We start from the raw sequence: 144,179 nt of genomic DNA, 5'->3' as shown, positions 1-144,179 counted from the left end.
TGTCAGCAGACGCGAATGCAGCGAAACACGCTGTGCCGTTGCCGTCGCTCACCCTCCTCCTCACCTTTCCTTCCCTCCGTCGAATTATTCGCCATCGAAATCTCCCGCCGAATCAAACCAAAAGTCCAATTTATTTCGAATGGAGAAAAGGGACGCGCGTCGAGCGACCCTTTAGCGCGACGGCATAAAATTGAAAACCGGGGCGCGGGGTTGTTGCGGTGACAAAAATCGATGGACGTCGGGGGGGCGTTATTGTCGGAAGGCTATGTCGACTATTTCTGCATCTTAACATAAAGCGATATAATATAATTTAATATAAAATAATATAGGATATACAATAATAGAATATAATAGGATATAGAATAATATAGTATAGTATAGTATATTATAGTATAGTATAGTATAATATAATATAATAAAATATAATATACAATAATATATTTTAATAGAGTAGAATATCCTATAATATAGTATAATAGTAATAATGTAAAAGTGCCTAATTCGATCGGAGCGACGGCAGCGCGACGGATTTATCGAGCGGCTCCGTAGCCTCTCCGTAGCGCGCGAACGGTGGCCATGGTGGTCCATAAAGAAGTTGTTCCTTTACGAGGCTCGTTGCTCAACGGCGAAGGTATCTCTCGCTCGCGATGTCCGGCAAGTTATTAAGGAGGAAGGTAGCGAAACTATATGGTCACGGTGGCGCTCAACCAGCGAAAGTTTCTCGAAACTTTCGGATTCTCATGGCGAAAGAAACGTCGCGATGCAAATTGCTACCGACTCGCGTGGCCATGAATCTTCCACGGCCTCGGTAAAAATTCGTCGGACCGTGGCGCGTCTCTCCGGAAAATTACATCACGCGTGGGGACTCGCGTTTTCCTATAAACACACGTTGAATCGTTCCTCGGCTCTTCGACTAGTTCTAAGTAATTAAATCAAGTGCTTTTTAACGCTGGAAATAAATAAAATAAAGTCTGATAAAATTGTCGAGAATTGCGAAACGTTATCGCAATTTCAGATCGTCAGACTATGAATCGCCGATCGATGGATTTCAGTGATCGATCGGCTGATTCTGCGACGCTTTTCTAAAGTCGACGCATCCAAGCCGAGAGTCACGTGTGCACACGTGCCCCCCCTCCGTTGAAGCGTTCGTCCCGATAACGCGTCCCGCATTTCTTCGTTATCGTCCCGTTGGTGGTGGGCGTTACTCCGAGGGTGAGCTCTAGCCGGCAACGAAATAATGAACAGCGTTCGCGTGAACGTGGCTGCCGGCTGACCTTGTTTCAGCCGGGTTCCACCGCGTATCCGCAATTTTCGGCGTGTCGATCGAACCGATTTCGCAGTTCTCCTCATTCCGCAGAAAACAATATATATTTCTTTTATTAATTATAACATATACGATATACGTAACTATAATTACTAAGTATAAATATTATACAACTATGCATATCCGTATAATAAAATTCTGTATACTCGCATAACCACGTGACCTGAACATAACCTGACATAACCTGAAAGCGATGGCCGATCACAATGCAGGAACGATTCGAAAATCACCGCGGGTGTGCAACTCGGCGCGAGTTAAATCGCGAGTCGAACCTGCAGGAGAGCAACGTATAATGCAGCGCGGGTTATACAATCTGTTCCGTCGTTTTCCCGCGACTGTGGCGGCAGCTGCGGGTGTGTCAGGTGTTTCGTTATTAATTCACAGCGTGTCCGTAATTCGTTCGTGGGAACGGCGCCGCGGCAGACAGAAAGTAATGATCGGCGGATCGAGCGAATTCATTTTCGCGGAGAGGAGCGCGCGCTCGCGGCGGATAGAGCGATCGCCGGGTAGGAAGCCCCCCCTCCCTCCACCCGGGGAGACGCGGCCCATTATTCGTCATTGTATTCTGATGACTTTCACGGCGGCCCGTTACGGCCCAGGAAATTAGACGCCCGTCGCCTTTATGAAACCGGCATAATACGGCGATCGCGTCTTTTACTCCCGGCGGCTTCGAAACGGTTCTTCTCGCGATGCGATCCACGCGTTAGGATCCGATAAATTATCGGAGCGAACGAATTCGTCGGCCGGTTGTCGTTCATATTAAACGATATTTATTAAACGATAACCGAACCGGCGATCGCACGACGAACGAACGTTCCCGCGATAGGTGTCCAATTAAGACGGCCGTCGTTGTGCAACTCGCACCTTGTTACCGAAATAGCGATTCCATCGAATATCGGCCGCTTGTTCGCCGCCGTGCTTAATTGGTTATTGTCAGACGGGAACACGTAGGAAAATATCGAAACTCTCCGTCGTGAAAGTTAATTTTATTCCGCGGTGTCGAAAATGCTCGAATCGGGAATCGAGAAAAGTCTCTGGCATTTTTTAATTTTTATTTTATAAACCGTGGCACTGTGATAAATGACGTTTATTCTCCGAATGATTTACTATATTTCAGAGCATATCTTGCGATTTTGTATATTCAAAGGATATTTATGTATATAATAAAATTCTGTAAAATTCTGCAAAAAAAGGTCTGTAAAAGATAGATATTCCTCGATAAAATAATTGCGAGTTAGAACAAACTTTTTCGAATCTAGAAATACTATTTCAAAGAAGAATCTACGATTTGAAAGAAAAATGATTTTTCAGAAAATCAGTCGTCCGTCGACCGAGCACGATACATTATACTTTCGGGAATAAATATCGCTTCGAAAACTAATTGCGCGTATCCGAGGCCAGAGTGCGGCAGCGCGGGAAATTTCCGCGCTTTCCCATTATATTCATTTGGTGTTATGGTTTCGTGTCCGAACTTTAATGAACGCTCAATTTCCACGTGGGAGAGAGGAGCGAGAGAGAGAGAGAGAGAGAGAGAGAATTGAGTTTCCACTGTGCCGACCGATGTTTCTATCTTGTTTTTCTCATTGCCCGCGCCCACTCCCCGTCGAGATTGAACTTCCACGCATCGGGTGGGCTAAAAATAATGGCGAATACCTTTTTCATGCGGCCGTGGTAGCATATTGATTAAACTCCGTTATGAATGACGAAAAGTTCGCCTCTCAATCATCGGCCGCTCGCGATCGAATTAATGCACCGGCCGCGCGATGATCACGGCGGTTCTTGCCGGCGCATCGAAAATTTCAACTTTTCGTACGGCTGTGCAACGTAATTTGTATTAGCCCGGTCAATAAGGGCCCGCCGGGGTATCCATTAACCTTTTATCAAACATTCGTTAAATCTGATTCGATTACTTTTATACGCTGCTACGTTCGCGGAACGGTTTTTAGCCGACCATGCCTGCGGCTTCTTCGTTCGGTATTTTTTCATTAGAATTATACTAATAATTTAATGTTATCCATTATGTAATGTATTATATTTATATATATTATTATATTCAATATTTATATTAATTAATTGTTCAAGGAAAATCCTTGCATCGTTTGTAGAACATTTTCTGAGAAATTGTTCTTGCAGTTTGCGTTTCCAAATAAAATTAATGGATCGACATCGTCTCTTTCAATATTTCTACTATTTTATATTTCGCTTATCCATTGTTGCTATAACTAACTAAAATCCTCAGTGTAGTTACTAATGCCTACAGTATAAATTTTATTTAAGGTATATGCACTGCTCGTTCAAATTTAAGAATTTAATCACACTATAATTTTTCCCTTCTATTTTTCTCTCGTAGTTTTACAACTAATTTTTCTTCTAATTTTACGAGTGCGTAATAAATGGTAAAATCATCGCGGTATTAGAATGACGAAAACGCGTCTCTTATATTGACACGTTCGATTTACAACCGCGTTAAAAGCGATCCTCGAACCGGCTGCAAATTCCGCGAAAAACTGTCGAAACCCGAAGTTTCGCGACAGGAGATTCGGCCCGTAGCTTTTTCGGAAAACATTCGGTTTGAACGTCGGCCAGGTGCGCGTGCTATTGAATGAAACTTGGCTGGCACGTCTGTTCATTACTTACCGTTTCTACTTATTCCGGGCACGGGTGCATGTGCACCGAATAAAGCGTTCAATGCCGATTTTCCCCGAATGCGCGGCGAAACTACCCGGGCCACGTTTTCGAGCGACGTTACGTACACACATGTATTAGTAATGGTAGTAGTATTAGTATTAGTGTTAGTGGTATTAGTAACAAAATTGTAGTATAGACGGATTTTTAATCGGAATTGACCAACTTTGGTTGACGATAACTCTGTAAAAAATAATCGCAGGACAACGACTTTATTTTTAAATTGAAGCTTGAGATTTCTAGTTTAAGATAACGTTTCGTCGATTTTTAGTTTGATTTCTTACGAAGGCGGTACATGCTTGAATTACACAATATTGCCGCATTGCCATATTAAAAATTGCCAAGTTTGACAAACTGCACAGACTTTGAAAAATTTTTCTCGAAAACGCGGTTTACGGAGAAATAAAGTTCAGTCCTTCCCCTTTAATTTAAAAAAAAGTAAACCCTGCTGCGATTTTTTTTCGCCGAGTTACAGAACTTTGAAGTAACCCTTGCATCGTAAACCCTCCACGACTTTGGCTGAATTATCGACAATGCAAGGGTCGCTTTGAAGCGCTGTAACTGCGCGAAGAAAAATCGCAGACGAGTTTCATTTTTTTTAAATTGAAGGGGAAGGTTCCAGCTTTATTTTGTGGTAAATGGCAGAGCGGAAAAAAATTTTTTGAAGATCGTGGCGTTTCGTCAAAGTTGGCAATTTTCGATGCGATAATCGCGGTGACGCGTTTAGGGGGTTGAAACGGCGTGAAGATTAAAATCGAGATATTTGCAATTTAGAAACACTGTTTTAAAGACGAAGTATCGAGCTTTAATTTAATAATATAGTCAATATCCTGCGACGATTTCTCGCGATGTTATCGTCCTGCAAAGTTCGTCGATTCTTACTCCAAATTCTTCTTTGCTATAATTTCTTTCAGCACTCTACATTAGCGACTAAGTCAAAATCATGCATTATTTATCGCAAAACGACCGACAAATATTGGCACGGGATCGTTGACAAATGAATCAGGGTACCATCGACAACATAGAAGTTCTATTTTTCATATCGTGACTCACCCCTTCTGTGTTCCTATCCAGCGCGGTTTAACACCTCGACGCGCGTGTCCTTTCTCGCGGTGTGTCTGTGTCCTTTCGCGAAGGACACCGGGGGCCGCCTACACGCGCGCGCTCGCGCGTCGAGGATAATCCGTCGTCCCTTGGTGGGAAAAAGCGATCCGGCCCAAGACACACACCGCATGTGTGTGTGTGTCCCGGGCTTAGGAAAGAATTTCAAGGGCTCCGGCTCTTTTATGGTGTCGCGAGCGTGTGCCGGACGCGGATCCGAGCGGCGCCGTTGCCGAGAAACGTGGAACTTTTCCTTTCACAATGCGTCCGTTACATATTTCCCCCGCGGCGATACACCGATTTCTAACGTTGGGAATTAATGAAATTAAACGTGTAACCGCGAGAGAGAGAGAGAGAGAGAGAGAGAGAGAGAGAGAGAGAGAGACGCGGTGAATCGGCGGCCAGGCCTCCGATCGGCAATTTGTTCTCCCTCGTTTTCACCGACAACAATGCGACGCCGATGCCAATGTTTTCTGCTTAATAATTCAGCCGGCCAATGTTCAGCCCGCGAGCATGGCATATTGATTAAAAGCGGCGGTCGCATAAGCAGCAGATTGTCAAGGGCGTGTTAACTTCGTCGTAAGACGTAATGGCGCATCTGCTCCGTCTTTGCCGTTTCCACCCTTGAGAATATTGTCAACCGGCAATTTTAAACAATCGAGATATTTAAAGGATTTTAGAAGGAGGAATACATTAAATGTATTGGGTTCCTGGGAATTTATTAAAATTATTTGTACGTGCAATAGAATTTTTAATGCAGCGAGACAGATTTTTTACTTTTATTATAGATATGGTATAATATATGTATCTTTTAATATTGTATAGAGTATATTTTACATATTCTTACTATAATATATAATACAATATAGTATATAGATCTAATATAGTATATAAAATATATTTTATATTTATTTTATATTTTTTGGTATAATATACTGTATAATATATTTATAATACAGCATAATATAGAATATATTTTATATTAGACATATTATAATCCTCAGTACAATACACGCCTACTTATTTAAATATACAGCGTAGCAGTCAAAGTTATATTAATATAGTCCAAACACTATTAAAAATCATCCCTCGACCCCAAAGGGTGGAACTGTACTTAAAAAAGCGACTCGAATCGATCGAGATACAAAGTCGCGATAAAACCGCCGAATATTATTCGAGCGCGACTTAACGATCGCGGCAGGTGTATTTATTAACTTTTCATAATTATCGGTTACGCGAGAATTTCTTTTCCACAGGATAGAAGGTGATCGCGCAATTATCCGATTCACGCGAGCATCATTGCGTAAACCTGGCCACGATAAATCGTAACGAGCTACTTTCACGACGGGCAACGGGGAAAGAAACATAACGATTTCATTGTCACGCTTAACCGCGACCATCGTAATCTTCGCTCTTTCACTAGCCGTCGGTTGTTATACGCGAATCATCCCGTTTGAGATGCACGGGAAATCTTAGTCGCTCGATCATGGACCTTAATGCAGATTCGCGGATGAATCCGCATAAATTGGCGATGATAAATGTATGCTCGACGATGGACACTCAGTTTACCGGCAAATGTTAAGAAATGTGTTACACAGATGTATAGTTGCGACTGTAGTAAATCTTCTTGATATAGATCAGGATTCAAGTGTGTACTGTATCGAGGAAAATATTAATTGTATTTTGCTTTTTGTAATTTCTTAATAATGGTAATATAATGGTAAATAATTTATGATAATGGTCCTCCCTCGAGCTTAAACAACACAATTCAGTTCCCATTTTCAATATCATTGAAAAATAATATAATATACAAGAACTATTATTGCGGTTGCCAAAATCCATTTGAAATATTTCCATAAATGCATCGAAGCAGCCTCGTGCAATCTCTGATCATTACTCACATAGGACAACCAATAGCGTCAGATTGCCGAGTCCCCCCAAATCCTTGAATTATCTAAGCAAACATTCCGCGAGGTAGGACCTCGATAAATTTCCGCTTTGAGGATTAAACGGAGGAAAAAGGCCACGGTGATTCATTAACGTCCGTCACGAAGGCTCGCGGCTACGAACGGCAAGGTTTCCAGAGTCGCAGAAATGTGTCCGGCGCGCCATTAAACCTGTAGCATTTTATTCCACGCGCGGAGTAAACGCGCCCGTTACGTCCTCCCTGTCCCGTTCCAGGCGGCGCGCGGATCCGCTTCAACACGCTCGGACATGCTACACACGCCTACGGTGCTCTATGACACTCTATACTTCCGTCTTACCGATCCTTTGTGGTCCTGTGTTACCTTCGAGTCCTTTTAAAACGCTTTGTTCCTCTTCCCGGCCTTCTCGATACACTGTGCCGGCTCTTTTCTCCTCGCATCCTTCTTCTTTGTGCCCTTCTTCCGGCATGTCCACTCTTCTCCCGCCTTACACGCCGTTTATTCAAACTAGATTCACTGCAACAGTACTTGGTAGTCTATGACCAAAAAGCTAGTCGGCGGTTTTCTAAAATTAGTTTCAAGGATTATTTCTGAGAAGTCGTTTTAATAATTATTTTTAAGGAATATTTTTGAATAGTCGTTTTAATAGTTATTTTTAAGGATTATTTTTGAAAAGTCGTTTTAATCATTATTTTTAAGAATTATCTCTGAAAAGACGCTTCAATAATTATCTTTACAAATTATTTTCAAAGATTATTCTTTCGAATTATTTTTATTCTTTTTTTTTATTCTCTAAAATTATTTTTAAATATTCCAAAATATCTCTAAAAAAATTATTCTTCAAAATTACTTATAACAATTATTCTCTAAACCTACTTTCAAAAATTATTCTTCACAATTATTATCGAAGAATCGCGTCGACTTGCGGCATCCAATAGTCTCTAAATAAAAAAGCCGTTTAATAAAAATAAAATAGCCGATAAAAATTCGTAGAGTTGGCAAAAAAATGTTCGCCGTAAGCAAACCGTTTCCCCAGATTCGCGTCCGTAAGTCCGGTCAGACATAAAAGCCCGGCGCAGTCCGGGATTAAAGCGGCCGGGGTAAAAATGAGCATGATTCATTAGCGAGACCGGTACACGGGGGGGGCACGGAACGGTAAACCGCGCGCCGCCGGAGTCTTTGAAAGCTCCCGAGGAATATTTGACGAGCATTAAACTCCGTGTAATTTGCTTTTTCCGCGCGCGCGCGCGCGCTGTCGAAAACGCCGCTCGTGTGTACTACGGCCGCGCGTTTAACACTCGATCGCGCCCGCGCGCCGGCTCTATTCACGTTCCGCTGTCATTCACGGTGACCGAGCCGGCCAAAGAAATCGTCTATTCATAAAAAGGATATTTATTGCGGGACGATAACCCGAGGATAACTCGCGGCTAGGCGCCGGCCGACGGCGCGCCGATTCGAAGCGTATCGCTGGCCATTGTTTTCCCGGTTTTTTTTTCGGCGACGTCCTATCTTTTTCACACGACCGTACATAGTTTAAATTGTCACAATTCACTCCCTGAAGTAAAAAAATATTTTTACATTGTATTCAAAAATAATAAAAGTCGCTTCTGGGTCTCGAAAAATATTAAAAATATAAAAAATTCAGGTATCAATTTTATTAGAATATCGTATAATAATTTCGAGCGATGCCCCAGAGGCACCATGAAAGGGGTTGGAAATATTAAAAATTTCACACTATTGAGACCGCAATCTTCGAGCGCCGTTAGCGCATAATTCGGCGAGGCCGTAAAATGTATCACATTCGACGCCGCGGGCGAAGATAATAATTATTATGCGCCCGGGCGTCGGGCCCGGTCGATATCCCGCCGTATTATCGAACTTTGTTGGGAAGTCGTTCTTTCTCTGACCCAGTATGTAAAACGATAATGATACACACTAAAATTTCTTCGTGCACTTAGCGGCCGCGGTCAAGCCTTTCAAAGCATCCGAGATGCACGTAATCGATTCTACGCGGGGCTCTTTACCCGCCATTAAGAACCGAGGAGCTGCACCCGGATTCACCCGCTCGCAAAGAAGTGTAATTAACGGCCATTGAAAAACGTTCTTACCGACGGCGGAACCTCGCCGCTTCGCGGGATACAATTTACTCGGCGTCTTTGTGACGGACAACCCTGCGAAGGACGTTCGCCGAGATGATACTCGTTCCTTTAACAAAAAAGAAATCCATAACTCTCGCCTAAGTGTGCACTCTCGTATTTCTAGGCGGGTTTTGTAACTGCTTTAGAAACCGTCCTGCAATTTATCTAAAATAATTCTAGGGATAATATTTTTCTAAATTTCCAAATAAGGAGTCTAACATTTTGGATCTAAAATATTTGAATAAAATAGTCTTACAATAATTAATATTCCACTCTGAAATTATGTTTGATTCTTTTCAATTTGGGCTAAAGAATTAATTCTAGGAAATATATTATCGTTATATATTAGTTATTACAAATCATCCAAAAAGCGTAGCGCAATAGTATGTTTTAATTTTATATAAAAATGAAAAAGATAAAATAAATAAATACTATATAATATAATAGATACTGTATCATACAGTAAATACTATATAATACAATAAATACTGTACAATACAATAAATGCTATAAATTACTATACACAACCGAACGTGCACCATGAAACACCCAGCCTGTAAAGATCGTAAGATTTCCATAGGCTCATACTGTACGAGATCATACACAGCGTGGCGTGGAAGAAACTTACGGAACAGCCTAATATAAAAATCATGGCATTCGCCGTTGGTTCCTGACGTCCATTAATAAGTCTGCCTCCCGAATTCCGTTCGATCTTCCATCCGTCTTTGCGCCCAGGCCGAGAGTTGAATCGGTCGGATCGAGCGGTGTGTCCGGCCACCCGGTAGAAATTCCATGATAAATCGTCGACGGACGTGCTCGAAAACATCGCTGGTGCGCCGGGATGCGCGCGCGTAGGCCCGCCGCTGAAAGTCTTTTGCCGTTGCATCACCCCGGGGCGGGGAACCCCCTCCTCCCAGCGGTTTAATACCCTAACCTCGTTTCGGTTAATTACTCGCGATTAGCCCGAAGACAATCTCTGAAGAGCCCGGCAGGCGGCTCTCTCCCGCGGCACGCATCTGCCCGAGTTTACAGCGTGTTATCGTTACGGGGCTGATAACGCGAGAAAGCAAATGTTTCATTGAAGCTCGGCAGCCTCTTGTTTTCTTGTCGCGCGTATGCGCTGTCTTTAATGAAGTCCATTTTGTCTCGATGAAGAAGACGGCTGGCAAACGTCGAGCATGAATGAACGAAAGGTGCGATCAATTCCACGAGCTCGTGGAGACGGCTCGTTATGCGGCGATTACTGTGCACGATATTTACACACAATGTCCGCTTTTCCTCTGCTCGATCGAACTTATTGTTGGCACGAGGATTCGACCAGGAACGTTGCGCGACGGCTTATGTAAAAATTTACGTAATTCGTCGCTCGAAAGAATGTCCGATACATTCGAGAACGATTTAGAGTTTTACGCTATTTTAACCATACGTCGATGTTTCATTCTACAGAGCTAAGCCGAAATCCCGCGGCGACGTGGGACAGTCTCGCGCGATCGATTCGAGCAACCGATCGACCTTAGCCTCCTTTCACGATGGAATGGGGAAATCGACAATTATGGCAAACTTGTGTACACACCGCCACACGTACTTTCTCCGGTATTACGTGTGGCTGGCCGCGCGTCGCGTCGCGATCGTAACACGTAAACAAACGGGGCCGAAGAGAGAGAGAGAGAGAGAGAGAGAGAGAGCGTGACACGGGGATCCGGCTGATCCCAGAATTCGTTCGAGAGCAGGAGGCCACGGGGATCTTCTCATGAATATTCCCGGCGGACCCCGGCGAACCTTGTTTCGCTTTTGGGGACACGGTGGAATTCTTTTTCGTGACCAACGCTCGAAATATCCATGCCCTACGAAAGAGAAAACGAGGGACGCAGGCGACCGATCCCCCAACTTCTCTCTGTCTTCTTTTCTCTTTTTTTTTTTTTTTTTTTTTTCATCGCGGAGAAACCGACCGTAGAGGTTTAGAGAGAGAGTCCGAATGTCTATATGCAAATGCGGCCCGAGGATGGCCCGTGCGGCACAACGTGGAAATTTTGTTCTTGTCGCCGGTGTCGTTGTTTATTTAGATGGTAAGTGGGGAGGGGAGGCGGTTTGTTCCGTGACGGAGACATTGTTTATTCAGAGGCTCCGAGCTGACGTACGGTAGAAGTTTGCTCTACTGATTCTACAATTGTCTCTCGATCCTGGGGAGATTAGTTTAGAGCCGTGTTTCGTCGGGGATTACGTTTTTGCTGATGAGGTGTGTTTATTCGGGACTCGAAAGTAGGCGATTATGGTGAATTTATTTGATCGGCGTGCGAGTCGCTTCGTTGGGGACAAAATTGGGAGTTTAATTATTATGCAGTCGGTAATTATGGAGTCAATAATTATGGAGTCAGTAATTGTGGAGTCAATGATTATGAAGTCAATAATTATGGAGTCAATAATTTTGAAATCATTAATTACGAAGTCAATAATTAAATACTGATTAATAATAAAATAATCCTAAAGTAAACAATAATAAAATCGATAATAAAACGACAATAACAGCAATAAAATCAATGATACGTCGGTCATTTGAAGGACTGTCGTTTGTTTATCTTCAACATAATTTACTTTCCATTTCTATTCTTTTCTACGTTCGATTAAACAATATAGCATGCCCTATTCGATAAATGCAAAGTTTAACCACGCCAAAGAAAACAAACGAAGGGCAGAGGAATTGATCGCTGCACAGTAATCGGGCTGGCTATCTCATAAATTTTTTATCCGGTCATTTGCATCGATTACAAAGTTGTGGCTGATTATCTGGAGGTCCTCCCGGAAAAAGGGGTTCTCCGTTGACCGTCGCTGTTAGACGTCAGTTCATCTGAAATTTAAAACGGGACGCTGAATTATTCCGGCGACGAAATATGCGGCAACGTTTTAGTAAAGTTGGCGAAACGTCGGGAAACTATGCTAGGATTACTATACCGAGAAATATAGTATAGTATGTATTATAATATACACGGTGTACGTTACACAGTATAATATATTATACTAAGGAATATGAGATAAATATATGTGATATAAAATATCAAATAAAATATAAAATAAAATATCAAATAAGATATCAAATAAAATATCAAATAAAATAGCTTTGTTGATCGAAAGTTGACCTACGACCACAAAGGATTAATTAATTAATTTTTTCCTAAGTTATATCACTGTCCGATTATTTTTCGGAGTCACTGTATTCCTCCCTCACAGTCTCTCATCGACATCTCTCCCTTCCTGTCTATCTCCAATCTCGGAAAACCCGATCGTCGACCACGTTGCCTCGACGTCCGCGAAAATCATAAATTTCCTTTCCAGGATTTGGCCTCGCCACGATCCTTTTTCTCGATCTGTTCCCTTTCCCGACGGATGAAAAGACGACCGCCGGCCACGTTGATTCACACCGTCAACACTCGCGATTCGCAGTCGGCCGCGCGTAATTTGCAATCTGGGGGGGGGGGGGGGGGGGGGGGGGATCCTCCGGGGACAGATTTACAAATAAATCGAAGAACGGTGCGCGCGTCACCTCCACCGTAGAATTTCCCGGAGAAATTCCGGAGACGCGGCGATTCTCCGTCTTCCGTTTTATGGCGCCGCCACGGTCCTCGTTCTGATGATTATTTAAGCAGCCGTGTTTAAATCATTTTTGGTGGGCTAGCGAGGCTGCGGCGCGAATGTGCGGTCCATCGACCGCATGAATGAGTGATGAAGTCTCTCACCCTGTTCTGGCCCGCGGAAGTTTGGAAATAATTCCGACTGAAATATTGACCGAATGGAAATAACCGGATCTTGGGTAGTTTTCGGTAAAGGAATTCTACGGGCTAATGTTAACCCTTTGTAGTAGCTATTTTAGCTCGAATACCGAGACGTGTCTCCTGAATTACGGCTCCGCCATTTTGTACGATTTATTGGAAATTGGTATCGAATTAAATTTACTGTTTATTAAGTTAAACTTAGTGTATCGCATACGATACTTGCACTCTTATGTCTAATAAATATAAATAAATTTAACACTATAAATATTAATTTTTAATGGCGATATAGTAATTTTTAGTGGCGATTTAGGTGCCATTCGAATACGATGGGTTAATGAGTAATACTGTAACACTAGTTACAAAGCGTTTTTTCGTTTATTAATAAAATCAAGTTTCACTAAGTTTTTAAAACACTTTTTAACAGAACCAAGCCATGGTTCACAGCAAAAGAAAATCGATACTTTTTTGTAAAGAAAAAAGGAAATAGGACAGGAATTGCGCCCTTGAATGCAGCGTTGTATCGACGGCGATTGAACCGACACCGTGTACACGGCTTTTCCACCGAAATTAATTAATCGTTGGAAAGGGGATTTTCGAGAGGTCGATACCGGACACCGATAGGTCAATCGGTCGCACTCTCGATGTCGAGGATTTTGCGATGGAATTGAAATGCGATGTAGCGCGAGCGCGCGCGAAATTGGGCCGCGATACGATAACTGTTTTCCCCCGAAGCGAGATTGTTTTAACAATAACCCGCGCTTCGATCTTCTTGCGTCTTTTTAGCTCGCGAACCCTTCCTTATCGTCCACATTTTTCGCTGTTTTTATTATTTATTTTTCGTAGAATCAATTATTGCTCAGAGATTTTAAATAGAACGTTTAAATCATTGTTAGCGCTTACAAGGTGTTCGAATATTCAACTAAACAGTTCCACGTATTTGTTCATTCTGAAAAGTAGCGACGCGATCGATTCGTTAGGATGGGGTCAGACTCGTTCGAACGCCCCGTTGTCGACCTTTGAGGAACAGAAGAATGTCGTTAGCGGCTTTTAAAAATAATCTGCGGGACGGGGAGGGGGGCTCCGTGGCGACGGCGAAGGGCCTCCCACGTGATTCATCCAGCAAGGTGCCCACAATCAGCCCCAGTCCTCCCTTGTTCCACACGAACATGTGCAGAGAGAACCCACGCGTCGTTACGACCCCTCTTCGTTCGGTCCATCGCATACGCGCACGCCTGTGCACGAGTCTTCGACGAGCCGCGCGCCACTTCGAGCGAGAAAAAATGAGACAAGCGTAAGAACTAATTCCCCGATCTTGAACCAACCCTTTCGCACTCGGAGCGGAGACACATTTTAACTCTGTGAATTTGAAATAAAATTTCTGGCTCATGGTATTTCTATTCTATGTAACTAAGAGTACTTTTATTGGCGTCAGTATGCAAGCAATAATTATTTAAAATTGATTCTTGTGACTTTAATAGTATCTATTTAATTATTTAATAATTATTTTAAATTTGAACTTTGTTAATATAAAGATTGTTTTGGGGGGTGATAGAATAATTTTAGGGGTGCCTCAGAGTCACTATTAAAGTCATCGAGTACGCCTAGGGGTTAATTAGCCCCCGCCGAGGCGCGATCCTCCGTCGGCAGCCGGCGTCCGCGCAACAAAGACGTTACATTAACTATATCAAGGTTCCATCGTCGAAGAAACTGTGCCGAAACCCCCGGGTTCGTTCGAGCTCGTCCAATTATCCCGATCCCCGCGCGCGGATCGCGGTAAACATGAACGGCCGTCGATAATACCGTTGTTTCACCCCGCCAACGGCGTGCACGCGCGCGCGCGCGCCCCCGTAAACACAGCCGTATATCCGTTTTGTATCGACGTCCGTGGGATACGATAAGGCGGCGGAGGCGGTGCCGCGCGCTGCTTCGAACCGCCAATAAAGCGTTATAAGGTTGGCAGCGCAGCGGCCGCGCATAATTTCGCCTGGCACCGCGAGACATCGCCGATCACGAATTAGCATTGTAACAACGTTCTACCGGGCCGGTCTGGCGCCGGTCCAAACCCCGAAACCTTTGATCGGCGGGGCGGGGAGGGGAGGGGAGAGGGGAGCTGCGACGACGACGACGACGATCGCAAGCGACGCTCCAAACAAATCGAATCGGATCGATCACTCTTCCAACTTTCCGTCAAACATTCCCGCGCTTCTCCCGTTGCCAGATTCGAGGTGAATCCATTACACGGTGACTGACAAGCGTCGGGTGCGCTACCATTCGAGGTTACGGGTCCCGGAACGACTTTGGCGGCACGGTCGCGGCAATTACCGAAACTTAACCCTTTGAGTTGCATGAAATTTATAAAGAGTCGTGCCAAGCGGAATTAATTTTTGTGGGACGGACGGTAATATATGATATTTGATATTAAGGAGGGAGGATAAAATTTATTAATTCTTTTTTTAAGTTTGGGTATATGTAATAATATGTTTTAATTTTATATAGAAAGGAAAAAGATAAAATTAATAAATACTATATAATACAATAAATACTATAAATTGCTATACAATAAATACTATAAATTGTTATACAATAAATACTATAAATTGCTATACAATAAATACTATAACTTGCTATACAATAAATACTATAAATTGCTATATAATAAATACTATAAATTGCTATACAATAAATACTATAAATTGTTATACACAACGACCGTGCACCAACTATGAAACACCCAGTACATCGTACCGAGAAAATGCTTGAAATTGTCCCGAATATTTGAACGAGGTTGCTAAGATCCTTGTATCGTCGAGACACGACCGGAAGTGCGGCGTTCGAGCAAAGTAGGTAAAATTCGACTCTCGAGCATTGCTCGACCGGTTGCACCGGTGCAACTCGCCAAGGACCGAACCCGTCGGCCATGCTCTGGCAATGAACGAAATTTTTCTGCCTGCCGGTTCAACAGCTGTTGCATCTTGCTTTTCCCTTCTCTCCTCTTTCTTTCTTTCTTTCTCTCTCTCTCTCTCTCTTGGGTTCTCTTGCCGACCCGGCGTTCCCTTTTCTCCGCCCGTGAATCATCGACCTCGACAATGATGTCACACGGAAGCGATTGGCCAATAGCTTTACAGTTATATCCTTCGTTTATTTCGGTGGTCTCCTCGGTTGAACCTTGGTCAAGTGGCCCGCGATGGACCCGACACACCCGGTCCTCCTCGTTTCGCGCTTATGGTTGCGCTCGAGATATTCCAAATTTAACCGTTTGTACGAAGCCGGGTCGATTGAAAATCTGAAGTCATTTTTATGGCTTTTAGGATGTATATATTATGTTACTAAATTTATTCTGTGGATATCGTAAAATTTTTTTTATATTGCAAGATTTATTTTATATTTATTCTAAAATTTATTCTAAAACTTATTCTATGGATATTCCAAAATTTATTCTATGGATATTCCAAAATTTATTCTACATTTATCCTAAAATTTATTCTATAAATATTCTAAAATTCATTCTCATATGTTGATTCGACTATTAATTTCTCCAACTACTTTCAATGAATTCTAAAATCATCGGTCGCTTGTCTTATAATTGTCGTTTCTTTATTTTTCCAGCGAAAAGTCGACCGCCGCGATAGTTTTTAATTAAGAGTCACGGTAGCGTGATCTTGCTCTCCCCGGTATTATTTTTACAGGCCTCTTGGGGTGTCGCGCAACCCCGGTCGACCTTTATGTAATTAACGCGTCCGATCCAGGGTTGAAGCAATGTAAATGCTACAAGAATTTAGGAACTAAATAATTGCTAAAAATTATTATTTCTAGATTTGTTCAACAATATATTCGAAGAAGTTTTAAAAATCATTATTTAATCACGATCTCTGTCATTTTATATCTCTACTTTACACAGGTTTTATGCGCTATTTATAGTATATTATTTGTTGCAACTTTTACTACCAACTTTATTTTATAAAGATGAATCCAGTGATGATCCAGTTATCTATAAAACACTTGTACATTTCTAATTTTAACTTCTTAATATATTTAAAGACATTTTATGTACATCTAAAATTTTATACTTTCAATGCTTAATCCTACAATTATTAAATCATAATTTAATTAATTATATATGCTACCCCGATTCTTAATACTACAATTACTAAATCGTAATTCAATTAATTATATACGCTAGCTCAATAGCCAAATTTTACATAATTTCAACTCTGCTCTCTACACCATACTATACACAATCCTTCCGCATAATCCAATAAAAAAGTACAAGATATTAGCAACGAGGACGTCAAACACCGAGTGGCCGAACCAAGATTGAAATACGCGGTGATAAAGCTCGTAACTATAGGTGATACTCGTGTCCGGCTAAAATCGGACATCGCACCCGGCATACCGGTCGCATTTAGCGCTCCGCTGCGAAGTTAGATAAACGTCACTCACCGATACAAATAGTATATAGCGCGTGTTCCGAGAGCTCTCGGTTTCTGGAAAGCGTGTACACATCGTGTACAGCGGTGTATCATATCCCGTTCCTCTCTCTCTCTCTCGCTCTCATTCGAGGCATGCTACAAGTGTCGTTCGGCACTGTCAGCCCGCTAATTACTCTTCATTAGCACGCGAAGCGGTCCGGTAATCGGCCGGCGCGTTGCGGCAACACGCGGAATCCTTCCGCGGGGCCCGGCCCCCGGACAACCAGAAACAAAGAAACGAGCGAACAATAAAGCACGGCCGTGTGTCGTAAAGCGGGCGAACGAGACGCGCACGCTCGTTTCTTTCGCGGTTTCTTTTTCGCGAGGGGGGGAGGAGGGGAGACCCCGTCGACGTTAAAGGAGCGTGTCGGCGTCGTTAACGCTAACAGAACGAGCTCCTAACGAGACACCGAGTCCCTTAGGTTTTCCTACCTTGTAAAAAAAACGGAAACGCGTTTTGTGGATTTTCAGGCGATTCGAAGCAAGTTTTATCGTCGACCGTCGCGCCCCGCCCACCGATTCATTCGTATTGCCGTTTGTAAAAATTAATGATATTTAATTTTCGAAATATCATGTTATTTTTAAGTTGACAGGAATTCAGATCGAAATGTAATATATTTAAGAAAATATATGGGTTGCTTAAAGTTTGAAAGCGACGCGGGGCGGCTCTCCGCGCAAATCAGGATTATCGGATTACCGGGATACCTTGTGTACAAATAAAAGTCTCGTTAGCCTAATTCCGTTGTGGCGGGCGTCGCGAACGGACCTTGGTCGAATTGAACGGTCGTTTAAAGCGTTCGCTTAATTACTTAATTGTTGGCGGTAGAGTGAAATATATTATTGTCGCGTTAAGGATGATAGGAGGGGTTTGTTACACGGAAATATGTTTTGAGCTGTTGAATGGAGCTTTTGGAATTTTTATGGGCGTCCTTAAATGGTATAATTGAGACGCGAGGGTTGAGATAAGTTGGAGTTGAAGGGGATATGAAGAGGAAAATATGGCTCGAAGAGGAGGAGTAGAAAAGAATAGACAGGGATATTGATGGTGTTAGAGTTGTCTGAAGCGAATTAGAACAGTATGAAGAAGTGATTGAAGGGTACTTGAAAAATACAGATGAGAAGATAAGTGATTGAGGAGGGTTAGAAAAATATAGACGAGAAGATAAGTGACTGAAGAGTGGTAGAAAAATATAGACGAGAATATAAGTGACTGAACAGTGTTACAAAAATATCAACAAAAATATAAATAGAAATATAGGTGTCTAAGGATCATTAGAAAAAACATAAACAGATACATCACTGCCTGTAGATTCTTAGAAAAAATATAGACAAAAATACAGACACCTCAAACGCATTAAAAAATGTAAACAGAAATGGCTAAAGGGCATTAAAGAAACGTCAACAGAAAGTACAAGTGCCTGCATCGAAAAAACGTAAGCAAAACCTTGCACAAAATGAGAAGCAATTTGAAGGAAGAAAATTCAAAGCGCTATAACATCTGTATAAAAATTACTAAATAAATAAATAAAGTAGTGGAAGCAGCAGTGAAGATTCAAGCTTGTCGACAAGATCCTCCGAAATCATCGGACAGACTTCTGACTCAGGCTAACGGTATAGTCGTTGGATCGGATTCGCTTTGTCTTCTCGGCCGCGAGACAAAGATTTCCACGTTGGAGATCGAGGTCGGAATCTGTGGGAAATTCCAGGGCCACGGGAGCACACACGCGCGCGCGCGCGCGGACCGTGGGCAGGAGGAGGACGACGAGAGGGCGCAGGTAGAGAGCTCTGGCCGCGCGCTCCGCGACAAAGGAACACACCGTTCGACTTCGCGTCAGGCGTTTTAGCCCCGGACTGCGCGCGCTGCGGGGCCCCGCGAACCGGAGGCCGGGCATTCTCCTGGCCGGGGAGAGCCAAGTTAAGCGGATTAGAACGGCGAACAGGTATAATTCTGTTGGTCTATTGAAATCAGATAAGGGACGCGATTAATGACGCCGCGGCCGCTCGCCTCTATGTTTCCTTTCTACGGGCGAAGGATCCGATATACGTTCTTCGGCAGATTTTGTTGCAGCCGATGTTTATTTGTGCCGGAAATTCCGCGAACGGTTTATTAACGGCTTCGACGATCTATTCGCGGATAGGCGAACGCGTTATTGTTCTATCAACCGCGATTTCTAAATCTCTCTACCGCGTTTCAGAGACTCGATTTCGTTGAAATTGCCACTGGGCGCAGAGTTATTATTTTATGAACATTTCGGAGACTGTTTCAGTAGCAAGGTTTATAGTTTAATTGTTTTATTTATATTCTGGCGGCGCTGTGTATAATCGAATGATATCCATTTATTGCAAGCGTCGTATATAATAAAGCGATTGAGTTAAAAGGTCAGTCGAAAGTCGAATGAAAATATCCTATTTTATTTTATAATGTACTTAAATGTCTGCAGAGTTTTAATGCTACGTTTCTGGTATTACTTAACTAACATTAGACTCGATAAATATTTAGAGACAATATAGCTTCAAGACAGTCTTCTATACAGGGAAATTTTATTCTCTCAACACGCGTTTAAGTAAAAGCAGTTAACTTGGTAAAAAGTAGAAGGTCCAAGCTTGAAGATCGTCCATTCTTCATCAAATTTGCATAAATATTGGCAAAGTTACAGCAGTTTGAATATTAAGAGAGACATCGGAACAGCGTCGTCCGGCTTTTTGGGTCAAACACTGCGCGCCGTAAGTAGTCGCTACAATGTACAGGTAATCCCATTAAAAAAAGACAGTAACGATCTTAAAATCTCGAAAAATATAACCTTTTAGATAAAGACTATTTTCAGTGTAATAAACGTCTCTTCGAACCGTGCTATCTATTGCTCTATTATTTTTTAATATCGTTAATGATGACGAAGATATTTCTTCGCCATGCTTCGACGAATTACAGTAATAAATTTCACATAATTTTAATCACATAATTGGAATGACATTATTAAATGACAGATTCTCGTCATTTCATATAAGAATTCTCGTACCGAAAGGATTAACAAAAGCCTCAACCCTTCCGAGACCTGTCTCGGTGACATCTTCGCGGCTTTCTAAATACAGGTGAATTTAATCAGCCCTTTTCGTCGGTCGTCCCGTCAGTTTGTTCGAGGATCGATAGCCGGCCGCGCGTTCCATTGTCCGGCGTGTCGACGCAGCGCGGCCGTCACTAAAGACTTATTGTTATTATTGTTGAGGGCCGGACCCGCCGCGGCCTATAGATCGGGTCTCGTAGCGGGCGGCATTGTGGACGGCCGATAGAGATCGCAGGCACCGCGGCTTCGCGCCGGGGGCCTCTTACAAAATTAACAATTGAGGTCTCCTCGTGTACGGTTCTTGCAACCTGGAAGAGAGCGAGGTCAGTCCTCGGCTTCGCGCGAGATCGAGACCGTAATCTCCGGGTATTCGTTCTGCAAGGAAACCCGAGACCCGCCTGCCGCGGAATCGTGTGGGCAGGATAATGAGGCCACGCGCGCGGAATTACGGAACGCTTCTCGATCTATCGCGGAAATTTTAAATGCGGCCCGGACGGATCCATTTTTAATGACCCCGATGCCTTTTAATGACCTACGATCGTCAGCCATCTTCGAGATCTTCCGACGATCCTTCTCGCTTTCAAGAGACCGTCGAGCTCTTCATTCAAAGATCGCTTGGCAAATTGTTTGGTGCATTAGGTGCTTTCTCTAATTTTATCCTTCTATTATAAAAATATATTTTTTAAAACTTTTCATACGAACTCTTTCACTGAAGCATATATTGTAATAAAAATCGTAGAAAATTTCAATTACTCAACTAACATATATAATAATAATATAATATAATCTATATTAATAATAAAATATTATATATACAATATAATCACGTCTAAAGGAAGAACGCGATCTTTTTATTATAATATAAAAAAATATCTATACATGTGTGTTATATTCGAATAAAATTCACTACAAATACACGGACAGTTTGCTATCGGTCTCTGAATTTTATTTAATTTTCCGGGCGCGCCCCGATGCTCTTGAAGAGAGGGGAGCGTATGGCGGCGCAATTACGCGGATTACTGAAATCTCTTCATTAACCAAGGAGAACGGGGGCCATTCTCGCGGTTAATGCGAGCCAGAGAGACGGCTTCGAGTTCCTCCGGCTCCGTGGATTTTTTCAGACTCGAATCCTCCGTTACGCAACGTCTGCCTACGGTCGGCTCCGTTGATAGAAATCCGTTTGAGAAATAAAAAAAGGGATACACTTTGAATATTAATGGCGACACCGAAGCTGACTTTAATCGGCTTCGCCGGAGAATTGGCGGTAATTCGCCGCGATTCATTGCGCTGCGATAATGTAGGCTTTCCTTAATCTCGACGCTGGAATTATTTTATACCTGTAATAGTCTGTTGAATGGAAACGATGCGCGCGACGGAATGCTCGAGTTTTATAAAGACGGATTCAGGGAGCCATCTTTAATAGCGATATGATATTGTTTCGTGCGATCTATGGTCTCGTATATTTTTTTAATGAATTGAGGTTATGTTTATATGATATAATATAGTACAATACAATATATGTAATATGAGATAATAATATATTATAATAGAATAGAGTAGTATAGGATATAGAATAATATACATATAACAGAATATACTAACAATAATAGAATATAATAATAAAATAAAATAGGATATAAAATAGCATAGTATAACATAATATAATATAATTTAATATAGTATAACATAATATAATACAATGTAATATACTATAACATAATACAATAAAATTCACTATAAAATAAACAATAAGCTGCAATAAAACCGACCACCAAACGAAAAGCAACCCAAATGAAAAATGACAGTGCATACTAAATCAGCAGGTGTCCGAATACTTTTGGAGCTCGGTGTACACGGCGAGCTCTAAGTGGATCTCTATCTCCGCGTCCCCTCCGCTCTTCGACTTCTCTCTCCGTCCGTCTCGTGTTCAAGGAACGATTTATATTTAGAAGTAGCGAAACGTTCGCTTTGCAAAGTCCAGCCTTTGGTGTCCCGGATAGCGGGCGCAAGGCTCGCGATCGAGCCACGCGGCCGGCATTCCAATTAATGCGCGCGTCCGCACACGGATGCTCTCCTTAAAAGTGGGATTTCAATGTCCCCCCCCCCCTCCTCTACTCGAGTGCGGCGATCCGAGAAAAACCGCGATCGGTATCCACGACGGCGTATACCGTCGAGATTTCCTTACCAAATTATGGTCCTCCCGCCGTGGTTTTATAGAAGCACCGTGGGGACTAGCATGAAATATGCGAACGCATGTTTGGGAAGCAGATGTCGCGCATACCGTACGCGATTACGCGGAGTCGCGTCGTAATAAATTTCCGTAGATGGTTACATGGAAAATAACAAGTAAATAGCTAGTGAAAGAGTTGAAAATATGTTAGGAGTATATGGTTTTTGGATTGTAAATTGATTGACTTTTTTTTTTTAAATTGTTTCATAATTTTAATTCTTTGTTGCAGCTGCTTCTACCTCCGAAACAGAGACCGCCAAGATTTTGTCGACGCAGCTAGAGAAAGTAAAAAAGGTACAATCTCTTCTCTGATTTTACTAGCCTAAATCGTCGAATCGTCTGTCTTGCGACTGATGCAGATGTATTTTATTTTGCTTAACGATCCGCGGTATAAGAATTCTAAAATTAATAAATAAAATTCGCCGAATACGACGATTTTCATCGCGACAAAGTGACAGCGGACAGAGAACGTCTCGCTCGCGTCAGCAGATTTCCGCGTAAACGAGGCGGGTTCTAAGACGCCTAACGCGATATAATAATTGAATTTGATGATGTAATGAACGTCGAATACCGCGAACAGAGGAGAGATCTTGTAAAAAGTTACTTACGATCCCACCGACGCAGGCTGGGCTCGTATGACGGCCGTCGCCGCGCGTCGAACGACAATCTCTGCTCAGTTACGTAAACGCGCGTTCGCCGAAAGGAAAACTAATTACCGGCGAACTTCCATCGAATTTTCCTCGTGGCGCGAGCGCGCGTACAGGTACGTACTCCCGTTCGCTTGTAATCTCGTTAAGGCACTTTTGATGCATCATTTCCCCCCCCCCCCCCCACCCGATACGCGCGTAATCCGGCGAACATTTAATTATGCAAACGCCCGCCGATCCCGGGCTGAACGATAATTCCTTCATTATAGTGCCCTCCGATCGGGAGATAGACAAATTCGCCCATTGTTCTGCCGATCTCCCCCCCTCCCGCCCCTTTTTCGTCACTTAAGCGAGACTCGAATGATTTTCCCTTGTCTAAGTGGATCGCTTTCGAGTAATTGTTTCCGCTTTTGCGCAAGATCTCGCTCTAAAAAAATTACCGTTTCGAAATATTCAGACAAACGTTGTAAATATTCGTGGAAAAGCTTCTTTCCATCCAGGATTATTTTGTCAAATTATTTATCATTTTTAGTCCTTCCAGAAATTGCGATTTTACTATGCAAAGTCAGATGCTAAATAAAAATAACGCTGTGACAATTTATAGAAATTGCTAAATGGAAAAGTTTGTATTTTTATTTCCTTATTTATTCGACAAATAAATAATTAAGCAGTTCCGTCAGCGTTTCGCCGGCGCCATTTTAGGGTGGCGGGCTCGTGCACCGTAATGGCGACACAGGAAACAACAGAGTGCGCCCATTGTAGTTCCACGGGTCGGCGGGATGGTTGGTCGAAGGATCGATTCATCGATTAAGTGATTAAATTCGTATCTTCAATCTCGGTTTATTACCGATGCCGTGACGGGACAGATTCGATAAAGGACACCATGAGAGACCGTGCTTCGTCCGTTCACGCGAGCGCAATTAACGTTGCCGGCTTCTCTGAACTTGACGGTCTCTGATCCGTCGATAAAAATTCAAAGCCGCCGCCGTCGTTTTTCTCAGACAGACTTTGTAGATCATCGACGAGAACATGTTGAAAAAGACAACTCGTTTCTCTTAGATAACATTTTTATTTTTGAATATTTCCTTTAAGAGGAGTCCTTTGATGAGAAATTAGAGGATCGACGATCATAGCTAGTTCCATTACTGTTGTCATCACTATTGTAATTATTAATATTTATTATTATTAATATTAATATTTAGTATCATTATTAATATTATAATTACCATTATTATTATTACTATTTACTATTCCCCATCATCTCGCTCCTAACAGACACTATACATAATTATTAGCTTTTCTTACCGCGCTGAATTTTCGCATTAAAATGGAAAGGGTTCAAGCTAAACAAGCGAATTCGAATTAAAATCGCATCAGCGTTTGCGCAAGAAAACGGCCTTCGCCTTCGCCGAGGCGAACAAATTGAAAGGAAATTGGCTCGGACTCTGTACAACAGCAAAAGCGGAATTGTCCAGAGTAGCAGCCCGATCGATCGATCGAATCCTCGGCGACTCGCGATCGCAATCGCCTTCTATCGGCGATTGAGCAACAATTTGAAAATAAGGGGACGAGCCAATCGGGTGGTTGAGATTTATTCTTAGCGCGGATGAATGCAAGCGAGCGCGCCAGTCGGTTGCCACTCATTTGAGCAAAAATTACGGCGGGACGACGGGAACGAGGCGGCGCGCGCGTCACAGCCGATACTCCGTATAGTAATGCGACGCCGATATAATTAGTATGAACGTCACTTTCATTCTACGAGGCGACCTCCCGTCGCGTCGACACGCGTCCCCAAGTCCGTTCCCCCCTTTTCGTTGGGCGTCCTGCGTCGCGACCAGAATAATATTCTCTCTCTAGGCGGCCCGACGGATCTCCAGATTTTCGTCGCGGCACGAACGATCCTCGAAAAATTTTCGTCCGCCAACCGGCACGCCGGAAATAATTCGTTGCGGCGTTAGCCGCGGCCGGATGCGCGCGAGGATTTCCAATTTTGCTGCTGCGATTCACGGAAACGCCTGTTTCGTCCTCTATATTGTCGAACCAGATTTTACGTAAAACATGGATTATGGTATGTAATAGGATAGAATGTAGAATTTAAGATAGAATATTAGGTGAACATAGTCAAGCCTAAATCGCCATTATAGTATATAGTATATATTATAATAACGATTATGTTACTACAACCGACGAAACTATTTCAATAATCCGTTCAACGATCACCAAATTAAAATCGTCGATCGTTCACTTTGACATCGTAACCAATTCGATATAAAATCAATTCTAATTTCTCAATCAATCGAATCACCTTTTGCCCACCTCTGATTTATAGAAAAAGAGGAAGGGGCGAAAGAGATGGAGGAAATATAGGTACATTCCCGTCGTGCCCGAGAAAAACGATGCCGAAAGTTTACTCGAGGCACTCGTCGTTTGGCCCGGCCGTTGTTGTCGTTGGCAGACTGCGGATGTTTATGCAGATTCACTTTTTTGTTTTTTTTTTTTTTTGGATTCACTGAAGCGTCGTCGTCCGCTAAAGTCGAGATTTATGCAGCAGGAGTAACGTCCCGCGGCCCCCCCCCCCCCCCCCCCCCCCACCGTGTACAGTAGCCATAGAAAGCTCGCTCGCCGCGGCGTGCGTTAATTATTCAGGCGATTTTTATAAACTGCCGAGACGTGTCTGTTCGCCGCAGTAGAAACGGCCGGAGATGGTCAGACGCGCGCCGATGCATGTTTATGCACCGGCCGGTTCGCCGGCGAACGCCGGACACGTTCCCCACGTCTTCGTGGAACCCCGTGGAAGACGGCTTCTTTTACTTCGACTGAAATAATCCCGAGCAAATTTCTGGTCGAAAATAATCTCGAGCAAATTTTTGGTCGAAAATATAGTGAGCAAATTTTGGTCGAAAATATAGTGAGCAAATTTTGGTCGAAAATATAGTGAACGAAGTTTGGTAGGAAATATAGTGAACAAAGTTAACAAAAATCACTGAGCGAAGGTGACTTGGAAATTGTTTTTAATGATATCCTAAAAATGAAATCATGTTCCCCTGGGTTTGTATTAATTATAATTGTAATAAAATGATGCAATGTTATATACGTAATAATAGTAGGAATTTATAATATAATATATTATAATAAAACAATAATGTAATATAATATATAAATTAATATGTATATAACATACAATACGCAATATAGCAGTAATATCCAAAAAATGAATACTATAACAGTAATAACAATAATAATTACAACGTACTATTATTATCTAATAAAATGAGGAAAAAGGAACAACCACTTCTCCAAAATAATTACTTACATCCCCCCATTAATTTCACCTAATTTCGCCTCATTATAAAAAACGATTTCCGACCACATTTTACTCTCAATAAAAATAGCAATCGAAACAAATCGCAGCCGCTTCGCACGCACGTCGAGTCCATTGCAGAAAATATTGCAGTTTCTCTCCGACCGCAGTAACCGGTCGGAAACAGCTGATTGAAAAGGAATGAATTCGCGAGACCTTCGCGGCTCGGGAAGAAGCTCGTTGATCGAACGATTTTCAAAAGTTCGTGCAGCATTTTCTAATTTATACGGTTTGCCGAATCGCATTGGAAGAGAGAGAGAGTATAGGAGAGAGAGAGAGAGAGAGAGAGAGAGAGAGACTGTATTGGTTCGGCACGCGACAGGACGGCAGTCCTTGCGAGTCGGGCCACGTAGCCCGGGCCCTGTATATCGCAGCGGTCGCGTTACATTTTTCCGCAGAGCAGCATAGAGGCGGCACGTTATTGCAGTGCCAAAAGTTTCCGGATGGTACGCGGTTCTATATACCGGGTGTCCCGGTCTATCCGGCTTCGACGACATTACCGTCGCGCCGAAATACCCCGGGCATCGTTCAGCCCGTCGAAAGTTTCGCCGAAAGTTGCCCTCCTCTCCCTCTCTCTCTCTCTATCTATCTATATAACTATCTGTCCTTCTCTCTCGTTCTCTCTCTCCCTGGAATCCGTGCTACCGTAGTAATTAGAGAAGTTTTCTTTCACGATGAAGCAATTATAATCGGTCACGAAGCGGCGACGACCCGATGAAAGTCGAGGCTGATCGAACGTTTCCTTGGCTCCGATCACCCCCGTCGGGGAAACATCGATGTGCCGACGGGTCCTTGAATTTTTCACCTGCCCCGCGGCATTCTTCGATTTTTTTTTCCGGACATTGTTGTCGATTGATCTTCGATTTTACGCTTGTCTCGTATCGGATCTGGAAAGAAAGATTTAAGGAGCGAGAAATATTTAAATTTTTGTTGGATGTTAGAGAGGTTAGTTCACTAGGTAATGGTTAAATAATTGTTTGGAAAAAGATGATGTTTCCTCAATTTTTGTATTTTAGTTGTTAATAAAGTTATTTCGTTTTGAAAAGTATAGGATAGTGCGTAGAGTCGGTGGCCTATATACAGTGATTAATAATTTTTTGAAATGAATAGTAAATGTAAAATAATGCCCTTTTTACTTATATATATTTTACTTATATTTAAGTATTATATTTTACTTAATATGGTAATATAATATACTTAATATTCTAATATACTTATAATATTAAATTCTCAAATTTATGGTAATCGTAATAGCATTAGCAACAGCAACAATTATAGCGAAGTTCAGGAAGAGGCAGCAGGAAAGTTCATCCGTCAATTTGTTGATTCGGCGGCCGTTCAATTAAGAGGATTATTTCGGAGCACATAAATTACCGGTTCGAGGCCGATAGGATTTAATCAGCTTCCGAAAAGTGGTCGACGAGGAGATGCCAATTAAATGAATCAAGAGACGAATATTTCGGAGCCGGTTTATAAGTCCGACGCGGACCATTACGCCCGCATCGAATTTCCAACGAAGAGATGGTTTATTGACCCGCTAACAGGCTTCGCCGTTCGTTTATTTCGGTTCCACGGAACGGTTTCGGACGCGTAGTTCCTACATGTTTCAGCGGCATCGATCAAATCATTGTCGTAATTAAGCTCTTTACCGTCTGTTCCGCGACACCGGTCTCGCGAGAGTTGCCATTAATTATATCGTTGCGTGAAACGACGCCGCGCTCTCGTCGCGTTTGTTGGTCGGATTGTTGTAAAAATAATCGCCGAATTAACACTTCGCACTTGAACAGAGAATCTGAGATATCGCTTGAATTATTCTATCGCGTTAGGAGGTAATTTTTATATTGTAAAAGTTGTTAAAAGTGTAACTATTGTTCTACGAGTCGCGAGACTCAGTTTATATAATTAATATAAATACAAATAAATTATAGTATGAGATATAATACTCAAATCTCAAATTTCGATTCCATTAAACAAATTACTTAAATTTTACGAAATCTCTTAGTTTCTTTATTTTCAACAGATTAAAAAAAATATTCAATGTTCAATTATAATCAGAAAAATCGTAAAAATCGAAATGGAAGAAATTCGGCGACCAATCGCGCTCCAGAGAATTTCTTCTCTCCAGATTTATAGGGTTTCCTTTTTTTTAACGGGGGCGTTCGTCGATCGCGGAATTGAAAGAGCAATTTTTTCGCCGGGCTTTTTCATGGTTTGTATTATCTAATCGGCGTCCTTTGGAGGGAGAGAGGCAGCAGCGCGCGCACGTCGGTGCTGGCACGGCAACGGAAGTGCGCGGGCGGTTGAAACTTTTATTTCCGTTTTTTTGATTGGCCGCGCGCGAGCCGTCGCGACAGGTATATTTCTGCCGGCCTGGTCCGCAAGAGATGCGGTAAATAACGATATGTGGGTCGCCGGCGAATATATAGAGCTTTCCGATCGTTTTTCTCTCCTTTTTTTCCCCGAACGGCAGCTCCACGTGAAAGGAGGATACTTTGAAATCATCGACAATCGCTTCGCCGACCATCTTTTCGTCGGCGTCGAGTTCCGTCGGCAATTATCGGCGCTGATCGCCGAAGAATTGTTTCGACATTTTTAGAGAATTTCAAATTTATGTGAAATGTAACCCAATGTAACGTAATTTTGATATAGGAAGAGATAACGTAATATAGCATAATAAATCTCAATGATGAAATTAACGTAACTTAATATAATCTAATGTAGCCTAACATGACCTAACATAACGTGATATAACTCAGCATTGCCCTAAAATAAAATTATATAACTTAACATTGACCTAACACACCGTAATACAACATAATAACTCCGTACGATAATCAGTTATTTCGTCGGTAATTATATAAAAAAAAGAAGAGCTAGAAACGGAATGGCCCTTATGGAAGAATAAAAGAGTAAAAATCGTGGAGAGGTTGCCAAACGGGGAATAATCTGCGAGGAAGTATTTAGGTAATTAAGCTCTTGCGTTTCAGTAATTTGGAGCACGAGCCAGCAGCAGCCAGCCTTTTAAGATTGCAGGCGACCTCGTAGTGCCAGTCTGGAGTCTCGTATATGAGATTGTTGCATACGTTGCGCGTCAGATTTTCCACAGATTGGAACGTCTGATTCTGCATTCGCGTACGGGATCGTTCGACGGTACCACGGTCGAATTAAAATCGTTCAATCTGCTAAGGAGTGTCGGAGAAACCTAATTCGGTTGAAAGACATATGGCAAATTCGACATTGATATTAATCTCTTAGTGGAATTACTGGAGAGATTATTTCTCTGTAGATTTACATGTGTATTCTATATTATTCTTTAATAATGTTAATATTCTGTATTATTCTTTAATAATATTAATATTCTGTATTATTCTTTAATAATATTAATATTCTATGTTATTCTATACAATATTAATATTCTATATTATTCTGTACAATATTTTATAATAGCAATAGTGATGATAATGATAATAATTTAATTATGTATATGGGTAGAACAGTAACGATTTCTTTTTATCTGCTATTTTGTTATACTTTAACTCGTATTAAATTGTTTTATAAATCTCTGCATTTTTATCTCCGCCTTTGTAATTTTTGTAACCAAAGGATAACTTCTTGTATCGACTAAATAAATAGATAGAGAGACTTTTTAATCGACGTAAGCACAAACAGAGAGGAAGGAAAAATAAACAGAAAACAGGGAGAAATATCGCAGTAAATTGAAATGTTGGTCTACGTATATCCATGTACACTCCTGTACATACATAAAAAATATAATATAATAAAGTATAATATAGTCATATAATGTAAATTAGAAAGTAAGAATACAATGGATGTAAAAAGCGAGAATTTTTATCAGATGCATAAATAGTTTCGAAAAAGCAAAAAAAGGAGAAACAATAGAAGAAAGGTTGGGATCTAAAAGGGTGAACCGTGACCGTAATAATTACGTAACCATTTTTATAATAACGGTGGTCTCGCATGTGTCCGCGGTATCAATTTCGTGTCCCATTGCAGCAGATCGATACGCGGGGGTTCCCATTGTTCGTGATGAATCTGCGTCAAACCTCACAAAAATGCCAGGCCGCATTCCTATCGGCACGATTCATCTGCTCTCTTAACGCAACACTATGTCCGCGAACTGTATATCTTTCCAATTAGCGCGCGTTGAATGTCGGCGACTATTTACAGCGCTCGAAAATAGTCAGGATAAATAGGGTTCTTACCAGCCCCGAGGAGAAATCTCTCTCTCCGGCAAAGTAGAAACGGTACGCCATGCACAGACAGGACGCGTTTTCCGCTTATTTCGTCGTGCAAATTATCATCTGCTTCAACCAGATACCGATCGCGAAGCGGAACTAATTCGCTTCCGTATCTCGGACTTTTCACTGAAATAATAATAAATTGTCTACGTAGAAAGGATGAATTTGTATTGAATATTCTGCTGGACAATTTTGTCACGCGTCTCGTATTATTTGTTCGAAAATGTTTTCAAAGCGCGGCGAAATCAATTTCATCTCCGTGCAGCGCGCCGTTTCCATTCACTTTTAATCGAATGAATATTTGAAATCAATTTCCTTGGAAAATATAGTTCTCTCCGTGAAAAACTCTCCCGCGTTCTACGCTTTTCAATTTACTTTTCCATCTACGGCGCTTCATTCCGGTTTGCATTATGCCGTTCTCCTCGCCACGGGGTGTGTGGGCGTCTCTGTATTGGTTTTTCCCCGAAGAAACAAGTTCTGCCGGATCGATTTGTGATGCGTCGATTTTCTGGAGAATCGATTTTTATCGGATCGATTTTCTGAAGAATCGATTTTTTAAGAATGGATTTCTGAAGAATTGATTTTTTAATCGATTATCAAGTCAATTATTGAATTGATTTCTTTGAACTGATTTTGGAAGAACCGATTTCTATAAATCAATTTTAAAATCAATTTTGGAGGAATCGACGTCTATAAATCAATTTTAAAATCAAATAACTAAATATAATTATAATTAATATAATTAATATTACGTCGAATCAAGCGTACTAGAAATAGGTTATTGCTGGATCGACAGCAATCATGATCGAATCAGCGAGCGGGGTTTTCTACCGCGCACCGTCTACCTGCGATTCCCGATCGCGTGTGCTGGTTCGGCCGAAACGTCGATCGCAGGTAAACAACTCGTTACCTGCGCCAGCCGATCTCCCCCGTTATTACCTTGCCAATTTCTCAAGCAGCGGCCTCATCATCCGCGGGAGCAAAATTGGACGTTACTTCCGCCGTTTCCCGCGGCGCAATTTTCCTTGCCGATAGAATTTCCCAGCCCCCGAGCCCCCCCTCCCCCCAATTAATGCGTCGGAACAGGGATTTATAGGCCGGAAACCGTGCCGCGAAAACTACGCGCGGATAAACCAATTTATTAGGCGACCGGTTATCGGCGAACTGTTCGGTGATTAACCGGCTGCGACCGTGTTCAACGATCCTAATCACGGTGCCGCGGATTTTCCGTATTTACGACGCGCCGTGGGCTACGGTTAGGGCCACAGTTGCCATCATTTTTCGTTATTTTTTTTTCTACTTTAAAACACTGTACCCGATTTTAAATTTCATTTTTTCCTCGCTGCTATAATTATTTAAATTCGGAGCCATGTTTGTCACACTGAAAATTCCCGAATCCGACAAAACTCGAGGGTTTTCCTCTTAAATTAATTGATATAATATTTATATAACATACTACAAAATATTGTATTAACATATTTTTTATTTAGAATTTTTCATTAGATTATCCTAATTATCGTTAAAATCGATTAAAGTGAAGATAATCGCTGATAATCGAGAACCTTGCCTCTGCGAAACGCAAAACCGCGCGAAAAGGATTATCGTTTCGCTAATCGAGAAGAAGATACGTTTCGCAGAATGATCCGCAAGTTTTGTGAACGGCGTTCGAATTTTACACCGGATGAAAATATTTGCACGCCGCTGACGTTTGCAATTAGTCAGGCTATTTTTAGTGTTCCGCTAACAAGGGAGCACAACGAGGCCTTCTCTGACGGACATCTTGAAGGATAATCGCGATCTGATCGAACCAAAAACAAAACCCAATTTATTATACTCCATACAGATCCATCACATTAATTTATTCAATTATGATTACCTTATTTCACTTTTGTCTTATTTTAACTCTGTATCAGGTCGTTCCAAACCTTTACATTTTATATTTATCTTCTTCTACAATTTTATAAGTAATTTTATAAGTAAAAATTTTTTAACTACAAAATTCACTTGCAGTCGTTTAATAAAAGATTCCTCAGATGATTTGGAGCAACTTTTTCCTTTACAACAATTTTCTCCGAGCTGAGGTTGACGAGATATTAATGAAAAATGCTGGCCAATGAGAGACGAGGCCAAGAGGCGCGTGACAGCCGAGCCAATTAACGCAACACGGCTCCGCCCACTGGTAGACTCCGTCACCTAACGCCATTTAATCTCGTCTCTCGTTGGCCAGCGTTTTTCATCAATATCTCGTAAACAACGCCTCGGGTTGCAATTTCGCAAAGGAGAAAGTTGCTTCAAATCACCTCAGGAACCCTTCCTTCTCGCGAGTGACTTTTGCAACACGCTGTATATATTAAATAAATAAATAACCATCTCGACACCAGATACAACCTTGACACAATCTCGCCAGCGAATTGCAACAGCCGCGAGATGCCGAAATCGGCGATCGACCGCAGCGTTTCCCAGAAACCAGAGTACCCGGAACCGCGCGGCCTGTTGTAAGGAACAATAAAGTTGGTAAAGTAACCAGGTGTCGGATGACGCATCGCCGAGAGGAACTAATCGAACGGGGCCACAGGCCGAAGAAAAGCGGCGGCGGCGGCGGTGTCTTCTGCGATCCGCGGCACACACAATCGTGCATTGTGGGCGGGCTGGTAGAGCATAACCTTAGCTGGTGTGCACGGCCTGGTATGGCGCGGTTCGGGCTCCGCGCTGCCACGCTCGGCGTGTCGCCGGCCGATTCACCGGCGCGCACAATGGCCGTACACGCCAGGAAAAGCAGCTCGCCGCCCGCCCGCCTACCTTCGTGACGCCGGATTGTTTGTCGAGCGAAACAGCAAAAACCGGGAAGCCGCTCTCTCTGCGGCCGCGGTAACAGTATTAGGACGAACGATTCCTCACGCCACACGGTTACACTCCGCTTCGAAAATCTAACCATCTTCCGCGTAATTTTAGACGGCCGAGTGTCGCTTTTCACGGACCGACGGGTCTCAAATACGACTTGACGGATCTTATTTGGAATCCGGCGATTTTGTTGCGCGGACGGTGAAACGCTGAAAAATTGTTTTTAAAGAGGATGTCATTGTTTGTAAAGAATGCCAATTTTAATTAAAGATGTCAATGTTTATAAAAGACGTTATAGTTTGTAAAGGATGCCAGTATTCATAAAAGACATCATTACAAAGGTTTAAATTTGGATTTGAATTTCGCTATACCAATAAAACAATTTCTTATAAAATAGTATTCGTCGACCATGGTAATCGACAGAATAAGGAAGAAGTTTTAAGAGAATGGTTCGTTGGTAAAGTTAGTCAACAGTGTTGCCACGGTGTTTTCCATGGAACGAATTCTCATCGTTAAAAAAAAATGTCTTCGCTGCTGGCTGTCATTGCGAAGGCACAGAAGTAAACAGTGGCCGCGGCACGTGCGTGCGTAGAGCCCGAGCGGGTCGGGTTACGCTAGCGGAGACATTTTTTTCGTGAACGTGTGAGGTCACGCGTTATTTACCCAACGTTACTTGCTAATATTGCCAATATTACTTACTGATGTCACTTCGGTATTATTCGATTAAATATTTATCCAAGATAATCATCCGCGGGAATACATATTTCAGGCGAATGTTTTATTCGATTAACGCGTTCCACGTCGTAAACTATTTTATTAATTTGTTCGTGTAAGTCGAGGAAATGATGTGGAATTTTATTTGGAGAAAATTCTATTGCTAGATATTTTCAATTATTACTGTTATTACTTTTAATATTGTTATTATCGTCATCTTCTGTTATTTCGTCTTCCTATTATTCCCAAAGCAACAGTCACCATACTGTACATTCACTAAAAATTTACAAAAACATTTGTAACGACTTAAAAAGAACCAGCATCCCTTAATCCCGTTTCAAAGTAATCACTTCAGAGCCTAGCAAAATAAGAGGATGGCCAGTAGATCGACGGTCACCCTGTTCAGAGGACCACACTGTAGATCTTGCGTCGAAAGTAGCAGCAGCAACTCGAGCAGGTTAAATCGTGGCTGGTCGTTAACGTCGCCGCGAGGTTCGCCGTTTCCGCGGCGCGGAACGCGACGTTCCCGGCGATCGATCTTGTATCGAGGTGCAGCAGCCGGCGATCGCGCGCGTGCCGCATCGATCCGCTCCGGGCTCGTCGCGATATCGCGGTACCAAAGCGAAGCCAGCCTAACCCAGAGCCCGGAGCAGCCCGGCGCTGCACAGTGCTCTAGCGATGCGGCGATCCGAGGCAAAAATTATTTTACCGTTGCTCCAAGCTTTTAAGTTTCGATACGGTAGGTCCTCGAATTCGTCTTGAAGGCAGCTAGAGCACCAGGTGTTAATTTCTAAGTATTATTTTTGAATTTCGTGGCGTTACAATTTTTTTGTGATATATTATTTGATATTTGATCAGGCATTTCGAGAGGAAAAATTAGAATAGAATTTCAGTAGATATTTTATCGGGATTTGAATTCATATTGAAATCTGTTCAATACTCCAATTGAACATTGAACATTATGAAAAATTAAGTTAGCATTTCAATACATTTTACTCTTCTAATTAAAATTTCCAAAAATTTTAAACAAAATTTGTCTTTTATGTTGCAACGGCGCCAGTTCATTGTTAAAAAATACTGAAAATTATTGCAAAGCTCCTAGGGGTAGTAAAGTCATTAGAAAAGACATATAGAGGGTATATAAGGAAGGCATAGACTAGTCGAAGACACAGAAGGTTCAAGATCGTCTTTTGTCCATGAATCGCCGTTCCCCGTTCGCTCGCATCGGTACACCGAAACCCCCGTCGCCTCCTATCACGGTGGTACGGTCTAAGCCAGCGGGCATCCATCCATCCTCACGTGTAGATTGAATGGTCCCTCGCGTGCTGGGAGGTCTTCAAGTTTCCCGGGGGTGGGTGAGATGGGTTGGGCACTAGGTCAGCCTTTCGGCCGATGCCGATGCCGGATCGCACACGATATCCTACCGCAACGCCGTATTTCAACTTCTCGCCGAATCCGCGGAGCGCCCCTTTCGGCCTCCTCCACCACCTCCACCACCACCACGTGCAACACACAATTTTGCAACGCCGCGGCGGCGGCGGTCTCTCTGCCTCGCCCCGCCTCGCCACGCGGCACGGCCAGACCGCACGATATCATTCGCTCAACGATGGGAATGATGGATCGCCGGCAACTGGGTCACCGCCGGATAATACAGGCCGTTAAAAAAACACCGGCTCCGGTGGTGGATAGGACGTGTCGCAAGGGAGGTACTCAGGTTATGTTAGGTTATGTCAGGTTTCTGTCTGGACGCTCGCTTCTCCATGAGATCTTGCAGTGTTCCTAAATCTGGATCCAATGATACTCGCTTTTGGATAAAGATAGGTTAGATTAGGGTGTCCCAGGACAACGGTACATAATCATTTAATCTCTTCCGCTATTACTCATTCTATGCTGCGTTGACTAGTACTTACTTGTCCTTAATACTGTCTTTAATAGGTTCAGATAATTTTTGTTTCTTCTATTGTCTAATGTTTCTTCTACGGTCTATGTGCAGGCAATGAAGTTCGCAACAATATCATCGAAAAATCAGGTTATGTATATCGATTGATCACGCCTCGGAAACTCTTCTCGTTTTTCAAAGTCGAAGGCCCACTTCTTGTCAAAGATTTACAAAGTAGATTATACACCTCTTTTATTCCCCTCGCGATGACTAAGTCTCCTCGTGCCGCCAGATTACGATCGAACGTTTGCGAAACGCGCGTGCGGGACTCGTGACATTGGGTCCGGCTCGCAAACTCTAAACACCAACGCGTGCGGTCGCGCGCGCGTGTCATGCTCGACTTTTGCACGCCGTTTGATCTCTGCAGTCGCGAGCCGGGGCTTTGCTGCATAGCCGTGGAAAAGTGCATCGAAGCGCGCGGGGGCCTACCGTCGCTGCGGATCGTTTCTTGATTCTCTTTGCGCCGGTTTTTCGAGGTAGCACACTTCCCGGCTTCTTTGAACATTGGGCGAGAGGAGTCGACCCTTTTCGAGTCGATGCTGCATGAACATTAATAGCTCGAGAGTTTAATCGCGTTTCTTGCGTAATTCGGTTAACTGGATGCACGGTTTTAATTTGATTTAATTGGCGGACGGCCATTTTTGGAAGGAACGATTTTCAGACGGTGCTAGAAGGATGACTTTTTTAATATAGATGGAAGGGTGTCTCTTTTTAGTATAGATAGAGCTTTTGAACTGTTCGAAGCATAGTTTAGAATTATTAGATTATTAGAGATTATTATGTAATATTAAATTATTAGAGATTATTATATAATATTAAATTATTAGAGATTCCTTAGAAAATAGCTTCATTGAGTTTAAACATTTTTTACATGTAATAAGGTGACATTTTTCGATATTTATACCAAAGTTATTAATTCAATATCATTAGATCTAACTCACTTTAAAAATCAATAAAAAAATGTCTATCATAAATTCTGCAAGAAAGTTTCCTTTCTCATAAAATTAATATCAAAACGTCCTCCATTCTGAATTCATGAAGAAATATCCTTACCTTGTACCTTATGTCCTTGCTTTAAAAAATGAAGAGTCCAGCACCTGGTTTAAAATCGATACGAAAACGCGTCCTCGAAGTCAACGATCTGGTCAAACTGGAACACAACTTAATTTATTATAGACCGTTCAGCTGTATCACAATAATTTATTTAATTATGGTTACCTATTTTATAGTTCCAAAATTCGAATCGTTTAAAGGAATATTTCTCAGCTGATTTGACGCAACTCCTTCAAATCGTCGACAGAATATCTCCCCTTAAAATTGCCAACAAAATAAATCGTCAACTAACGACCCTCGCGAGCATGTCGCAACCTTAAAAATTAACCAAAAAAAAGGGAACCTAAAAATTCCAACAGCAGTTTTAAGATCGATACGAAAACGCGTCCTCGAATTCACCGGCAAATCGTCTTCTCGCGTGCGCGGCCGAAGGACCTCAGCTCGCTGTCGCCGGTTTCCACGGGAAAGTTCATTTTCCTCGACGCGCGGCGGCTGTGTCATCTTTCCGACGGGAATCGCAGCCGTGCGCGCGGCATAAAAATTGATTTCGAAAGGACTCCCGGCCGAATGAGTAAGATTCGCCCGCGGATCGGTGGGGCGGGACTCTCTTCTTTTCTTTCGAGGACGTTCGCGCGCGACCGTACACGCCATCGAACGGTACCGTCGGGCTCCGTATCATCGACAGGAGGCTTAACGGTGCTTCGGCGATTTCGCCGAAAGTGTTTCCACACGGCGGGCCCCGCCGCGACGGTTGTTCCCGCTAACAGCTTATTCGCTGACGACACTCTCTGCCCGTCGCCGCAAACACGCCGGCAGACGGTGACGTGTTTGCGCTCTTTGTTTGCTCGATGCTTCGATTCGACGAATGTTGGGGGTGGGGGGAGGCCGTACGGTGCAACGAGACACCTAATTTCGAAGTCGTTATGGGCGAAATTTTCTACCTTGAAATTTGTAACCAGCGACGGTATTGAAAAGTGCACACTGCGAATATTCGAATTGCGTCACGTTGAAAGCAGAAGCGGTAATGTTAACTTTCGTAAAGCGAAAAGTTCAAGGTTCAAAATTAATAAAGACGTTGAGTAAATATTATAATTAATGTTCTTGAAATTATTCCTCTGCCGCTGAGCGCGTAAATAGAAAGCAATTTCACCCCCCTGTGCTAAATGAAATTATGATATGGAATTCTATGGAATGGAACAACGTGCGAAATTATTACAACTCTCTTATGCCAGTTTCAATATTTAACTGAAATTAATAAAGACGTTGAGTAAATATTATAATTAATGTTCTTGGAATTATTCCTCCACGAACGCGCAAATGGAAAACAATTCCACCACCGTGCTAAATGAAAGGAGTCTACCCTCCGTTCAGTTCATTTTGCAAATTCTATAGTTATATAATTACAACCCTCTTGTGCCGGTTACAAAATTTAATAGAAAATACTAAAGACCTTAAATAACTACTAAAATTATAAGATTCAATTAAAAATACTGAAGACGTTAAATAATTCTTAAAATAAAATTAGATCCAATTAAAAATAACAAAGACGTCAAACAACTATTAAAATTAAAGTACTTCAAACTATTTCTCTACCACGACCGTGCAAATGGGAAACAATTTCACGAGCCCGCCCTCCTTTCGGTCCATTTTGCAGCAGCAGCTCAAACATTTATATTATACCGGTAGCCTTAGCCAAATGTTTGACGAAGCCTTCCATCTACTTCGGAATATTATAGAACCGCCGGTATACAAATTAAAAAGCTGCACGTTTGCATAAAGATCCGCGCGGGCGATCGAAAGAATATCGTAAAACTTTTCTGGTCGGTCGTTCGGTTTTTCAGCGAAATACGTCATGGAAAGAAAAATAGAGAAAAAATGGCGGCCGGAAGGGATTCGCGCGTACGTAACCCCATGACCCGGTAATGCTATTTGAGGGTAAGCGGGAGAACGGGGTACACAACCTCAGACATAATGCGATCAGCGGTGCGTAATTGGGTTTGCGACAAACCGCCGTTCCGCTAACGACGATTTGATCATCGCGCCGATGGGGTGAACGCGGCCGTTTATCGGGGCCCCCCCGCGACACGGTGGCCATTTTGATCGGAGGACGGGGCCATTTCTATAAATGGACCGCCGAATTGCTAATCGCGGCCGGATTTTCGATGGCCGGGGTCGATTATGCTACCGGCCGAAAGCTAATCGAGCTAAAAGCCGCGCGGCGCATTGAATATTTCGAGCGCCGTTTTAACTAATCACACCCCCGCTTTCGATACGTTTACACGCTCTCGAGAAATCGAATTTCGACGGAATTAACGCCCCGCCGGAATTCGATTCCGTTCACCGTTCCCGAAACTGGCGTTATTTCGTTGATTTAGTAATTCGCGTTTATATTGACATAGAATTTTTGTAATAATTAATACGGATGGGTTTTTTTAATTTTTTGACCGATTTTAAGAAGCGGTGGAATTTGATCGTTGGCGAAAGTGGCATCATATTGGTGAGTCAAGTATTAATTATTACACTATAGTTATCAATAACCCCATCATAAATTTACCCCCACAAAACAAACATCTAATTTTCTAATAAAATATTCACTCCACATTTTTCTTATTCCACACACCAGCTAAAAATAAATAAAAATTAGATTGCCCCATATTTTCGCACCTTTTATTTCAGTTCCCAGAGCGCCAACTATTTTTACGAGAAAATACATCGAAGGAGGCGAAACGTGCGCGCACCCACACACAGAGAGCCGTCGGTTATGCAATGATAAAGCTGGTAATCTGTTCACGTGAGCGTTCCTTCTGAAAAATGATTCTGTTCGAAATTAACGACGGTTTTGATCGCGGGCCACTGTGACTGGCTCGTAATCGGGCTCGTTACTCATTCTCGATTGCTAATTCGATCCAGATTAACTGCCGGCCGAGTTTGATCGCCGATGACCGTGGAGAAACCTCTGTTCTTGAGAATTCCTGAGAAAATAGAAAAGGCGAGATAGATAGAAGATAAGAGGAGAAGAAGGTATAGTTTAGTTGAGCGCCGTTCGACGCTTCCGATCGACCGAGTTACTCCCGCCTTTGAGGAGCTAGCCGAAAGATCTCGAGCAGCTCACTTCCGGCGCAGTCGATGAAGCATCAACAGCTGATACATCTGCTCGGCTTAGGTTTAATGTCGAGTCACACTATGCCGATTGAACGTTCCCCGATGTATACGGATCCATCTCTTTGATAGATATCTCGGCCGGGCCAAAACGGATCATGTGCCCTCGTAACGTACAGCAGCCCGCAAAAGTGTTCTTACATCATTGAAAACGAGGTTCAAATTCCAAGTCATTCCAAGTGGTAGCAAAATTGAAAATAAAGAATTGTAGTCATTGTCTAGTAGACTACCAATTATTAATTTAATTTAATTTAGTAGACTACTAGTATTGACAACCAATAGCAAAATTCTAACGTACGAACATTTCTATAACCCAGTATACTGAATTAACAAAGTCATAAGAAAACTATAAATAACAATTTTTGCAGCACAGCCTTGTTTTCGAGACAGTTTCATTTCTCGTTCAGTGATTCCAGAAATCCGACGCGTAAAAAATTGAAGACTGCAGTCTCAATGACGACAATGTTTGCACTTGATAATATTTCTGGCACAGTGTCTGCAATTCCTGGGTCTCCAGAAATCTGCATACTCGCATATTTGCTCAACTGTGCACAGCATATGCGCGTGCATGTGTGTGCGCGTTAAACAGACGGTTAGAATTCATAGCAGAGTTTTTCGCAAACTTCTTTTGCCTTTAAAAATTAATAATTAATGGAACGATGTGACACGGTTTTATAACGGTACAGCGAGCACAACGTGTAGCGCGTTACTGTATGCCGGTTTCATTAATCCTTCCGGAATAATAGATTCACCTTTCGTTGATGAAGCGGCTTGACGCGCGTAGCACGACGGCATACAAATCCGCTGATATATTGGGTTCGCAAACAAATGATCGCGGTTTTTGTTAATAGACGGTTTTAGCACATCCTTTGGTTTTATGAACGTGTTTAAAGTAATTAAGTTACATTGTTTTCTTACTCTCTGGACTTTCATCTTCAATTTAGTGCAAAAATTGTATCGATTAGTTATTTAGTTCCGTTTTGTATTATTTTATATTATTTATTTATTTTTATCCGTTATTGTATTATTTCCAAAAAGCCAAGAAGCCTTCCTTTCGAGGCTTTTTCAATTAATTATTCCCATTGAATAAACTTTTATATAACAATCCGCAATAACTTAGTTGCTAACCCAATATTAATAAATCACAACGTGGTTGTAACAAACATGAGGCCACGGTGGGACATAATACAACGTGTTGATAAATCATGAACGCGCCGAGTGTAAAATCGTGATGCAAAATGAATTCGTGGACGCAATTGTCTCGGCGACGGAGTAATTTGCTTTTCATGAGACCGAGATTTCCTGGTTTCACAATTTTGACGAGCGATCAACGTGCTATCTATGAATCATGCCAATTATCTGTGAACGCGGACGGGAACAAGTCCTCTCGATTAAATCGAACGAAATAGCGGCGGAAAAAACTGAATGGGTGAGCAAAGATGTCGTTAATGTTTATTTCGAAATACAATGATAATACCAAATAAAAATATAATAGAATAGAATAGAATTGGATTTGCAATAATGTAGTGTAATAGAGTAAGATATGATTTAATATAGTATAATATAATAGAATATACTATGACACAGCGTAATGTAATAAAAAACTTGCAAAAACTTGTTACTAGTATAATAACAGCATAAAAATAAATCCCAGATTAAAAGAAATAAATAAAGAAGCGAATAATAATAATAGTAATAAAGACTATAATAATACAATAAAACGAAAGACATAAAACAAGATAAAACAAGTAAACAAATAGTAAAGATCGAATTGCCCTAATGGCAAAGATATTAAAATAATTGTACCATTGATAAAAAATCCTACTATATCGCTACAATGCAGTCAGAATCGTCGACTTCCTGTGTCGCGATCGAGAATACACGCTGTCCAAGTCCGTGGAAGGCTATCCACAGCCTAGCCGCAAATAACGATCGTATTGCGAACAGAGCATCGTTCTTGCACGAATGATCTCGTCTAATTCACGGCAAGCAGGCCGCGCGCAGCGGGTAAACCGGGTATGTAGGTAGGTAGGCAGGCAGGTAGGTAAGGTTCCCCGACGACGTACTATAACCATAGACGATCATTACGACGTATCCCTGACTTTGAATTCGTTAGCCGGCTATACTGCGCACAACACATTGCCTCCTTCAATTTTTCATCGAGTAACGAAATCAAGGTCTCGCCACGGTCGATAATCTAAAAAAACCAAGCGAAAAAACAGTTGCCCACACGTGTAACCGAGCACGTTCCTCCTCCTCTGTGTGCCATCCGCTCTCTCTTTCTCTTTCTCTCGGACGGCGGACTTCTTTCATTGCTACCGTGTATGTACACGCCGCGAGCGGGGGGTTACCATTTTTTGTTCATCTGTTGCCCGCCGTACGAAAACAGCTTGCGCCGAGGAACCGCATTCTTTCGACGCGCGCGCTCGTTGCCCGATAATTATTCGTTTTATTAACCTCTCTGCCGCGCTTCCGTTCGTTGGCCGCGAATCCCCGGCGTCACGGAACTGTAAATACAATACAATAGAATAGAATAGCGTAGAATATACAGTGAATGCGGTATAGTAGAGTAGGATATGCTATAATATAGTATGATATATTCTCGCAACATTTCTTTATTTCTCATTGCAATAATCCGCGTTTATCGCGAACGCATAAAAATGATAGACCATTGGTCGGCGAAAACATCGATTTTTATTATTGCAACGCGCGCATAATAACGTGCGTCATGCTTTGTAAATACGCAGCGTGGTTACGTAGTATTTTTCATCATCGACTTAGATTCGGAGAATTGACGAACAGTGCTTGCAGTACTTGCGACACAAAGTTGCAGTACAAAACTGCAGCAATTGCAGCTCATAATTGCTTACAGAATTAACGATAAATAATCAACCAATGGATATATATATTTACCAGCGCAAAAAGTAGAGTAAAGTATTGACCAATTGTCGTTTCTAAATTTCTTTATAACGAAGAAGCAACATTTTTCTTAGGACGAGGTATTCGCGCGAGGAAAATCATGGGAACGTCAGGTCATTTCCAACACGGTAAAATAATCATGCACTTACGGTGCTCATACCGAGCACCACTGATTAAAGTCAACAGGATGTCGGCAATTAGCGTGGACAGAAGAATTGTAGCTTCTGTTTCCTCGTTTCGCGTGCGGGGACAAATCATAGCACGCAAATTCTGCAAGTCGCGGCTGCGGATACACGGATGGACGAGGTTGGAGCTGGCTAAATTATTATCTCAAATTTGAAAATGGAAAATCGATATTTTATTCTAGATTTTAGATCATGCATTTTTCAGGGTAAAATGTTTTATTTGTCCGAAGGTATGGGTCTTTAGAGATACAATATTTTATTTGCTTGGAAATGTGTACCTTTAACAATTAAATATTTTATTTGTTTGAAAGGATGTACCCTTAAACAATTAAATATTTTTTTTGTTCGATACACTGTACTTTCAACAATTAAATACTTTATTTGTTTGGGAGGATGTACCTTTAACAATCAAATATTTTATTTGCTCGGAATAACGCACCTTTAAAAAACAAAATATTTTATTCACACAAAAGAAAAGTACTTCCATACATCATAAACAATTTTAAAGACAATATATTCAATAATATCTAATATAAAAAGCGCAGATAATATTTTCCGCCAGAATTCGAAATATTCAATTTATTCAATTTGTCGTCATGAACTAAAATATTTGTTTTTTACTATTCAAAATACTACTTTATTTGTAATTTCTTCCTGTGAAATCCTATTACCGTGAAATAGCTTCCAACGCGATTCGTTCGGTTGACGATGTCTTTTCCTATCATTACCTCCGCCTTTCGCGAGAGAATTAGAAAGAGAGAGTGAGAGCGCGAGAGAGTTGGGAATGAAAGAGGGGGAGAGAGTAGGGAGAGAGTTAGGTTTGGGGCCCGAGCATCGCACGAAATCTCGAGCCTTTGTCGCAAGACGCTTTGCGGACCACCGCGACGAAAGTTTCGAATCAAGTTGCGCAATTAACGCGTTACATAAACGTGTGGTCCTCGTCGTTCGCCGTCGCGTTAGCCGGGGTTCGGCGACAGTGCATCAATTAATCCGACGCCAATTAAAGTTCCGGGCGGCGGCCAACTTCCGCGAGACGGGGACGAGATCATTTCGGACGGCCGGGGTCTCTTTACTTGCTGCTGATTCAGTTTTTCTTATCGGAACCTTAGAGAAACCCTCGCCGTCGATGACACGCTGCTGTTTGGATAGGGACACCTGTGGCTCCGGGACAGTTCTGTGACTCAGGGCCACTTATGTGGCCATAAAGAGAAACGCCGCTAGTCAGAATCCGAGAATCTCGTACATTATCTCGTCAAATGAGTCATTATCTCGTCATTAATTTCACTTAATAGAATAACTTTATTAGCCTTTATTATGCTAGAAGAATTTATTACTAAATGAACTGTTCTAGTTGTAAAATTATCTATTGTATTTTATTACCAGCTAGCATACGAAATTAAGAAAATATAGAAAATGAAATTATTACCTTAAATAAATAATCTATTGTATTTTATTACCAGCTAGCATACGAAATTAAGAAAATATAGAAAATTCAAGAAAATACAGAAAATGAAATTATTATCTTAAACAGACAATTAAAGAGTAAAAGTAATATCCAAGTGTCTCTCGCAATCGGGACAGAAAATTTTTATTTTGACTAATTAAAAAAGCGGCTCTCAGCGACCGGTGCTATATGGGCAAAGTAAACGCATTAAAGAAATTGCCGCCTAAAATAAGAAGGTAAGACCAAAGTAAACGAGCTGGAAACGGAAACATTCTCCGGCGTCAAAGATACCGTTTTTCACCGTGGAAATTGATACGGCCGTAATTTCCGTCGAAACGAGCACCGAATCATCATCTTGAATTTCCCACGATCCTGGGCAGATTTCCGGTTACACGCTAAGTTTTATCGCCACGTTTCTGGCCTGCACCGTTCCGGTTTATATTGTGTACTATAATAAAATCTCGCAACGCGGTGATTTTAGTATGCGAGACGCGTCGCCGCCGAGATTAGCCATCGTTTCTTAGTATTTCCAGCGTTTCCAAAATGTTGCCCGATAAAGAAACCAGCGTTGTACAATACTATTTTTTATAAGAATTTTCGAACTCCTTTTTTAATGTAGTTTCTTATTTTGTATTTGTTTAGTTTCGAAATTTTGCGTTGAGAAATTCCAAAAAACTATATTATCGGTAAAAAAGACCGAATAATCTCATCGAACTTTAAAATTCCACTGGGTCCAGATGGAAACAGTCCTCTCCATTGCAGAACGTTGCAGATGATCCGCGTTGTTTCCGCGCTCAAGGACGAGGGCGGCTTGAGCGAAAGAAAATGGCGATGGAAAAAGGTGGAAAACGACGTCGGTTTCTCCTTGCGCGTAAACCGGACCGTCGACCGGCCGCGGAACGCGATACGGAGTTTCGAGTGAACTCGAGCACTCGATAAGCGAACGTGTCACGAGAAGAGTCGCGAGCGAGAGCGCGCGCGAGGAGGAGCAGCACTCGAATAACTCTCTCGCGCACCGTTGAAAAAGCAAATCCGCGTGACGACAGCGTGTTTGATGCAATCGTGCGTCCAATTGACAACTCTCCTGCGGCGTTGAACAGTTCAACGAACCGGCTTCCGTAAGGTCAGGGCCGTTCAGGCGGCGGCGTCGCCGGGTTCGAGCGCTCCGGAGCGGAATCTCCGCTGTCGTCTTCGTTAGGGAACAGTAGGGGGATAACTGTATCTTCTGCCGCTCTCTCCCGTCACGCCGTTTCGTTTTGTCCGTTCCGTGGAAAATTATCGTCGCCGGATAATTGCCGACCGGGGGAACACAATCGGTACCGTTCCGAGCAACAGTTTCATTTTTTAAATTGCTGATCCCGCCGCGCGTCAAACTGCAGCGCCCGCGTTAATTAGAGGCGAGCGTGCTCGTCGGAAACAACTGACTGGTTGTTGTATTGTTTAGATTAATATATATGTATATTGTTGAGTTATTATATCATTTTATCACTATATTAATCTATAACTATATCGTTACGTTACTATATTATTATAGCATTATAGCACTTTATTATTCTCCAATTATATCGTTGCATTATTATATTAATATATTATTCTCTAATTTTATCATTACATCATTATATTATTATAGCATTATATCACTATATTATTCTCCAATCATATCATTACGTCATCACACTATTATATCATAATATCATCATATTATTATAATATCCATTACTAAAATTATTCATCAAATTACACATTTTACAAAAGCGCCACATTTAATTAAACCACGAAAAAAGCATATACAATAAAATTACAGTAATTTTCACCCTTTTCAAAGAGATATATTTTTATTTCATCAGCAGACTGGTTAAGAAAATGAATAGTATTTTTATATAATTAATAGCATTTAATAATAATAATAATATATATTTAATAGCAGTATTTTTTCTGATGTTACAATGATTGAAATCATCGAAGTACATTCAGTTCATTGATTCGTCAACGTACGCGTTACAATAAAGGGCAACGTGGAACTGGGTAAATACATTTTTGTAACGTAGATGTGCATGTGTACATATATGTATGTGTATATAATAATATCGAGTCACTCTGTTCGCGCTCCGGCAATCCTGGCATCAATGTTTCATGCGATTCAACAGATACTGGATGAAGGATGGCGGCAGAGCGTCGCTGCAAAATGTGCAATAATGATAGGTGGACGTTAAACATTTGCCGGTGGATTATCGATGGAATTTTCAGCACGCACACAGTTTTGCACCGAGACCTACAGAATGCAGTTCCTTTTCTTTTTTATTTTCCTCGTTGACTCGGACAAAAAGGGTTTAAAAATGAGATTTTGTTAAAATCTCATAAAAAATTCTTTATTTACTTTAATTACTCGAAGTAATTAACGAAATACGACGCTGTCGAATAAAAATTTGTCCGCGATGATAATTTTGTTCACATAAGAATTTATTTTGCAGGGATTTAATCGATTTGAACAAAAATAATAGAATGTATAGAATATTATAGAATGATTATATGGTATAATCAAATAGAATAATTTATGACGAATAGAATTAATTCGAATAAATGAAATAAATAAAGGAATTATTAATAAATAAAATAAATAAAAATAGACAAAATAACTTACGACAACTGAAACAAATTACTCGAATAAATAGAGCAATTGATGAGAAATACTAAATTAATAAAGACACTCATCTTAAATAACTATTTCTCCAAAACAATCTGAATAATTTCGAACTTTGACTCCAAGTCGTTATGGCGGCTAACGAAACGGCGGTTTAAGGGTCGAATCGAATCTCCTACATCTTCCAGAAGTGAAAACGACTAAGACATGGTTTCTCGTTTCTGTTCGCAGGGAACCGGAAGCACGGAGGCAAAAATGTCGCCGGTAAAGCCGTAATTCAGCGAGCTTTGTAAGAGGGTGGTGTAGCAGCAGCCGGAAGACGCGCGCGCGCCAAACCGAGTCGGACCAGGCCAGAAGCGAAGAAAATGGCGTCCACCAGCGGGCACAAGAGGAACGGCTCGAGTTCGAGCATGTTCGCCCACAAACGGACCGAGTCCGGCGGCGGTTTCATCGGCCACAAACGCTCGGAGAGCGGTCACAAACGGGCCGAGAGCATATCCAGTGCCTTTGGCCACAAACGATCCGAAAGTGGCCACAAGAGGAACGAGAGCGGCGGCGGTTTCGGGCACAAAAGGTGATTTTCTCTTCGTCGTCGGCCTCTGCTCTCTTTCGGCGGCCTCTGCCTCTCCTTCTGCCGCCCCCGCGGACGGAATTTCTTACGCGGGCCAACCCCTTACTTTTCCCTCCACTTAGGCCCGCGGCCGTCTTTGTTCGAGAAGAACGCCTCGAAACAGCTTCCCCACAGGATGTCTCCGCTTAACCCTCCTCCTTTTCCTCCTCTTAACCCTTCTCCTCCTTCTCTCCTCGTAATTCTTCCTTTTGCTTTTCCTGCGTCCGCGTGGCACGCGAAACTACAGGGTGTTTGAAAAAGCGCTCGCAATTGGAGCTATGACGTTCCTGAGATCATTTCAAGAAACTTTTTCCTTTGCGAAAATTCAATCCGCGGCGTTGTTAATGAGTTATCAAGGAAAAACAGCGGCCAATGGGAGGCGAGATCTGCTGGCGCGAGGCGGTCGAGCCACGGGTAAGGCGACGCCCAGTTCTACTCAATGGCTCGGTCGCCTCGCGCCTGATGGATCTTAGCTCTCATTGGTCATCATTTTTCGTTAATAACTCGTTAACAACGCCTCGGAAAAAATTCTTGTAAAGAGAAAAGTTACTTCAAATGTCCCAAGGAATCATTTTCCTAATGCGAATAATTTTTAGAACATTTTGAATATTAGCAATGTTTAGGAATCTCCGATATTATCAAAATGCCTTAAATACGAATTCTATTCACAAATAAAATCTTTTAGATCTGCTAAGATTTTTCTTAAATATGGGACAACCTAATATTACCGGAGATGTTCGTACACGTGTGAAAAATCGGTGCAAATTTCTGGGCGCGACCTTACGGGGGTGGTTCCGCGAACCCGCCGGTTCCACGGGGAAGGGGAGTGGCAGAAAAATTCAAATAACACGGGAAGGAAGGCTCTTGTTACCTCCCGAAGTAATATGATCCTTCGGGAGAGGGGTGAGGGGGGGGTTCTCTACGTGTAATGTTTTTGTAAGTACAGGTCCCCCCCCCCCCCCCCCCCCCTCCCGGTGCGTTTCAGGGGCTTCCAGGATTCTGTTTGTCTTCTCCCTTCTTCGTTAACGAGACGGCCGGCGAAGAAATTGCGTTTCGCAAGCGACGCTAACAAACTTCCTGTCCCATGGCATTCGTATTTTATTACCGCTCCCTATGCCTCGGCCACCGGCGAACGGAGTGCTGATTCCACGAATGAAATTAGAGTCATCGTTTTCTCGGCACCGTTCCTCTTGCGAACGAGGCGACCGGCAAAACGCTCTCCCTCTCTCTCTCTCTCTCTATCTCTGTCTCTGTCGTCCTCCCTTCTCTATTCATACCTAATTGAATGCCATTATTTTTTCTTACTTTGATCTCTGCTCGACGTAATAGGATGCAGAAGAAGTCATCTGCGATGTGCTGCCAAGTTCTTTGGCCCCAATTATGGATGCATTGCTGAGAGAGAGAGACAGAGACAGAGAGATGAGACGTGTGCTCGAGTAATAGTGAAATAAAAATACTTCGATACTAGGATTTCATTCATTTTAGTGGTTGTTTTTTTAGCAAAGAGGTCAAAGAACAGTTTTTATAATGGTTATTTTAATTATTCTTTAGGTTTTATCGCTTTTCCTTCACTCAGTTATTCAGTGCTCAGTTTAAATTATTTTACATCACTTTTCATTATTTTAGATTATTCTACATTCTTTTAAATTATTTTACGTAATTTTAAATTATTTTACATTACAATTTTAAATTCTTTTAAATCATTCTACATTACATTACACAGTTTTAAATTAAATTTAAATCATTCTACATTACATTGCATAATTTCGAATTAAATTTAAATCGTTTTACATCACATTATATAATTTTAAATTGAATTCAAATCACTTTACATTATTTTACATAATTTTAAATCGTTTTGAATTATTCTCTAAGCTACATCACTCTTCTATTATCATATTCTTATTTAATTCTTCCCGTCTGTCATGATTGCCATATTAATTTGAAAAAATAATAGGTGCACATAAAAAGGTATACTAGAAAAATTATATCAAATAGGACATCAGATTCTCCCATCGCCGATCTTACTATTTATCCTCTTCCCAGAAACCACCCCTTTTCCTTCGCCCCTCTCCAAACTTAATTTTTCTAGAATTAAGCCACGAGCAATATCTCTACAATAAATAATTATTTCGAAACCTGTTAAAATAACGAATCGCTCAGAATCAGCTCACGAGACAATATTTTCTCTAAAACACGCGTTCAGCTGATCGCATAAATCCCCAGAACGGTCTAAAGCTTGCAAGTCGGGGTCTCGTAGCCAAGTTGCCGGTCCATCCAAACGCGATTATCCGGCTGTTAATCGGAGCTTAGTCGCGCGGCATACTTTTAATCCGGCCCATATATTCGATTATCGGACGTACTTATACATATTGCTCGTGGCTAATGAGAGGGTGGGGGCCGGGGTGGAGGACGAGAGAGAGAGAGAGAGAGAGAGGTGGAGCTAATGGATCGTTTCCAAATTGCCCGCTGACCTTCGCGTTCTATCGTTACGTTTCCAGGTCCGAGTCCGGCAGCAATTACCATGCCGGGCATCGAAGGAACGAGAGCATGTACGCCATGACGGGGCTGTACGCGGAGACCGCGGGCACGGGCGCCGACGAAGCCACAGACCCGTTGCAGGCGACCGGCAGCAGACTGACCCACGACACCGTCATCAGGTGTCACAGTAGGAATCCCAGTTCTGGCCTCGTGGACCATAGGTGAGTGCCCTTCTGTCAGGTGTCCCGGACGCGTCGGGAGGCGTCTGCCCCGCGTCGCGACGCGCCGGGACCTGTACAACGATGATCATCCTCCGCGACGATGTTCAGCCAGCGAGCAAAGAGCTCGGCTTTCGGGGAACCTCGGAAGCGATGATTTTCCACCGCGACGATGTTCAGCCAGCGAGCAAAGAGCTCGGCTTCCGGCGAACCTCGCAGACCGGGCCGCTCTTTACGAGCCTGCCGCCGTTAGGCTTCATTAGCTAACTTTTTAACCCTGGACCGGCCGCGGCGGTTAATGTTACGTAAGGGTCGCGCGGGGTGCGCGACACCCCGAGGGACCGGCGAAAAATGAATATAACACCGAGAGGGAAATCGCGCTACTGTGACTGCTATAATGTCACAGTATAATCTAGTTATTTTTAATTCTATTAATTCATATATTCTATTTATTTATAGAATAATATATATAATATATAATAATATGATATATTACATAATTAAATTACTGTAAGTAATTTTTATATACTTTTTATTCGTGACATAGTAAATTGCGAGCCATTCAAAATAACGTCTTGATAATTAATATATTATTTTATAATATAAATTACACAGTATTAGTTAAAATCGTAAGGAAAATCTCAATGCATTTTTTTTATTTTCTTCCATTTATTCAGACGTTTGCAGGCAATTTAAAAATGTAACAAATCGCCGGCAACTCCGCGGGTCGTTCCAGGGTTAATTAACCCCTCGCGAATCGGCTCGACTGTTCAGCTTGAAGCTTCGAGCTCCCATAAACGACGACCAATCCCGCAAGAAGAAAAAATAAAATTTAGAATAATATAAAATTATAATATAATATAAAATTAATAGGAAATTCAAAATCTGGATTATCCCAAATATCGAATGCTTGCCAATATCTGCGCAAAAGTCGTCGGCGAGCGCGCGGCGCTCGTTGCGCGACCACCACACGTCACTTCTTGCGTCATCGTTCGGCCAAGCACCAACGCAGCTCCTAAGCTCCTCCACGTCGAAGTAAAACGAAGAGAAAGCCGATTTCGTCTATCTCTCTCTTTCGCGACCGTGCCAAAATAATTCCGTACGCGATCGGCTCGGCCGCGACGCGTTGCGAAATCGGCTCCGGTTCCTCGGATTCGCCGGAGAAATTGTAGCGAACCGATTGCGGGGCCTTATATTCCTTGCGCGAGGAATTACAACACCTGCGAAACGTGGCGAGTGAAAGCACGCAGCCGGCGCGTTTTGACCGTGACACGTTTCGCGCCGCCGTGAAACAGTTTATTATTCCGCGGATCGCGGCAAGAGAGGCCCGTCATCGGCTTCTCCTTCGCGCGACACTCCTTCCGATCGAAGCTTAATCGGCTCGCCGATCGGCAGGATCGTTCGCGACGGCGAAAAGAGTGGTACGATGATTTCACACGGCAACGCGTAAACTTTATTATTAGACGAGCGCGACGGTTCTCTACGCTGGCAAACCGGTGTCCTGGAAATCGAACCTCTTCCGCTGGAGGGTGCAACCGGTCGCTGATGTTACGCCATTTTATTTAATTCTTTTAGTTTGATTTTTTAGTTTATTCGTTTTATTTAGCTTATTTAGTTTATTTAGCTTATTTGGCTTGTTTAGCTAATTTACTTTATAATATAATACTTTATAATAGAGGGTGGCATTGGAACTCTTTCGCAAACGAAACAGTCTAGTCAAATTTAATTTGTTCAAATATATCGCAATAAAAATGAATTTTCAAGATTTCTGAGAAATTAGTGTCAAATACATAATAATTGTATAGACCGCGCGCGCGCCTCCAGGGGTTGCACTCGCCCTCGAAGCGTTCAAAAATTCGCCGCTCGTCACCGTGACCGACGAAAAACGCCGTCGTGTTCTGTATAGGACCTATGGGAACCATCGAACCTCTTTCGCCAGTATTTTTCGTTTACTAAAAAAAACCCTCATCGTATCACGCACTCTCCACTTGTACCCATCGTATGGCACGAGATATTCATGCTTCTTGTTTCTCGTTTTTGCCGTTTTTCAGAGATTTTATCATCAAATGTCACAGCAGGAATCCCAGTGCTTCCATGGTGGACAGGTAATTGTTCGATTTGTGTTAATTAACGCGAACGTACACCGCGTAACATAAGCAAACACTAATAAAACGCGCGCTCTCTCTCTTTCTCTTTCACACACATGACTTCTACATTCCTCATCAGCGTTGCTCTTACCGTAGACAAATGAAACTGCTCGGTTATTTAACAGCGCGATCGAGAGGTGAAATTGTTATCGATTGTTACTATTTTATTACTATTGTTCTTATTATTATCGTTATAATAATTATTATTATTAACCTATTAAATTATTATTGACCCCCTTAATATTATTATTAACAAAAAAAAATTATTGTTATTATAATTATTGTCGTTGTTATAGTACTATTATTCTTCCTATTATCATAATTATTATTGTCATTATTAATTCGATTAGAGCGACAGATCATTTAAAAAAATTCTGATCATTCGGTCCAGTTTTAATTATTAGTTTAAACTGTCAGATTATTAACAAAATTCACCGTCTATATCTATATCGCAGTACCCAAGTCGACTCTGTCGTGTACCAAGTTGCCGCCCTATCTCAAAGTCCCATCTCTTCCTCTATAAACGAAGACGGATGAGACGTTACCTGTGTTTGTCATCAATGAAATCATTTCTCCGCCATTATTGCGCATTTACGCAATCCTCGCTAAACTACGGCCATTACGCGCCGCCGCTAACGCAAGTTAAAGTACCGGATCATTTAAGTTCGCGCTTGCAATTCTATTTCCAACTGTTAGAGCCTCGATAGCGCTGTTTAATTCCGGAGTGGAAGTAGTCGCGTACTAACAAGTCGCTACAAAAGACTCGATCTTCACGCTGGGACCATCGAATGGCTATCGACGCGTTACGATGACGAGATTCCATCGAACTGGGTACGACTCTATACAAAAACGATCGCTTATTATTCTAGTAATTATATTAAAAAATTGAGAGAAACGAGATCGATAAATCGTGTGAAATATATTTTAGATAAATCGGGTGAAATATATTTGATAAATTGAATGATATAAATTTGATAATTCGTCCGAAATAAATTTGATAAATTGTATGAAACAAACTTGATAATTCGTATAAAATAAATTAGATAATTCGTGTGAAATAAATTAGAAAAGTCGAATAAAATAAATTAGAAAAATCGAATAAAATAACGTAGATAAATCATATGAAATAAAATTAGTTAAATCGAAAACGAAATTACAGAATATCATCGGTAGTTCCAGCGAAAGAGTATCCGAACGTTTCGACATTAAATCGCGGCGGATCGCGGAGATCCGTGATCGCGGGCGTCTGCTAAAAATCTTGTGTTTTTCATTGGCACGGTTGAATCCAGGACGGAGAAGGAGAGGCCGCAGACACCGCCGTTTAATCCGGACTCGAAGGACTGCGGGATCCTGAGCTGCAGACCGGCCTTTATACAGAGATTCGCCGGAATAAAGGTACGCAAACTTCTCTCCCTCTCTGTCTCTCTCTCCCCCCTCTCTCTCTCTCTCTCTCTCTCTGCCACATCCCTGCGACGTCTCCGAAATCCCTGTAGATCGGGACTCGGGGATTTATTTAAGCCGCGATCGATCGCCGTGCCGCAGCCCCTCCGGTCTTAACGCGGCGCACGCGGATCTAAGTATTGTATGAACCCAACGTGAGTCATCGTTCGAAAGGATACGACATTGAAGTAGCCGTCGACGTACCGTGGAAGGATCTCTCAGCCACTGCGGAAGAGTTGATAATACCCGTAACAGTGTCGCGGCACTGCTGGATAGATCACGGAAGGAGCCTTGTATGGCTTCCAGTGCCATGAAATGAGACTATAGTATAGTACATGTGCTGCTGTATTGTATTTCTCTCTTTATACATTTCTAGTATTTTTCTAGTATAGTATATACACTGTATTATAGTACTAGTATGTACAGGGTGGTCCACGCAATTGTTTCAAGCCATAACTCCGTTATTATTTATGAAAAAATGCCAAAGGAAAAAGATAAATAATTCGAAGAGCATAAAGACATTTCTTGAAAATATCTCGAGATCTAATAATTTATGTTATATTTCTCTCTGTATACATTTCTACTATTTTTCTAGTATAGTATATACACTATAATATAGTACTTCTATATACAGGGTGGTCCACGCAATTCCAGTCGTAACTCTGTTATCATTGCATCTATGAAAAAATGCCAAAGATAAATGGTTCGAAGAGCAGAATTAATTTTTTAAAAATATCTCGAGATTTAATAATTTAATTTACTAGAACCACCGTGCGTCGTTACAAACCTTTGCCACCGCGAAGCAGGCAACGGCGTCAACTTTCGAACGCTTTCCAAACAGCATCGAGGATATCCTTGTTCACCGTGATTTATTCTCCCCGGCTTCTTTATCTCGTCCCAAGGCTCTTCAACGCCGTGTTAATCTTCCGTCTGCCACTCTCAAGTTCTTTTTCGGATCGCTCGAACCTTCTCGAGCCTGTTTCAACGCGCTCCGATGCTCTCGACTCCGCACCGCCGCGGCAAATATCTATCCAAAGTTGGTCCGAACGCCGCGGATCCTACCAGCCCCGCCGATGCCTTCGATCCTCTCCAGATCAAAGCCAGGCAACTACATCTCATTTGAATCAAGTCCAAGCCTGCTCCAGTTTGTACACGATTGTCCCAACGCGGTCCGGATTCGCTCTCCCGGTTCTGCACGCGAAGTTGCGGACAATCGTTCGCGCGCGTTTCAGTCGGCGCCGACGACTCCGTTCCGTTCGTCTTCAATCAGCCCTCCCCGGGCTGACGATCACCGGCATGCTCCAATTTGCTCGAGTGTGTGTTCTAGTCAATCGCAGCTAATTTAATTCCGCCGGAAACCGTGGTGTCGATCTTTCGACGCGGCTGGAAACTGATGCCAGTCGATGGCGAATCGATGGCGATTGTTAACTCCTCGGGTGGCGGTTCATTTTTTATATTGTACGATGTTTATTAGCATTAAAATTACAAAATAAAAGTCTTGAAATTTCAAACCTTAAAATTGTAGAATAAAAGTTTTGGTATTTCAAGCACTAAAATTACAAAATAAAAGTTTTGGAATTTCAAGCATTAAAATCACAAAATAAAAGTTTTGAAATTCCAAGCATTAAAATCACAAAATAAAATTCTTGAAAGTCCAAGCATCAAAATCACAAAATATAACGCTTAAAATTAATGCTTATTCAGTAAAAAAATTTAACATTTTAGCTCTGATATTTTCCATTGCATCAGAGCTATAAAAAACTTCGAGACATTAATGATAATCTTTGTACATTTTCCGATGATTTCAGGTGTTTGTGTTCCTTCTATCGTTTCTCGTCACGTTGCAGCAGGCACTTAGTTCAGGTTACATAAATTCTGTGATCACAACCATAGAGAAAAGGTTCGAAATCCCGTCCAGTCTGTCCGGCGTGATCGCGAGCTCGTACGAGATCGGGAACGTCATTACCGTCATCTTCGTCAGCTACCTCGGCAGCCGTCGACACATACCAGTTTGGATTGCGATTGGTAAGAGGAACTGGTCTCTCTCTCTCTCTCTCTCTCTCTCTACCTGTAGCACCGCTATTAATCCCATAAAACTAGTTCTCCATGCCAGAGGAAAATTACTGTATATTTACGTATTACTATTATTAACTTAGCAACATTATGTACTGCTATATATAAATTAATATTGTTAATCAAGATCATTATAAAATTATCTATAATATGTATTATAATATGTAATATTTATCATTATCACTCGGAAGATATACTATACTATAACATAATATCCATCTCGATGAATGGCTGTTCTACTGCAATATAAATAATAAATTTTTATATGAATTCTCGTTTATACAAGAGAATAATTCAGAATTAATATTGATTTATTTCGATACAGTAGAGACGTAAGTTTTTAAATGTAAGGCACATCGAAAGGTATCGCGTACCGCCGCGTTCTTCCGTTGTGTATAATTTGGATCAGGCATTGATACATATTTATAGATCTGGCAAGATCGAATGGAACACGAGGCCCCTCTCCTTAGCGTAAAGGGATTAATAGCGTGATATATTATATTATCTCTGTCGGGCGACCGTCGCACAGTGCCGTAATCGAATCGAAATTTCAGGCGCCGTGATAATGGGACTCGGATCGATGATCTTTATGGTGCCGCACTTCACGGCCGAGCCTAACTTGATGACGGCTGCGAACAACTCCAGCTCTGACAACATTTGCCGGGGCGTATCGTTGCGCGAACAGGACATGGGACTCGGTAAATTTTTTTTATCGCAACGCACTATTCTTCTAAATAAAAAAATACGTATAAGTATAACAGTACAAAGTATACTAATATAATATAATAACAAAATATAGTAATAAAAGTATCAAATGTTGTAATGAAATAAAACAGCAAACATAGTAACAAAAATATAAAATATAGCTATAAAATAAAACACCAAACATGATAATAAAAGTACAAAGCCTAAGTCCAACTATAATGATAGATAAATTAAACAATTTTATTTATTTCGCTTGCTTTCGACCGAATTGGATTTGCTCTGCTATTAAATTGAATTACTTATAATTAAATTGAATTGCTAATTATAGTTAATCGACCGTCTATTCAAAGACGTTAGCATAATTTTTTGATAGGATAGATCACGGCTGAAACGACGCGTCGCCTTTAATGTCGCTTGGTCCGAGCAACGGTGAATGCTTTTTATCCAGCCAAGCCAGCACGTTGGACAAAGCTAATATAAGTTGATTTCCGTCTTAGGTCGTTTGTCGTCCGGATTATCATCTCCTCCGCTGGCACCACACAACAATTTAAGAGGCGATAATTGCATTCAAGGATCCCCATCCACCGCTGGCCCTGTTATGTTATTCGTACTTGCTCAGTTATTATTAGGCTGCGGTGGTTCTCCGCTCTTCACTCTTGGTACTACTTACATCGACGACCATGTTCGTCCGGAGAGTGCTTCTTTATATATCGGTAAATAAAAAATTACCTAAAATTACCTACGATTATATATAGTCTATATAATTGTAATACAAATTTTTTTTATTATTCTTTCAGGTTGTATGTACAGCATGGCAGCGTTCGGACCAGTTCTGGGTTTCCTTCTCGGCGCTTACTTATTATCATTTCACATGGACTCCTTTTCCGGGACTATTATCAGCATAGGTAAACGCGCGATCGATGAATCTTCCATTTTTATAAAATCATCCTTCGGCGAGCCGAACGACCAAAGGCTAAACCATTCAAAACAGACCGCGCGAAAGGTCAATTATCTGTAAAGGTTGTTTCTCTGAATTTATAAATACGTTGGAACCTACGCTAGAAACGCGAGCATTGTTATCGATTTTTCCATGGTATTATTATATGCAGAAAATATTTATTATATTAAAAACCGACGAACTGTAATAACCGAGCATTTGTGAAATAGATCCAGGCGATCACAGATGGGTCGGCATGTGGTGGGGCGGTTTTCTGCTCTGCGGTCTGCTCTTGATCTTGGTGGCGATACCGTTCTTCAGTTTCCCGAAAACGTTGCAACGGGAGAAAGAGAAGATACGCATCATCGAGAAGAACAAGTCGTCGTCGCAGAAGGAGAAAGAACAGTGCAAAGAGCCGAAGAAGGAGAAGCTGGACGACAGCGGTTACGGCAAGGACGTGAAAGGTAAAGGGGGGTCTGACCTTCGAAACGGCATTTTTTTTGCCGCGCCGATTTGCATAAATATTTGCGGTGTGAGTCGGTCGATCTAGATCATTCGAGCCATGGATATGTATCATATTAATTCAAGCAATTAATAGGAGTATATTAATTCAGTTATCTTATTATACCTAACCTAATTTTAATTTCATAAGTAATAGGTAATTTTCTATATTCTATATTCACTAAATAAATTCACTATACTATTCACTATGCAAATAAATATATGTATATATAATTAAAGTATGGTTGCCGATATATAGATATAAATTGTATAATTAAAATGGTTGCTTTGCAGATATACCCAGGAGCATGTGGAGGCTGATGTGCAACCCGGTGTACGTGGTGACCTGTCTGGGCGCCTGCATGGAGCTGGTGATCGTGTCCGGCTTCGTGGTGTTCCTGCCGAAGTACCTCGAGACGCAGTTCAGCCTGGGGAAGAGCCAGGCGAGCGTGTTCACCGGCTCGATAGCGATACCGGGCGCCTGCATCGGGATATTCTTCGGCGGTTGCTTGCTCAAACGTTTAGAATTAAGACCGAAGGGCGCTGTACAGTTCGTCCTCGTCTCGAACATCATATGCCTGGTCTGCTACGGCCTCCTGTTTTTCCTCGGCTGTGACAACGTCAAGATGGCTGGGACCACTATACCGTACTTTAACAGCAGCACGAAGGGCCCGGAGCCCTTCCAAGTAAACCTCACTGCCGCGTGCAACTTCGGTTGCGAGTGTCGAATGACGGACGTCGAGCCCGTCTGCGGAAACAACGGTCTGACCTACTTCAGTCCCTGTCATGCGGGCTGCACTGCCTTCAGCTCGAAATCGAATTTCACTAACTGTGCATGTAAGCATTACCCCCCGTATCGCTTTAACACGTTCTATGCCCAAATAGATTTTTATTCGATTCTCGAGTTATTTGTTATTCCACCTCAAAACTTGCTATATTATCTGTAATTATTAATAATCGTATATAATAATAAAACAAGTTTATTAAGATCCATTCTTGTAGTGGAAATTAATTCTTTAATTCTAGATCTGTTATAAACTGTTTTTTAGCAAATTAAATGAACATGGTGGCACGGAACGTGTTAACTCGTTGTTCTCGGTATTGTCAGCGAAACAAAATATCTTCTAGAGCAGAATCGCTGCTGATGGGTAGACAGTTTTGTGGCATCCAGTTCTATAGAAGATATTTTAATAAACACACTCGGAATTATAGTGTGCTCGTAATTCTAACTACATGATGTTTTAACAGGTATACACGGAAACCTAACAATGTTGCCTCCAGCAGCTCCGGAATTCGCGGAAGTGACAGTGGTGCCGGTAGCAACTGCCGGCCCGTGCACTTCACCGTGCAGGACTATATTTCCTTTCTTAATATTACTTTTCTTTATGACCTTTATCGTCGCTATCACGCAGATGCCATTACTGATGATAGTGTTAAGGTACGCTCCTCTGTTAATTTTATTTATTTATTATATATACCATGACGCAATTGCAACATCGCATTCATAATATCACATTCTCGCAGGTCGGTCTCCGAAGAAGAGAGATCGTTCGCGTTGGGCATGCAGTTTGTAATCTTTCGACTGTTCGGTTATATACCAGCTCCTATTTTATTCGGTAACTTAATCGACTCTACGTGCTTGCTTTGGAAAAGCACCTGCGGGGAGAAAGGCGGCCGATGTCTGCTCTACGACATCGAACAATTTAGATACAGGTACGTAACCTCGGCCGGGAATTGCCGCTGCGCAGAGAGCTGAAAGTATCCTTTCGTTTCTTCCTTTCTTTCCTGCTCTTCGCAGTGCCATGTAGTTCGAACGGTTACCGTCAAGTTTTTTATCGTTTACGGATGCTTCAAATACATTTCCGTTTCAGATACGTCGGACTCTGTGCTGGCATTAAGATTTTAGCTCTGGCGCTGTTCCTCATCGACTGGTGGCTGGTCAGAAGGAGAAGACAGCTGGAGGACCAAGCGCCATCTTTCACTGTGAACGAATTCGTAGGGTCAATTATCAGTCTTGACAAATGTAAGTGGGCTGGTTCGACAAGTATTCAAAAACGTGTCGTTTAAAATAATTAGATGAAGCCATTAGTGATAAATAGATATAATAAAGAATTAGAATGTTGGTTTATTGAACGTAGAATTTGATTTTCTGGATTCTATTTCGTTCCTTACGTTTTAGTGTTCGAGGAGAAACCGCACCACCACATGGTGGAGGACGGCACGATTCCGAACTCAGAGACGGTCACGCCGTCCTCGGTGTCGTCGCCCACGGAGCCCACGAAGTCGACGAACCTCGAGGAGACCGGCTCGTCGAACCAGACGCAGGACTCGACGGAGTCGGCGAACCGGTCGAAGAGCGCGATGGACGTCGAGGTGCCGGACACGAGGCAAGCCCCACTCGCACTCGAAGAGCCGGACGTCGAGGTGAAACCTCTGACCGGCAAACCAACGGAGAACCACACCAGGAACGTTTAATGTTCGCCGCGCGTTAGAGGCTGTACAATTGATCATTATATCAAAGTGGGTGATAAAAGCGGGATCGATGGCAGATCATTTTGTCGTCGCAGCTAAATCACTAACGATTTGTGCAATCCTAACGGGGTGAGATGGGGGTTGGGGGGGCTCGGCCATGCTCCCTGGATCAAGTGCCGGACGATGAGGAATACATCGGTGGTTGGTCGGGAGCGAGAGAGCCGTGGATCCATGTATTTATGGTGCTAATATACTTTTTTAATGAGATTTAACGAAGAGAGCGACCGTGTTTAAATTCCGTTTGAACTATATAAGTGGAATCGTACATTCGTATATTCTTGCACACGACGGGCCGCGCAGGTCCGATGATATTTTTACAATGATTACAATTTTTGCGTGGGATGTATCGTTTACCGGTACGAAATGATTTGCCATGGATCTCCAGTTATGGTTTGGCTATTTTTAGGAAACTAATATCACTAGGGTGTACATTTTTACGGCGATGCGATTACTACGGGGTGATCCGGTCGTCGCCACTGTTGCCCGGGGTTGTCTCCGAATAATGGCGACGAGATGCTTTTCTCATCGGAGACCCGAACGCGAAACTGATTCAACGACGAAGCCGAGCCTGCGTTCCTTCTTTCTTTTTCTTCTTCTCGCAAAAAAAAGAGAACCGGCGTTCCCGTAGATCCGACTCCCTTTTCGTTTAGCGTGTAGGATCTTTTTCGGTTGTCCTTGAACTGTGCTTCGCGTTTAAAAATAGCGCTCGTAAAACCGTAGGGAGCGGTGTACCGATACCTGTTTTTTCCGTAGCGGCGAATTACTCGAAAGCTAGATTCACCGTGTAATTGCTCGTTACACGTTAATATCCTAATTAAAACGGTAGGTGTTATACTATATCGCTACTACAGTTATACTTATCTAGAAGAAGCGTGTAGCGTGTACACACACACATGATGTAAGATGCGATACAAATACCACTTGAGATAAGGGATCCGGTGCGTCGCGGCGCAATCTATGATCATAATATTTTGTAAGGTGAAGATCGCGACTCGAGGTAGGTCAGCGGAGTTCGCGTCTCGGTTGCAAGCGTTCACGGTCATTCTAAAAACGTGTGACCGTCGGCGTGCGTCTTTCTATCTAACCGGTCTTCGTCGTTGAGTCAACGTTGAAAACGAATCGTCGCCGTCGTTCGACAACGATACGGAATTATGGGAACGGGCGTCGCGGGGTCATCCTGTACATGTCAATAAATAGGAACATAATAGGTGAACAAAAGGTGGCCTCGTTTCGGACACCACCGCCGTTCTAAACGGGCGTTATTAACCTGAACCGTGAGAGATATTCGTGTAAGTGGCCGAAACGAGTTTCGACGGGAACCAGCCTTGAACGGTTTTGCGAAACAAGGACAAAAAAAAAGTATAGAAAAGTAATGGAAGAAAGAAGAAGAAGAAGTGGAGGATGATGATGATGAAGAGGAAGTAGGATAGGAGAAAAGAAAATAGGGAAAAGCAAAGGCCAACAAGGACAAACGTTGTAAATATAAAAATTCCTGCCTTAAGAAATACAAGACTAGACAAACGTATATTTAAAAGAAAAAAAAAAGTAATCGACTAAGCGATAGAGTTAACGATCTATATAATGAATATCATTGATTGCAGATCGAGATGCTGCGATTTATTTTATAACTAGTGGTTAGGCTTTCTCAGAAATGAAGTAGTCAATTTAACATAGTGATGTAAAAAAAAAAAACAAACACGGACGACAGAGGATCGTAGTTGACTCGTTTGCGGGATACGTTTTATTTTTCTGTTCTCGTACCATCCGATTATAACGGCGTGCAAACTGTTCTCTTCGCGACGTTTTATTTGTTCTTGGTTATCCTGTATCTCTCCCTCCCTCCCTCTCTCTCTCTCCCACTCTCTCTTCCTCTTTTCAAGGGGCGAGAGGGTGGGAGAGCAAGAGACCGGAGACTAACGCTTTCGAGCGACGCCTGATCTCGAATGTTTTGTTTTATTTTGTTTCTTCTTTAAAAAAAAATATGAAACAAGCATGTGAGCGACACCCAACTATTTTAAGAGCTTTTCCGAGAAACTATAGCGTGTAACCGGATAACGGAGACGATGCTTCGCGGGGGTTGGCACGGCGGTGCCGCCTCGTGGTCCTATACCGAAATGAATTCTATGCTTCCAAGCAACGAACGAGCAGCAGATGGGAAAAAAATGAGAGAGAGATGGGAAACGAAAGGTCGATCGCGCGACGGTTTTTTCTTTCTGTTAACGAATACTTAATTGTTCGGCGAAATCAAGGGTCAATTGGGATTAAACGTCACTCTCCGAGACTATGTTCTGGCCACCACGGCCGCTGTCAATAGCTCGCTGACAATCCGGCGAGCCGCGGAAGCCCGGTGGCGGATTAATAAAAGAAATAATATTGCCTCTGAAATATGTATTCAGAACGGACGGGAATCACTTTTGGCGTTCGGTCGACAAATTATAATGTAACATAGCGGATGATGATCGCGACGGGATCCGGAACGATCCGCCACCGTGGCTCCCCCCAGGAGTCTACTTGTTTTGTACCTGAAAGCCTGTCGTATCAATTTTCGATATTACAAATGCGAGAGAGTTCAACGGCGACGAAAACGATACGCGATTACGAAGAAAGCTTAATACGAAAGAGAGAAAGAAATAAAAAAGAAACACAAATGAAAGAAAAAGAAAGGAACTATATTAACTCAGGAAAAGAGAGAGAGAGATTCTATAATGCACCTCTAACGTAAATTGATGGAACGATACAAAGGATTACCGGGATAAATAATGAATAGAGAGAGAGAGAAAATCTATCGCATGGATCTATTGAAGTCTTTTTAGCCTAAGAGAAAAAAAGTGAAATTATTGAACTTGTTATACCTTCAGCTCAATTTCTTTTAAACGAAAAAGAAGAAACAAACAAAGATGAAGAACTACGAGAACGTGAAGAGAGTAAATAGTACGGGAACCGTAGAAATGTGGTTTTACAGAAATATGGAGAGTATATAATTGTAATCGATAATATTTAGACGTTTAACACCGTTCTTTCTTTTTTGCATGAGCCGACGATTGAATTGTACTTGTTCAACCTGTCGCTTTCGGTGCCGAAACCGTTCCACCGGATCGTTTTCCAACGATTCACCAGCGTTATAATTTTACGTGATTCTCGAAACAATGTACACTTAATTAAGCAGACACAAACGATACAGAGAGAGAGAGAGAGAGAGAGAGAGGACAAACACACGCCCACCCCATGCGCGCGCACACATGGTACACACTGTATACAATGTCACGCGTACACACGTTGTTCCGGTAAAACAAGTCACAGCATTTAGTTTACTTTTCCGAATGAACACTTAACATAGGCTGCGGGTCCGTTTACGCGTCCTCCAAATTTTATTCAAACGAATTTCGAACGAACATATGGGAATGGAATCGTTTCGATTGTATAGACTTTCCTATAGACAGAAAGAGTGTAAAATATACGGAGTTGGTTGCGTTCCGTTGTGTACAGCGTGGTTGTACGATACGTTCGTAAAGTGCCCGCAGTCTACGCCTATGTACGATAATCTCGCACGCTGTTTGGCCCGTCACTGTCAATTTTTCGAATCGTAGTACACGCTACTATATTTTAGAGGCAATTTTGATGTTCGAACTCGGCCGTAGCGCCCACGGGATCCACCGTTCCCCGCCATCCTCGAGACCGCGATGATCTCTCTAACTACATATTGTAATGCACTTACATATATATAAATATATATACATATATATATATATATATAAATAAAAAATATATATATATGAATATATATACATACATATATATATTATACATACATATATACCTACTTTTGTGATATGAATCTCTATCGAACGGTGGACCCCGGGTGAACGCGGCCCCTTGTAGAGGTTTAACTGAAGAAACGTGGTGGAAAATCATGAAAGGGATAAAATAAAATAAAAAGTGCTGTGAATAGATGACAAAAAAAGAGAGAGATACACGTCGAATCAAATACAATTTACACAAAAGTCGCCGGTGAGGATGCGTAGCAGGGTGGATCGCCGGATGACGTCACTGTAGGCTGAACACGAGCGTTCGAGTCGAATATGTCCGTTCCTCTTTTTTTTTTTCTCCCCCCGGACCTTTATCGCGGAGATTACGGACGCTTATCTGACCGTAGGCTGCAGCTACAATGTGAATACACTATATTATATCTCGCGGCTTATTTTCGAGTAGACGGTAGATACAACGGAGGACACGTTAGGTGTAATAATATACAGAAGAAAAAAGAAGAGAAAAGAAAATCGTTGATAGATCGATGAGTTTTTAGGAATCCGAATTAAGGTGTAACACGTTTCGATGCTTGTATTGTTAAGGTACAGTTTAGCGGAATCATGTGAATATATCTAGAGTCAGGTTATGTCAGCAAAAACAAGCTGCTGTATCATTGGACGAACTTAGCTGTTTTATCAGAGTGCAACGGGTTGCAATCGCTAGATGTGCTTGTAAAAAAAGAGGATCGAAAGATTTAATAGAGCATAACTCTAACCAGTATCGATTAGGCGAAACGGTCTCAAAAGTCTCCATTCTCCCTCGAGAATCTATTTCATAATTTTCTTTTTTCTTAATTCGAGTCTCTCGGCTACATTTTAAAATAAGAAATCAGTCGTGTTTTAACTTTTAAGGTTTTCTAATTTTTAAAAGATGATCAACTGAAGTGCACGGCACACTGTATCGCCAGATTCGAACTCTCAGGTGCGACGATCTCGTTGATTCGAAGTTGAGTTCATTGCCACAACGGCAGGCCGCCCCGGGTTTCTTGAGCTCTCCGTAAACACGTTGTTGGTAAAACACAACCTCGTGTGCTCTCTACACCGTCCTATCTAACGTCAACAAACACTGAACGAGACGGAGTTATCGTTCGCGCTATGTAACCCCCTTCCACGGAACGTCTTGTAACGGATGCAGAAAATACGATACAAAAACACGGAAGCCGTGGACGATTATGCACCGTTCAGATTCGAGGTCGCCCCAAGGTCGTGCCACTATGTTCTCTCATTGTTTATTTCCTGAATTGTACACACGCTCGATTCGGATACAGTGACTTATCCCGCTCGTAGTGTCGAGAGTTGTTTCCTCGAAATTCTGTTGGGATCGCGGGTTATTAACATGAGTCAATATAACCCCTTTAAATATTTACTTAAAAATATAGAGACCAATCATATATGAAAAAAGAAAGAAAAGTAAAAGTTGAAAGAAAAGTATCGATTTTCCATAAAAATCCGCATTCCACTAATTAACAAAAATATTGCAGCTATGATGTTAACGAGGTCCTAGCGATCTAACAATTTTCCGTGGGAACGTCTCGCGACGATGATCCACCCTGCACACCTGCCAATACACACCGCAACTGTACATAATAATTAGCTAGAACGATTTCTATCGAGCAATTAAAGTTAAAAGTCGAAAAGTATGTCTGCGTGTGTCTGTGTGTGTCTGTTACACGTACACGTAATATACGATAATGAAAACATAGATTTTATGTGGTCGCCACTGTGAACAAGAACCGCGTTCCGTCGTCGACGCGCGAGAGATAAATTCAAGAATGAAAAGAAAGAAAAACCAAGCAATTGATTCCCGGATGATGGAGGATCGCGCGCGCGCGGCGGCCCCGCACAATTTTTTCACTCGCGTTACTTAAATATTTTTACAGAAGCCATTCTCGATCGCCTGAAAAACGACGAGCCGCGTCGATTGATCCTAAACGATGTCTGATTTCTCCTCACCGATCATTCGTACTCGATTTTATAGTATTAACGATTAACCGTACACATCGCGATACCGTAAACAAAAAGAAAAGATGATGACGACGACGATGATGATGATGATTACTACAACTACTACTACTATTATAAACAATTACTACTACTATTACTACTACTATTACTACTACTATTACCGCATACTCATAAACGCTAGTGCGTTTTAACACATCGTTGGTTTACGTTCGATTCTAACCTAAATCATTTTACTCATAGTCAATTCTCGAACGACAATTTCTGTTTCGTCACGACTACTTGCTGTAATGTAACATTCCCAACGCTACAGTAAAAAAAAAAAGAGGAAAAAGAAGAAGAAAGGAAAGCGAGAGATAATTAGCGTGAGTGTGTGCGCGGCGTGCATGGCATGAGAGAACGATGCGAGCGCGAGTTTAGGGTTGCGTTTATGTAAGTATTAGGCGGGAGTTCTAATAGGTAAACGAGATATATATAAATATATATATATATATATAAATTAATGAAAATGTTGTGTACATAGATATTGACTATTATATACAGTAAATATAAACTGCTTATAGATGTAATGTATTTTTTGTAGGGACCATAATGTAAGCAGACGAGAGAAAATGTAAGAAACAATATGAAACGTTTTTCTTGATCAGTACCGAAGAGTGATATATGAAATTGCGACGGTTCTGTGAAAAGTTTATGAAAAGCAATACGTGGTTGCTGAGTGGAACAGGGGGTGGCTAGTAAGAGAGAAAGAGAGAGAGAGAGAGTTTAACCTCTTAGGCACGGAATTTTGCGCGTTTCTTTGCACGGCCGAATACAACGCGAATTATAGCGTTGCGTGACGTAATAATGCTGTTCTTTACGCATTGGAATCAACTGTTCGATGATTGACACGTTCAACCCGGCGCATTTTCTCGAAGTCCGTATGGTCGCGGAGCTCGAGATTGTAAAATTTATTTTAACCTCTCAATGAACAGTTTTTTTTAAAAAGACCGGCCAAGAAAAATCAATTTTTGGTGTGCGTTGTACAGAAAGATGACATCCGGGAAAGCCACTATAGCAGCGCATAGTGCCTAAGAGGTTAAGGGAGTTTACGGAGCGAGGTACGGGGACGAGCGGAATCGGCGTCGATCCGCGCGCGTTTCGATCTCGCTGGTCCCCGAATCGGCGCGATTTTAAAGCGTGATTTTAAGCTCACAAATTAGGGGTATCGAGTGTTAATCGACAGGCGTGCGTCGGAGGTTTAGAGAGAAACGAGAGTTTGCCGAGGTCGCGGGCCCGCTTCGCGTTTCGTTCGCGCGAACACGCGACGGCCGCGAGACGGATTCGAATCCTCAACTTCCGAGGACGATCTTTATAGGACGAGCGATTCCGTGGCGAAAGACGAGCGCGTGCTGCGTTCCTGTTGCTTTCTGTTGTCTGTTGAGGAAACGTTTTCGAATTCTAATTAGCGAATGCGGCGAAATACACACACACACACTACGTTTTCAATAATAAAAATGAAAAAAATAAAACACATATCGAATTTTTTCGTACGTTTACGTTTTGTTTTTCTTCTCTTACATATTTTTTTTCCAGCGGCGAAGGCGGCTGCCTTTCTTTACTTTTCACGAGCTGTACGATCGTTTCCGCTAGTAAGCGATATTTGCTATAGGAAGGGTAACAGAGTAACGTCATCTTTAACACGCCGACACACACTTTCCTGCGCGATCAAGATCGATCGGTTATTAAACGATCGCGAGTTTCGTTGAATGCGTGCGACGGATATTGGAGTTCGTTGATGCTGTTTCATAGCTTCTGCGATTCCGTCGAGACGATTGTTAACAATTACAGGTGCGAACAGGTCGGCTGACGAAGCAAAATCACCTAATTACGGTATCATAGCTTTTCCTCGATTTTTCTTATAAAAAATTTATTTCAGTCTTCATATTCTCCATCTTTTTATTCGCTTTTTATCGTAAATATTTTATGTAGGCTTTCCGTATTTATTTAATCATCTACGAGTGATTAACAATAGTTTTAGAAGGGTTGTATATATTTTTAAATCTAGAAATTCAGGCGAAAGTCACAGGTACAAGTTACAGTAGAAATTAACCCTTGGATGGCGGGTCTCTTTAAACCCTAATTTTCTAACACTGTATCTAAGTTCTAATTTTCAATGGTAAATAAAATTATTAACCAGAAATATTGAAAGTAATAAAAGCAACAACTTTAATAGCAGCAAAGAAATCTTAGAAACATACAAACTAGAATAAATTGTAATAATTTTAACCAGTCCTGCTGTAAGTAATAAAAAAATACCCCGCCGTTCGAAGGTTAATAAATGCAATTATTTTCTCCGAAAAACCGCGTCCAATCGCGTCGAATTAAATTGATCGAGCGAAAGAATTTCCGACGAGTATTCTGACGAAGTTGTCAGCCGACCTCGCCCCGCGCCCTTGATAACCGGAAGATCGTCTCGGCGTTGGCACCGCGGCGTATTCACACGTTCGCGATAGTCTGTTAACGCGAAATCACGCGGCGAGTGCAAAAGCATTTGAATCGAATTCCCGGGATTGTTATGCGAGCGAACCGTTACCGGAGCGCGGATTTTATACACCTGCACCGCGGAACCGTTCGCGATGCTTCTCGGAAGCCGCTGCTCAAGCCCCTCGGTCTTTTCAAGGCGCGAAATTTGCAAGAAAAATCGACGAATTAACACTTAGACAACCGTACAAAAAATTTTAAAAATCGCATATAAATTGCGATATTTTACGCAGTTAAAAGAGAATATCAAAGTAATTTTATGAAGAATTTTTTTAATATTTTTACACTGTGTTAATTATAATTAAATTAAGAAATTACGGTTTATTTATTACGATAATTTACGGCTTATTAGTGCAAAAAATTCTCTGTTCATTTGTTGAACGACTTAATTTGAAACGGAGAGATCTTGTTGAGTTGACTAAGCGTTATAGAGCCGATGCGAGGACTTTGAAACGACCGCGAACGATTATAATTAACCCTTTGCTCTTGAAATCATTTGTCAGTAAAATCGAGACAGTTGACTGTGACTATTATAGTGCTATTCATATCTCCTAGACTTATTTTATTTTATCTATAGCCTTAACAATACTAAATTAATATAACTCTGACAAAAATAATTCTGACAATTTATTAAATACAGTTTTCAGTGACTCGAAACTATTTTTTAAAAAACAATCCAGCAATTTTTATGCCAGATAAAAATTGCCTAATTTTCACGGCTCTCATTCGCCATTCGAGTGCAAAGGGTTGAACCCACGGGGCTGCAAAATTCCCTAAAAATCTGCGCTCCGCTAAAATCAGCTCGCGTCGCGCAGAAAACAAGAAACCTCGGTGCGCTGTGAATCGTGCGAAATGATCGAGAATCGATTTTAGTTTCGCGGACAGTGCCGTTTCGTTGCAAACTTGAGAACAATGCCTTAAAGAAACGAAAGAAAGATTTAAAAGACGAGAAAAAGACAAACAAATAATTGCGTGAGAAACGCGTGACGATGGTACAACTGGCAAGGAAATCAATGGTGATGAAAAACGATTGTAATTTATGAACAGAGAATGAAGAGAGCGAGCGAAAGTGCGAGAGAGAGAGAGAGAGAGAATGTGAGAGAGAGAAAAAGCTAGAAATTCGAGCGAAAGAACGAGAGATCTATATATAGAGATTATATAAAAAATAATGTTAGACGTAAGAGATTCTCGTATCGCCGGTTCTTACGATTCATTCTATCCCATGGAATAACCACCACCCCACCTTTTCGATCATGGTTTTTCATTCCCCCCCGGTTCGTTCTCCGCTCCATTGGAGAACGAACATCGTCGTCGTGCGTGCACGGCCGTACGCCGTTCTTTCACGTGGATTCCGTTCCCGTATATCAGACTATACTATATCCCCCCCTCCCGTATCTCTTCCCGTGACCGAAAACAATTTGTAAAATCGTTGTTGGAACTCGAGCGATCGTTTTGTCACGCCGATCGATCGGGAGAGGGAGCGGCGATCGTCGCCGATCGTCGTTGTTTTGTCGGTACCGCCTTTTACTCGACTCTCATCCGAACTTAATTTTCTTCAGACGTAAGGCACAAACAATGTATTTACAATGAATAAATGTTTTGAAACCTGTTAATACAACGTGTCCGCCATGCTTCCCGGTTTCTAACCTCTTCGACTCGCAGCAGACAGTTTTTAATATCAGGAGACAGCTATTTATTAATTGGACCGTAGATCTTATACTTTCGTCGCGAAAAGTTGTAGTCGAAATATAAAATTATTAAGCTGTAAAAATAAAAATTAAAAAAATAAACAATAATATAAACAAATATAAACAATTAGGGTAATATTAAGACCAGCTTGAACAATTTTAAATGGTAAGTGGGAGTTAGCAGTCGCGTGCAAAGGGGTGACAATATAGCGTGGTGATGTAGCCTCGAAAAATGTTGACGTCAGAAGTCAAAAGTCAAAAGATGGCTCAATTATTCGTGACGTCAGAGCCGAGCAAAGAGAGACGTGAAATTCTGACGCAACCATGGGAATTTGTTGCTTACAAAATGTGGGAATGACAGGAACCTGCTTTCGCGACTGCAGAAATGGCGGCCGGGAAATAAAAGGGGAGGAATTCTCAGATCTCGAAAAATTTCTCTAAATTATATATTATTATTGTTATTATATAAATAGTATTTTTGCGAAAAACTCTTTGCAAATAACCCAGCCGGTTAAAAATACAATCGCTATAAAAATGTCAGCCGTTTTTTAAAAGTCTCCCATAAAAGACGTCTCGCGAACAGAACCTCTCGACGAGCAAAAATAAAGACGCTCGCCGCGCACGTGTCTCCGACCATTATCAATTATTATCCGACTCACCTGATTCGATTGCACGAGCGTGGCCGCATTCGATACCCTCGCGCGCGAGCGTCACGCGATCCGCCCGAAAGGCGCGCGCGTAATTCGCGTAACACCGCCGACAGCACATTTTCCAAGAAAGTGTCGCAGACAATTTCTTTCCGTTATCTAACCCTGGAGAGTGATAGCCAGGTAATCAGCTATGGTGCAATATAACGCTGACCGACGCAAGGAGCACGGAATCCTCTCGCAGAAATCGAGAAAGCAACCTACGAAGTCCAGGAAGTAAATGAAACGCCGCGGTATCTAAAAATTGCATCGAGGAGGTTTGCGCAGCGACGAAGAATTCGTCGAACCGTAAACACGGCGACAATTATTTAATAATTACAGTCGGCGAGCGTGTAGGAACAATAATTAAACGAAGCGAAAAAGTGGAGACGTCGGGTCGCAGTGGAGAAGGGTAAAGTTCAGCGAGCGAGTCTACTGCTATTAAACTTGACCTTAATTTTATTGTCGTTCTCGTGGCTCGGTGGGGGAGGGAGCGGTCATTATTTCCACGAAAATCGTTTTATCATCGGGAACCACGCCGGGTCAAGTATAAGAACGTAAGATCGGCCGGGCTGAAGAAAGTCGAAACAGCTCCGCGGAGATTAGGGGGTTGGGATCGTTCGTGATTTCCTTGGTACCGAAAAACACGGTGCAACGTCGGTCGCGCATGCAATTCACTTAAAAATAAGCATCGACTGATTTATTTGCTTTTATTGCTACTCGCGAACGTTCTTATTCCCTGAAATTACGATAGCGAGGCCACGATGTCGCATAATACCTGGAAAGATCATCAGAAGAACAATTATCTTTGATCGAACGAGGTGAAATAATTGAAGGAAGATAGCAATAACATAGAATGAATATTATGTTCAATATTAAATACGAGAGGCATAATTAAAGAATAAGGAGAACGACAATATTTTATTTTTAGTGGTATCGTGATTATTATGACAATACCACAGCAATATAATGTAATTAATGTAATATTTTTTCAAGCTTAACAATTAACTTGCTTTAACAATTAATATAGCTTTAATAATTAATACAATATTGTTTCAAGCTTCAAGAGTCACGTATAATATCACTGTATTTTTATTTATCAGTTGCTCTGTTCTTTTAGAATGCGACGAGATCAATTCAAATTATAACCTATTAATAGTAGAATAAATATTAATTTTATGATAAGAAATATTCTAAAAATTATTCTCATCGTTATGCATAGAATATCCTCACCCTTTCCTATTTAATACTTTTACTCTCCCCATTTTAATATTCTTGCACCATTACCCTCCATCTTCGCAGTACATTACGCGCCTTGTTCGCAACTAGAATTACCGCGAAACGATTGCACCGTGGCGTCGGAACCCGGGCAAACCAGTAAAACTGTGCGAAACGTCGATGGACTCGCCACCGGGAAAACGGGTAGTCTATAAAATAAAGCGCGTGCCTGTTAACCGATTCGAACGCGGCGCGGGAAACCGTGCCGGCCAATGGGGCTGCGGGGCGACGTCGGCCCCCTCGCGGCCGTCTTCCGCCATTTCCATCAATTGTTCACAGGCTTCTGTGGCGTACGGACGTGCGCGAGTGTTCGGTGTGTGTTTCAATCGTCTTACGGAGTCGGGTTTTCGCTAACGAACGCCCCACCGTACCTTCCATATTCAATGTGTATGGCGATTCAGGTGAGTGTCGAAACCAGCAAGGTGTGTTATTTCACGCGGCGTCTCTCCTCGGCCGAGGCCAAAACCCGATCCGCGCTTACCGTTCCGCTCGCGAGTGCATCGCATCGGTCGGCCGCCGAAAAAGCCCGTTCCGGCGGTCGGCTCGTCGTATTTCACCGTCGTGTGTACGGGCGCGTGTCCCTCTCCTGGCTGCTCTGTATATATATATATACATATATTTGCGTGCGTGCGTGTGTACGCCGCACGTACGTGTTGCCAGTCCCGGCGCCGCGGCGGTGTGCGTTTTTCGGTTGCGTGTGTGTATAAACCAGCGCTCGCGCTCACACGCCTCTCCTCCTAGCAGGCACGGCCGAGCCCTCCTCGTCGTCCTCGCCACGGTTTTACACGCATCGAAATACGTGTGTTGCGCGCGGACGACGAACTCTGGCGTCCCGTCGGTGCGCCCGTCGTCGTCGTCGTCGCAAAGCCCGCCGCAGACCGCCGACGCCGACGCCGCCAACCTCTCCTCTCTTGCCCTTCAGCTCTCTTTGGAAATAATCCCTCCGACGCCTCCTATATACACACAGAACCGCCGCCGTCCTTCTTGCTCCTCTCGATTCCCAGTGCGACCGCCTCCTACGGACACGAACTTTCACATTCGCGGTGGCTGGAACGCGATCACCGTTCATTTAACTCCGAGATCTGTTGTTAACATACTAGCCCGGACTGCCATGTCACCTGTGCGTCGCCGACGGCCGCGCGAGCTAGCCATGAATATTTATAGGAAAACCGAGGCGAATTCGTTCGCACGACGCGTCTGTACAGGTTACGCCGTCGGAGGATCGACGCGATGATTTAGAAGACAGAGCGGAATTACAAAGGAGTTGGGGGTGATCTCTTTGTCTCTCTCTTTCTCGCTTAGCTCCAATGTCCTAGTTCATGTTTTCGCCTTTGACACGCTAGATCCACCAAACAGTGCCATGGCGTGCATTGCTTCGTCAAAGTTACAGAATTCAATTTATTTAGATTTTTACTGTATCAATTCCCGCGGTAATTTAATTGGTTCGATCGCGAAAGTGTGTTTATAATTATCGTAATTGTAGAATGAGGAAAGAGGCTCAGAGGAGCAGGTCTAGTGGTAATTGGTCAGTGAAGAACAGGTGAACAGTGTGCACGGGAGCGACGTTCTTTGGCCGGGAACGTCGGCTTCGGTCCTTGCTCGGAAAAGGACCCGTCGGTGGCCCGTTCTCCCGGCACCCTTGTCATCCGACGCTCGAGCGTGCTTCCGTTCGGCGTTCTCTATAGCGTTTTACGGAGTCAATGTGTTCGTTCCCGGTCGTGCACACGTTTGTTTTACGGGGGCGGGCGCAACAAGGACGCCGCGCTTTGTGCGTGCACGGACCAAGCGAGTTCATTCTTGAACGGCGGTCCCTTTGTGACAGCTAGGTGTCACGGTCTGTCTCTGGGTTTCCCCCGACCGGCCGCGATTTCATTTCGGTTCCCTCGTTAAACCCTTGTGCTATAACAACGAGTCAAGCTTGCGATTAAGAGTACATGCGAGACCTTCTAAATATTATTAATTTCTTCTAAGTCGAAATATAATTTAATTTTTCTGTAAGCAGAGGTTAGAAACGAGAGTAAAGGCAATGGAGGAAATTGGAGCTGTCTGGTATTATTAGGAAAATTATTGAGGGCTGATGAGTGCTAATTAGAATCATTTCCGTACTTTAATGAGTTAGACTACTATAAAGTCATATTTTCGAACAGTTTAAAGTCGATGTGCCACGCGTAAGGGTTGCTAAATTCCATCTTCTGCAATTTCCATCTTATTTCAGATTATTCTAACTTCTATTCCCTATTTTTACATTAACCAATATCGCATTAGAAATTTATAGAAAATTTACTTTCCCATGAAGTTAATATTTTAAAGTCGCTGCACCACGTGTGCGGCAAGGGTCGGCTAGGTTCACCGTCGCGTGACAGTGTCCCACGATGCACCAGTACTCCATATCCGTCGTTGATTTGCAATGCTAAAGATGGGAAATGCTCGGACGTGTCCCGAAAACCGGTGGACACACACCCGACTGTTCTCGGTTTCATAGCCATCCCCGTTTCGGACACACTTTCAATGTCGATCGTACCTTACGTGTATCGAATAATAAAAAAAATCCGATGCCGTTTAAACGGCGGCTCTCTCTAACAATAAGTCGCAGTTCGGTGCATGCGGCTCGGTCATCCGTGACCGACGCGGCTGGTATTTCATCGTCGGCCACATCTGACAGCCGCGATTTGAACTCTAATTTCGCTGTCGGTCACCTGTGACTGCTGCTACGTGAATTGTTTCGCTCACAGCGGCGGTCTGTTCTCAGCCGGTCACCCGTGACCGATGGTATCTTGCAGTATCAGTATAAACTGGCAGAAATTAATTGCACTGTGGTTGACAATTTTTCAGGGTTGTACATCGAGCTTGGTTATTAATTAATTTTTTTAGAGAATTTATTCAACCCTTGGGGGGTGAATGTCGACACATAGATGACGTTAGAGTCATCTATACGCTATTATTTCAGGATATGTAGCCTAAATAATTTAATTCTCTGAAAGAAATTTTTTTCGGTATTTTCAAAATGCTCGTCCGCAAAGGTTGATAGTTTCACCAAAATATATAATTTCTATACCAAAATGTATTACTTATATCAAATTGTTTGAACCAAAATTGATTTAAATTTGGATATTTATACCAGAATAGATTTTACTATAGATATTTATACCAAAATTGATTTCACTTTAGATATTAATACCAAAATTGATTTTACTCTGAATATTTATACCAAAATTAATTTTACCTTGGCTATGTACACCAAAATTTACATAAAACATATTATTTACATCCAAAATTGATCAAAGTGAGCTATTAACATCAGCTCCGCCCATAAAGCGTTAATTAAAAATAAAAACTAAGTAAAGAACGCTTCTTAGGTATCACTAAGTGATCCAAGGAGGATCGACGATAGCGTCAGCGATCTCTTTATCATTATAAAGATATATATAACGTTGTAAACAGATTGAAGAGTCAGTGAAGCACGTGGAGAAGTGCACGCCAGAGTTGGCCCCACGCGTGTTTCTGTTTTGCCTTCGCGTGCGGTCATCTCGTGGATCTCACGGCGATGATCGATGGCGGCGAGCACACCCATGATATCCCCATGGTGGGATCGAATCGTGTCTGGCTGCTTCAGGACCTGTTTTCGACTCGAACCCTACGAGGCGGCTGACGCACGCAAACGATATACAGTCGCGAGGGCTTTGGAAGGGAGACGGAAACACGCCAGGTGATTCGATAGTCGCAGACACCGGTGCCCCAATCGTTCAAACCAGCAAAGCAGCAATCTCACTTTCTAGCAACTTGCAACTGCGTTGATAACGCTTCCCCGTACGCACCTGTGGACAGATACGCGTTCATCCGCCGCCGGTATTTGCAGTTTAGCGAGCGCGACGCCAACGTGTCGAAATAATTCGTATAACAGTAGTTAAATGATTTTTATTTAAATGGAAAACAGTAATGAAAATTGATTGGAATTTATTGCTTCACTCTTTGGAGCTAGGTGGGCTAAAAATTGTTTTAATTAGCCTTTTGTTTAGCTTTTTATACAGGGTGAACAATATATTTTAACTCTACGATTGAGTATTTTATTTAAAATTTTTTTTATTTAGTTTCATGACTGTTTTATGCACCGAATGTGTTGCTCCTTTTCTTAAAATTGATTACGAGCAAATATATTGTTTTATAATTAAAGGAAAAATATATTAATTGATGTCTTCTATTAATGTCAAAGTAATATTTTATGCTAGACTTTTTCTTCCATATTTTGTATTAAATAATATCATGTGCAACTTGAGGTATTAACTTTTTAGGTTACTTGTTGATTTCTTCGAACCTAACCCGTCCCACCGCTGTGGGAGAAGCGTGGCGTTTCCACCGCATTTATTAGCGCGGCTGCAAGGCATGAGAGCCGATCGGGAGCACGCGCGGCTCGTAACATTTTTTTCCGAGTTTCGTTTTCAACGTTTCGCCGCGCCGCGAACGCGACGAGGTCCGCGAAGCTGACTCCGCCGGAAACGTGACTCGAGGTGTAAACTTTCCGTGATATTCAGTGCCTTGACTTTGTAGCGTCTCCTCTTCCTACTTTCTTCGCGCACGAGCATGGGCCAGTTACTGTGCCCTCTTAGCAGGGAACGCGATACACGGCTTCGGCGACTCGAATGACGTTTCTGAAGGACTTAGTGGTCGATAGAAATTTTCAATGTTCAATGTTTTTGAAAAATTCACTTTTTTGAAAGAATTAATTGGGATTGAATTGAAATAAATGTTACAAGCCGTCGCGTTAGAGAAAAATATAATGCGAGGAAGATTCTGCAGTTCGAATATCGCGAAACATTGTGCAACTTACTATGCACATGGAGCTATGCACACCGGCCCGCCCACCAGTCGGATATTGAATATCTTTTAGCGGAGAACGAATTTCAATGAAAATAATGAATCACCGTTAGCATATATCCACTACGAAAGGTCGTAGGTCTCCTCTTCTATACAAGGTGTTCCAAGTATACAGAGTGTCACAAAAGTGCTTCGCAAATAGAAAACAAAACATTCCTGAGTTAATTTGAAATAACTTTTTCCTTTGCAATAATTTTCTTGGATGCGTCGTTAACGAGTTATTAACGAAAAACAGTGGCCAATGAGAAGCGAGGCGACTGTGCCAATAAGCATACGAAGCCAAGTCGTACAGCCTCCAGGCGCCAGTAGAGCTCGCCTCTCATTGGCCACCGTTTTTCGTTAATAACTCGTTAACCACGCGTCGAAGAAAATTGTTGTAAAGGAAAAAATTGCTTCAAATGGCTTAAAGAACCCGTCATTGATCAATTGCAAGCTACTTTACATCACCCTGTAGAACGTCGCGGCATATAGAAGACACGTGCTATGCTCTCGATCGAGCACCTAACACGGGAAAAGGGAGTCGAAGCAACATGTTGCAATACAAATACAATTTCGCTGAACTCGCGACGATAACGGCGCGGCAATGAATCATGTTACGTGTTCGATGTTTCCAAGAATGACGCACGTGAACGAGATTGGTCATCGCGATAATTTCGTAGCGGTTTGTACAGCTATAGCGGGGCGTCAATTTTTATGCGATAATCGGCTGAACGAGGCGTCCCTTTCGCAAGCTGAGCCTATAGGCCGCCGTCCCACTGTCCTACATTTTACTTCGGATTCGGCGCCGATCAAATAAAAAGAGTCTCTCTCTCTTTCTTTTTCGATAGACTGCGTGAGAACAATAGTAACTCTCAGAATTGGAGTTTCCTCATTGAGCTTCTCTCATCGTTGATAGCGGCGCGAAGAGAACAATAATCTGTCAAAGACGACAATTATCTATGGTATTGCGAGATTTGGGAAATAAGATAAAATCTTCTGTCATTTAAATAAAAAGAAATACAAAATGTGAAAATATAAAAATATGACGCGATAAGCTAGACATCTTAAAGGGGTGAGAAGTAGTTTTATTAGGTAAAATATTCTGCTCTAACAAAGCTCAACTTTAAATATTTCTAATTATTATATTATTTATTAAATTTCTATTCTGAGGTCTATAAACTGTAACAAACAGAGAAAAATCGTCCTCTTCAATGATCTTTCGAAGCACCACTTCAATGAAAACGAAATTCACTGGGACAACGTACCCCCTTGCCTGCTAATTGGCGGTGCAATGAATATTCCCATCGACGCCTCGTGCCTAATCTGCTGGCTGAAAAAGTGCCTTCGTGTTTTATCATCTGCGAACGATCTTCCAACGCGATTAGATTGCGTGACAATGGATAGAAAGGTGCACTGACTTTTTCTCCACCGGATATGGTTATCTTGAAAATTCCATAAAATCTAATATTAAAATTTTGCAATTAGTCTAGTTTAGTTTAGTTTACATTGGAACAATATTATAACATATTAAATGCATACAACATTATCTCAACCCTCCACAATTTTTGCTACAGTGTACGCTCGACGAAAAAAAATTTATATACTAATTCCCAGTAAAAATCTCTTATGTCAGCCATTTTTAAATAGAAACATGACGTCGTTTGGTCTAGACTCGGCTTCTTACGGCGCTCGTCCGTGCGAATATTCCATGAATTTTTGATAGGAACGAGTTATGCAGATCGAGAGCAAGTTTTCCCAGACACCCGTTGCGTACAAATTGATTGAGAGCTAGCTGCCCGCGACCCACCGTCTAATTTGTATCCACCGATCGAACGTTATTCTCGTTTCTCAGTATTACCATCCCTGGCGGAAGGCTTTTCTCGGAAAAAAAGCCGGCGGTGACGTCACGCACACCCACGGATCCGTGCGTAAAAAGAGCGACAAGAAACTGGGAGGGGCGAGCGTGCGTCTCGCCGCTGCATTTCCCCTTTTATTGGCTGGTCCATCAGAGTCGCACATCCGCAAAAAGTGTCTCTCTCTCTCTCTCTCTCGAACACTTTTAGCCGTGTATCGCGGCCCTCTCGCATTTACAGCTACCCCCTTTTTTTTTCACCCTCACTCACTCTCGCTAACTCTCTTCGTGCATTCACTTAGCTTTACTCAATTTTTTCTTAATCAGTGGCCTCGGGATTTTACGCAGTTGCCTGGCGGTAAACTAATTGGAGCAGAGTACTTTTCGATATCACGGTCTGCGTGCACTGTAATTAATACGCGTATAATATATTAGCGTATTTAATAACCATTTGCGGTCGAGTGGCGACTCTGGGGCTAAAAATTGTCGTGCCATGTTATGAAATAATTTTTAGCTAATTCACTTATTTTTAAAGAATTGGTAAGAGCTGTTAATTGTTGCACGGGTCACAGAATTCAATTTCTTGATTTATAAAATGCTATAGGTTGTGTAAAGTGAAAATATATTTTGGGTTTTTGTTAAAATAGGGTAAAAAGGGTAAAAATGTTTAAATTGTGCAGAGTGACCTATCGGATTTTTTAACAATTTTTTAGAATTTTTAAAACGGTTAGAAATTTTATTATTGACTTATTTTAAAATATTTTTCCAGAATTTTTAGAACAAGAATTATTTAATAAGACTGTTGGTATACGTCACAAGAATAAAAGTGCACTATGTTACATAAAATATAAAAATTCTAAATCAGAAAAATTATTTTAAATTTTCAGATAAAGTAGCTTCGAGCGCAAAGGGAACTCTAAAATCTCGCTAGAACAAATTCTCCGTGTAGATTGAAATGCACTATTCAGTTTAAATCCGGCATCGAAAGAGCGAATTGACAGACGCGCGGCGAAGTCTTCCTCCGTAAACCGTAAGAGTTTTCTAGAAAGATTTTTCCGTCGATCTTGTATCAGGCTTGGCATTGGTCTTGACGTCATCGGCGTCGATAAACGCGATTCGCATTTATTGCGAAGCGTCGCGCGTCGTTCCCGCCTCGTGGAACAGTTGCAAAACCAATTGCCCCGCGCGCCGTTAAGACGCGGTTAATTGCGGCGCGCGGCGGATGGAATATCATCGCGTTCGACGCAAGCAAAAATAATTCTCTAGGTCCGGTATTGTGTGTCTCCCGCGGCCGCTCTCGTTCCCCGTTTACAACAAAATGGCGTAATTAATACCGCGATGCAAATAGCTTGTCGCATGCCCGTCAGATTTATCCGAGAGTTTTAACGCGGCGATACTTTAATCTGTTCTTTAATGAATGCATTAATATATTGTTTAATGCTTTAACGAATGCTTTAATTTATTGTTTCATACTTCAATGAATGCTTGGATCTATTGTTTAATTCTTCAATGAATGCTTTGATCGATGCTTTAGTGATTTCTTTAATCAATTTTTTAACGAATTCTTTCGGCAACTCTTTAGTAAATTCTTTACTGAATTATTTGCTGAATTTTTTAATGACTTCTCTAATGAATTTTGTAATGAAATTTGTTCCATATTTTTTATAGAGATATTACTGAAATTATTCATTATATTAAGAGTGAAAAATAATACGGACACGGTCGCGTCAAGATATTAATATTTTTATAGCAGCATCCCGCCGCTGTATGACGCTGCAACGTTAACAAATATCACGGTTTATGCGGAGCAAGTGCACTGATTAATTGCCAGTCGCCAATGACCCCCTGGCGCAACAGGCAATTCGATTGCCTCTCCGCGATGACTCCCCCCTCCCAGCCGCCGATCCGCCAACAATACAAATCAACTTTCGACACTGAATAAATAATCTCTGTCCTATCGATTTATCGCGGAACTGTGAACGCTGAATTTCCCTGTAAACGCGTCGGCTCATTCATATTTAACCCGTTGCAATCGAAACCATTTCAACTGCAAATCTAAAGTAATTTCTATGGTTTATAGTGTCTGTATTTTATGCGACAAAGTGCGTTTTATGCAAACAAAATTAATTCTTGTAATTCATACCGACGCTCTGATTTTTAATAATTTTTTAAAATATAAACTTTGTTAGCAATTATTTTAGAACGTGATTGAAGAATTTTAGTGGTATCATTGGAGTTAAAAGGGTTAATTTTCGCTATGAAATAGTTTGAGAACGAAATGGTACAAGTCGACGTTATTAATTATTGCACCGCGAGTTTCGTGCATTTATGGAAAAATTGCGTATATGCTATTTGAGACAATAAGAAAACTGTATTGATCAATACATCAAGGAATTATTGTCGATCCAGGAGAATTATGCGAACAAAGAAACAGCAGACAAAAAGAGACACGTAAACAAGACATTGCATAAGGGCCATTGTATAGAGTCATTACGTAAGGATTATTGTATCAAAGTCATTGCGTAATAAGCCACTGAATTCAACTACAATACTACAAAATAAAAAGTACCCAGTGTCATATAAAAAATTCGAAGTATCTCTAACTTCTCCTCAAGTACTAGTCTTCTACTCCTCAAAGTACTAGTTAACTTTTGCTCCGAACATTTTTTAATCAGATAATCGTAAGCGCCTGAAAAATCGTTGCGATTGCTAAAGTCGACAGCCTGTACAGGAACGCGTCGAACGGATTTAAAGGTCGCAGAAGGTTAATTAAGAACGAAGGGCCAAGGGTACAGCGATCGTCTCGGGTCGATTAGTATCGCCGGCCACCGGATCCGTTTACCCTTGGACTCGTCTTTCTCGAAGTTCGGAGAATTTATCTGGATCCCGTGCTCGGGTGACACGGGAGGAGTGAGAGGACCACGCGGTTTTTTCTGAATAGAAGTCTCGTTATCACCGGCGGCGGCGGCGTCTCGCTTTACAAGACCACGTGCGCATCCAGTTTACGCGGGACGTCGGATTACACCTTCGGTCGTATTTCACCTACGCGACGTTTATTAAATTTAGTGCGCGTGGCCCCGGTCCCCCGATTCCTTCGAATCGCTGGACCCCTTTCCCCTCGCTGCAACCACCTTATCGCGGCCTGTATGGTTACCCTAAGGTAGCCACCCGAGTCCTCTGTTCAGCATAGTTCTCTGTTCTAGTTCTTTATCTGAGTCTGCAACAAAAATTTAAATAACGCCTTTATAATTACGAGCCGAAGAAAGAGCTGTTCGCTAAAAATTCAAGGCCGCTTGATGGATCACATGACAAACGCTTCCGTTTTACGCGACTGTAACTCCGTTCCGTTTTTTTTTTTAAACGCTTAGTCAACCGATCGGGGAGATCTCCCCGTCGCGAGTCGCGTCGCTTGCGGTCTCCTCGTTTTGTTTATCTTTTTTTTTTGTTGTCGCCGGTCAGTCTTGACCTCGTGTTTCTCGCAATTCGTCGAATACTTTTTACTCCCGTGTAAAACACAGTTTCAATTAACTCGGTCAGCACATACCGAGAACGTAAATATAGTTTTGCTTCATTTATTTTTCTCAATCTTTCGGTTCTGTTCTTTTCCGCTCTTCTCGTTCATTCCTTTTTCTTACTGTTTACGCTGTACTCTTCTTTTTTATTAATTGTACCTGTCCAATGAAGAATTTAAAGGAGATATATTAGTATTCTTTCTCATTAATTGTACATATCTAAGAAAGAATTTAAAATAAATATATTAGCAAATAAAACAATATTACAGGCATTATTTAGACTAAAAATTGTTCAAGTAACAATTCGGATGAATTGTTGGCGGATAAATTACTGTCAGATAAATTATTCTTGGATAAATTACTGTTAGATAAATTATTCTTGGATAAATTACTGTCAGATAAATTATTCTTGGATAAATTGCTGTCAGATAAATTATTCTCTTATAAATTATCGTCGAATAAAATTATTAATCCACCACTAATCGAATAAAACCCGTCTCTCGACAACAAATAAAATCTTTTATCTCCAATTTATTATTCGACATTTTTACACCTTTCCCACCTCTGCGATAATAGCACGGGTGGCCAGAAAAGGTGCATCGACCACCTTACTCGAATCTCTTTACAAAAATAAAGAAAGAAACGCGTTGAATTGGAAGGGGTTGGCGAGGCGAAGAGGGAGAGCCTCCGCGAGCCGCAAAATAAAACGGAACGCTGGCGCGATCGATCGGCGTTCGCTCGATTGTTTCGCGAGTGTTTTCTAAACGTTCCCTTTATTCCTCATCTCCGGCCATTGTTCTTTGTTGCCGCTACACGGCCGCTCGTTAACAACGCGGCGCTGTGGCCGCGCGGCAGCGCGCCTCTCTGCTGCTTCGCACGCGTTGCAATTCGCGCGGCCGTTGCGCTCGTCGTCCCTCGTTTGCAATCCACTTCCGGCCGCGGACGGTCTTCCTCTTCGCGTGTTGCATTATCCTCCGTGACCACGCGAACACACCCGTTCGCTCGCCACCGGGGAGAAGCTCGACGGATGGCGTGTACGCAGCCGACGTTAGTGTCAATTAAATGGATAAATAGTCGCGGGGACTGCGAATACGATCCGAGGGTGTGCAACCTCTGTGAAAATCGCGCGACTTGGCAACGCGCGACACGGTTTATTTCAGAGAACGGGATGCAATTGTGTCGACTGGAATTTTTTTTATTTAGATGGTAGGTTGTCGACGATTTTTACCGACAATTTTTCGGACCGTGAACGAGTTAGAATTTATCTCGATTTGGGGCTAGTATTTTTCTTTAGATTTATTTTAACAAGAATTAGTTTAGTTTTTTAAGGATTAATAGAGAGAAATTATTTCGTTTCCTTCCTCAGGAAATTTTTTAGGATATCTCTTTATAATAAATTGTTTCAGTCGAGACGTTATTTTGTTTCATTATTATTTCCGAGGCTGTGATTTTTTAATTCTTTTGCCATAGTCAGAGTAAGACTACCATAAAGATAAGCAAAAATAAAGACGAACGAGTTCTCTCCTTGTTCTCCGTTCTCTGGCAAAAGTCTGATCAGGTATGATAATTAATAAAACATCTGCACGCGTCTGATGAAGACGCTGCGCGGCCTTGGGCGACGATATTCACGGGACGGCGCGCGCGCGCTAGCAGGTGAATAAAGAATCCCGCAGAAAAGGAGGGACTGACCATTGAGGAACTTCGAAGAGCAACAGGCTTCCTGGCCCTGTTCGGCGCAGAGACTCGCGTTAATTCAAAAGAAGCGGGGGGGGGGGGGGGGGCGGGGGAATTCGAGGGAGGGGGGGGGGGGGGGGGGGAAGAGGCGTGAAAGCGAGAGTGGCCGTGGCGGTCTATTTTCGAGAGGGTTCTTTGTTTCTTCTCCTCCCTCGAACGGGGCGCGCAGGTGTACATTGTCCCCGCGATCGCGTTTCAGAAAAGAAACGCGCACTCGAACGCGTTCCTCTTCCAGTTGACCTGGAAGTCTCTCAACCCATCGCGAGATCACACGTCACGATCTTCCTTGCCTCTGATCGCTAGACCGATTATTATGCATCTTTATGCATGCGCGAGAAAATTCAGCAGGTATATAAGATAGTTTTGAGGCTGGGATACCGGGGATCGGGTCCATTTAGACCCAGAGTTTTGGCGTTCTTCTTTCAGTATCTGGCTTCGTTGTTATTATTATTATTTTATTAGAATCTTCTGGTTTAATTATTATTATTATTTTATTAATTTGTTCTAGTTTCATTATTTCATTTGTTTCTTCTAGTTTCATTATTATTACTATTATTACACGTCTACTGAACAATGAGTAAAAAATTCTCTTTTTAAAAATTTTACAATAATTAAAAAATTCAGGTATTTTAATTTTTAATTTTGTGCCTTTTTTTTCCTGCGATCGCTATATAGAATCTCTCTACTCTTACATTATTATATATATGATATTATATTTCTTTTATAACAAAGGATTTTTCTACCAGCACACGTGAATAAATTATTATCATTATTACGTCAATCTTTGATAAAGTACAGCTCGCGAGGATGTCGATTTCCACGAGGGACCAAATTTCCGCGATTATTCCACATTGCGAGAATATTCGCAAAGGGTGCGGGAGAAAGGTCAGAGGGTGCACAGGGAGAGGGTGTGTGCACCGGGTGCGCGCGTGCGGCGCCTCGAAAGGACTATTCGCGGAAAGTTCAAACCGTACGAACGCTTATTCCCTGGTAGCCACCGATAAAACCTTTGCCGGTGTGTTTTGAATACGATACAATGTTACATAAATTGATTCCGCGAGCGCGTGGGTGGCGGAGAGGGAGAGGCGCGCGAGAGTCGATGCTGGCGGCGGGGATCGGTTTACCGGCGCGCTCCGGTTGCGTCTCGACGAGCAAGTTGCGCGAACCGGTCTTGTTCGACACACCGGGGTCGCGACATCCCCCGGTGCATAGAATGGCAAAGGGTTTCGCGCTCGGCGAACAGCGGCCACCCGGTGCCGTGAACTTTAACGACTCGCCCTTCTCGTCCTTTCTGCAATTAACTTACCAGGCGTTGCCAGTCGAATGTCCTTTGTGCAATCAAGGCACCGTGCTTTTATATTTCGTTTTTATTATTTTATACAGTTGTTTAACAAAGTCGAGCCCTTTGGGTGCACGCTCGACGGAAAAATTAATGCGTCGCTAATTGTCGGACGTGAAGTCGATCTTTGAGCAGACGTAACTCTGTTAAAAGCTGTCGTAAAATTATGACTCCTTTTTTAAATTAAACCTTGGAATTTCTAGTTTAGGATAATGTACTCTGATTGGCTCTTTTAATTTTTTTTATTTTTTGTATGATGGATTATAATTTGGTCAATAGTTCAATTAATTTATTCCTGACCGAAATAGTTGTCGATCTTTGAACAGCTGTAACTCAGTTAAAAATTATCATAAAATAATAACTTTTACCAGAAATTAAAGCTAGAAATTTCTACGTTACGACAACGTATTCCAATCTTTAATATCACGCTAACCATTTCTCGCAAAGAAAAGAAGAAGGAGCAGTTCGTCGAACTGTAATTCAAGCGGAGAAGTTGAATCTACGGGTGGCTTGTCGTAGAACCGTCTAGCCGAGATAGTAACCTAAGTCCTATACGCGGTAATAGTATAAAAGGCAGAGCTTCGGGGCATGATCTCGGCAAGAACCATATATCGGGGGTAATCGACCGCTTCTCGAAAGACGAAGCCCCGATAGATAGATAGCCATTTAAAATTTATTCCTGCGAAGGGTTAAAGTACTTTTTACTTTCTTATATTATATATTGTCACGTTATTATATTAGATATTAATTAATATATATTTTATATTAGCTGATATATCATCCCATTATTATATCTTCATTTTTATCATTTTTATTATTATATATCATAAAATGTGTTTTATTGGCTAGAATACCTTCAATCGCAAAGTCTTAATTAATTTCGTTATTTCCACTTCTCCCAATTTTATTAAAACGTTCTATAGGTCACTTTAAATTAGTATTCTAGCAGCGAGTACACAAAATATTACCAATAGAAACGAGGAGAATGTCTATTTTACCGAACAGAAATAATGGAGGCGATCTTTGGTATTCAGAGATCGGCGCGCGCGTCGCGACGCCCTCCAATTTATTCGCGACTTTGACGCAACTGGTCGTGTCGCCAAATCGGCGGACTCGTTTGACGCAAATTCGCAGGGCAAGCCGAAAGAGAGAAAGAAAGAGAGAGAGAGAGAGAGAGAGACAGAGATAGAGAACTTATTTCGAGGGAACGGCGGATCGATTGGTACGGCCTCGATACGCGCGTGGGTGTTGTGCCCGTGTGTCGCGGGCCCACGATAAACAGCACTCTCGATAGCGTTCGCGAGTACAATTCGCCTACTCGGATCTGGTTTACCGTTTCCTGTTATGTAAATTCCATTCCGTTGCATTACATAACGGTGAACGGTCGGATACAGGAAGCGGGTACAACACCGGCTGAACGCGCTACGAGAAGATAATGCGAGAGAACCGTACCTCTCGATACTCGTTACCCGCGATCGAATGTCACGCGACGGTATGGGCCTTGGCTCCTGCGAGGCTTGGACAGCAGCATGGGGGGATCTCTCCGGTTTAAGTCGTAGCTAACCCTTTACATTAGAAGCCATTTTTATTTCAAATTTAACCCTTTGCACTCGAAGCCATTTTTATTCCAAATTCAACCCTTTGCACTCAAAGTCATCTTAACCGCGAAATAATCTTTCTGACTCATAGTATTTCCATTCTACGTAACAGAAGTGCACTTTCATGTATACGAAATTGAATTGACAGGTTTCACTGTTTAACAATTTTTTTAATCTGAACTTTGCTGGCATAAAAATAATTTTGGGACGACTTTTATCAAAGGGTTAAAACACTGTGATCTACGTTAAAAACCAAACGTAAATCGTCCAATAAAATGTTATATTATAGTATATTATCATGGGTCAAGAAACATCTTGAAAAATGCAATCAAGAACCCCTGAATAAATGCTATAATTAAAAATTATTACTCGTCCCATAAAATGTTATATTATAGTATATTACCATGGATAAAAAAACAACTTGATAAATGCAATCAGGGACTCGTGGCTTTCAAGTTGGACAGGATTATGAAGGGTTAAAGTATCCATCACGCGGCTGGATGAAAAGAAGTCGAGGGTCTAGACAAACCTCCCTAATAAGAAGGGCTCGTTCCTAATGACGAGGCCACTTCTCGGCGAAGGGGTTGATCGCCCGGACTTATTTCGAGTGTCCCGCGAGACGCCCTCGAATCGATAAGCAGGATTATTCGAGTTCGAGCCACCCCCGCGTCTCGCATTCTTTCATTCAAGCGCACTACACAGTCGAGCGAAACTGTTCAAATCGAGCTTATATCGAGGGAAGTTCAAAGCATACTTTAAACTATTATATATTCTATATTTAATATATTTTTATATTTGATTATATTTTATATTTATATTTTGATTATATTCTATATTTTGAGTTTACTTCGTTTATGTTTAATTTTTAATGATATAGTATTTAGTTATACAGTTTATAATTTTCTGTTATTTATTAGCCTGTTTTATCGTAAATTATTATACATTATTTACACGGCATGTGATATTATATTCAGTCATACTTAAATTCATTTTATTATTCATCGCAATTTTTTAAATACAACGCTATCAATATATCGGTACTATTATACCAATAATGCTAAAACCATGGCGAACCAAAGCAACATGGGGGATGAAGCGCCACCCCTACGCGCGCTCTGTTCCAAACACCGTGGAGCGACGGTGTTATGGTAACGAGACGCGCGCGCGTTGCTCGATCCGCTTCGATTCGGCTCGATTCGACCCGGGACAAGGTCTCGCGCCCGGCTGGAACTACTTCGGCCAGCGAAATTAAGGTCGACGACCAGCCGACGTCGTCGTCGTCTCGCGAACCCTGACGACTCCTTCGATCCAGACGCGGCGTCGCGTCGCGACGGCTTTAGGCTGCCGAGAAAAAAAAAAGAAGAGAGTTTCGTCCGTGGGCGATCTCCTCGCCCACTCGCTTTTCTATAGTTGTCCTTCTTACGCGCCTCTCCCCCGCCAACCCCCCCTCTTCGATCTTCGCTTTTCTCGTTTTAACCCTCGCTAGACTGTCGGGACAAAAGGGTCGGCTTTGACAAAAAAAACTGCTGCGAGGTCAGGCTACAGTAATGATTGTTGTTGCTTGTTGGACGTTCGAGAGGAAAGGGGAGGATTTTTATGGGGTTGGTAGAATATTGTGATCGCCGTTGCGCGAGGCGAGGGGTGTCTTTTTGGGGGTTAGATTGTTCCACTTTTGAGTGCTGATTTTGGGCATTGTTAAATATTGTTGTATCGTGTAAGAAAAAAATGGTAAAATTGTTAGACATGTTTTTTTACTTAAATATTGTTAAAAGGGTAATTGTTGCGTAAATGACAGGACTTAATTCTGTGTACAGAAAGTGGAATAAGTTATATAAGATAGAATATTGTATAGAGCAGGAGAAATTATTTTGGATTTCGAATTAAAATTGCTTCGAGTGTATTGCATCGAATTTTAGTAAAATTCCACGCATTTTAACCATGATTATACGCCGGCGACGTGACGTAGTTTCCGTGTAAAATTGCCGGGTCAGCAAAGCGTTAGTTCTACCCTAAATACCGTATCAGCAGAGCCAGTTTAAATTGTTAGCACGCGCGTGCAAACCTGTCGAAAATCGGAACAATATTTGAGGAGCAAACTGACCAGGTTTCGCGCAGCACATTCAGTGTCTTGTTCTACTTGCGCAATGAAATATGTCGTGTTCAGGCTTCCAGCGGATGAAAAATTTCGTGACGCGGGTTCGAAACACGTTCGCAACGTAGATAAACCAGCGACGACGAACAAACGACGGCGAGTCGCGTGGAACGTCACGAGCGGTTTTAATTGACGCATATGGACATGTTGAATTCTCGTGGAAAACGTGCTGAAGCGTTTCCGCGGACATCTGTTGCGCGTCGCGGCCGCATCGACGCGTCGCGAAAATTATCGTTTCCACGATAATTATCTTCAATTGTGGCATCGCGTTTCGACGATACCTTGCGCGACTTTGTTCTTTTTATCGCAATCGACTGACGGACGGAAAACGTAAGCAACTAAGACTAGTGCTACGTGGCGGACTGGTTATTAATATTTATTTATTATGGCAGGCGTTTTAGAGCAGAATATCATATTTAATAAAATGATAGAATAAATAATTGTGTTTCGTCTCAGGGAAATTTTTTGGACTTCAAAACCTAGGAGACTATTTTCTCTAGCGCTTTATAAATTATTGTAGATTATTGCTGTTTTAATATAGAGTGCAGAATTTAATGAAATAGAATTAATAGGATGAGTGAAAAAATCCTGAATGTATTTAACCTGCGAAATTTCTTCCTTAAACAGGTAGACGAAAATTATAATAAACCTGGAAGACTACTTTCTCTAAGGCTTTATAAATTATTATAAACTGTTTTAATTGAATTAACGAATAGAATCGTACAATAAAAAATTTAATAAAACCAGTGAGATAATTTAATTTAAAAAAATTTATTAAATGAAAGAAATTGTGTTGAATTCAACGCGATTTTTTCTTCATCCTCGCGCGTTGCATTTCGTCGCGGTAACATAAGCGAGCAGATTCCTCCCGCCGAGATAATATTTGCGTATGCAAGAGCGAGTGCAAGTGGCTGTATATATATATTTTTTTACATTCTCGAGTGCACGGCCGTCTGTGACGCATCGAACGGGAAGCTCAACAGGTTGAATCTGGATAATAAATTCGCGCGTACGCGCGTCACCGGTATCGCGCGCTCTCTCTCTCCCCCCTCTTTCTCTCTCTTCCTCTCTCGTCACCCGTTCGCAGAAAATCCGTCAGATTTATATTTCCGACGAAAAAATTCACACGCGTCCGGTATCCTGTTTAAACGAATTTCCATGTTTACCTTGACAAAATTGTAACCCGCTGAAAACCTTCGCACCGTAATATCCGTGTAAATAAATTAGCCGAACGAATTCGTCGACGAGCTGTGCCCGTCGCGATTTCGATAACGGGCCGAGTTTGTTATTCGGATTTTTGTGTTTACGCGGCTGGCATAACCTTGGACTTTTTGACATGATAATTATTGACTTTTTGGCAAAATTAAAATTATGAGACTGAAAAATCAAAAAAGCAAGGGCCTAAAAAATTAAAAAATTACGAGACTAAACAGCTAAAAAATCGTGAGATTAAAAAAGGAAGAAATCTCCGAATCAAATATGGCCGCGAGATCGCCACCGAAGCGGACAATTCCGGGGGACCGAATTGTCTGTTCCACGTCATAATGACACGTCGAACAATTCATAAATTAGGCATCGAGACACGGCGGCGGCGGAGCGGGGCGGAAGAGGGGACACACACACACGGGCTATTAAACCCACAAGCGAAGCCAGTTAAAAATAAGAAACCCGTTCAACAGGTTTCGAAATCGGACGCGTTGAATTTCACGAAGCTCGCGCGCTGCTCCGAGGAAACGGTTGTCCCTCCGTGCAGCGTTATCGATTCGTTCGATAGAAACGACCGTTGCCTGTTAATTAACAGATTACCCTGATTAGTAGCATCCCCCCCCCCTCTCCATTTGTTTGTCTATCTATCCACCCATTCATCTATTTATCTGTCTATCTATCCATCCATCCATTTATCTATCAATCTATCCATCCATCTATTTATCTAGCAATCTATCCATCCATCCAACCATCTATTTATCTATCCACCCATCCAATCATCTATTTATCTATCGATCTATCCACCCATCCAACCATCTATTTATCTATCAATCTATCCATCCATCCAACCATCTATTTATTTATCTATTTATCTATCAATCTATCCAACCATCTATTTATCTATCAATCTATCCATCCAACCATCTATTTATCTATCAATCTATCCATCCATCCAACCATCTATTTATCTATCAATCTATCCATCCAACCATCTATTTATCTATCAATCTATCCATCCATCCAACCATCTATTTATCTATCAATCTATCCATCCAACCATCTATTTATTTATCTATCTAACCAACCATCTATCTATCTATTTATCTATCTACCTATCTATTAATTTATCTATGCATCTATCTCTCTAGTCCACGCCGTCACCGAGGATGCTGCGACCTCGCGCTCGTCGCCCGCCGTCCGACGGGCGCGCAACGTAACGTTGTCTACACGTGTATCGATCAAGTCAATTATAAACGACGGCCTTTCGCGTGCGCGTTATTTCCGTGTAATTGCGACGGGACGCCGCTTAATCTTATTGAACGGCCGTGATTATCGGATAAATTTACGCCCGGCACCGAGACACGACCCCGCGTTGTCTTCGCTGCGACTCGCGGTCGCAATCGTCGAGATTATCCTCGTCGGATCACGAAGTTCTTGTCGTCGACTCGACGCTTCGCTTTGTAACTCGCGATGACGATTTTCTGCATAATTTAACGATTAAATCCGGTGGCTGTTCGTTTCTGCTGAATCGAAAGACAATTTGGATTTTTCGAAATCCAAAGGGTCGAAGCATGACAGTTGATTCAATAAATTTAATAACATTGAAACAGCTTGTTAACGCATGAAAAATATCGTCCGACGTTCTAAGTTAACTTTTTCTAAAATTTCTCGAATATTAACTAATCTTCGCTTATTCGTAGCTTTTTAGAGCCGCGACGCTTACTGTTTCATACTAACATTGAATTTTCTGCTTTCAGGTAAGCAACCCTCCGAGCCGACGGATACCGAACGCACGGTTCCGAGTGAAACATTTACAACTTCCGTCCGTGTACACGGTAATTTTCGCTATCTCTTCTGCGCGATCGAACTGCCTCTCCGCCGCCGAGAGAACACAGATACACGCTTGTTGTGCAGATGAAGCTGTTCCGCTCATTAAACTTGGATTATCTTTTCCCGTGAACGCGCGCTCGGTGGTATAGACTCTTGCAAGTTTAATGTCCGCGGCGAATCGGCCGAAGAAAAGTTGAGACTTTTCAATGGACGCGCCGGGGCACGGGCCCATCGATTTTTAGAAAATTGTTGCTCGTGCTTCCACGAATATTTCACGCTTACTTCAATCGTCTCTGTCGAAGGGGTGGAAACTCGAGGAATCCCCTTTCTTTACTTTTACTCTTGAAACCAATTGGATAGAAGTCTTGGTAATAATTTAGTCGCAGATTTATTTAAAAGGTATATCAATTAAAAGGTAGATTTATTTAAAAGGTATATCACTTAAAAGGTAGATTTATTTAAAAGGTATATCATTTAAAAGGTAGATTTATTTAAAAGGTATAGCGGCGGCTGCGACGCCGCAACAATGTCGCCCAATCGGCGAACAGCGGACAACGCGGTGGACGCATTCGGTCGAAAGTTTCGCGTACATGATTGTTCGTTGTGCTCGCCCCGGTTCGATCGTATCGAGGCCGGTTTCACGTGTACGCGAAGCTCATCGACCGACCGGAGCACAACCCCCTGTCGCCCCGGTTCAATGAAAAAGATATTCGACGGCGTAGACGGGTGGACGACCGTCGGGTGTCACTGACCTTGCTTAACGATCGCCACTGTCTGCGAAGTCCCCGTCAAGTTCGACCCCCCCCCCGGACCGGGGGGGGGGGGGGGGGTCGAGAGAGCACGTTAATACCGTTACCCGTTGAATTTGGGGAGGGTTAACTCGATTCCGGGGCGTATAATGCGCGTCGGGAAACCGGCCGCTCGGAAATCTCTGCGAGCATGTGGCTCCTCTCGCCGATGTAATGGCGGCGGTGATCGCGGCCCCCCCCCTCCCCTCGGGCACTACGGATGATCAATAGACCCCTCTCGGAACGCGGCTCACAAAATTTCGTACTCGTCGAACCGACGTTCATCCCCTTTAATCGCGATTTAATCACTCCGGCGAGATTCGCTGTTTCATCGGCGCGCGTTTCGCCACGGAGAAAGCCCCCCCGTGTACCGAACGTAGGTTAGGTCGTACGATATTTATCTTTAGGCAAAATGATAACTGATAACGGAGTTTAGATAAAAATATATTGATCCTTTTAGTAACGATTTAATTATCAAATTCTTCTTATTTTCTCGGAATCTTTTAGTTATCCATTTTTGTTCGAGATGCATCAAATCCGTGGTCTAATTTATTAATAAAATATTTATTTTAATATCATGTTGGTTATTCTAGTCTCGGATTTTTATTGGACGTTGCTCCTTGCGTCAGAGAATTTCTTGAGACACTCCGTTCCTTTGAGTTTCCCTTAGAAATAAATATCAAGCGATAGATATTTATACGATATATTAAAATATATTCACTTTATATGTTTAGTTTAATAGATACGAATTGGCTTTATTTTGTTACATTATAATATAATAAAGTAACCAATTATTCTAGTATATTACGTATATACCAGAATAAATTATTTTCTGCAATTCTATATATTACACACTATTCCAAAATTGATATTAAAAATAGGAAAATTATAGATATACGTTCAACAGTAAAATTACCAGAGAATTATTCCAAAATTAATTTTAAAAAGAGGAAAAATACAGTTGTATATTCAAGACTAAAATTACCTCAGAATTATCCCAAAATTAATATTAAAAATAGGAAAAATACAGATATATATTCAAGAGTAAAATTACCTAAGAATTTACATTAGACATTTAAATTCATGGGGACGACCATAGGTTAGCAGTCGCCGTCTCGCCGAGTTTTCAATCGAGGGGTGACCGAGCGCAGAGAGAAAGAGAGAGAGAGAGAGAGAGAGGTTCCGACTCGATCCCACGGGGGACCGGTCATTCGGTTTCCAGATCACGTCGCGGCTGGGAAACTTTTAATTTCCGCGCGATTTATCTCCCTTTGTCCTCCGCGGGGTTTCCTCCTGGCCGCGGCTAGTCCACGGCCGTTTTATTCCGGGACGTCGCGGCACCCACCCCCTCCCTTGGGAGTTATTCCTGCTCTTCTTTCGCAACGTTCTTAGCCATTATCGGCCGCGATCCTTGATTCGAGGTTGCCCCTTATCATCGCTCGCCGAATAACCCACTGTCCTAGTTACCGTATCGATTTTACGGAGACCACCTGAGACACACACACACACACACACGCCGCCGTTCCCGGCGCGACTTCTTTGCCTCTCTAGTGTCGCCCCGACGCTCGCAACTTATGGGGACCCTGGCTCCGTTGAATGGAGGCGCCCCGTCCGCTTCCGAAGATCGTTGTTCCGCGATTCTTTTACACTTCCGGCTTCGGACGACGCTGTTATCTTTTATGCAGCTCCGTGGCACTTGGCGCTGCGTTTCCGTGGAATTGTAACTTTATGGTTGCGACGTGGTGGGGTCTGGTTTCTCTATATTTGTTGTTAATTCTTTGGTAATATTGTTACATATTGTGTTAATATATTATAGCATTATTTAGGGTTATTGTTATAGGTTTTAGAAGAATTAATTTGATTTATAAAATAGCAGACGTTTGGATTGGGTTATAAGGTATTATTTACCCTGGAACTACCCCTGTTTTTTAAGTAATATTGCAGGGGTTGCGAGCGACTTGGAATACGATTTTAATGATTAAAATATTGTCTGTTGTTTCTGGAAAAAAACAATTTTTTAATAATGCTATTTGTAAATTGATTATATGAAATTATACAATTCCACGAGCAAAATTCCAGTCGATTGTTTAAACGTTTCCATTGACGGCCGCGCACTGCAGCGTCGTCTGGAGGTGTGAGAGGGGGTTGGTGGGTGCGTCACCGGACGCGCAGGACACTAAAAAAATGGGGTCGCCGGCCAAACTTCACATGCCCCCCGCCCCAACCGTGGCTCGGCATCGACTTTCATCCCCTCCGTTTGTCTACGTTCGCGTGAACGGGGTGAACGTACCCCCACGCGAGCCACCCACACCGGCCCGGTGACGTCACCGGAGCGCCGTTCGACGTCATCGTTACGACGTCACCGACACATCACACCGCGGCAACACCCACCCCCGAAAGAGGAGAGAGAGAGAGGGAGAGAGAGTGGGCTCTCTCGGTGACGTCATACGGAGCCTCTCAGCGCGCAGCTTTTCGCCGTGTTCGATCGAGAGAGAGGATTTCATCGTGCCCACGGGTCGTTTGATCTCGGCGAACCTCGTCCGAGATTTCTCGACCGTTCGTAATAGTTTTTGATCGCAATTTTTGAGAATCGCTTCTTTTTTTGTTGACTTTTCGTTGGATTGAACGCGTTTGTCGGTGTTTAGGGCGCTTTTTTGAGTATTTTTTAACCCTTCGCTAGCCGAGAAATTTTAACTCGGAATTCGAAATACTTTTTTGAGTTACAGCGTTTCTATTTCATTTATATTTTTATAGAATTATAATTGTATAGTAATTTGAAGTTATATTATAATTTGGAGGTATATTATAGTTTAAAGTTATATTATAATTTAAAGTTGTATTATAATTTGAAGGTATATTATAATTTAAAGTTATATTACAATTTGAAGTTATATTATAATTTGAAGGTATATTATAACTTAAAGTTATACTATAATTAAAATTATATTACAGAATTTTATATGAAATGGAATTCTATAGCTCGTGTAATAATTTGAAATGGCGAGTCGGTGTCACCAGTCGAGCGCAGAGGGTTAAAGAATGCTTCGTTAGACATTTTTTGAGATTTCAAAGGGGGTGGTTTTTCATCCCTTTCAATATTAAACGTCTTAATCGCTGTTTTATGTGCGAACAATTTAATTAAATTCTGAGGAGGTAGTTTTTAAAGACATTTCTTAGATATTTGGCAATTTGGGGGTGTTCTTTCACCCCTCTTAACATTAAACGCATTAATAACCCTTTCATAACCATTTTTCAAATACAAAGTCTTTTAGGGGTTTCTTGAAAATTGTTTAAAAATTGATGAAGCTCTCCCTTACATAATATAGTAAATTTTGACAACCCTACCACCTCAGAGACTACAATACATAAACAATAAAAATGACTAGCAACCGAAAAGATGAAAGAAGCTCAGAATATCCGAAGAACCAACTGCTCTGTCGCCGAAGTTATTTTTTGTGTTCGGTTTAGCGCGTCGTCCGCCTCTCCAATCCTTTCCATGGCACTATTTATAAATCTCCGATACAAGGTAACTCGCCGGTAGAACGCGTAGCGCGATCTATTTGGTCCGGCTAAGGTCCTTGGCTAAATCCGTGCTTTTCGTTAGAGCCCCGCTAAGTAAACGCCCATTTTCGAGACCGAGACGAAACAGGAGGAGAAAATGTTTCTTGTACGTTTTCGAGATTGCAGAAGTAGGAAAACTTCCTTCTTCGGCAAGAACGGAGAAGAACGAATGGCAAGCAGAAGCGAATCCCGCGGATGAAACTTCTCGAATGCTCGCGCGCGCGTCTGCTTCGACGCTTGGCTTAAGAGGACGGGGAGAAGATCTCCCCGTTTTAAATAACGTCGCTCGACGACCGAACGGGGAAATCTCTCCCACTGTTACCTCGGCGAGACGCGTGGCCCTCGTTCTGCTTGCTTCTCTTGGCTGCCATCGATCAGTCTTGACCTCGGCTTTTCCGCGATCCTTCGAACGATTTCTCTTCGTTTAGACCGTAATTTTTCGGTTCTACAGAAGTTTTTCATTTATACTGTATTTTTTAATTTATACAGAATTTTTTGATTTATACAGTATTTTTTGCGATCTAACTCGGCTTTTTCGCGATCCATTGAACGCTTTCTCTTCATTTATACAGTAATTTTTAATTTATACTGTAAATTTTAATTTATACTACATTTTTTAATTTATACAGTATTTTTTAATTTATACTGTATTTTTTAATATATACAGTATTTTCTAATTTATACTGTATTTTTTAATTTATACAGTATTTTTTAATTTACGCAGTTTTAATTAGCACTCTGATTACCATATACAGTTGATAGAATTTTTTAAAATCGAATTTCTAAAGATTAATTTTTACATGCAATATCGCGCAGCTCACAAACGAAAAATAAGGGCAATCGAGCCATCTTCTCGTCGAAGACGGTAAAGCAGAGCTCTTCAACGAAGCGCTCGTCTATTCGAAGACACCAGAGGCGCGTTAAAATCATAATTTTGACAGCCGCAATTTTCCGCGGTTTCGTTTCCCCCGTCATTCAAATCGCAATCTGTTTTCCGCAACAGCGAGCCGAGCGGGGCAAAATATCAAGCACCCTTTTATCGACTACCGGCGGTGCGGATCACCTTGGAGGAAGATAAATTCGGCGCGTCTACGCCGCGATGATAAATCCCCCGGCGATCTATCGATCATCCCCGTCCATAAATCACGCGGGCCACGGACCGTCGTCGCGACGCCTTCGCAGAAGCGACAGCCGAGGAGAAAGCGTGTGCTGGCGCGCGTGGGTTGAGTCACCCCGCGGGAGGCTCGGGGACGCGTGGCGGCCGCGCGCGGGTCATACCGGACCCCTACGCCGATTGCGCGCTATTGCACGTCGTTGCATAAGGTTGCATAGTTTCGCGTGGTTGTCGCGTCGCGCGAGAGCGACGGAGTCGACGTTGCGTGCTCTTGAGGAGTCAGACATTCGTATAGCGACTCTATGCGCGCTTAAAGGAAGAATGCAGGATTTTTATGCATTTCTGATGCATTCGCGACTCGCGGGACAACCTTACCCGGTGCCGTCCTTACTCTAATTTTAACTCGGAAACTTTCTCAATTGGCCGGCCGAAGTTTTCTGTCGCTACCCTTCGGAAAACGCTGCCGCCGAAGTATGAGAATACTTCTGCAACAGTTGTCGAAGAATTTACCCCCGAGACACGGACCAAAGCATCGCGATTCGTGCAAGTTTCGGTGGTATTGTCGTCGCGATGAAAGGAGACGGTCAATTTTTCGTAGCATTTCTCATTCGTTTCGATCGAATAATTTTTATTGTTCATTCTTTTCGGTCAAATAATTTTTATTATTTTTCATTCCTTTCGGTCGAATAATTTTTATTATTTTTCATAGTCTCTGTAAATAATTCATTACGCTCCCTAAATTATTCCATCTATTTATTCGAATAATTTTGTATTTGTTTTCATGGAATATTTTATTATTTAATTTGATATTCATGAATTTATTTCAATAAATATTCCCCCGGGCTTACAAGAATACCCGGGGGAATTAGAATGACTTTTTACTCAAATAATTCTGTGTATATTTCAATCGAATATTTGACTCGACTGATTGTATATTAGAACAATTCTAATATTTATTAGCAATATATCTAGTATTTATTTTAGTCTCCAATTTATTAATCTTTAGTCTAGCATTTATTAATTTTTAGTCTCCAATTTATTAATTTTTAGTCTTCAATTTATTAATTTTTAGTCTAGTATTTATTAATTTTTAGTCCCGAATTTATTAATTTTTAGTCTATCATTTATTCAGTATTTATTTACCATCGAATAAAATAGTCTTACCAAACTCTTACCAAAATAAAATTACAATCCTCCAAATATCAATTCTTACCGTCCTATAAAATCGTACACGTAAAACGGCGTAAAATCATACTCGTTATTTTCAATCTCTTATCTCGTCATCGCAATAAAATGATACGTCTCTCCGCTTAATAATATGCGAATCGGCCCGTGATTGACGGACCGAGTATGCAATTACATTCTAACGACGCCGCGATCTATTAATAGCGGGAAACAATTCTCTCTTTTGCTCGTGTTACACGGCCGCAAAAGGCGAATACGGTTCGCCGCGTAGTGAAAGGAATCCTATTTGTCGGAAAACGTCGACCGAAAGATTTAATGGCTCGCACCTGTCCGGAGCGGTGTTCGATACCTGCGGGACGGTTCCGCGGTTTTCGGTTAAAAACTCGACGAATATTTTGCAAGTCTGAACTTTTTTTTAGAAAGAGGGATAGATATTATATAACACAATAAATCAAGCTTAAACTACAAATTATTAAGATATTAGGACACCTTAATAAATAATAAGATGCAAATATTAGAGATCAGGAAATATGTTTAAAATTGGATGAAGATAGCTTCGAGAGCAAAGGGTTAATAATCACTGACATCGCGTCGAAGCGGTTCATATATATTACAATAAATCAACCATAAATTACAAATATCGTCTATTACTATCGTCTACTACCATCTGCTATCATCTTATCATCTACACACGAATTTTCATTTGCCAACAATTGATTATTTGCCAAACGAACACTTTTCCTCGTTCTACCGACTACGCGTTAGGAAACAACCGCCCCGCGATCGGGAATAATTTCTCTGATGGCGGCCCGTTGCTATTGCCTCGCCATCCGAGTCGCGTGTGCTTCTCATTTTATGGTAATCCGAAGTTGCTTAGCAGCGGCGAAAATCGATCTCTAAATCAACGCGGCGGTGTTCCCCCGGAGAGTAACTACCTTGGCCGACATTATTGGTCGCCGTTACGAAACGCCGGCGATCGTAACCCCCGGCGGCCGTTTCAAGTGCGTGCATACGCGAGGGACACACGTGCTATCGATTCCGCAGACTTCGTAACCAGTCCGCGTTGCGATTCGGATCCGCCGATTGCTCGGCGCTCCGTCAGCTGTCGCGCGCGCCCCCGGAGGACTCGGTTTTTCCACAGACCCCCGCGCCGTGCGCCAGAAGCGCCGCGATGCTAATTGACTGCGGATCTTTATGCAGAGTATAACGGTTCTCCGCGCGGCGGTTCGCGGAGCAAGGAACCACGTAATCTAGTTCTTCCTGAGCAGTTTAGTCGAAACACGGTGGCCGTCGTTAAGGCGAGTTTCAAGGGTCGGTTTATTCTATTAACACGTTGACGACGGCTTGACCCACAAAATTGCTTGCATTTCACAAAATAGATACTACAATATAGGTTTATGTTATTTTATCCGAACATTATAAACAGATATTCGATAGTAAAAACATAGAAATTCGATATCATAAACTTAACATGATTATTTAATTTTTGTAAATTTCGGACGTCGACTCGCAGAGAAAATCGTGAATATCGGCGCAGGCGTCAACGTGTTAATGGCAATGTAATTCTTTCGAATTAATCCTCGCCTTGCCGAATGGATGTATTTTACCGAATTCGGAGATTACAAGTTAGCAGCGCAAGGATACTTTTGCATCTATTACAAAAATGCATCAGCGCACTCGAAAGAATCGTGATGACCCTGAATCGACCGGCAGATGTATTAAATAAATGTTTGCGAACACGTTCTAAGTAAAGAAACACCGAAAATCACGTGCCGCGCGTTTTCTCATAGAGTAAACCACGCCTCCCAGCCGGTTATTTTAAAACGGCGCTTGTGTTGACGTTGCAGCCTTTTCAGACAATCGTTGCACGTTCTTCTTTCGAAGCGAATATCTGTCGCGATGCACGGGGATATTTTCGGTGGATGCTCGAATGAAATGCTCCGTGGAGAGGAGATTCGGCGAAAAAGCTGGCTCTACCCGGATACAAGAATCGCAGCGATCGCGCGGCACGATAAAGGTGGTCGGTCCGGTAGAAATTCAGACGCGAGAAATTTGCCGAACGTCCGAAGGCGGAGACTTTCACCTTCGACCACTTTTTTTAACCTTCCTCCGCGCTACATCAAAGCGCATCGATTGGACTACTTTCATCGCGCACTCGAGACCCGCGCACCGAGCGGAGGTATATGTATGTATATCGAGACCTCGGCAGAAACTCGGAGTGCCGCCGATTCTTCTTTTATATATTTTTTGCGGACGAGCCGCGATAGAATTCTGCGGAATGGGCGGAAAACGGCACGGGTGTCGCGTCCGTCGTCCGGTTCTATTATTTTCCGGGCGTGTCCGTCATGCTCTCTCTCTCTTTTTCTCTCTCTCTCTCTGGATGCTCGATGCTCGACTTATGCAAAATTGTACCCGTCCAACCTTCCCCGCCGGTGCCCGAAATGTTCCGCAACGTTCCGTGACACTGATCTCGGATTTGATTCGCCTGAGAATTTATTTGCGACGGAATTCGGAAAGGGAAATAAATTATTAAAGTAACAGCAATAGGGTAGTACAGTGTGTTTTGTCGATTTAATTTTTCTTTGTTACTTTTAAAAATTAATCGAATTGTTCTAGTGTCGAAGTGTTCGAATATTAAATTATTCGAGTGAAATATTCGTTTAAAATAAATAAGGAATTATCGGAACAAAGGATCATTTGTATAAAATATTGTTCGCATAAATAGGTTAAATAATCTCTGATTTATGGGAACGAATTATTCGATTGGAATATTCGATTGAAATAAAGGGAGAATCTCCTTCGAAAGAAGAATTCTTCGAATAAATATTCGGATACGATATATTGAAATAATAGATTAATCGTAACAGATTAAAATAAGTAAGATTAAATATTAACAATATTAAATATTAACAATATTAAATAATAAGACTAAATAATCTTAAGCCCAATCGAATAATCCCGAGCAATAATTTATGTCAAGAAATCGATCGAATAAAATATTCGACGATAAAGAATTCGTTCGGATAAAAATCTCGGATAAACATTTCCTCGAAACGTTCGCAACAACGACCAACCGCGATTCCTGGCAGATCGATAAAAATCGTCGACGCGGTCCACCTTTCACCAGTTCACGTTTCGGCGAAACAAAGATAGGCGGCGGCGTTCGAAAAAGAATTATCTGTTCGAGGCCATTCACAAAATTAGCGTATCGCGATCGTATCGCTCGCTTTATCGACCACTTCTCGATCTATTTGCGAACGATTCCCTTATCGGAATTTCGGCTTATCTGGCGACCCTGTCGCGGTGGATCCGCGCGGTGCAACGAACGAGAAAGAAGTAGACGAAGAAAACGAGCGCTTCGATCGTCGTTCGCGAATCTCGTCGATTGCTTTATCGTTGCTCTCGGTCCATCGTTGCGAATAATCTCCGCCGTTCGCCCGTGATAATTACGCGCGGTTTTCCAGCCGATCATGCGCGACTCTTGTGATTCTTATGCTCGTTTCGCCGGAACGGTGATTCTTACGAAAACGTACATAGGTGTTCGCGTCAGCGATTAAAATTTTCTTCCGTTCCCCTCCCCCCCGTAGGAATTCCTGGCCGTGTAAAGAGTCCTGGGATATATGTCAGGCGATTTATGGTTTAATCGAATGCGACTTAAAAATAGCGAGATCCTATTTTAGCGCACGTTGGACGCTGTTTTAAATCGATATCGCTGTCGCGTTACGCTTATATTTAAACGCCGCGGACTAATCAATTTTATTTAAAGGACGAGCTGGTTCCGATAGAGCGGGGAAAAGGTCGGCATCGATTGGCCAGAAGTTTATAGATCGAGGAATACGCGTATGATAATATATTAGTAATGACTGCAATATTTTTTGAATTATTTTTCTACGGCGCGTAGAAAAATAAATTCAATAATTAAAGAATCGAAATTATCATTAATATCATTTTACTAATGGTGCTTTTCAATTCACGCGTCGTGCGTCGATATTAAAAAATATAATGTACTATTATAATATATTACTAGTAACTAATTATATACATTACTAAAGACTGCAATATTTCGTGAATTATTTTCCTTCGGCGCGTGGAAGAATAAATTGAACAATTAAAGAGTCGAAATTTAAATTCACGCGTTGTGCGTCGATGTAGAAAATAAAATAGCGTAATATGTGCTATCATAACAAATTAGTAATAACTATAATACTAATCCTATTACTGATAAAATATAATACTAATACTATTACTAATAAAATATAATATTAATCCTATTATTAATAGCTATAATATCAATCCTATCACAATACTATATTACCGATACGATTACAATGCAATTACCCAGCGCGCGGAAGAACGAGCTGAATAATCACCGGCGATCGAACATAACCTCCGAGCGCTGCAAAATATCGCTTTTAATTCCCGTGGAAATCGGTCGTTTAAACGAAGTCGCCCGCAGCAGGTCCCCGGCATGTTGCCGCTCGTAAAAGAGCCTATAAGCAAGCGCTAATCCATACACCGTGGTATCCGAGACCGCGAAACAGGATTCCGGTTCTCTATGCGATTGCACGCAGCGAGAGGTTGATTCCGATCCGAATGGAATTACGATGCACCGCCTGGAAAATCCTACATAAACGGTACCGAAACGATAAGGGCGTTGTATGTGTACGTGTGTGTATCGGTCGATTGTGCACCGGTTGATCGAGAGAGAGAGAGTCGGCTCCTGGAAAACGCGATCCCTTGCGCGGGGCTTCTACGCTTTTATAACGCTTCGCTCTTGCATACCTTGTCCGTCTCCCCCTCCCCCTCCCTTCGGTTAAAGTGCATCTGCATAGCGCGAATGTCGGCCCGGCGGGGTGCGAGAATTTCTTCGTTCCAGGGAGATCTTCGCTCGCCTGCGTGTTTCTTGCGTTTCCGACGGAGAAACAACGAACTAGTTTCGAGAATTCGCGAACACTGTCTTTGACTAATTAAGGGTGGTTCACCCTGTTTTTGTAGAATTTTTTTAGAGGCAGATTTCGACACGCTGACAATCGTCTCATGAATGTATTTCTTTTGCAAGAGAATATTTTTATTTTTTTTGGAAAAATCGGAGGGTAGAATTGATACTAAAAGATAATTATTTGCTTACGTAAAATTATGTATTTAGAGAATTAATTCTTATGCTTTAGAATTTATCGTAAAACAAATGCTGTAAAGGCACTTAGTTTCGAAATTCTATCTTAAAAATTACTGTTGAATTACTTTCAATAATTACACATCATAAGGCTAAACAATTATTTATTAAATTCCTAGTTCAAGGAGTTAACCTACCCTAACAAGGCATACATTTTTATTCACTTCGTTTATTTCACAAGAAAATTGCGATCTACTTAGCTGAACCCATCGATTAGGAATTTTTAATATTTCTATCGTTTCAACAATTTGATTATTTCCGAAAAATGATTGCTCGCTCAGCCAAGACAGTTTCGTTGAACAGCCCCGGGGAAGGCGTCGCGAAATTAGTGTACCCGTCGCCCGGGCGCTATATGGCGAAGGAAGTTGAAAAAGGTAAAAGGTTCTATTGTCGGAAGGTGACACCCCCCTCCACACCGACAGCGTTGGCCGAAACTGTTAATTGGTGTTGCATTGTGCGGCGGCGCGCCGCGGATATTTACTTTCGCGGGGTTATTTCGTAAAACACTGGGGAGCCGATAATAGAACCGGGGAGAACTTTGTTTAATCCTTGTTAAAAGTTGGTGAGTTCCGTTTCTGTTCGGAACAGTTGCGCAACGCGGCGGACGCGCGAACTCCACTGTTTATTAATAATCCATTGAGAGCGGTTCTCTCGAATTAATCTCGTTCTCCATCGAACTGAGTTTACGCAACGATAATGCGACCGATCATGCGACCGGCTCGCGTTATTCAACGCTGGTCGTAGGAGACCCCCCCTCCCTTCACCATCTTTCTTTATTTCGCCTCTCTTCTCCGCTCTCTCTCTCTAATATTAGACAGAATTATTAAATTTAGCTGAATAATTCTGAGAAAAGAATACGCGACTCGAAGTCATCGTTATCACCGATTCGATTGATAATGAGTAATCCATTCCTTTCCGTCGACGATTGATGACTTCGAGGCGCCCGCGCGTGCTGCACGCTCGCTGCGAAATTCGCCCAGTCGTCGGACTCGTTAAAACAACGCGGCCCGGCAATAAGCGGAGACAGTTCTTCGGCGTTGAATTATTTTTAGATCGGACAAGGAAGACTTTCTTGAATACTGAAACGCCCTCGTTGCCGGCCGGCGTCTCCCTGCATCGCCCGCGATGAATTATGCATCGTTGTTCCCTCTCGTTATTTCCTGAAACCCGCGCGCGGAAAAATGTTCGACGATGGAATCCGCTCGGCGATCGAGCTGATCGGCTCGGCTAAATTAAACCAATGATTCGACCAAACTGCCAGAATTGATGAGAGAATTATTTTGTTATTATTCTTTGTTAAAGGGATAGCAAGGGACTTTTGAGTTACGCCTGAATTTTCCGCCATTTTGCTTTCGAGAATTACGCCATATTTAAAAGAATAAATTGTAATAGAAGAATAGCTCTAAAATTATATTAAACGAGTAACTGTATAACTAAATTATATAAGTAACCCTATAACTGAATTATGAAAGTAACCCTATAAATAAATGATATAATTAACCCTACAAATAAATTATATGATTAACCCAATGAATAAATAATATATAAATTCTAGCAACTCGCTGCACAATTATTGTAGGAATAATCCTCCGTCATTACGAGCTGCGAGAATTACGACAAATAAATACTAACGTAGGAAATACACCGAATGAAACGAACAGGTGCGCTCGCAGACGAATAAATCGCGAACGCCTCGGGAATTACGTGAAACGGCAGACGATAATCCCGGGCTTGTTTCACAGTGTTTAATCTCGTTGTTTAAGAGGAAACTATTAGAATTGGCAAGGTGGCGCGCGTGGGACGCGGCACCGAAATAAAATGGTAAACGCTTCCCGATAGAGGCGGACGATTTATAGGAAGTCCACGGTTAGTTGAACATTTCTCTGACGCAGAAGCGAGGATGCCGACGGGAACGCCAAGAAGATGGTCACCGTTTCGCGCGCCCCGTCGGTGCGATCCACTATTTACGACCTGCGGACTGCGCTTGTCGCGTTAAACATTCCGCGCTGAATTGACGAAGTCGCCGCGGGTACATTGTTTATGAATTGGAACGCGTCCGCTGATAACCTGTATCGAACGCGCGCACGCGAAGTCGTGTAATTCGGCGTCGCCAATCTTGTCGGTGCACCCTTTGAAGTCGGTGCCATTTCAACTGGAAATCCAAAATATTTCTTCAAACTCATAGCGTTTCAATTTTATATAATTTGGAGTGTACATCATGGAATCGAATTTTGTGACTCGTGCAACAGTTGGCAGGTCTTAACAATTTTTTAGATATAATTAAATGCGAGGAAAATTAGCAGATTTCAGCAATTTTTTAAATATAATTAAATGTGAGGAAAATTAACAATTTTTTAAATATAATTAAATCTGAGAGAAATTAGCAGCTCTCAATAATTTTTCAAATATAATTAAATCCGAGAAAAATTAGTTTAAAACGTGGCTTGATAATTTTCAGCGACGCCTTAGAATTAAATACTTCGTCCGCGAAGGGTTAAGGTATCTCAGATCGGTTTATTTTCCCTGTTTATTTCCCCATAGAGGTTTCCAATCGTCGGTCATATTTCTCGAACGAAACGTCGAGGCGGAATTTGATAAATAAAGATAACATCTGCTATACGGTCGCTCTATTTCGAGACCTGTTTCCCCCCCGGAGTCCTCTCTATCGGACGCTATATTTCACAGTCGCGACATCGAGGAAAATGGGATTAATGAATCTGGAAAGATCAAGATATGTATCTATCTCTCCTTCCCCCCACTCTTCTCCCCGGTATTCCTTATCGTTAATGTCTTAAGATAAGAACATTTCCTCGTTAATTGCTTCGTTTGCGGGTTTCCCGGCGTTTCCTGTCGACAATACCGGCTTAGACGACACACAGGGATTCCCGAAAATATTTGAACAGTAGTGTAACGTTGCCTTTCATGCCATATGTTTAATAAATAATGGTATACGCACTCGGTATTTGCGAAATAAAATATATAAGTTGAACGTATTATACGCATCAATGTACAGGAATTTATATATGTATAATTCGTCCACTTTTTCTTAAAATATTGAACATTAGAAATAACTAAATATTTCTTCAATTAGTTGAATATTTATTTTATTAGTTTTCTTCGTGCTTTATGCAGAATATTCTTTTATTTCTATAAAAATAAATGGCTCTGTATACCTGACGAATCATTGTCCACTGAAAAGGGATGCGTTGCTTTATGAGAAGGGGTGAATTGCTTGGAGACCTCCGATATTCTTCGATAGAATTGTAAGAGTTAATTCGGTCGCTTGATGATAGCAAAGGCCTCGACGAGAGGATAGGGTCTGGTACCTGTAAAGCAACGCCGATTAATAAAAGGTATACCTGCCGAACCCGTTATGTCTCGAAGCGTTTTATTACTTTACGACTTTGAGAAACGGGTAGTAAGTGTAACACATCGATGGAAATACTGAACAATGGTAACCTAATCTCTTAGAGAAACGCCCCTGAATTAGAAAGAAAACCCTTCGTTTGTTCGAGAGAGCCGATCTAACGGTGAAAGAATATTTAGGATAGGAAGAATACGATCGACGACGAGGCGAATAGATTTTCTACCATAAAATGCAACACCATATCGCAGAAATGATGGGCTCTCTAGGTAATTTACAGTAACTTTTTCCTGAATGAAAATTGCCTTTAAAGCGTCGTTAGCAAATCTGTAAAGAAAAATAATGACTCGGAATTATTATTATTTCTAGATTGCCAGTGACTTCTAGGATATAATAAATATTATATATAAATATATAATACCATATAAAATAATATATACAAATAATAATAGTAATCACAATTATTATTATTATTATATATTATATAGTGTATACAGATAGAATCCACCTCTTTTAATACACCATCCAGGTGCTGAATATAATTAATATAAAAATTACAATTGCACACTAAAACAAATAACCATGCTCCCTATACACCTGTTGACTGTTCAAGCAATAATTAAGTAATCTACAACCACGTCAAGATCATTATCAATACTCCAGAAGCGAAGAAGAGAATTCCAAGTTTTTAATTTATATTTCCTCTAAGTTTTCCTGTTTGCCTCGTAATCGTAGATTAACAATGAAATAATCTCGAGATACAGACGTACGTGCTTTCTCCTCTTCGAGTGGCTCTACTCTTATTCGTTGACGTCGATAATCCAGATCTACCTTTTTTAATTTATATTTTCCAGAGACTTTCCTGTTGTCCGATCATCGCCGTAGATAAGTAATTAAGTAATCTAAAGGTACAGGGTAACTTCCTCGTTTCATGTAGCCGTGTAATCTTAGTTGAAGCAGCCGATTGCTTCCTTTCTAGTTTATATTTTCTCTAAACTTTCCTGTTAACTGTTTGAGCACCGTACACCGGCCGATAAGTAATCTCTACGGGCACGTAAACGCACTTCCTCATTTCTTAGGTCGCTTTCCTTGTGCCCCGCGTCATCGATGATCAAGCAACAAACTTGCCTCGCTCTCTCGAACAGTTTATTTGTATTTACGTTTTCCACGAGGCTTCCTGTCGACTGTCAATTTAATTAATCTTGAGATTTAAAGTTACTAATTTGCTTTTAATCCTTTATTAGTATATTAAAATAAGTGATATAGACTCAGCAAAATTTAATATATTTCCCAAAAACTTGTCACTGGGAAAAAACAATTTAATTCAATTCTAGTGCCAGTTTAAAAATTTTCTTTGCGACCAATATGTTATATAGAAAAAGTGGTATATACCTAGAAAAATTGAAAAACCTTTTTTACAAAAATTCGTCGCTAGGAATAAATAATTTAATTGATTTCTAATGCCAGTTTATACCTTTTCTTAGCGACCAGTACGTTAAACGAAAATAATATAGACCTAGAAAAATTGAAGAAATAATAACAAAACAAAAATAGTATAAATCTAGAAAAACTGAAAAAAATCTCTCAACAATTTCCGACCGCGACAAATAAACATTTCTGCGGCTATATCGAAATCACCGCGGTCACTGAAACGTTTCCTCGCCGCCTGGAATATTCTCTTGGCGACGCAAAGAAAAAGAAGTGAATGAGCGTAGATTACCGTCGCCGTCGTCTCTTATAGACACGCATAATTTTCCATTGACTCCCTCGCCCGATAAAACTGGTGGTCGCCTATCTATTAATAAGACCCGGCGCGTCGCCGATAAAAAAAAAAAAAAAAAAGAACGGGTGCCGAAGGAATGCTTATTATTCGCCGTCTTTATCTTGGGGAAGGTCAATGCACGGCCTTGTTCGTTCTCAAGTTTTCCTCTTATCTGTCGCTCCGCGCCGGCCCCGATACCCGTCGATCGTCGTAGATCGTGTGCCGCGCGTCCGGTAATCCGCCAAAAAAGCGATCCAGGACAGGCCGCCACCGCCTCAAACGCGAAACGGTACATCGCGGTTTATTATCTGGTTGCTCATCGCGTTTCGCGAGCGTTTATATATTACAGTCATTCGAGGCTAAACGTTCACGCACCACGTTTATAAGGTATTTTAATCTCGAGGGCGTTTTAATCTCGTTTACACTTCGCTGTTTACGCTTTACTATTTCAAGTTGTACGCAAATTTACATTATTCTAGATAAACCGTGGCTCGCCGGCGAGGCGCAGGAACGCGCGGACCGCCTGACATTTCGCGCGGAGTTTAACGCTATTTTTATAGCAACAACGGATACTTTTTAAATATTCCAATTTTAAGTTATTTTTCAAGTTTGTTTCTACAGAAATTGCTGACCTTTCGTATAATTGTTAAATTAATTTAGTAGCGTGATTTTCCACCGGCTTCTCGTGAACCTAAAATTGTGTATATGGTATAGTAATTTCTACCACGAGTTGCCTTAAGAATTTCATAACTGCCTGTAATTTTAATTAACGCGTTCGGTACCGACAATCGACCACTAAAATCTCGACATAATTAAAGCGTTATGAAAGTGTACCATAGAACGAATTGCAACAGCTTCTATAACAAAAATCGTGCAAAGCCATAATTAACGTAATCGTCTTGCTCGTACAAGACAAAGAAGTCGATGTAGGCACTGGATGGTGGCAGCGTTAAACGCTGGGGAATATCGAAATTCCATGGATTTTAGTGTTTAATTGCGGGCGACGAACGTGTTAAACGCAAAGGCGTCGGAGGACACTTTTTCCTCAAAATACACGCAATAACGCTATTGTTGCGATGTATAGTTAAATCGACGAAGGTGCAAAGAGAAGGATGGAGTTGAAAAACTAAAAGGTCTAATTCGAGCAGATCCCCTGGAACGTGGGTGAAACGCAACAGACCGATCGAAATTTGTTCACGCCCGAGCGCCGCTCGTAGCCGTCGCCGGCGGTCACGAACAACGTCACAGGGGAACGGAGCGGCGTTATTGGTCCGTCGTAACGTCACGGTCACGTTGGTGGGGCGAGGCCGGGGGAAGGCGGCGGTGTGGGAAGGGAGAGTCGGCGAGAGGAGGGCAGAGAGCGGCGGCGGCGGCGGTCTCGTCGGGTGTGCTATTTCCATCGGCGCGCTACCGCTGGCCCAGATTCGATGCGACCGTCGCGGACTGTACGCGACAACCGACTCTGCCCGCGAGTTCGCTGGGCCTCCCGGCTCCATCCTCATCGAGCAACCGCGACACCAGTTCCCATCGCCGACGACCCTGTGCACGCGTGTTCGTCCAAGCAGCAGCGGCAGTCCATGAAAATCCAGCGCGGGTTTCACACCGAAATCGACGACGTCCGGAAGTCTCGCGCGGAATTGCTCGCCGCTTCTGGCCGGTGGATCGCAGCGGCCGTCTCCGCGACCTGGCGGAACCACGCGCGCTAAGTGCGACACCCCCGTGACCCCCGAGACCTCGACAGAGTGTATCGTAGTGCCCGTAAGATGTGACTTCCAAGTGCCGTGGTGGTCTCCACACGCAGTTCTACGGACATCAACGACCGTGTGACAAGAAGAGTCGACCGTCGTCCATCAATCCGCGATTCTGATACGCCGTCCCTGTTAGACCGTTTCTACGCTGATCGTCCACGCCTCGAGAACACGCGGGACGCGTTGCGAGGAACGACGTCTGGCCGCCTCGACAAATGACCTCAAGGTACGCCTGGCCGAGGCCAGCATTTTTGCAAAGGGAAACCACTGCTCCGTGTCCGCTAGCTTTTCGTTCAGCCCTGGTTCTAGCTACATTGTCCACCAATAACCTCTCGTTCAGCCTTGTTTCTATCCTCCGAAAGGGTAGCATGTCGAGGTCATGCAAGAGGAACATGTATCACTCGCGTATTATACTACGGTTCATAGATTTTCTCTTAGAGTTAGGTAGAGACGGCGTGTGACTTCGAGTTGGGAGATTTTGAACGACACCTCAGAGGCTTCGATCAACTCCTCCAGTGTTTAATATGCACGCCGCGCGGCATTGTATAACACTTTATTTACCGGAAGCCTGTTAATTAGGCTCGACAGAGCTGTTGTCGAAGCTCCATAAATTCCTTTCGGATGATAATTTAAAAAAAAACCCTTGACAATTTAGGTTCAGATTCTTTCACTGATTATTTCACTGATCGTGAGATGAGATAGTTTTTCCGAAGAATTTCTCGAAGCATTCTGAACCATTGCTTCCAATATATCTAATAATAATTTTATAAAAGAAAGATCGCCGGTGAACGTAAATGTTTACGAAGAATTTTGATCTGCGGCGACCTTTGCGTGACATACAGACGGGAGAAGATAATGTTAAGTGCGAGTAATGCGATTTAAATAACATCGCGACGTAACAGAAAGTCGTAAAGACAATGTAGCCGACTTTCGCTATACCTTTTAATTTATTTACACGTCGTAAACAATGTCCTCTGTCGTCACGTGTCTTCGAATGCTAGAAAATATTTCTAGCTGTATAATAGCACGCGGGAAAGATGCGCCTAGTCTATTCTCGGCGTCGAAACATTTCAAAACAAAGTTTGGCTTGTTCTCGCGCCGCTTGCTGCAACGTCCACGGCAATTTAGCTTTAATGTCACTCGCGCGGGATATGAAATTGGTGGAAGGGGTTGGAGGGGTCTGGAGGAGGGATTATTTACTATTCGAAAGAGTGTGTCCTACCACGGTTACGAGAGAAGCCGCTCCTGGCCGCGTTCCGTCACGTGGCCGAATTTCCGCCGATTACACGGCCGATAGCTCATTCAAGCCTCGCCTCGGAGACGAACAGGTCGCGCGCGGATTCCTTGGCATTGCCGGGCCGCTTCGGCGCTACCCTCTATGCCAGCCGGTGGATTGTTAACCCTTCCCGCTCGGAGCTGTCTTCGTTATATTTGAAAATTATTTCCTGGTTTTTCTATTTTTAGAGATTTATTGCGATTTTTGTATGTGAAGTTGAGCTTGTTAGCAAGTATTAGGATATGGACGATATTTATTTGTTGGTTAGCACGTTCGTCGCCGCGTCACCCATATCTGGATGACACTAATTTCTGAGCAATTTTGAAAATTGATTTTTATCGCAATATATTTGAGCAAAATGAATTCGAATGCGAAAGAGTCCTAATGCCATCCCCTATTCGATCCTCTCGCAATGGCATCGGCGAACTCAAAATTCGAAGGAGGCGGTGGTCGGCGCTTTGTTTTCAATTCTGTGTTTCTGGCCGCGGAGATTCGTCGCGGCGGGCGCGACGAAAAGAAGCAAATACAACGCGCGAACGAAATGCAACCATTGTGCCCCGGTTGCCGCGACGCTCCTCTTTCTGTTCTTGCTTTTTTCAACCCTTTTTTAGCGCCGAACTGGTACGAATTGCTTGCAAGCACGAAATAAAAGGCGTCGGACACGCGGAAAGCGCTTTTGTCTATATCGTTGTTGGCTATACTTGAAAAATATTGCATCCTTAATATTCTTACGAAATAGCGTATTGGAAATGGATGTTTAAATACATTTAAACTAAGGTGTAGTTTTAAATAAAAGAAACTTTATTTTACGGTGCGTGAGGAAGCTCTTTTCTATGCAGATGCTTTTCTACAACTGACCGTGGCCTTTCCGGAACCCCAAAAAGAAACTCGGGTCCCCTTGTAATTCGAAACTGTTATGCTTGTGCCTCACAAGGCCAAGCACTTATACGAGGTGTATATTTTCCTATCTTAATTTCCATCGCTTCTAAGAACATTGATTTGTTTTTGTCCATGCACAAATATCGTATTGTGGATAATACGTAATATTCCAATATAGCGATTTCATTTCTTATTTCGCCTTCTTTATTGAATTCGGTAATTATAAAATATTACAAAATTCTTGCAATTCTTTCGGAAACATTATCAAACTACAACAAATGAGTTTCGTACATTTCAGTCGAGTGCACACGACTCTTCTAGTCGGCACTAAAAGGGTTAATTGCCAGGTCGCCGTTTCAATATTAGTTGCAACGAAATCATTTCTGTTCCCGACGTTTCAACCCCCGTATGTCGCGGTTCTAAAACCGCCGCCGCTGTTGCGGCGTAGTAAGGCGGTGCGTAATCGATCGACTGATTTTTCTCTCTCCGGCCCGGCTCGTTATTGCTAAATGCGGAGCCGGGCACGTGGGAGGATACGTGCGCGCTGTCCGCGCGACCCTGTCCATCCGATGTTCAGCGGACCGCACACGGGTTACGAATTCGTAACGGACTCGCGCGAAACTTAAAGCGGCCGTTTCTATACTATTTTTGTCGACGCGCCACCGTTCTCCAGGCACATTGAACTTACGCGTGACCCGCACCGCCGTTGGAACTCGAGATACGCGGACCCCGAGTATATACGTCTCTCTTCGTTAATTAGGTTGTCGCTAGCTCCTTCCATGGAAACTACTCGGTTACCAATTATGGCAAGCTTTGGATTTGTTGAACATTTAAGGCACGATTCTCTTTATGGATGCGGTATTAAGTTATCGAAAACTGTGTTGGATATTATCGGAAAATTTCTGTAATATTTCACTTTTTATTTCTGTAATATTTCATTTTTTATTTCTGCAATATTTTATTTTCTATTTCGATAATATTTTATTTTTTATTTCTGTCATATTTAATTCTTCACCCATCTACATCTACCCCATCCGTAAAAATATTCCAAAAAAGTCTTAAAAGACTTAGGGTACTTTCAACCCCTAAAATGACAGAATCTAAAACAAAAGCCTGCTTCGCGACTGGCTCCAGCGCTTGTTCCGTCTAAAACGAGAATAGCGCGGGCCAAAATAATTCGTGCCGTTCGAAGCTTGTACGCTATCTGCTCGAACCGGCAAGAATCATTGCGCAAGCATTCGTTCGCGTCGCAGATATGGCTGCGATGCGTTCGATTGCATTCGCAAAACTGTTTGCGCAGCGGGGGTATTGCGTTTTCGTGTACTCGCTACGGAAGCTGACTGCCTTGGGAACGCGGCGCGGCGACGGGCACACCTGCGGACGTTACGCTGCTAACGTAATCGTCTTAGAAATCGCGGTACCCAGCGGGCTGACCTTGGCTCGCGCCAGAGGAGCTCGTGAATTTCAGAGCTCGACTGCTATTTTTGAGCCGAACAGACGTCCGCGATCGACGGACATGTTGCTCTTTTACCCTTTTTTTCCTCATCTCTCTCTCTCTCGTCTTTCTCGTCTTCCTTTCGTCTTATCTCTCGTCGCCCCGCGACGATCACACCTGTAGCCGCAGAACCGCTTTGCTAATGCGAACAGACGTTCGCCTAGATGGGAAAAACGACGAATTTTTCGAGGCATTTTATTCCGCGTCATTCGATCGTCACGCGACGTATACGTGATCCGCGATCATTTGACGGCGCGACCCCGTCGCCCGCCCATGGCTTGCCCTCGTTTTTCGGAGACAGCTAATGTCACGGATTGTCTGATTTACTGCTGATAACGAAAAACGGAGCGGTGCTTTTTTTTAGGTACAAATATACGTGATTCATGCGGATCTTTGTGCAACGTGAAATCGTCCGCGTTAATCACCGAGAAGCCAAACAGAGCTTCATTTTCTTATTAAACGATTTTTACAAGTCTTGAATGTTTTATTTTATTTTTCAAGATTTATTTTAACGTAAGTTTGAACTTGAGATAATTTATTTTAATTATCGAAGGAAACTTAGAGATCGCCCCTTAAATATCACGATTTTATTACAGAAAATATCTGCAACCTTAATACAATAATAACAGACATAATAATCCGATTTTATATTCCATACCTAATTAAACATTCACCATTACCTCTCAACATGACATATTAACTCACAATTACACATTAATTATATCTTTCACTTCCGCCTATTTCACTTCATAATCCAATAAACCCTGACAGAAAAAGTTGAAGAATATTTCTGCCATAAATGCATCAAATCCGCGGTTCAGTTATTATACCATGTACCAGGTAGAGCCGTGAAGTTACGCAATTTGCTTTTCAATTATAATCGAGTTAAATAAAATCCACAATACGGAGATTTCTAGGTCAGCGGCGCGGCGATTAAAGCGTTCGGCTGTTTCGCGAGCAGCGGCAGCAGGAAATCGTTGAATCAGATTAGAGCCGTGCGAACTACTTTATCAACATTTTCGTAATCTGAATGAAATCATGGGGCTATTTTAAGAAACATTTTTTTCCGAACGCTCTTTCGCGGCGCGGCCGTCGCCGAGGGAAGGTGCGAATAAATCGTCTTCTCCCGGCGATATTCGCAGCGATTTTAACGGCGGCGTTGCGTAGCCGCGATATAACAAATTGAGAGACCAATTAGGGCCGGTGCCACGGGGGTTCAATGTTTCAACTGGACGGAGACGGCGCGCCGACGACAAGCGTCGCGACGCCTGTTCAGACGGGTCTATAGTATAGATATAAGTATAGTGTAAATATACGTATAGTATAGATATACATATAGTACAGAAGAGATACGTATAGTATAAATATATGTATAGTATAGATATACATATAGAATACATAGATTTACATATAGTATAGATGTACGTATAATATAGATACACATGTAGAATAAATACTCATATAGTATATTTGTACATGTATAAACTATATAGATAAAAACTATAAATATAAGTTTAATATAGATACACATATAGTACATCTATGCACGTGTAAACTCTACGCGTATTGTAGGGAGCGCGACTATAGCCAAGAAATGTTTGAAATTCTTCGAACCAATTGAACGACGGCTAGACCGCCGCGAACTGGTTCGATGACATAATTTCCCCCAGCTTCGAACTGGAACGAACGATCCGACGCGCGGCTAACCGAAGAGATACGTACATACACTCACGATTGAATAATCGGTTCTTGTGCGTGCACGGTAACCTTCGCTCGAGATCACCATAGCTGGTAACGTTCGGAGATTATTATAACTGCGCCGGCCGGGCTAACTTTATCGGGCCCTCTTCATCTTAGATAGCGGACGGGGGCTCTATAGTCTCACGGTTTATGGCTCTGTGTCGCTTGGAATTCCGGGTCACAGGTTCTCTTTGTAAAAAGACAGGACTTTTTCAGTTGTTTTATAATGGTTGTTTATCACCCATTTTTATCATTATTAATTTCCATAAAAATCAGACTGTCTATCACATTGTTACGAGCCGAGGGCTAAAGGCAGTTGCGGGTGACCGAGGATTCGTTTGTTAGTAGGATTTGTGTAGTTATTGAATCGTAGATGAGCCGCCGTTTATTTCACCGACGGGTGCTACGAGTAGGGGATTGAGAGTAACCCGTAGATGGGCCGCCGTTTATTTCACCGACGGGTGCTACGAATTACTATAAGGATTAGCTCGTAGATGAGCCGCCGTTTATTTCACCGACGGGTGCTACGAGCCGGATGGTTAGGATCTACTCGTAGATGAGCCGCCGTTTATTTCACCGACGGGTGCTACGAGTAGGGGATTGAGAGTAACCCGTAGATGGGCCGCCGTTTATTTCACCGACGGGTGCTACGAATTACTATAAGGATTAGCTCGTAGATGAGCCGCCGTTTATTTCACCGACGGGTGCTACGAGCCGGAATAAGGGTTAGGAAATAAGGAATATTTTAGCCTCGTAACTTCTTTAAGTTGATGTACCTCGAGCGGCAAAGGTACACCGTGGTGGATTTAATACTAGTTACTGGACGAAAAAGGAATTTGGATTTGAAATGAATTTAACTCTAGGTTAAATTAAAATTGACAAAATATATTACAAAGAAAGGCTGTTACAAGTGTGACTGTGTATTCGCGGTACCTAGGTCCCGTGCTCTCGGTTTTGACGCACTGAGAAATGCGGGGGGTTCGTACGGCCCGTTTGCTCAAAGACTCACTTTAAGCTTTTTAAGGCTTGATAGACTATGGTATAGAATCGAAGCGCGATCTTTACTCTGGTGTCGTATCTGGTACACTGCCCCAATGATGGATGAAAACGGGGCCCTTTTATACCCCGAGATTTGAAGTAAATCTGGGGGTAGGAATGCGTCTATGGTTTGTTATGAAGTTTTCTGTTTATGCGGAGACTGCGACGCTCGGCGTTTTCTGTTTATGCGGCGCCGTTTGTTTATCTAAGATGCGGTGGATACGTCTCGGGCGATTGTAGGGGAGTCTAGAATTTTTCTGGCGATGGAATATTTGAAAAATACACGGTACGACCGGGTCCGTACGTAACAACATATACTCCACTATTTCCTATTGTTCTCATTTCACCGTCCTTTGGCATCTATATTATAGACGCTTCCGCGGCAAAAAGTGCCGCGAATAATCAGCGACTTGTTGCCGAAGCGGTGCGGCAAGCGATCGGATATTTTCGCGGCACTTTTTCTCGGAACGAGAAAAAAAACGCATCGTTGCAGCAGCGTCTGTGTTGTTCGACAGGAGGCAGAAGAGAATCGCGTGTATTGCGGTGAACCGTGACAAAGAGAGCGCGCGTGGTGTCCCGCGTTACATTTATAGACCGCGACGGGGGGGGTTGCACGGTAAACACGTGCTTGCCGAATAAATATAGGCGCATTCCAAATGTCAGGATCATGTGTGTGCACACGCGTCTCTATTCCCGAGAAAACGTCCTCGTGCTCGCGCGGAGTTACGGTTTCATTCGGGATCGTGTGACGACAGGCAGCCAGCAAGCGATCGAGGGAAGCGCCGCGCGGAATTGATCGTCGATCGATCAGCTTTCCGAGAAACCGATGGTCTATGAAGCGGCGCGCCTCGTCCCTAGCCGCGAATTCGATGCACTCGCGGCATTCGGCGATCCTATGCACACAATCTACGCCGACTGCAAAATAAACTCTGGAAGCCGCGTTGTTGGACTCGAATGATGGCGATGAAAGTTTCGGGGAATTATCGCGTCGTATCGTGTCATGAGTAATATCTGTTTTATTAGGATTTATGTTAATTGATTTGGATTTATTTGGAAACGAGTTTTAGGGGTTAGATCTGCTATCGAGTAAATTAAATTTTATAAGGAGTTACGATATGGAATTTGTGTTTAGCTACAAATCTGAGACGTTCTTAACGTTCCTATCGTTTTCGATAATCTTCCAACGTATTAAGGTGGATTATATTTAATTAAATCGTCGATTCGGTGGTTGTCAATCTTGATAGATTCCGTCAGCACGTTTATCATCGCCAAGGCCACAAGTCTTCGTCGCGATATATTTAATATCATCCTTCGAAGTAAACCGTTCCCGCCGCTCCGTTTCTATCTTTAAAAAATAGTTTTCCTAAATCACATTATTCCCAAATTGTATAATTAATAATTAGCGGATACAGTAAACAAAAATCTAAGTCTTCTATTGCATACACTATCAACAATTTTTAAAAATATAAACAGTATTTATAACTTAAAAATTACTTTAGAACAAGAGGTAAAACAATTTTGATCGGTGCCTCAGCCTTACCTCTCGGATCGTTTAACCTAATCGCGACAAGAACGACAAATAATATTAAAAAAGAATCGTCTTTTACCTTCGGCAAAGAACGTCCGCGGACGCTTATCGTTCGAGCGAACGGCAATTACACGCCTCCGGATCAGCAAACTGTTGTTCCTTGGTAAGACGATCGGCGGATGTTTGCGCGGAACGCGATAAAGGGATTGATACTGGATCACGTGGTTAATCTTAATAATTCAAAGGTCCCCATAGCTCTCCATAAATTCGTCGACGCGGTATCGTCGCGATCGCGACGACGCTTGAAAAGAAAACAAATTGATATATCGAAACCTTGGAATTAATCCGGTTCTTAAACGATACCCAACGGCCGATGGTATCTGGTGGATTTTTTTCTCCCGGCCGTGTTCCCGCTTATCTAGGGGAATCGCCGGCAGAGGATCGGCAATAGCTAAACCAATATTTTACCACCGCCGGGAGGATTTACCGCGGCTCCATAAAAACCGGCCGCGATAAAAGTCGGCGCGGCGGGTCTATCTCTCCGTATACGCCGCGGCCGGGATTGCGTAATGAATTATGAAATTAATATACAGGCTGCGGCAAAAGTGGCTTGCAACCAGAAAATAAATATTTCTTGGATTATTTTAAGCAACTTTTTCCTTTGCACAAATGTTCTACGAGGCTCCGTTGACGAGTTATCAACGAAAAACGGTGACCAATCAGAAGCGAACTGTGCTCCACTCCTCTCTCATTGGTCAGCGTTTTTCGTTAATAATTCAGGAGCCACGCGTCGTAGAACATTTTTGTAAAGGAAGAAGTTGTTTGAAATTACCTCAGCTGTCTTTTGTATTCGGATTGATTTTTTTTGGATCACCCTGTAGAAGTCGACGGGACTGTCTCTTCGCGCGATTTCCGGCGGACGTTCGTCGATCGTGAGAATACGTGCGTCGCCGAGTCCGTGACTCTCCGATGCCTCGCTATTAATTTCCAACGGGCGTCGCTTCTATTCCGGTGAAAAGCGCCGCGGGTTCGCTAATTAATTGATTAATTAATTAAACGAAGAACGAGCTGAAAGAACGGAACGCCGGTGGAATATGATTATTCTTGACTATCAAAGTTCACGGAACTCGGAGGAATTAAACTGTGGAGCTTCTCTCTCGTTCTTTGCTGAAGAGAGAGAACTGTGAAACAATGGCGCTGTAAATAATAAAAGATGGTGGATGAAGGTGTCTATCTCTCGATGGGAAACGGAGGCAGACGCCATACCAGGAATTGCAAGGCATTCGAAATTGAAAAAGAAATCGCTCGTTTTAATAAAGTTGATCGCACAAAATTAATTTTGTAATTAAATTATATTTCAGATATCACTGTCAATAATTATAGTAGACATATTTGCAGTTAATATTGCAAGACTGCGAATTTTATGTATTCAACAGAGTGAATAAATAGAATTCAGAACAGTAAATACGGGGGTGAAATTTAACGACGCCGTTGGAACGTTTCCAATTTATTAAGAATGTCAGTGATGAAAATAAATTGTTGTTCAACTTTCGCTTGTTGCAATAGAGACGAACGATTTTCACTTTGCACAAAAGCGTTTGTAATTTAACTCTGAAACGTTCAGAGCGATTGCCAGCGATTCAAACTGAAATCTTAATAATTGAAAAATTAAATAAATAAATAAATGTGCGACGGTGTTAGGAAACTTTACAGGCATTTGCCTTTATTCATTGACTGTTTACGATCCGTTTCTGTCACAGGGAAATTCCTTTTCGTCAGCGGCGTTTTCTTCCTCCGCTGTCCGATAAATTCCGACGACGATATACCACCCAATGAACTCTTGACCCGCGCGATTCCTCTTGTCTCCAGCGTATTATTAGTCCCGTTTTGCCGTCTCTCGATGATCGACAATGAATTTCCTTGTTCCATGGGACTTAGCCGTGACAGGCGCGCGCGCGCGTGCGCGGACAACGGTATTTAGTAACTTTCGTGAATAAGTCATTAGGATTCCATCGCGGACGTTGCTTCGCTTTTGATATTATATCATTCTGGCAATGCTCTGCGTCTACTTGACAAATCTCACGACGATATTACGATTTATCGGTTAATTAACCAGAGTCGTTCCAATTGTCTCGCATTAATATTTATAATTATTCGAACGGATTCTTTGGCCTGTACATTAGCATTCCAGTCGCATGCTTTATTCGGCTGAGAATTATTCTTCATTTGTGACCAATTATTATATCTATTTATTTATGACAATTATTATTTTTCTATTTATTCGTGAGCAATTATTATATCTATTTATTCATGACAGATTATTCTGTCCACTTCTTCGATTAATTTCCTGTTTATTTTTTTATTAAGATCATATTTTATTCGAGTAAATTATTCGTACAGCTATCGTAAAATTATTCGAATAATAATTGCAATAATTATTGACGAAAGTGACAAGCTCTCTCCGACGCGACAGTCGAAGTAGAAATTAATTGACAAATCGACATCGAAAAAAGTAACCAATAACCACTAAAAGAACCGTATATTCTTCATTATTTTCGAGATGAATTCTTGCGCGAATAAATATTCAAATCGTTCGCTTATCAATCGACTTTATAATTCGTATAATATCATATTCGGCTGAATCGTTATCATTTTTATTCGACCGGATATTTATCCGATAACGTCAAATATAGCTCTTATCCGAATAAAATTGTGCCAGCTGTTGAACAGAAGACCGGCTTTCGAAGCGGCGAGAGTATAAAACGAGGCGTTCCTTTTTAAAAAAACGAGAACAGAAAGGGCTAATCGAACGTGCTTTCCGACATTTAATTTCCCTTGTCCGAGCATGAAAGAATAAACCGCGCGTTGCTTTGTGCGTGTCCGACGAGACAATCGGCGTTGTTCGACCGACACGATATTTTCAAACTGGAGCGAACGAGATTAAAACGATCGAATTGTCGCGAAGAGAGAAAGAGAGGGAGAGAGAGAGAGGGGCTGTTTAAATATCCGAGCAATAAATTCGACGATTTAGCGTCGCGCGCCCCATTGTCCTTGTCGGTTGTCAACCGGTCGCGCGATGCCATCAACGCCAGTTATCTCGTGACATAACACCGAAAGATATTTTTCTTTCGGTCACCCCTCGTCCCCGCCATTGAAATCCGGCTTGTATTAGCGCCGTGCCAAATCTCGCTGTCGCCAATTCGCAGATAGCGATACGAGAGAAAGAGAGAGCGAGAGAGAGGGAGAGAGCGTTTCTTTCTTTCTACGATGACGCAATCTCTTCGAGCACGAATCATTGAATTGCTATCAGGTGCATCGCAATCTCTCGTACTTAGGCCCGCTACTGATTATCGTCAATCCTGTAAGGGTGATTAGCTTTATCCGATACAGCCGGCTTACACGCGATCGTGCGAGTCGCCCCGCCGGTCTTCCTTCAGTTTGCCAAAAGTTCGTTGAGCAACTCAATCGATCATTTAAGGCGCTTTCGACCGCTCGCCTTCGTGAACCGTTCATGTTTGTTAACGTAGTTATGTTGTTGCTGATGCTTTTTTCACGCGGATCGAGGGGCAATTTACGATTATAATAAATAATAGATAACAGTAATTTTATTTATCAATAATATATTTATTAATTAACTTATTTATCAATAAAATACAAAAAAATACAAAAACAAGAGAAAAGGGGAAGACAACATAATATTATACTGAAATATTAAAAAATATATTTAACTTTATAGTAATATATAGATAAGAATTTTAATGGTAAGAATATTCTCTAATTATTCATTTCTAATATAATATAATTTTACTCAAACAAATATTGAACATTCTTAGTAACTTTCTTGTTATTATACTAAATTGAAAATTCTTAAATTCCGATATTAGTAGACAAAATTAATAATACTTATAAATATTTAAAAATTATAAATTACATAGTATGATATTTTCAAAATTACACTTGAATCTCTGTTGAGTTTATATAAATGTAATAAATGACATATAAATGTGCTTTCACCGTTTTTATCTCGCAAAATTCGCGACTCGGAATTTTCAGACGGAGGCGCGCCAACGAGTTGATTTTCCAATTTTAGTTCGGGGGTTCGACCCCGAACGGCCCGTAAAGGTTCGAATTTATTATCGATAGAACCGGGAACCCAGGTGTGTCCGCTTCCAACTTGCGAGCCGAACTTTCTCTTTGCACTCCGCGCAGAAAAATGATAAAACCGCCTCGGATCCCCGTTCTCGGGTATGCCTCGATGATTTCACGGCGATTTGAACGCGCGTCGTACTTAATTTCCGCGACAACTTCCAAATACGTGTAACGAATTTATAAACATTAAATCGCAACATAAATCGACCATTCGATTTTAGAACGGATGGAATTTTATGCCATTTTTGTAATTCGAAAATCCTGAAGTTTAAAAATCCTTAGTTAAATGGTAATTTGTATAAATAATTCGCGAGAATATTGTAACGATGTAAATTGATTTTTGTTTAATCAATAGTGATTTAATTAAATTTTTATTTAGACTTTAGACAAATTTTCCATTAAAAGAATTCATTGTTTTTATCGAGGAAACATTGAAATAAAAATACTTTTCTCATTTAATTATGTTCAATAAATAGTCTGACTTTGTAAAAATAATTTCTCTAGAGTTCAGTGAGAAATTTAATAAACAAGTTTATAATATAATATACAAATTCAGTACGGTATAGTACAGTTCGGTACAGAATTTTCGAGTCTCGCGAATTTAAAAATCGACTCAATTTCTAAAAATGTATAAATAATCCAGAGTCAAATCACAATGTATCAGAGCACCAAAGAGTCTCGAAATAACCCTTGAAACTCCCTTTAGCAATAACGATCGGCGATCATTAAGAAGAACGTTTCCCATCTTCTCGAGCTCATAGACACCGCGTTGATAAATCTCAGCCGGCCACTCCGCGCAATAAATCACCGCGTCGCGTCCGATAAACGCGTTCCGCCCTCGAAAAGTCGCAACAATTCCACGACGATGATCGCCCACACCGCCGTCCTCCCCCCAAAAAGATTAGAATCGCCGAGCAAGTTGTAATTTTCATTCGCGCGTTCCACGCCAATTACCAATCGGCTGGCTGGACGCGTTCCGTTTCGCGTGCCGCGCGGAAATTGCATAAGTTTTCAGCTAATATGAGTCAACCGCGTTGATTCACGATTCAACAACGGTCTCGCAATCAGCTCAGCGGTTCCGCGCGCCCGCCTCGCGAGATTAAACCTTTTTTCCACGCGCGCGCAATTGGATGCACCGGCGCGATAAAAAAAGAGAGAACTGACGAAAGAATTTACATTTTTTCGCTCCTTGCCGGCGTTTCGAATCCACTCCGCTGTGAAAATATATTTTTCCTATCTTTTTCGGTGCTTCGCGGGACTAACAAACTCGGATAAATCGATACACGGACGGCGAAGCAGCTGTGCCGTTTCCTTTAATGGCCCCGGAGAGTTTTCATTTATCGTGGTGTTGTCGAGGAGAAAATTGTCGAGTGGCGAGACTGTCGCGACGAGCTGCAAGAATTAATTTCGGACACGTCAAAGTACACACTTTTATTTTATCGCATAGAATAGAAATACTATGGAAAATTGCTTCACATTTACAGTCGAAATGGCTTCGAGCGCAAAGGGTTGATGGCGCCGTCCAGAAAATCCTATAAACTGTTTCACGACGCGCTATCCATCATTCGAAGACCATCGGGTTGGCCAGCGCGAACGCGCGCGAAGGAAAAGCTAGGATCATCGGGGATTTTACCGTTAGACACCTTCGGTTGCGCCGTGGAAAAAAAAGATTCACTGGAATCAACCTAGAAACCTACTTCACCGGGGGGAATACGTACGGCCCAGTGAAAACGAGTACGAGCGTTCATCTTTTTACGGTCGCTGGTATCCCGCGCACCGCGAGAGAAGTGAAACTCGCGGCGGCGGCCGCCATTTTCTTCTTGTTTCGCTCCGTGGCTAATCCGCCGAATCGGCCGCCCGCTGTGAAAATTCCTATTTTTCCCCATCGTCTGCTTTATCTGCCGCGCTCACCTCCTTCGGAAAGCAAGGTCATCGTTCCTCCTCCTCTTTCCTCCTCTTCCTCCTCTTCGGGCGATTTCTTGTCTCGCGCGGCGATCTTCCACGCGCCGCGATCATAAAAGACGGATGAACGTGAAGTTGGAAAACCGGTTTTCTAATTTTACGATTCCGCAAATTGAACGCATTGTTGACCGGCAATTTTGCTACGTCGGAGTCTTCGAGATACCTCGTCACCGGATATTAGTTCGTTAATACTTTAGCGACCGCCTGTGAATTCGATGCTATGGCAAGGAATAATTTTTTATTTATCGAGGTAAAGATTTTATGTTATGACAATCTAGAAATAACATAAAATAATCATCGATAAAATAATATAAAATAATAATATAAGATAAAATAATATAAAATAATAATATAAGATAAAATAATATAAAATAATAATATAAGATAAAATAATATAATAATTAAAATAATTGTACTAAGAATACTAATCGGACGCAGTTTTGGAAGAGATCGTAGCGCAAGTGGTTAAATCGTTACGAAACTGTATCACAGAACGAATTGTAGCTGGTTTCTATAACAAAAATCGTACAAAGCCATAATTAATGTAATTTTCTTTCTCGTCCAAGACAAAGAAGTCGATGTTAGCACTGGGTGGTGGCGGCGTTGAACGCTGGGGAATATCGACCTGAATCATTTCCAGGTCGCGTGAAAAGCTGTGACCCATAGGGGTCGCATCGCAATATGGTCGACCGGCCGAAAAACCAGCGGCCGATCATCCGGACATTTCGCTAACAACCCAGCAAAAAGACGGACAGAAAGAGAGAGAGGGAGAGAGAGAGAGAGGGGATTGGGCTGGTCCAAAGGATTTCATTAAATCCTCGGATCCCGCAGAACTTTGAGAGTTCCGCCGCACCCTCGCGGCGAAAGTGGCTTCGTTAAACGGTCGGCGCAAGGACGGGCTCATTGTGTATTCGGCGCGGAAAGGGTCGCGCGACCCCGTTCGAACGGCCGAAACCGATTCGCTGGCCGGGCATATTCAATAATTTAGTATACACTTCGTTTTAGCATCGCGCAGAGAAAGAGAATAGCGTCCGGGCGAGTCGAAGCGGCGCAGGGGTGGCGGAGATTCGCGGTGCCTCGCGAAGGGCTGTCGCATCGAGCAATCGATGGAGGAGATGGGATCGTCGAGAGATCGATTCGACCTTGACGAGCGCGCGCGCGGATTCACGCCCGCGCGAACGTCTTTCGCCCGTGTGTACGCCCCTGTCGCTGCCAATTATTCTGTTTATTCCGGTACGTCGATTCGCGGCGCGGACCCACGAGCGAGCTCTCACTTTTACCTGTCCGTCATCCAATCTCTCGTGATGCTAAGCATCTGATGATCCTAAGCTCGGACGAGGCGGCGGTGGTGGTGGTGGCGACGTGTTACGTAAAAAGAGATTTCGTAAATCGTCTCGACGACGCCGCCGCCGCGCTATTCGTCCCCCGCGGAACTATCGACAGCTATATCTGCGGTTCGCGAATGTGCGTTGCGGATCCGCGGAACCCGTCCCGTAAAGAGGACCGGCCCGCCAGTCGGGCTAATTTTCAATCGGAAGACGGCAACGGCAATCGCGAGCCGGTGGTGGTCCGCGTCGCTTCGGATTCGAGCGGAAATTAAAAGTGTGGCGAGCAGCTGACGGAGAACACACTCTCTCTTCTCTCTCTCTCTCTCTACGCGCAGATCTTCGAATCTCTCTGTTCGTCTAGTTCGAGACGAACGAGACGCAGTAGCCGTGCATTAGTTTCCGTCAGCGTGGATCGCGACAAGCAGCCCTTTGAAATCGCCTGCGACACTTTGATGAGGTAAAGATCGCTCGCGGCTCGCCGCTCCGCGCCGATATCCCGTCGCGAACTCTGCTCTCCGGAACAATGCAGATTTCGAAGGAGGCTATCACGAGCGAACCCGGTTTAGCATAGCGTCGCTACCGGGTCGCTAAGATTGCTTCCGACTCGCTCACGGTGTCTCCTCTCTGCGTTGCCTCCGTAAGAACCGCGCAGACTTTGAGCGACGCGCGATAAAACAAATATTTTCTTGGAAATCGGCGGCCAATTGTTCAATTTTTTTACTATAGTTTCGTTAAATTTTTGATTCGTTGCATTTAAATCGATTTCGATCAACCCTCTAAATTATATTAATTTTACACAATAATTGAACGATAAAATTTAAATAAGGTTAGCACGTTAATTTTCGTCGAATTCGTTGGCATAAGCTTGCAGTGGTATCTGCGCGAAATCAGACCGAAGCATGGATTTTAGGGGTGAGATCGGACCGCGCCGCGCAGATACTCGTTAGCACCGCGAAGCACCGTCGAGCGATTATAAGTCGAATTCGATGGGCAAACAGAATGCCCGGATAATTCGCAACCTACTTAGCCATCGTTGTTCGAGGATTTCCGATGCTAAAGCCCCGTGTCTAGAAGGAATTTTATTCGGAAGTTTCCTGGCATTACAAATCCCGCGATGCTGCTGGAGGCTCCGTTCGTCGTTGAAACAGTAACTCCGCGATCTTATTAATTTCGGACGGAAACTATTCCAATTAGCGAGCGGAATTGAACCTTGACAGATCTTTTAGGCACGGTGCCTGGGCACCGCGGAAACTATGGAACGTCGGGATCGCTCTGAAATGTATACCAAAAAGAGGAGAACCGGAATAGCGTGGCAGTATGCCGGGTCGAGGCGGAGGCGACCCTGACACCGCTCTGATTGTTATGATTCGATAAAAAAGTGTCTGTTTCGTGTGCTAGCTTCTCTGCATTTCAAAGTCTCCTCCCCTATTTTAGTTTCCCTCAGTAAGGATTATTTTACTAAACATCGCTATTTTAATTCAATAATAAGATATTTTAAAAATAATATATCTCGGATATACAGATCCCTTTTATTACATTTATTTCTATTTATTTTATTTTTCTCGAGATACATTTGCAATTGAGAGCGCCTTTAATTTATTATTAAAAATAATGAAATTATTAGTGCCTCCTTTTCCTGCAATCTTCATTATTTAGACGTATCTCGGAATTAGAGCAGCGACACCTGTAGAAATTGCCGCTGAAACATTCAGTGGCGTAGATACAAAATTCATCGAGATTCAATTAACTTCTCCGTCGACCGAGTTCTTTCGTTTCTTTTTCTTACCCCTTCTTTTCGTTTTACGAGAACCGCAATACGTTCCCCTGAATGTTGACCTAGACATTTCTATTTACGAGCATTCCAGGTCTCTCCCTCTATGCAGATACATTAAATGACGGAAGCTCTTGTGAAGCGCGCGTTCTCGGTAGACTGTCTGTTTCGTTTGGCATCGTCACAAAAGCCGCCGTCGTGCCAAAAAAGCAAAAGGTAGAGAACAACCCGCCTTTGTTCGACGACGCTGGGCGAAATGGTTCGAATATCCCGTCGGGGAATAGCCGATCACGCGCGCGCGACTAGCGCCACCGATAAATTTAAAAGACGCCTTCGTCGCGATGTTCGCGATGCTCGCGAACCTTTTCTCTTCACCTTTGATTTTGATCTCACCCTCGTCGTGGTATTAAAACGATCGGACGCTTTTATGCGCGTCGAAACAAACTTTACACGTTCGAAAAACGCGCGCTAATTTTCGACGTAACCGTCGCCAGAAATGCAATGATCTCAGCCAGAAATTTTCATTTCATTTACGCGGAAACAATGATTTTATTTCTACTCGAATAAAGTAAATATAATATGGCGTTTATCGACGGTGGTTAATTTTCATTTATTCGCATTTATTTGAATCGGCCGCGCTGTTTTCAAATATGCGCGCCAGATTCGAAAGCAGTGGTTTCGAGAATTAACGCGATTCGAATTTTTGACCGTCGCGTCCGTTGGAAGTCGGATCTGTTAATTTCACAGAAAATATAGATAGATTCTGAACCGTATATAAGAATTGTTATTGCAGAGATAGACACAATGTTTGTCTTGGCTCGGCGCTTAGTTCGCTTGAACCCTCGTTCTTAGGATCTACCAAAGTATATGTATTTATCGAATTGCGTTTTATTAACCAATTGATCGGACGACGATTGCGAAATAGATTACTAGGATTTCCTAGAATATTTCGCAATACGTCTGCTGTGTCGCGTGTGTGTCATGTGTGTGTGCATCGCGAAAGCTGCAGGAGCGTGTATGTGTGTGTGTGTGTGTGTTGCGAGTTTAGCGGCAATCGATTGTAGTCGAGTTTCGAGATATGTCGACTAATGTCATTATGACAACGCAGGTCCGCAGCTATTCGCGTGGTCGGACGAACCATCTTTTCTCGTCGAGCAGATATCCTCGTGCGTGCTGTGTTCGTAATGAATTGTCGCGGAAGTGTATCGGCGCAGTCGTTCGAAATTTCCCAGGTAAAACGATACACATTGTTCGCTTGGCCGGTTTGAAAATTTGTTTCGCGGAAATTGGCGCAACGCACGCCACACTTTGGCACGTGCGAACGATGCACGATAAAACGATTGTTCCGCTGGTACAAACAGTTCAGAAATATCCGGGAACGTGTCTGAAAATAGACGATCGGCTGCTATATACGCGGCAGCTTCTTATTCATATTTCTGTGGTGTGTTCGGTAAAATGTTTCGTGGGTACCGGACATAACCTTTCTTTTGTGCCAGAAGCGAGACTGCTTCGGCGTGCGATGCATGAGCGTAGAATTGCAAATTAGCTAATGAACGATTAGAATGCGGGAAACGCGTGCTCGACAGAAACGGGCCAGACGTTTCTGCAATTAGCTTTAACCGTACATTTGTTTCTGTTACAGTTTCCTGGTGAGTGCATCCTCACATACATGGAGTTTCAGCTGGATAGCGCAGAATACTGCCAGGCTCAACACAAATAGAGAGACGCGCCCAACCATCCTAGAACCTGCTAGGTATTGTTAAAGGGGAAGCAAGGAGGAATTATCTTTAATCAGGCAACAAAAAAAAAACAAGAAGAAACAACAAGAAATTGGGATATTATTAGGATCATTGCCTCAAAGTCCGAAAATCATCAGCTAGTCATCACGCAAGGCATAGAGAAATTAAATAGAATCAATTATTAATTTTACATTATTAAATGCAAGCATCGTAGTTACTGAGCGCACCTGATCCAGGCGCACCCAGTGCCAAATAGGTGAGTGTCTATAATACAACTTTCATGTCACCACCTCTGGATCCAATCGACAAAGAGATTATATATAGAATGCAATTTTGTTCCAGATAATCTTCCGAATCATAGTCAAGGATCCCAAGTGGGAATCAATCGCATATCAACAACGCCTAATGTAACGTAGCCCTCACTTTTTCAGCGAAATTCGCACCCCAACAACCCTTTTCGAGGTCTACATGTGAACCCACTGTTCTGTCCTCTGTAAAAAAATAACAAAGTATTCAATTAGTTAAATGAGAAACAACTCGATAAGACTGACATCTATGGGCTAAGTTGTCAAATCCGATCTTTGTTGCTTCGTATAGTGTGGCACATTACAAAATAACAAAAAGGAAACAGTGTCGTACAAAATCATTAAAAAAAGGAGTTAGAACAATACAAAACAAAGGGAGTAGGAGTACACCAGTTGTTGTCCAAGAGGAAATGAGCAACATGAGGGTGAAGGACATCAGGCCGGCGCCCGCCGAAATCGAATACAAAAACATGAAGTTCCTCATCACTGATCGGCCCAATGATCAGACCATTCATACTTTTATTCAAGTACATATACCTTTATTTGTCTCTTGATAAAAAAAAATAAAATAAAAGAAACATCAAGGGAATCGTATATATCAGTGCTAACAAGTCTGTGCTACTTCCATAGGAACTGAAGAAGCACAATGTGAAAGAAGTAGTGAGGGTCTGCGAACCAACATACAAGATCGAGGAACTTAAAGGAGAAGGGATCAATGTCATAGACTTGGTTTTCGATGATGGCACATTTCCACCGAACGAAGTAAATATAGCCATTGCAACTTTCTAAAACCAGTGTGTTTCATATATGTCGGTCCCCATGTGTCTACAAATAAATTTCAATTTCAGGTCGTCGATGAATGGTTCGAATTGCTGAAAAATCGGTTCCGCGAGTCTCCTGACGCATGTGTAGCAGTACACTGCGTCGCGGGACTTGGCAGAGCACCAGTGTTAGTAGCACTTGCTCTTATTGAACTGGGACTGAAGTATGAAGATGCAGTTGCATTAATCAGAGAGTGAGTGAAGATTTATTGTTTACAAGTATCCTACCGGCAGACAATGTAAGCGAAACATAATGATTCGTGTGTAATTTGTTTAGGAAAAGACGAGGTGCCATCAACGCAAAGCAGCTGGCCTATCTTGAAAAATATCGTCCCAAATCACGGCTGAAGCTCAAAAATGGACAAAAGAACTCCTGCTGCGTCCAATAGATTAAAACGATTTCTTTGACAAAAAGTTACTAATTCATACTGATTGGTATACCTAATTGTATAGGTTTTCATGCCTGGTAACAAGAGACATACTGTACCGACTCTGTTCTGAAAGGCTTATCAATGGAAATGCAACCAAATTACTTCTTGAACATATTTGAAACATTGAAGAGAGGCAGAACTATTTGAAACGATTGTGTCACTTTTCATTTACGAAAGTTTTTGTATTTATTTTTGATACTAAATTAAGATAAAATGCTGTAGATCAAGAAGAAGAAAGAAGCCTTTCGTGCTTGGCGAGGTTAGTAGCGAATTCGAATGGATCTGATTACCTGTATATTAAAGAAACTGGATCAACTTATGCATTGTACATCATACTCGGTGCCTCGTTCAAGGCTGTTTACGTACAACAAATTTTTCGAAGCCTGCATTTACTTGGTCCTAGAAAATTATAAATATTCAATATGTTACCAATCATTTTATGAATATTAGTTGATGCGTTATTTATACAAAATATGTTAGGGATTGAGAGAAAAAAAAACGAAAACACATTAGATTCTCATCATTTCTTGTAAGAATGGTTCCTTTGATACTATTGTATCCAGCTGTTGCAAAACGTAGCTTTTTAGAGAAATTAGTGCAATGAAAACTTACGTTTTTTTTCCAGAACGGTTGAATACAGGAAATATTTAAGTGTCTTAACGAGAACAATTTTTAAACCAGAACAAATAAAAGACAAGATCTGTACACAACCCTTTTTCTTTTTTTTTTTTTTTTTTTACAAATAATGAGATGATAAATCATATTTATTGAAGGAATGTGTATCATACAACACTCAACAAAGTGTGATTTGTACAATAGTGATATATTATTTTTATTCAAGGGAATGTGATTGTGATGCAACAATCTCTATTCACTTTAATTTATAAATGTATTCAATCCGATCGATTAACTGGTGTGCACATGATAATGCAAATATTCTGTGGACATTGTTCTTTGTTTGTTTACGGGTAACGTAAAATCAGTGTTTAACCCGAATATGATGCATGAGCGACTAGTATTGAAGTGCAGCATATATTTTTCAGACACTTGTCACGAATTGTAAAACGAGAAGCGTGAAATTTGTATAAAATTTGGATATAAAATAAAGAAAAACTTCATAAAGGTATACACACGATAATTTGAAGAAACAAACGCTGAACGGCTAGATTCTCTTTTTTTTCCTTTTTTTTTCTTTATTTATTCACGGAGGTAAAACGAGGGAGAAACAGCGTTGCATTTCCAGTGGCATGCCGAATTGATGGGTATTGTTCTTAACTCTTATTGGACTTGGAATCTACGTTAAACTTCAGTAACGAATATTGCAAAGCAAAATGAACTAATTATCACTCCAGAGTTATATATCACTTTTATCGTAGCTTAACGGCAATTTCACCAAAATTCTTTTGAACATCCACTTTTAATTTGATAAATTTTAGAAGCTGCATACGCGTTTTGTGTGAAGCGTCTCCCGTGATTCTATTTCCAGCGATTTTGGTAAAATTGTCGGTGATGCTGTACGCCACACTAAACTGTGTTCAAAAGATAGAAGAAGAATAAGAATGCGAGAGAGAGAAAGAGAGAGAGAGAAAAAAAAAGAAGAAAATTCGCTCCTAAAATAATGAATTGTAATACTTGGATCATTTCATGTGTCTGCCGATTTGACGTGAATGTACCGTTTCCGCATGTATATTACCGTGAACACGTGAATTGAGTTTTACCGTTTCTCGTGCTTAGGATGATACTTTATACAAGAGTGTTGTTTTCTTTCGTTTTCCATGAATGATTAGTATGTAAGGATATTCCAAATGACACTTTTTCTACGAAACACCACGAACGAACTTGATTAGTCAAACGTGTTATTCATGCATAATTTTTGTCACACAGTAAACCGAGCGTACATTCACCGTGATTCGCAGACTCGAAATGAAATTCGAAACCTGGTACAGCTCCTTTTTTGTAATATTTAAACGAAAAAAAAACTGCAATATTTTTTACCAGAGGATGGGACGAGGGACATTCGTAAAAAAAAGTAAAATTATCGAGCCTTAGATCCGAAATCGAATAACTTTTTACCGTTCGATTCTTTCTTTTGTTTTTCTTTAGTTCAATTCAAATAATGTTACTATTACGATTGTCATTGATATCAACAATGTGTTTTTTCCCCTTCTATTTTCTAAACGTATAACTCGTTTTTTAAAAAAAAAAAAAAAGTTAAGTATCATCGGTATTTTTACTTTACACTTGTAGCATTCATGAAGGGGGGGTTTGGGGAAAATGTTACCAACGAATCTTTGTTTTTCTTTTTCCATTGTCGTTCAATTCGGAACTTATTTGTTTTACTTTCGCGCGCATCGATTCGCTTCTTCAAGAACGTGTGCGCATTGCTACTACGCCCGATGTAACTGTGTTCGAGTGAACATTTTTTATCTGTGATATATTTTTTGCGAAACGAAAATAAATTTTAAAGGAAATTGGAAACAGTCGCGCCTAAAGCGTACACAGGCCTGTGAAACGATATTTGAAGTCCATGCGCGACTGATCGATCCGGACTCTGCATCTTTGAATTTTAGTCGATGATCTCGTTTGAAATTGTGTGTAAAAATGCGTTTCGGCCCGAACACATTTACGCGTTGTATCGGGGGGGAAGGGCACTGAGAAATTGTTCACTCGAAGAATTGAATCGACATTACCGATTCGTATTTTATTTGATTTTTAACAGAAAAGATATAAGATCCATTACAAACACGATATATGAAATATTATTAGGTTTGATTGCCATTCTTTTATAATGGCAATCGCGGTGATCGTTTTCGTACGATGTTTTGTACTTTACGTTTAAAAGAGAACAAGCTATTAACTCATATGAATACTGCGAACAAGAACAATTTAGGTAGCAAAGAATCCTCTATTTTGAGCCGACGTAATAAAAAATGAAATAAAATAAAACGAAAAAATGATAAAAGGGAAACACAGTCTTCTATCAAATTGATTAAGAAAAAAAAAAAAGAAAAGAAAGAAATTTAACGAGTTAGAGCAATTTAAACACAAATTACTATTATTATATATTTAATTTGTTAATGTAATTTCCTACCTATCGCTGTATTAATGGCATATTGATTAAATTGAATGAATTTTGTTATATTGTAAAACGTCAGTAATGAAATAAAAGAATAATGGAAGTCGTTTTGTGAAGAAGCAACGTCCACTTATATATCTGATGTGTTGCCGGAATAAAAAAGATTTCTACATAACTAATCCATTTTTTTGTATACACAACATTACTTCTTATTTTTTAACTTCTTACAAGTAATATCTGTCTCCCTCCCTCTCTCCTTCCTTGTACATTTTACTGTTCGTTTTCTTTTTTACATAAACATGTCATCGTATCCTGGAGGCGGTAAATGATCCGCATCTGGATCGCCTAGACCGCCTGGACGCGGTCTTGGTAGGTTCACGTCCGGTGGTCCAAAGGGATCGAATCTAGCGTAAGGTGGAACCGCGCCTCTGCAAATGCGGCAACAGTTAATAATTAGAAAATACCTAATTCGAAGAAAGTAGCATACAAAATTAACTTACGCTGGTAACCTTCCGGGAACTCCTAAGCCGCCTGTCCGTCTGTTCGCTAAACCGTCGCGTGGAGGGAATATATCGAAGATCATACCACCGCCTTCCTGTGCCAAGGGATTTAGATCTCTTTCACCTATATTTCCTGCACGTGGTGGAATGCTAAAAACAGTCACATAAAAGCTGATAATAAATTGGAATAAATTAAAAAAGTATTGAAGCATATTGCGCAAAAATAAATAACAAAAAGTGAAAGGGGGGGGGGGGGGGTTGATGATAGCAATTATACCAGGCATATTCTCACAGGATCAATTATACTTGCTAGACGCGACGACTAATTTTAACTCTTTGAATACTATGAAGAATTGGTTGCCGCATTTCGAAATAACTATTCAAGATTTGAAAGTGTCCAATTATGTCGTCCACAATTCAATCATTGTTATTGTTCAAATTCTGCAAAGATGTACTGTTATTTATTCATTTCATGTAACTCAATATTACCCATCGGGTGGTGGGAACACCTGTCTTAGCCTTGATGGAACCCCTCTAGGATTTTCTCTGGTCTCTGTCGATGACGGTGATGATGTTTGAGTAGAAGTATTAATTGTTGTATTAGGAGCAGTATCAGAAATTATTGGATCCAGAAGATCGACTTGAATAACTTGGATAACAGTTTGGTACGAAGGCATTACTGTTTCCAGTGGTCCACGGAGTTCTGTTACAGTTTGATTAATTCCAAATTGAATATTCGATACCTTTTGGTCTGCGGTTCTCTGTAAAATAAACAAATTATGTTTTTCTTGATTAGAATCTGTTACGTAACAGCATAGTGTCTGCATAGTATTCTTTTACATTACCAGTAAATTTAGAAGTAAATCTTCATCAGATTTTATGCCATGCAGTATGTATAACTTTTTATCCTTTACGTAACGTAAAGCGTAATAAGATTCTTTGCTCCATTCTGGTGGAAGCAATTCTGATCCTTTTTCAGTTTCATTGTATGTTTTCTGAAAAAGGAAACAAGCACTTCAGAATAACAATAAAATTGTGTGATTAGCGTATCATCAATTTATTCAATTAATATGAGATCGTTAGCGTGCTGTATAAAATTACTATTTTGTTGTATTATTTACGCGATTTGCCGTACGAAAATAAATGCAAATTACTTATAGGTTAGGTAATGCAATATATTCGATCAATGGATTATTGTCATATTATTTTTCAATCGCGTCTGTTTATTGCGTGTTAATTACGAAACCGGTATTGTGCGGGGTACACCGTACCAACACTTTTTTTCTTTACTTACAGAATCGCCGGGGCCGATACACCGGAACGAATTTTTTAGCAGATACCAGTGAAGGAATAAAATTAAGACATCCTCTTTTTTCGATATCTGGCTGTCGTATAACGATTGAAAAACTTCGAAGCCGAACGTAAAGTTGACATCAACCATTTTCACCGTGGATGACAGGCGTGTTTGAAAGTTTACTACTCACGCCGCTGACCGGCCGACATCTGAACGGTGATTCAGTTTCCGGAATCGGATTCAATCGTACGATGGTAACGTAGCATATTTGAAAAATGTCGTGGTTTAATTGTGAATTATGTCTTGTTAAATTTGCACGAAATTTTTTCAATATTTTTTTTCACGCCATGATTGGTTTTTATTTAGCAACATTGTGTCCGAATTTGAAAGTGAAATCGGAAAACAAACGAGCGCTTCGCAATATTCAAATGTGCTGTTTCCTGCAAGCTAGCAGGAAACATCTTCTTTAATAACATTCGTGGAATATATTATCAGGCTGCGTTATTTCTATCGAAATAATTAAATAGTTAAGAATTTATTATAAAGAAATATAAATTTATTATATATTCGTACTAAACTATGCGATGTGGATACATTTATACAAAATTCTGAGCTCAATGATTAGAATCAGAGTCAGTTTCTACATCGTACGCACTAGGTACTGTTAGAGGCGATGTGCTACCCAAAACTTCTTCGTCGCTTTCTGGCTTATCTTTCTCTTTGTTATCCCAAGTATATCGCCTCCAAGGAAATCTAAAAACATCAAAGTATAAGTTTGGACGAGTAAGAGAAATTTCCGTAATTATTACCTCGTTTTCTTGTCGTAACAATCTTCGATGAAAGCGTGTGATACGATTTTCGAGTGGCCCTTTAATTGCTGATGTTTAGGTGTATTCTTAAAGGCGCATATCAAATGACTACATTTCTTGTTCGTGGTATTAGGATCAGCAATATACCGTGCACCCATTCGCAGGGCTTTCCTCCTAATTTCATCCCTCTGCGGATTAACATATCCGCTAAGGGAAAATGTAACATCCTCCAGAAGTTTTGAGAATAATTTCTTCGCCTTTTGCGGTTCGATAGATCTTTTTTTTGCCGCTCTTTCCGGTGTTGGAGTCGGCTTAGGTCGTTGTAATTTTCCGCAATTTTTACATATGTCCTCGTCATCTTGGCACTTCAAACAGTTCTGTTTTTTCTTGGTCACGTTTTCCTGCGACGACCTCGCTTCAGGACTTAAAGAGCGTTTCTTCGAATTTGTGCTGAGCCTTTTGTTTTCTTCGCTTGAATCCTTTTTATTCGGTGTACTTACTTTTGTAGGTACAATGTCACCAAAAGGTGTTCTCTTCACCGGCTCCTCAGGTACATTTAAAGGTGTTCTCTTCACCGGCTCCTCAGGTACTTTTTTAACTTCAACTTTAGTTGCATTCGTTGAAGACGAATTATTAGCATCCTGCTTTTTAGTTCCAAACACTTCATCGGCTTTGCCAGCTTCCAGTTTTTCCAATAACGGTCTTCTCATCGGTTTCCTACCCTCTTCTTGATGTTTCATAAAATTGTCGAAAGAGGTCTTTTTAATTTGCGCAAGCAATTCACCCTTGTAATCCGGCTTCTTTTTCTCTGTCATTTTCAGGAATTTCTCTTTAAAGAAATCCAAAGACGAATTACCGCCATTCTCGTCCGTCTGTTTCAATTTGAACCTTCCGAAAACATCCAGCCCCAAATCAACCACAACTTCCGTTCTGAATAGAATAAAAGTCAATCCGAAGATCTCCTTCAAGTTGGCGGATTGCATACAAGTTACCTTAACACGGTCAAACTTTGTCTTAATCGTCTCCGGGTTCAATTCCCTCTTAGTGAATACCTGTAATTGATCTGTGAACTTTCTGCTGACAGCCTCGTCGTTCGTTAGAAACTGATGATTCAAAATGGGCAACCACTTGTCCGGTTCTTCATTCGTAGAAGCAGTAACTATTACAACGCAACTACGATAATTGGAAATTTCTATGCCAGTGATACAGGACGATTCGACGAATTGAAAAGTAACTGTGGCAAGCATTTCTCCCGGTTTCGCGCATCTCCACGAAGAGTTCGGGCGATTTTGCAGTAGATTGGATGCAGGGTAAGATGCGTGTTCCGAAGAACAATCTATTATTTTGGCAAGTTTAATGAGCATCGTCGCTAATTATATTTATTTATAACAGCGCTACCTGAAACATTTAATCATGTTACGACTATTCCAAAGTAAGCTGTAACAAAAGAAAACATTTGACATACCAAACAGAAAGATATAGAAGTGTCCATACAGCAACTGTCGCATGTCTTTTTTTGCTCTCCTTGTATTCGATCAGTTATGTTTATCCAAACAGCATAGTGTTATCACTGTGTAGATAGTTTTGATTTAATTCATTCGATAATGTACTGTTGACAGGTGCAACAAATTTTCCCGCGAAATTAGGTACATTCGATTGAGGCAATCACGGCGTACACATGGCGTAACAATTGTGCGACCGTGGCGCTACTTGTGGACAAAAAGTGAAGCTTGTTTCAGCGTTCGTACAGCGCCAATTAATGCAGTGGCAAAACGCTGAAACTGTTCGCCGAACTCGACTGTCGGTTTTGGCTAACAGTTTGAGCGTTTTGCCACTGCACTAATTGGCGCTCTACGGACATCGTTCGAAGCTTCATTTTTCCACCGCAAGAGGTGCCACAATCTTCGACATTTTCGGAAGATAAAGAGTCATTAAAAAACATTAATTATGGCAATATTACAACATAAAACACCGAACCAAAGGTACAGAACAGTTCATGATAATCTGCTGCATCGATTTCGTGTAAGGAAACCAAACGACAACAACGCAGAATGTAAGTAATTAACATTAATATTTAACCAATCTTCAAAGAACTATTAACACGTTTCACAAGGTTGTTATTTCTTTCTGTATACGGCATCGACATAATAGATTCTATTAGACAGTTTTCAGCATTTAGTTCAGTCTCTTTAATTTTCAGAAAGGATACTATTATCAATCTCATTGATCAGGATACATATTTCGAATCAGTTGTTTTCAAAACCTGCACTGTAGGTAAATATATCGAACTTACTTCATTATGGGCAAGTTGTTACATCGAACCTAACATTCTCTCGAAGGACTCGCTTGAAACGAATCCGCAGCTAAGTTTGGCTATACCATTTTAACGCATCGCGCCTGGTTACGAACATGTACGAGACAGTGACTTTTCCGAATCCTGTCCATTGGCGGCGGCGGCGTCTGATTCGAGTTAGCCACACGCCGAGGAAATCAATCACGTCGCACGCACTCGGCACACATGCCGTTAATGTGCACGCGGGACCACCAGTTACCCGGTGCGTGCACGGGGAAGGGCCCAAGGATTAGGGTGCGCTTCCGTTTCGAGGATAATTACTCGTCGTGTCTCTCGCCTTTCCCGATCCACGCCAGCGGGGGGAGCGAGCGCACCGCTCTAAATAGGGAATGCGCCCTGCGTCCCCGGTAATCAACCTCGACGAGAACACGTTCGAGAAGACGAACGAACGGGATTCGTTATCGGCCGGCTCGCCTGCGCGACCGTCCCCGCTATCTTCGATTCCGTGCCGGCTATAATTAACCGGGCTCGCCGCGTTGGGGTTAACCGGTCGAATTGTCGTCTCGCTGTTTGACTGACGCGGCTATTTCGGTGATTCCGAAGAAATATTGTTAGACGCCGGATAGGAAAAGCCGAAATGTTTTAGCGGCGGTCGACGACGGCTGTGACTTTCTTCACGCCTGTTCTTGTAGATTCAGACCGATGCCAGGATATGTTTCCATTTCACCTGTAACAGGGGTGGCTTTGATCGCCGTCCTGGCATCCGTTGAATCTATTAGGACGAGTTATATATATAATTTCTGTTTTCTTGACATTTATTTCCTCTTCTTTCTGGTTCTGTATTTGATCTGTTTGTATAATTTAAGATAGAAAAATAAGCGACAAAAAGGAAGGAAACGAATTCCGTGTCTGCGAGGAAGCTAGACGGCTTCACCCAAGCTTCCAAAGCCGAGATCGGATAGGATTAGATGGTTGGGGGATGAAATTCGGCTGTCGAGGCGCGTCTCGAGGCTCGCGCGAAGGCAGGAGATCACGGATCGGCACGGATTTCGGGAGGCGAGGAAGACGTTCGAAATAAAAATCTCGCTGTTTCCTCGTGCAAGGTGCCGGACCCGTCTCAACGGTAACGGGAATCGATTCCGACGTCCGTGTCCCCCGTGTCCGATCGTCTATGGGAGCCGTGGGCGCCAGGTGGCCGGCGCGGGCTTGCGACGTCGTGAAAATCGCGAGCGACGCGCGCCAGGTACTTGAGGCTCGCGCGACCGGCGCACTTGCGCGGCTAATTATCGAGCGACGCATGCAGCGTGTGTCCGCTCGTCTCTGGAGGATTAATTAACTCGTTCTGCCAGGCTGGACACCGGCTCATTATGTGCATCGACGGGCCACGGTCCGGCGCGGTGCGCCACGGGGTCTTCCACACGTGTGCGGCTTATTCTATACTACCAGACTGCTCCTCCTCACCTGTCCCCCGGGAGAAACTGCTATCCCGAAGTGGTTGGCTATATGTATATACATATATATACGACGCCGGAATAGGAATTCTAGGCTCATTGTTATCGGCGCACGCGATCACCATCCCCCTAGCCGCGGCGCAGCCGGCGACACCCGGCTGCAACCTGTCCAATTATCTATGCGGAACGAGTTGCTCCATTATTGAAATGTGTTGCTTAGCGAGCTGTCGAATGTAAGTCGCGGACACTCAGACAGCAACGGAGCTCAATTACGATGTGTCTAGGAGACGATAGGGAGGCTGGGAAGGTTTCTGTAAAATTAAAAGTTGTGATGATTTTTAGAGACTGGAATTAAGTGAGAATATTGAATTATTGGATTTTCTTAATTGATAATAGTGCAATAGCAGTCTTAAATTCTTCTAATATCTTTATAATCTTGTATTAAATCTATTTATCTTTGTTATAAATTTGTAAAATTCACGGTGTAAAGGAGAGATTTTTAATAATGTTTGAAATTAGTATAGAAGGGCGGCTGCGCTTTTGTAGATACAGTAGGAGTCCACGTTAGATTATAAAATTTGTTAATATTAGTTATTATATAAACAAATAGGAAACGTAATATCTTGGATATTTTTGATATTTTTTCTCCGTGTACTTCATTCTTTTTCCACCCTTTTACATCTCGCTTTCTACTCTCATGTTACTTACTGACTATGTTCTGTCCACTTTTCTATCTCTCTCTATTTATCTATTTATTTATCTATCAATCTATCTATCTCTCTATCTATCCATCACTCTCTTTCCACACATACACATATATTTTTACACACACTAATTTCTAATCTCATTCATCTCTCTCCTACCTTCAAGCTAACCTCACACATACCCAACACATATATTTCCACTACATTATAAGACTAACCCTAACAGTACACGATCGCATTAATCCCCAAAAATATGATCGAATCGACTGTATCATCAGATCATCCCCCACCCCAACTCTCTCCCCCCTTCTCTCTCTCTCTTTCTATACACAATACATCAATTGTTCAGAACGTTCTTATTCGGATACGTCGGGGGTTCTCGTCACGCGTGCGATCATTTTTCTCGGGCACATCGAGGGACCAGAACCAGCCGGCGTTTTTCTTCTTATTCTTCGGATAGGGGGGCGGGATGGAGGAAGGGAGGGAGGGAGGACGGCTAGGTGAAACGGCCGTGAACACCGGCCAACATAAATTTCAATTTTAAATAACCCTTACGGATCGCGTGCTCGCGGTAAGGATCCGGTGCGCGGCGACCGGACGAGACGGCTAGGTTAGGGAACGCTATGAAAAGCGAAAATCGCTAGGAAAAGGGCTGGGAAAAAGGCGGACGGCGGAAAAGAAAAAGAGCGAGAGAAAAATGAAGCGGGAATGTGAGAGAGAAGAAAGAGAGCGAAAGAAAAAGAGAGTGAGAGAGAGGCAACAGAGAAGAAAGAAATTCAACGTCAAAATTGTCAGGTTATGTCGGTCAAAAAGAAAGATACCGGAGAGAGAATCAGAGAGCAAGAGAAATAGAACGAGATAGAGAGGCGGCAGAGAAGAAAGAAATTCACCATAAAAAATGTCAGGTTATGTCAGTGAAAAAGAAAGACGCGTGGCGATCACGGTTTCCGGCTTGATTAAAAGGCCATTCCGCGGAGGCGGTATTGATTTTCGCCGATGCTTTTAAAGCGGTGCCTAGCTCTCGCGGCCCCCACGAATTAATGTAAAAGCGCTCGCGCGCGTCGCTAGTCTGCCACAACTAGGCCCCGGCGCGTTGCGTCGCGTTGCGCGGCGCTGCAGGATTTTTTTCGTGAAAATTAGCGACGGTCAGCGACCGTCATTCTCGCGCCCGGCCGAGAGCCCCGCGAGAATTCAATTTCTGGAATCCCGTGGTATTATTTAGCCGGACGTCCTCTGCGTGTGCGTCCGATGCCCGAGCGCCACGCCCGATCTCCTGATCCATTTTTAATTTAATTCCCGCGTTAAGCCCGCGCCGAGAATGGACAGCGCGGCGCCGCGGACCGAAACTGCCGCCCCTGATTTACGCCAATG

The 144,179-nt window shown here is 42.1% G+C and overlaps 4 protein-coding genes across 9 annotated transcripts in view; 2 read left to right on the top strand and 2 right to left on the bottom strand.

The window, feature by feature from the left end:
- The window catches only part of LOC144471886 (solute carrier organic anion transporter family member 3A1-like), a 71,925-nt gene extending 7,502 nt beyond the window's left edge, over window positions 1–64,423 (top strand). The window contains exons 2-16 of one of the 2 annotated variants that reach the window (XM_078184465.1): window positions 22,931–22,995; window positions 48,095–48,437; window positions 50,975–51,175; window positions 53,224–53,277; window positions 54,609–54,714; window positions 56,568–56,784; window positions 57,387–57,530; window positions 58,035–58,250; window positions 58,335–58,442; window positions 58,705–58,938; window positions 59,270–59,812; window positions 60,224–60,413; window positions 60,500–60,688; window positions 60,847–60,998; window positions 61,155–64,423. In XM_078184465.1, coding sequence (XP_078040591.1) covers window positions 48,229–48,437; window positions 50,975–51,175; window positions 53,224–53,277; window positions 54,609–54,714; window positions 56,568–56,784; window positions 57,387–57,530; window positions 58,035–58,250; window positions 58,335–58,442; window positions 58,705–58,938; window positions 59,270–59,812; window positions 60,224–60,413; window positions 60,500–60,688; window positions 60,847–60,998; window positions 61,155–61,450 — 2,859 coding nt within the window. In that variant the 5' untranslated portion in view covers window positions 22,931–22,995; window positions 48,095–48,228 and the 3' untranslated portion in view covers window positions 61,451–64,423. The remainder of the gene's footprint in view (window positions 1–22,930; window positions 22,996–48,094; window positions 48,438–50,974; window positions 51,176–53,223; window positions 53,278–54,608; window positions 54,715–56,567; window positions 56,785–57,386; window positions 57,531–58,034; window positions 58,251–58,334; window positions 58,443–58,704; window positions 58,939–59,269; window positions 59,813–60,223; window positions 60,414–60,499; window positions 60,689–60,846; window positions 60,999–61,154) is intronic. The other variant, XM_078184467.1, reaches the window with a different exon arrangement.
- A 9,277-nt stretch (window positions 64,424–73,700) lies between these two features.
- Window positions 73,701–135,692, top strand: LOC144470758 (PRL-1 phosphatase-like). 4 transcript variants are annotated; one of them, XM_078182262.1, is made up of 6 exons: window positions 73,701–73,851; window positions 131,028–131,380; window positions 131,467–131,956; window positions 132,060–132,191; window positions 132,278–132,444; window positions 132,528–135,692. In XM_078182262.1, exons 3-6 carry the CDS (start codon window positions 131,840–131,842, stop codon window positions 132,637–132,639), a joined length of 528 nt encoding a protein of 175 aa, XP_078038388.1. In that variant the 5' UTR covers window positions 73,701–73,851; window positions 131,028–131,380; window positions 131,467–131,839; the 3' UTR covers window positions 132,640–135,692. The 4 variants fall into 4 exon arrangements, with proteins under 4 accessions (XP_078038388.1, XP_078038389.1, XP_078038391.1 ...); XM_078182263.1 differs by lacking the exon at window positions 73,701–73,851 and adding an exon at window positions 111,863–112,445; XM_078182265.1 differs by lacking the exon at window positions 73,701–73,851 and adding an exon at window positions 127,824–128,071.
- Window positions 135,134–137,769, bottom strand: Pi31 (Proteasome inhibitor 31 kDa). Its single transcript, XM_078182261.1, has 5 exons — window positions 137,552–137,769; window positions 137,103–137,252; window positions 136,747–137,018; window positions 136,258–136,407; window positions 135,134–136,185 (listed from the first exon to the last, which is right to left on the bottom strand). The coding sequence occupies exons 1-5, from the start codon at window positions 137,696–137,698 to the stop codon at window positions 136,047–136,049; spliced, it is 858 nt and encodes a 285-aa protein (XP_078038387.1). The 5' UTR covers window positions 137,699–137,769; the 3' UTR covers window positions 135,134–136,046.
- Window positions 137,770–137,918: 149 nt separating this feature from the next.
- On the bottom strand, window positions 137,919–140,032 carry Xrcc1 (DNA repair protein XRCC1). Of its 2 annotated transcripts, none has more exons than XM_078182443.1 (3): window positions 139,826–140,032; window positions 138,361–139,754; window positions 137,919–138,304 (listed from the first exon to the last, which is right to left on the bottom strand). In XM_078182443.1, exons 2-3 carry the CDS (start codon window positions 139,722–139,724, stop codon window positions 138,166–138,168), a joined length of 1,503 nt encoding a protein of 500 aa, XP_078038569.1. In that variant the 5' UTR covers window positions 139,725–139,754; window positions 139,826–140,032; the 3' UTR covers window positions 137,919–138,165. The 2 variants fall into 2 exon arrangements, with proteins under 2 accessions (XP_078038569.1, XP_078038568.1); XM_078182442.1 differs by having other exon boundaries at window positions 137,921–138,304; window positions 138,361–139,758.
- Between the last annotated feature and the right edge of the window lie 4,147 nt (window positions 140,033–144,179).

Source organism: Augochlora pura, chromosome 6, assembly GCF_028453695.1.
Source record: "Augochlora pura isolate Apur16 chromosome 6, APUR_v2.2.1, whole genome shotgun sequence".
NCBI lineage: Eukaryota > Metazoa > Arthropoda > Insecta > Hymenoptera > Halictidae > Augochlora > Augochlora pura.
The sequence above is the reverse complement of the archived record's forward strand: the minus strand, read 5'-3'. Positions and strand labels throughout refer to the sequence as shown.

Coding starts and splice junctions, on each gene's coding strand:
- Pi31 (XM_078182261.1), bottom strand. CDS start 137,698: ATGGTTGATGTCAACTTTACGTTCGGCTTCGAAGTTTTTCAATCGTTA. Junction 137,019..137,102: donor ATTTACTTCTAAATTTACTG/GTAATGTAAAAG, acceptor TTTATTTTACAG/AGAACCGCAGACCAAAAGGT. Junction 136,186..136,257: donor GTTCCCGGAAGGTTACCAGC/GTAAGTTAATTT, acceptor CCGCATTTGCAG/AGGCGCGGTTCCACCTTACG.
- Xrcc1 (XM_078182443.1), bottom strand. CDS start 139,724: ATGCTCATTAAACTTGCCAAAATAATAGATTGTTCTTCGGAACACGCA. Junction 138,305..138,360: donor TGTTACGACAAGAAAACGAG/GTAATAATTACG, acceptor TGATGTTTTTAG/ATTTCCTTGGAGGCGATATA.
- LOC144470758 (XM_078182262.1), top strand. CDS start 131,840: ATGAGCAACATGAGGGTGAAGGACATCAGGCCGGCGCCCGCCGAAATC. Junction 132,192..132,277: donor GCACATTTCCACCGAACGAA/GTAAATATAGCC, acceptor TTTCAATTTCAG/GTCGTCGATGAATGGTTCGA. Junction 132,445..132,527: donor GCAGTTGCATTAATCAGAGA/GTGAGTGAAGAT, acceptor TAATTTGTTTAG/GAAAAGACGAGGTGCCATCA.